Source organism: Rhinopithecus roxellana, chromosome 4 (genome assembly GCF_007565055.1).
Source record: "Rhinopithecus roxellana isolate Shanxi Qingling chromosome 4, ASM756505v1, whole genome shotgun sequence".
Taxonomy (NCBI): Eukaryota; Metazoa; Chordata; class Mammalia; order Primates; family Cercopithecidae; genus Rhinopithecus; species Rhinopithecus roxellana.
This window is the reverse complement of record NC_044552.1, coordinates 119,297,852-119,441,836: the sequence shown is the minus strand read 5'-3', so window position 1 is coordinate 119,441,836 and position 143,985 is coordinate 119,297,852. Positions and strand designations below refer to the sequence as shown.

Genomic DNA, 143,985 nt, shown 5'->3' with positions numbered 1-143,985 from the left:
TGCCTCCTGGGCTCAAGCAATCATCCCACCTCAGCCTGGTAGCTGGGACCACAGACACGTGCTACCACACCCAGTTAATTTTTGTATTTTTGGTAGAGACAGGGTTTCACCATGTTTCCCAGGCTGGTCTAGAACTCCTGGGCTCAAGCAATCCTCCTGCCTCAGCCTTCCAAAGTGCTGGGATTACTGGCATAAGACACTGCACCCAGCCTACATATCAATCATTAAAAGTCACTAATATCATTAAAAGAGAGATGACCAGATTATTGCGTGCCTCCTGATGAAAGAACACACTACCAACCATGAGGTAGTCATCCCAAAAACAGTGCACATGAATCTATCAAAGCCCTAGAACCCAAGGGCTGGCTTCAACAGTGAATTTCAGGAAATATTAAAGTCATAAAAACAGGATCAAATACTCTGGAGATGCAATGAGTAAAATCTAGACTGTGGGAAACTGTAAGACAAATGGCTCACTTTCTTGCACAAATAAATTGCAGTGGTGGAAGAGGGCAACGTTCAGATTAAAAGATTGTTAATTTGTGAAGATATAATAATGATATTGTGCTTATGTTAAAAAGGGAGGCTTCATATTTCAGAGACTACATACAGAAATACGTATAAATGAAGTAAAATGACTTCTGGGATTGGTTTAAAAATAATATAGGCCAGGCGCGCTGGCTCACGCCTGTAATCCCAGCACTTTGGGAGGCCGAGGCGGGCGGATCACGAGGTCAGGAGATTGAGACCATCCTGGTGAACACGGTGAAACCCCGTCTCTACTAAAAAATACAAAAAACTAGCCGGGCGAAGTGGCGGGCGCCTGTAGTCCCAGCTGCTCGGGAGGCTGAGGCAGGAGAATGGCGTAAGCCCGGGAGGCGGAGGTTGCAGTGAGCCAAGGTAGCGCCACTGCACTCCAGCCTGGGTGACAGAGTGAGACTCTGTCTCAAAAAATAATAATAATAATAATAATATGGTAGGACGTACAGGAATGCATGAGAATACAGATGAAAGCAGATTGACCCGAACTAGTGATTTTTTATAATGGGTACATGGAGGAGGTTCGTTATACTAGTCTTTCTACTCTTGTATGTGTCTGAAATATTTCATAATAAAAAGTTTAAATTAAATAAAATCATGGAAACAGAAAGAATGTAAGACAACATTTTCATATGAAAAATGTTTTAGCATTCTGACCACAAAAGAACATTTGTATAGTCTCATGCAAATCATCTTTTTATTTCATTTTTCATGTCTGAGATGGAGTCTCACTCTTTTGCCCAGGCTGGAGTGCAGTGGCACGATCTCAGCTCCTCAGCTCACTGCAATCTCCACGTCCCGATACAAGCAATTCTCCTGCTTCAGCCTCCTGAGTAGCTGGGATTACAGGTGTGTGCCACCACACCCGGCTAATTTTTGTATTTTAGTAGAGACAGGGTTTCACAATCTTGGTCAGGCTGATCTCAAACTCCTGACCTCAGGTGATCCACCTGCGTCGGTCTCCCAAAGTATTGGGATTACAGGTGTGAGCCACTGCACCCAGCCTAATTAATATCTATTTTAATGTGGTGAGTGTTCCTATTGAGAGCCTAAACAGTTTTTACTTTGAAAATTAAGCCATGCCTGGACATATGTAGAAGACTCAGGGAAGAGTCCACCAGGAGAATCAGTTCATGGTTAATAGAGAAGCCTTATGAAGGTCAATAACCCCAAGGGAAGAAATAGCAATGGTAAATCATTATGAGAGTGGCCTGCAGATGGAAGTACAACAGGGTAGGAGTGACTCAGTTTGCCCTACAGTACTGCTTGGACAAGAGAGGCCCCTCCCTTGGGCCCTATGTTTTAGAGGGCCCGGCCATGTCCGTTTCTCAGAGAATCAGAGGTATGAACCCACAGAAAAATCCCCCTCTTCTAATTTGCCCTCTGGAGACCCCAGACCCCAGGATTATCTGCTCAAGCATCATCAAGCCCATTTTCAGAGCCTGTTTGTGAGGGCCATAGATGGAGTTTGGCTGCTGAGGCTGAGATGTCTCCAAAAATGTCTATAAGATCTTGTAGAGCTAAAGATGGCAAGAAAGGTCACTCTCTCCATGCTACCGCACTTGGGTGTGGAACTCCAAGAAGTTCAATTGTAAATTCAAAATTCACCTTCCTAGCCTTTATGCAAGTATATTTGTCAAGGACAAATATACTTATTTAATAGTATATTAGCCTGATTAATGACTTTTAGGTAGGGCATGGTGGCTTACAACTCTAATCCTCACACATTGTGAGCCTGAGGCAAGAGGATCACTTGAAGCCAGATTCAAGACCAGCCTGGAAAGCATAGCCAGACCCCATCTCTTAAGAAAAAACAAAAAACAAAAAACAGCATGGCGGCACATGCCTGTAATCCAATCTACTCAGGAGGCTGAGGTGGGGGGATCATTTGAGCCCAGAAATTCAAGCTTCCAGTGAGCTATGATGGTGTCACTGTATTCCAGACTGGGTGATAGAGCAACACCCAGTTTCAAAGAAAAAAAAAAAATTTTTTTGTATCAAAGTCCTAGCTAGTGCAATAAGGCAAGAAAGAGTAATAAAATGAATAAATATTGGAACTAAAAGAGTAAAACTGCCTTGGAGAATGGCATGAACCCAGGAGGTGGAGCTTGTAGTGGGTCGAGATGGCGCCACTGCACTCCAGCCTGGGTGACAAAGCAAGACTCCATCTCAAAAAAAAAAAAAAAAAAAATGTAAAACTGCCTTTATTTGTAGACATGATTGTGTATGTATAACATCTTTAAAAATCACCAAAAATAAAAAATACTAGGACTAATAAGAAGTCCCCATTTAGATCTCCCAAATGTGATATAAAAGTTTAACACAATGTCAAGCAAAAGTTGTGCAGGCTTATTTTTGTAGAAATTGATATGCTACATCTAAAATATACTTTTAAAGGATCTGAATACATATATAAACATATGAAAAGCAAAGGGACTTGTGTAGCTAAACAATTTTGAAAGGAAGTCTTATACTGCTTGTTATAAAGCTCTGGTAACCTGACAACATAAAAAGAATGAATAAGAATAGAGTCCATAAATAGGCACACAGATATGTTCAAATTGTTTTCAATAAGGGTATCTTGGTAATTCAGTGGGGATAGGGCAGTCTTTTCAAAAACAGTGTTTGAATAACCAAATACCCACAAAGAAAGAAAAATGAACCTCAATCCTTACTTATGCTACACACAAAAATAACTAAAAATGGATCATGGGCCTAAATTTAAAGCAAAAGCTGCAAACCTAATAGAACAAAATAATGGAGAAAACTTTTGTGAACTTGGGCTAGGCAAAGGTGTCTTAGATATGACCTAAAATAATCAAAATAAATTATAAATATATAATTTGTATGTGAATCTTATATAAATAGGTATAAATATATAAAAATGTTATACATTGGACTTAATCAAAATTAAAATATACGCAGTTCCTAGACATTGTATAAAAATGAACAGGCTTGGTTGGCCAGGTGCAGTAGCTCACACCTGTAATCCCAGCACTTTGGGAGGCCAAGGCAGGCACATCACTTGAGGTCAGGAGTTCAGGACCAGCCTGGTCAACATGGTGAAACACTATCTTTACTAAAAGTACAAACATTTAGACAGGTTTGGTGGTGCATGCCTGTAATCCCAGCTACTTGGGAGGCTGAGAAACGAGAATTGCTTGAACCTGGGAGGGAGAGGTTTCAGTGAGCTGAGAGTGTGCCACTGCAAGGGCAAGACTTAGAAAAAAAAGGAAGGAAGGAAGGAAGGAAGGAAGGAAGGAAGGAAGGAAGGAAGGAAGGAAGGAAGGAAGGAAGGAAGGAAGGAAAGAAGGAAGGAAGGAAAGAAGGAAGGAGAAGGGAAGAAAGGAAGGAAGGAAGGAAGGAGGGAGGGAGGGAGGGAAGGGAAAGAAAGAAGGAAAGAAAGAGAGAGAACGAGGAAGGAAGGAAGGACGGAAGGGAGGAAAATAAATGGAAATATCCAATATTGTTAAGATGCCAGTTCTCCTAAATTTGAACTATATGTTTGACATAATTCCAATCAAAAATCTAATTCTAAAATTCATATTGAAATGGAAAGGACCTAGAATAGCGGAAACAACTGTGAAAAATAGAAATAAAGTTGGAGGACAAACATTACTTATTTTAAGACTGCAAAGCTGTAGTAATAAACACAGTGTGGTATTGGCATCAATACCCAGCTACTTGGGAGATAAATAGAGACATGAAACAGAGTGGAGTCCAGAAATAGATATATAGTACATGTATATGGATGGCTGACTTTGAAGAAAATTTCAAAAGCTATTCAGTAGAGAAAGGATAGTCTGTTTGTATATGGATATCTGGTTACTATAGATATCCATATGCAAAAACAATCATCAATTTATGTGCAAAAATATGAACTTTGATCCATACCTCTCACATTATACAAAATTAATTCAAAATTATCATAGTCCTAAATGTAAAACTTAAAACCAGGAAAGTTCTAGAAGAAAACATAGCAAAGGGCTGGGTGCCATAGCTCACGCCTGTAATCCCAGCACTTTGGGAGACCAAGGCAGTGGATCACCTGAGGTCAGGAGTTCGAGACCAGTCTGTTCAACAAGGTGAAACCCTGTCTCTACTAAAAATACAAAAATTAGCTGGGCGTGGTGGCGGATGCCTGTAATCCCAGCTACTTAGGAGGCTGAGACAGGAGGATCACTTGAACCCCAGAGGTAGAGGTTGTAGTGAGCCAAGATCATGCCATTGCACTCCAGCCTGGGTAACAGAGTGAGACTCTGTCAAAAAAAACAAACAAAAAAAATGGCAGAAAACCTCTGCAACTTTGAATTAGGCAAAGATTTCTTAGATAAGACACCAAAAGCATGATCCATAACAGAATGAATTGATAAACTGGATGTTATTATAATTTAAAACTTCTGCTCTTTGGAAAACCATATTAAGAGAATGAAGAAACAAACCACAAACTTGAAGAAAATATTTACAGATCACCTATCTGACAAAAGACTTGTAAGAATATAAAATTTGCAATGCTCAACAATAAGAAAACAAAAAATCCAGTAAATGATGAGCAAAAGGTTTTAACAGATATTTAACCAGTGACAAATAAGCACAGGGAAAACATGCTCAATATCTGTAGTCATTAAGGAAACACATTCTAAAAATCACAATGAAATACCACAACTGACCATAGCAATTGTTAGTGAGGATATGGAGGAACTGAAACTCTCTTACCCTGCTGGTGGGAATGTAAAATGGTAGAACTCTTTGGAAATAGTTTGACAGTTCCTTTAAAACTTGAACACATATCTCCATTGTGACTCACCATATCACTTTGGTGTATTTAGCCAAGACAAATGAAAGAATATATTCATAAAAAGATTTGCATATTAATATTTATAAAAGCTTTGTTATAGGCAAAACCTGTAAACAACCCAAATGTCCACCATTAGGTGACTGAATGGACAAATTGTGGTATACACGTACAACAAAAAGGAGTACACAGTAAGAAGAATGGACTGCAGATACACATAAAAACAAGCTGAAAACAAGGTGAAAGAAAGTTTGTTTGGTTTTTTTTTTTGAGTCAGGGTCTCAGTCTGTTAACCAGGCTGGAGTGCAGTGACCCCATCACAGCTCACTGTACCCTGGACCTCCCGGACTCAAGGAATCCTCCTGCCTCAGCCTTTCATTGTAGCTGGGACCATAGTCATGGGCCACCATGCCTGGCTAACTAACCTTTTGATTTTTTGTAGAGACAGGGTCTCACTTTTTTTCCTCGGTTGGTCTTGAGCACCTCAAGTCAAGCAATTCTCTCACCCGGGCCTCCCAAAGCCATGGGATTACAGGTGTGAACCACTGTGATAGGCCTGTAAAATTCTTTAAAAATGCTAATTAATTTATAATGAAGCAGATTAGTGGTTACCTGGGGAAGGAGAAGGGGAGCACAGGAAGGAGATATGACAAAGGGGCATGAAGAAACTTTTGAGGATAATAGATTTGTTCATTATCTTGATTGGTGCCACATAAATATATACAATTATTTTGTGTCAATTAAAAATAATAATAGGCAGGGACAGTGGCTCAGACCTGTAATCCCAGCACTTTGGGAGGCCAAGGCGGGCAGATGGCTGGAGACCAGAAGTTCAAGACCAGCCTGGGCAACATGGTGAAACTCTGTCTTTGCAAAAAATACAAAGATTAGCTGGGCATGATCGGGCCTGCCTGTAGTCCCAGCTACTGGGGAGGCTGAGGTGAGAGAATCACTGAAGCCTGGGAGGCAGAGGTTGCAGTGAGCCAAGATGGCACCACTGTACTTGACAGAGCGAGGCTCCATCTCAAAAAAACAAAAAAGAAAAAAGAAAAATTGAGGTGAAGTCTTGCTGTGTTGCCCAGGAGTGCAATGGCATGATCACAGCTCACTGCAGCCTCAGCCCCCAGGGCTCAAGGGATTCTTCCACCTCAGCCTCTGGAGTAGCTGAGACCACAGGCATGCGCCACTATACCCAGTTAATAGAGAAAAGCTCTTGCTATGTTGTCCAGGCTGGTCTTGAACTCCTGGGCTCAAATGGTCCTCCTGCCTGGATCTCACTAAATGCTGGGATTACAGGCCTCAGCCACCAAGCCTGGCCTATTGAGTGTTTTAGTGGTAATAATTGTATTGTGGATATATTTTTAAGGAGTCCTTATCTTTTACAGATATTTGATGAAATTTTTATAGATGAAATGATATGATGTCTGGGATATGCTTCAAAATAAAACAGGAAAGTAGTGGAATATATGGAAATACAGATGAAATAGGATTGGCCACAAATTGATAATTGTTTTACTTGATTATGAGTTTATGAGGGTTTATCATAGTAATCTCTCTACTTTTGCATACATTTTTCCGCTATAAAAACAAACAAAAATTATCTGGAAAGATTTGAAAGAACATTTAAATGATAGAGAGTTTTGCTATCAACATCTATGAGAAAAATGAATGCCACAATATATTATTATTATTATTTTGAGACAGAGTCTCACTATCTTGCCCAGGCTAAAGGGCAGTAGTGCAATCTCAGCTCACTGCAACGTCTGCCTCCCGAGTTCGTGATTCTTGTGCCTCAGCTTCCTGAGTAGCTGGGATTACAGGCGTGGGCCATCACACCCAGCTAATTCTTGTATTTTCTGTAGAGAGGGGGTTTCACCATGTTGACCAGGCTGGTCTTGAATTCCTGGCCTCAAGTGATCTGCCTGCCTCGGCCTCACAAAGTGCTGGGATTACAGGGGTGAGCCACCACACCTGGCTCCTAAAATATATTAATTCATAGCAACCTTAAGTTATAAATTCAATCCATTTCAAACCCAATCAACTTAAAACTCAAAATTTTTGATGAGTAGATCCTAAATGTTATATGAAACTAAATGATTGAGACTAGCCAGGATAATATTTAAAGAGTAAAGAGGGAAAGATTCAATGTAGACATAAATCAAGACATTTTACAAAGGTAAATATGGTTTTATAACATCGGAATGATACTAATCCAGAGACAGAGATATGGCCCAATGGGACAGACCCAGAAATGACCCCGTGCACATAAGTGAGCACATATGTATAGCAACATGAGTAAATATAAAAAAAAAAAAAAAAACCTCTGAGAGAGAAAAATAGTACATTGCAAAAGGACAAGTGTCCATTTTAAAAACAAACCAAATAATACTGTGTATTATTTATGGATAGATATATGTGCAGTAAAAGGCAGAAAAACATGGACAAAAAGGATTCATAATTATTCTAGGAAATGTATTTACTCCTAGAAATGAAAAGAATAAAATATAGGGAAGGAGGATCAAGTATGTTCTTTCTTCTGAAATGCCCTTGTATCAGAAAATGTCTCATTTTTTTTGAGACAGAGTATCACTCTGTTGCCCAGGCTGGAGTGCAGTGGCACGATCTTGGCTCACTGTAGCCTCCACCTCCCTAGCTCAAGCGATGCTGGTGCCTCAGCCTCCTGAGTAGCTGGGATTACAGGCCAGTGCCACCACGCCTGCCTAATTTTAATATTTTTAGTAGAGACGGGGTTTCACTATGCCAGGCTGGTCTCGAACTCCTGACCTCTAGTGATCTGCCTGCCTCAGCCTTTCAAAGCGCTGGGATTATAGGTGTGAGCCATCGCACTGGGCCAAAAATACCTTTTAACTGATGTAATTGAATATATATATATATTTTTATTATACTTTAAGTTCTAGGGTACATGTGCATAACGTGCAGGTTTGTTACATATGTATACTTGTGCCATGTTGGTGTGCTGCACCCATCAACTCGTCAGCACCCCTCAATTCATCATTTATATCATGTATAACTCCCCAATGCAATCCCTCTCCCCTCCCCCCTCCCCATGATAGGCCCCGGTGTGTGATGTTGTAATTGAATATTTACTAATTTCTATATCTATTTTCTCAACTATGTGGATAAGACCAGTATGACCATTAACAATGCCATATTCTCCTCCATTCACTTTCCTTCAGAACGCTTTTCTCTTTTGGCACGTCATTATGGACTTAGGGCCTTTCACAGATTTGATATATTTTAATCAACTACAGCCTTAGTTCTCTTTTTGATGCTCAAAGTCACAACTTGGCCAATGAAGCCCTTTATTAAGTAGCACCCATTTCCTTTTGACACCACTGCATTAATCTTTGAAAGTTTCCTTGCTTTGGGGTAAAAGAAGATATGCCAGGCTCAGTGTAGCCCTGCCACAAACATGAAATCAGCTAGCATTCTAAGGAGACTCATGCCTTTTATTGACTGACTGGTATAAGAAGCCATATTTCAAGTACTAGGGTTGCCTGTTGGGTTCATCTCATCAGGGGAACCAGAAACTCTGGGGTCCTCTCAAGTGGATAGAGTTAGAAAGGAAGAAAGGATGTGGATGTATTTTTACATCTGCACATACAATGAAAGGAACATCTACATATTCCATTTTGAGATGATAGGGAAACTCGTGCAATTTAAAGTTCTGTATAGCCTTAAATTGTCACTCTATGATTTGATGGATGTCATCTTACTGTCATCTAGTCCATTTTCAATGCCTTACTGTATAATTATAAGAGCAAGACTCATGTATATAAACTTTTATATATATATAAAGTTCTGGCTAAACAATTTGATCCTTTTACTATCTAAATTCTAGCAATATTAGGACAAAAGTGAAAGTAGACAGACATAAGGGGATATGGTTTGGCTGTGTGCCCACCCAAATCTCATCTTGAATTGTAGCTCCCATAATTCCCACGTGTTTATAAATATATAAAAGTATATTTGTATATACTTTTTACATATAATATAAAATATATGTAAAATTATATATATTTTATATATTTTATATTATACTTTTATGTATTTCATAATATTTTAATTTTACAAAATCCTGGCCAGTTATCAAAGCCTTTACGTTTGCTTTGCTCTTTTTTCTGAGTTACTAGTTTTTCTTCTTTTAAAAGACAAAACATCCCCCTATCAAATTTATATAATATTATGCTATGTATTATTATTTTTTGAAGTTTGCTTTGTATAAAACCGAACAACTCTCCCAATTAGTAATATCTTGATGCAATATCTCTTAGAGTCTTTCATTTTCCAGTAGGAAATCAAAGATGATCTTGGTATTTGGAATTCCGTGTAAATAGGAAATATTGATGCATGTAAATATCGGCTACCCTTGAGATTATTTAAAATCCTCTTTTGATGTATGGGCCAAAATGTCATATATATTTCTACTACCTTTATTTTAATTACAGGTAACTTTACTCTCTAGTATAGAAATCCAATTAAGAAGAGGCCTTTGAATAAATATAAACATTTATTGTTTTAGTGGTTTGTGAACTAAAACCTCCAAAAGCCAATAAGAAACTTTTTAAAATCAGATTTTATCTAGACTAATTAATTAAATTAATTAAATTGATAACTGTGATAGTTAATGTGTCAATATGGCTAGACTAGATGCTAGATGCGCAGTTGTTTGGGCAAACACTAGTCTAGATGTTGCTGTGAAGGTATTTTGTAGAGTGATTAATATTTATAACCAGTTGACTTTATTATTGTATTATTTTTTATTTTTTTAGAGACAGGATGTTGCTGTGCCACCCAGGCTGGAGTGCAGTGGTGTGATCATAGCTCATGGCCGCTTTAAACTCCTGGGATCAAGTGATCCTCTCACCTCAGTCAGCCTCCTGAGTAGCTAGGACTACAGGCATGTGTCATCGCACCCAGCTAATTTTAAAATTTTTTGTAGAGACATGTATTAGTCCATTTCCACTCTGCTATAAAGATACTACCAGAGTTGGCCGGGCGCAGTGGCTCATGCCTGTAATCCCAACACTTTGGAAGGCTGAGGTGGGCAGATCACCTGAGGTCAGGAGTTCGAGACCAGCCTGGCCAACATGGCAAAACCCCATCTCTACTAAAAATACAAAAATTAGCCGGGCATGGTGGCGGGCACCTGTAATCCCAGCTACTTGGGAGGCTGAGACAGGAGAATTGCTTGAACCCAGGAGGTGGAAGTTGCAGTGAGCTGAAATTAAGCCACTGCACTTCAGCCTGGGCAACAGAGCAAGACTCTGTCTCAAAAAAAAAAAAAAAAAAAAAAAGATACTACCAGAGTCTGAGTAATTTATTTTTTATTTTTTTATTTTTTATTTGAGACAGAGTTTTGCTCTTGTTGCCCAGGCTGGAGTGCATTGGTGTGATCTCAGCTCACTGCAACCTCTGCCTCCCGGGTTCGAGCGATTCTCCTGCCTCAGCCTCCCGAGTTAGTGGGATTACAGGCTTGTGCCACCACGCTCAGCTAATTTTGTATTTTTAGTAGAGACAGGTTTCTCCAGGTTGGTCAGGCTGGTCTACGAACTCCCAATCTCAGGTGATCCGTCCACCTTGACCTTCCAAAGTGCTGGGATTACAGGCATGAACCACTGCGCCCAGCTGAGTCTGAGTAAAGATTAAGGAAAGAAGTTTAATTGATTCACAGTTCCACATTGCTGGGGAGGCCTCATTAGACTTACAATCATGATGGAAGGTAAAGGGAAAGCAAGGCACGTCTTCCCACGGTAGCAGGAGAAAGACAGCACAGAGGAAATTGGCACTTATAAGACCATCCGATCTCCTGAGAACTCACTCACTCTCACGAGAAAAGCATGGGGAAACTGCCCCCATGATCCAATCACCTCCCAGCAGGTCCCTCCCTCAACACATGGGGATTACAATTTGGATTACAATTCCAGATGAGATTTGGGTGGGGGCACAGAGCCAAACCTGTATCAAGAAAGGGTTTCACTATGTTGCCCAGGCTGGTCTCAACTTCCTGGCCTTAAGTGATCCTCCCACCTCGACCTCTCAAAGTGCTGGGATTATAAGCATGAGCCACTGCACCTGGCCCATTTGACTTTAAATAAGGATTACCCTCCATAATGTAAATGGGCCTCATCTAATCAGTTGAAGGCCTTAAAGCAAAGATTGAGGTTTCCCGAATAAGACTCAAGACTGTAACATAGAAATCCTGACTGAGTTTCTAGCCTACCCTACATATTTCAGACTTGCCAACCTCCACAATCCCATGAGCCAACCTTAATATAAACCTCTTTCTCTCTGTATCCCTGACTGATATAATCATTCATATAAAAAAAAGTGTCAAATGCTAAACACTGCAATTTTACTTAGTATCAAAGTGGTCTATAGATTCAGAAAATTTTCTACTTTCCTAACTCTTGCTAAAACCAACTCACAAAATATACATGTGCCTATACACTTCCAGCACAATAAATTCCATTTGAAATCACACACATTTCTTTAAAAAATCATATTTACATAAATATGACTAATTTTAGTGCACAATTCCAAATTTATTTATGCAGTCAAATATACTTGGCCAGGTGCAGTGGCTCATGCTTGTAATCTCAACACTTTGAGAGGCCAAGGTGGGAGGATCACTTCAGCCCAGGAGTTCGAGACCAGCCTGGGCAACATGGCAAAACCTTGTCTCTACCAATAATAACAATAATAATAATACAAAATGCTAGCCAGGTGTGGTGCCACATGCTTGTAGTCCCAGAGACTCAGGAGGTTGAGGTGGGAGGATCGCTTGAGCCCAAGAGATGGAGTTTGCAGCGAGCTGAGATGGCACCACTGTACTCCAGCCTGGGCAACAGAGCGAGACTCTGTCTTAAAACAAATAAAAATGAAAATACAAACAAACAAGTCATTCGATGCCTCAATTACCAGTTTTATATTCTTTAGTAACTGTACTTATCATTATTGAGAAAATCTATAATAAAACTATATTCCTTTAAAAATAAGGTAAAATTAAATCTCCCTGATTCATTGTAGAATGTTATCCTTTTAGATATTTAAAATTTTTTAATATAAAAATACCCAAATTTAGAATTTTTTTTAAAAGAAACTAATACTCATAAATCATTCTTTTACTTAGAAAAGGGTGGGGAGTAGTTGGTTCAATCCCCATCTTGGTAAAACCAGAGACTTTGCTGTTAGACATGACTTAAAACTGCTATTTTTTCCCTTTCTTTCTTTGAAGTTTCTTGCTTATCTTCTATCTTTGAAGTCCTTTTGAAGTTTTTCTTCTTCTCTTGTAGCCTGTTATTTTTCATTTTTTCTGAGCTTACAGCTAATTTCAGAACAAAATACATTGTTTTAAAAAGTTTAATTTATACTACTTCTAGCTTTATATGAATGCATTTATAGTTACCCTTTCTGGATTAAAAATAATTTCAGGTGAACTATTCAACTTCCAGTTCCTTGTATATCGTGCATTTTACCAATCAAAGTTTCCCAATTTCAGTTTCATCATCTTTGGAATATACGAATCTCATTCTTGTGCCCTGAGTTCTCTGAATGCCATTTCCAGTTCAAGAGGCCTTCTAATATGTTTTTGTGATTCACAGTGCTCCCAGCTCCTTTTGGAAAGAACAGAAACTTTTAGCTGTAAAACAGATTACCTTATACTCTAAACCAAAGTCTTAACATTTATGAATATTTAAAATCTAGCATCTACTTCCTGCCTTCTGATTCACTGGGATTCTTTCTTTCAAACGTAGCCAATTCCTTTACCCTTGTAGTCTAGGCTTATTTTGATTTGCAATTTCTGAAATCCTATGGTTTAGACTATGAGGAGGTGGATTTTAATACATCTCAACTCTCCTGGAGAGGTGACTTTAGTCCATTTAAGCGAGATGGGACAACTTCCACTGTAGTACAGCACTTTTATAAGGTACATACTCTGGTGATCCTAAAACTATCATTTTTGGAGTATTCTCTCAGGCCAGCTTCTCATCAAAGTACAAGATAATTAGGGCCAGGCGTGGTGGCTCACACATGTAATCCTAGCACTTTGGGAGGCCAAGGCAGGTAGATCACATGAGGTCAGGAGTTCGAGACCAGCCTGGCCAACAAGGCAAAAACCCATCTCTATTAAAAATATAAAAATTAGCCGGCTGTGGTGGCATGTGCCTGTAATCCCAGCTACTCAGGAGGCTGAGTCAGGAGAATTGCTTGAACCTGGGAGGCAGAGGTTGCAGTGAGCTGCAATCGTGCCACTGTACTCCAGCCTGGGTGACAGAGAAAGACTGTGTCTCAAACAAAAGCAACAGCAACAAAGTAGAAGATAATTAGAAAAGTCCCAGGGACTAACTCTGACTAATGTGGGTTGGGTCCAGTGCAGTCCTGGGACAACATGGTATCTAGATAGGGGTGTTAGGAAAGGCTCAGTCCTAAGCACAGGCCTATGTCGTGAAGGTTAGGTGGAGCAGATGTTAGCTTCCAGAGGAATAAGGGGTGCTGGGCAGACTGACTCAATAGCCTCTGCCAAGATTTATAATCACTCCTTGTGGTCTGAAAGGAATGACCTACTGTAACCTGCTTTTGGATGAATTCCACATTATTCCCATCAGCTTTTCCTGAATCCTCAGCCTTTGTGACACTAGTAATCCTTTGTAAATACTATAAGCCAAAAAGACAACTCTAAGCCCTTGCCAACAATCATCTGAATGGACCCCTCCTCTAGGCAAGGGCATTCCAAAGTTAGCCTGGAAAATAAGCTCAGGCCATGATGGGAATGGGGAGCTGGACACACCTCATTATACACTCCTCCCTTTTGGAATTACTGATAGAACAGACTCTTTAAATCTGGTAAGAAACATTTACATACTGCTTTGGATCCTGAATAAATTTTTTATAAAAATTTTTAAACAGGGAAACATTTCCAGGCTTCATTTGCATGATAAAGCCTTGGTCTCCACAACCCCTTATTAGTAACCCAGATGTTCCTTTCTATTGATAATGACTTTTTCAACCAATCACTAATCAGAAAATCTTTAAATCTACCTATGACCTGGAAGCTACCCCCTCTCTGAGTTGTCCCACCTTTCTGGACCAAACCAATGTAAATCTTACATGTCTTAATTGATGTCTCATGTCTCCCTCAAAAGTATAAAACCAAGCTGTACCCCAACCACCTTGGGGACATGTCATCAGGACTTTCTGAGAATGTGTCACAGGCACATCCTTAACCTTGGCAAAATAAACTTTCTAAATTGATGGAGACCTGTCTGAGATACAGTACTCAAGGTTACTCAAGGTCGTAGTCACATAAGAGAGACTATGTTTTTGCCAGTAGTCCTGCTACCCAGCATGAAGAAGATTAGATAAAGAATAGTTGGTGGTAATAACTGGAAAATAAAAGCATTTCTTGTTTCTTCCCCCAATGAATTGAGGCATCTTTATCACAATATTTATGGTCATTTATCACCAAATGCAGAAATTACAGTTTGCTATGATCTTGCTGACTGCATCACTTCCACATGTATGTGTATCTCTGCTGAATAGAGTTGCTCATACTTTGAACCAAAGCACACGGTTTCAATAAAGAAGAACCCTGAAAACAATGCACTTCATGTTGTGATGATCATTTCCATTCTTCCTGGTGATTATGAATTTATGAAAGAAGAGAAACTCTGGAATGTGTTTTCCCCTATTACAAATTTTCTCTTTTGTGCCCTTTAAAGATACATCTTTGCTGTACTGCTAGAGTAGAGAAAAGGTTTTCAGAATTCTTTTTCCTTTTTAGGACGTAAGTTGGTGTTTTCTTGAAATCCTGGGCTCGAGAGAGCCTCCCACCTCGGCCTCCTGAAGTGCTGGTATTACATGCCTGAGCCACCATGCCTGGCCAGTGTTTTGTATTTACATAAACATTTATAAAGGTTTGCAAAGGAAACATTTTCATTATTTTTTTTCCAAAAGCTTATTTGATACCCTAAATCCATATTAGTGTTTACTTTGGCACTCTCTCATTCAGCAACCATTTCTCTGCTCATTTATTATTCCTCCCATGTATCTGTTAAGTTTGGATTAGTTTAATGGGAATATAATGTGAATTCTCCCAAAAATAAGGCACTTAACAACCATCATTAATAAACATTAGATTCTCATTTATTAGTGGCCCTCACTCATTCTAAGTTATACAGAAGAAAGCATGAATGAACTAACTGAAAAGAAACCTATTGCATTAAGCAATATATCTCCAATGGCATTTTACTTTTGTATTTCATAATAATATTTATCAAATTTTATTAAATGTTTATGTAGTTTTAATCAATAATGCTATTCATACTACTACTAATAACAACAAATTAATGATAACTCAGTCTAGAAAAATATAATCCTTACAGCCATATGGTTATAGAAAATTTATTTTTTATTATTATTATTTTTTGAGACAAAGTCTTGCTCTGTCGCCCAGGCTGGAGTGCAATGGCGCGATCTTGGCTCACTGCAAACTTCGCATCCCGGGTTCAAGCCATTCTCCTGTCTCAGCTTCCCAAGTAGCTGGACTACAGGAGCCCGCCACCATGCCCAGCTAATTTGTATATTTTTAGTAGAGGTGGGGTTTCACCAAATTGGCCAGGCTGGTCTCAACTTCCACCAGAGTGATCCGCCCCCCTCAGCCTCCCAAAGTGCTGGGATTACAGGCATGAGCCACCACGCCTGGCCCCAGGAAATTGTTTAAAAATTAAAATTTCAGGCTGGGCACGGTGGTTCATGCCTGTAATCCTAACATTTTGGGAGGCCAAAGCAGGAGGATCACCTGAGTCCAGGAATTAAAGACCAGCCTGGGGAACATAGTGAGACCCCCCTCTCTGTGTGAAAAATAAAAAAATTTGCCAGGCATGATGGCTGGTGCCTGTAGTTCCAACTACTCAGGAGGCGGAGGTGGGAGGATCACTTGAGCCTGGGAGGTTGAGGCTGCAGTGAGCTATGATTGCACCACTGTACTCCAGCCTGGGTTACAAAGTAAGACCCTGTCTCCAAATTAAAGTTAAACTAAAACGTCAGTTTATGTTCATAATTTTCTAATGTGATATATATGATAAAGAGATCAATAAAATGATTTCAAGCATAAATGAATATTACACTAGAGCAAATTCTGCAAGAGAATAGCAGAATGGAATTACAAGTTCAAGAAGAAAAGAAACGACACATTTTTCTGACAGTTAAAAATGACCTTGTTCGAATGTTTTTTAAAAATTGATAGTAGTGGATAGCGGGCTTTATAAGATGGCCCCCAGTGATCCTTGCCCCCGGGTATAATATTTACGCCCTTGTGTAATCTCATCCCCATGAGACTGGGCTTGACCTAAAGACTTGCTTATAATAAAGCCAATACAGCAAATGTGATGGGATGAGGCTTCTGAGATTAAGTTGCCAAAGCCCTGTGATTTCTATGTTGCACTCCTCTTTTGCTCTCTCTTTCTCTTCCGTGCTCTGAAGAAAGCCAGTTGCCATATTATGAACTACCCTATGGAGAGCCTCATGTGACACAGAACTGAGGGAGGTCACTAGCCATTAGCCAGCAAGAAACTTAGGCCCTCTGCCCTATGGTCGATAAGAAACTGAATCCTGCCAACAGTTATGTGGGGAAGCTTGGGAGTAGATCCTCCCCGAGTCAAGTCTTCAGATCACCCAGCAGTCCTGGCTGACCCCCTGATTGCAGTCTTGTGAGAGACTTTTATCTGCCCCAGAGAAACTGTGAGATAATAAATAGTTGTTTTCAGCTGTGAAGCTTAAGGACAATTTGTTACACAGTAATAGATAACTAATATAATAATGATGAGTACCAAAAGCCTATTGTTTTTAGAATCCATATGATACATTTAAGGGTGATCAAATGTTTTTACTTTTAAAGTGACATTAATTTTCAATAAGCTTGAAATTATGTCATTTGCAGCTATTTAAACTTATGAGAAAACATTTTAGAGGGCAACTTAAAACGTAGATGTGCTTCATCATGATTATCAATTCTTTTAGGAAGTATATGAGCCAAAACATTAGGAAAGTACTAACAGCATTGAGAAATCATTATTTCTTGGTGATAGTAAAAGAGGTTAAGAGAGAGAATCAAGAGTGAAATGGGGCCAGGCACAATGGCTTATAGCTGTAATCCCAGCACTTTAGGAGATCAAGGCAGAGGTCAGGAGTTTGAGACCAGCTTGGCCAACATGGTGAAGCTCCATCTCTACTAAAAATACAAAAATTAGCTGGGCATGGTGGCACATGCCTGTGATCTTAGCTACTCAGGAGGCTGAGGCAGGAGAATCACTTGAACTTGGGGGGGTGGAGGTTGCAGTGAGCCAAGATCATGCCACTGCAATCCAGCCTGGGTGACAGAGTGAGACACCATCTCAAAAAAAAAAAAAAAAAAAAAAAAAAAGAGTAAAATGGGAACTAGACGGTTTAACTTCCTGCCATGAAGAAGTAACTTTAATACTTGAGCCAAGTTAGAATGCACACAACTTAAATAATAGCCTCTGCCAATTGAGGACTTACAGTTACACAAGATACCTTCCCCACTTAATCCTCACAACAACCCTTTGAGGGATATGTTATCAGGATAGGGATTTGAAAGAGGCAATATATCACACCTCATGTTGTTTTGTTGAGTTGAGCCTGCAGAAGAGGCACCTGTTTATCCAGCCACGTGGGGAGTCAAGGAGCTGTCAGTACATGTGCACATCACCTAAAATATTAATCCTACCCAAGAGCTGAAAGTAGATAAATAGATGTCACACGCTTTCTATCACACAAGCTAAAAAGCATAAGGCCTGGGTTCAATCCCAGGTCTCTGACTCTAAACACCATGCTCTTAATTGCTGTCTTTCCAGAAAAAGAGGGAAAGACTAAATGCATTTTCTACTATGATCAGATTATACCAATCGCTCATATATTTTTTCTCTCCTTCTACATAGAAGTGCAGTAAATGTATGTCCTAAACCAATACTCTACTTAAGATTCCAATTTGATTGTAGTAAAATATACATACCATACAATTTACCATTTTGACCATTTTTAAGCAAACACTTCAGTGATGTTGAGTACACACACATTGTTATACAATCACTGCCATCTATTTCCAGAACTTCATCTTCCTAAACTGAAACTCCATGTCTATCACCCAATAATTCTCCATTCCCCACTTCCCCTTTCCCCTGGGTAACCACCATTCTATTTTCTGTCTGTATCAATTTGACTACTCTATGTACCTCATGTAAGTGGAATCATATGATATTTGTCCTTTTGTGCCTGGTTTATTTCACTTAGCATAATGTCTTCAAAGTTCATCCATGTAAGAATATCCCTCCTCTTTAGGGAAGAATAATATTCCATCGTATGCATATGCTACATTCTCTTTATGTATTCACTTATTGTCTTGGTTGGTTCAGGCTTCTATAACAAACTGTCATAAACTTGGTACCTTATAAACAACAGAAATATATTTATCACTGTTTTAGAGGCTGGAAAGTCCATAAGCCATCAGCAGCAGGTTTGATGTGTGGTGAGGTCCTACTTTCTGGTTCATAGATGTTCACTTCCTGCTATGTCCTCACGTGGTGGAAGGGGTAAGAGGTCTCTCTCTGCAGCCTCTTTTACAAAGGCAATCATCTCATTCATGACCTAATTGCTTCTCAAATGCCCCACCTCTTAAGACCATCACATTGGTGATTAAATTTCAACATATGAATTTTGGGGGGACAGAAACTTTCAGACCATAGCATCTGCCAGTGGACACTTGGGTTGCTTTCACCTTTTGGCTATTATGAGTAATACTGCTGCAAACAGGAGTGTACAAATATCTGTTTGAATTTCTGTGTTTCTTTTAGATATATACCCAAAAGTGGAATTGCAAGATTATATGGTAATTCTATGTTTAATTTTTAAGCAATTGCTATCGTATTTTCCATACCAGCCGCACCATTTTACATTACCACAAATTCTAAAATTTTTAACAAGAAAGTATAAGTAAAATAATAAGTGATGAATGATATAAAATGAGCAATGTAGACAATTAGCCCATAATTATAGACTCTCAGAGCTTTAAGGGTCTCTAAAGTGCATCAGTCCAAGTATCCATCATATATTTGAAGATAGTGCTTAAAGTTCTTGGATGATGATTACATTAACCCTCTGGCAAACGTTGATTAAAGGCTTACTAGTTACCGGGCACAATGCTGTGCAGAGCTAAAAGGAACAATGAAATTATCCATTCTTTCTTGGAATTATTTCGCATAACTACCACATGCAGCCTTAAACATAGCAACTTGCCGATTTACCTAGGATAATGATTCACCTGGGTGGAAAGACCACGTATTTCAATTATTTTACTTCCAGTCTCTCTCCATGGGAAAGATAAACTAGCTTTAAAAATGATGTGGGTTGGTAAATATTTGCAGTTAGAGTATGAGGTCACCATAGCAGTTAGAAAACAAAATAATCTAAATACAATTGTAGATCCTTATAGAAACCTGACATCTAGCCATGTCCGCCTACATTATTAGGCCTTCCACAGAGTTAAAAGGTCTTCCACAGAGTTGGCCAAGTTTAGAAATTACACAACTCTGAGGTGTAGTGAATGTTTATAAAAAAACGGTTTCTGTCTCCGTTGGGAAATACCAAGTACTCCTAAACGATGACAAAAACAGGTGGTAGACAACAAAGAGAGTTGGTTTTTCGTGTGTGTGTTTTTGTTTTTGTTTTTTTTGAGATGGAGTCTCTCTCGCTCTGTCGCCCAGGCTGAAGTGCAGTGGTGTGATCTCAGTTCACTGCAACCTCTGCCTCTAGGGTTCAAGCGATTCTCCTGCCTCAGCCTCCTCCAGAGTAGCTGGGATTACAGATGCCCACCACCACCATGCCTAGCTAATTTTTGTATTTTTAGTAGAGACAGGGTTTCACCATGTTGGCCAGGCTGGTCTCAAACTCCATACCTCAAGTGTTCTGCCCGCCTCGGCCTCCCAAAGTGTTGGGATTACAGGCATGAGCCACCATGCCTGGCCCTTCCAGGCAATTGTTAACTCCAATTCTACCCATAACCCTAGCAAACTTGGACTCCACTTGGTAAAGTACAGGTGGAGGAAGGGGTGTGGAGCAAGGGCAGGGAACAAGGAGAATCTAAGGAGCATTTCATGTTCCTTTTCCTTAATTTTCAAGTTCAGCTCAAGTTGTCAAACATTTGTCCAGTGTTTACTATATATTGGACATTCTTCGAGGTACTGGAGACACAAACAAATTACACTTGGACATTACTTCAAGATGCTCAAAATCTAGTTTGAGTATGGTTTATTTTTTACATGTTTAGTTGTTTGCATTTTAGAAAGCTTCACAGGTGGGATGAAATATTTTACAATGCTATAATCATGTATGGTTAGCTAAGGAGCAGATAATAGCTCAGTTTGTGTGTGTGTATGTCCAAGGTCACTGTAAATAGTTTACCCCAGCTGGAACCAGCCTGTGTCCCTCCACAGAGAGACCACACTACTTTTAGCTTAGATTGGATAACTCTTCACATACAATGCTTTGCCAAGGTCCCAGCTGCTTCATGTTTGCTTAGTTTGATATTTTATTAACACCTATTTAGCATTTCAATAAATGCCAGAATGTTTCCAGGTTACTTTTTATAGTATTACAAAAAACAGTGATCATTTAGGCACTGTATTAGGCTGCATTCACTCAACATTTCCCGAATGCTTAAATACCAGGTCCTTGGGATACACCAGCGAACATAACAAGCAAAAATTTCTGCCCTCATGCAGCATACATTCCAGTGACTACATACAATAAAAATCCAAAATAATTGAGGCCACGCTGGTCTGGATCCTCAAGTGATCCGCCTGCCTCGGCCTCCAAGCGTGCTTGGATTACAGTTGTGAGCCACCGCACCCAGCCTGCTAAAGTCTTTTGTAATCCAAACTCTATCCTCCATATTAGTGTTGCAGGAATTTTAAAAATAAAACCTTGGTCATTTAATTTCTCACATTAGAAAACTTCCACTCTTTTTTATTGTTTACAGTAGAAATCCAATTCTCTTAGTATGGTATATAAGACTCTTCATGATCTAGCCCCAGTACAACACTCTACAGTCTCCCCACCCAATATTCTTTTCACCGTATCCTTCCATCTGGCCAGGCTGAGTCCTGGCAGCCACGATCCCCTATGGATCATGCTGGTTGAGATCTCCTGGGTTGCTCAGGTTATTCCTGCTCCTACAAATATCTCCATCTTCTTGTCTACTTAAAGAAAACCTACTCATCTGTGTGCAATCACCATAAAGACTATCTCTCTTCTGCAGCCTTTCCTGCACTTCCCATACCTCTGGCACTGACAATCACCTTTTAAAAATACCCCACTTATATTTCTCCTAGCCTCTACAGTATTTTGGTTACACTTAACTAATTACACGACTTCTCTTTTAGTCTTCTTCTCTAATCTCTTGAGGCCATGGACCATATCCTATTATTCTGAATCCCAAATGCCTAATACTGTGCTTGGTATATGGTTAAGGTGATCATATGACTTGGTTTGTGCCTGTTGACCCGGCTTAATAATTAGACCCTCTTTACTCTCAAAAGTATCTTGGTTTGGCAAATATATTATATTTGGTCATTCTCCACATAGTACATGCCTGGCAATGAATGAATAATGAATGAGCACCAGAATCTGAGCACTTATTACCATACAATATATACATATATAGTAATACTTTTTTTAAAAAGTTGTTTATGACGATGTGCTGCTTTTTTTCTTAGCTTCATTAGAACTGGCCAGCTCCTCTTTCTCACTTGCCAAGTACGGGGAGTTGGTTTGGAGTCGGTGTCTCATCTTTTCCAGTTATAGTGTGAAAGTAGCCCACCAGCTCACGCTGTTATTCCTAAAGACCGCACTGACTCCACGGACTTAAGTTATCATCGCTTCCAGTTTCCTTCGGCAACGCAGCACGCAATTTTGGACGCGCTGCGTGGTTTCAGAGTCGGCTGTAACTTGTCTCACTTTGTAATCATCAGGAAAAGTTCATGATGCCAGTCTTCAAAACGCTCAATGAAATTAATAAAAACCAGATAGCACCGCAGAGGAGGCTGAGATGCAACGATAAAAGTTGTCGTAATTATTAATAATACCTAACCCTGGATTACTCCCCTGATAGATCTGTATCTTTGCAGCAGGCGCAATTCAGTTTGGTTTCACCCAAAACAAAAATGGTCTCCGTCGGAGTCCATTTCCTGTGCGGACCAATCAGAATATCGAATACAGGGCACGGGGCCCGCACTTCCGCCTGGTCTTCCCGGTCTCTCTAACCGCGCCAGTGCGCCTACGACTCGGAACGACTTCCGCGGCAAGGGCTGCGAGGGCCGGGGGCGGCGGGCGGGATGAGTGCGGTGTGCGGCGGAGCGGCGCGGACGCTGCGGGTGCCGGGACGCCACGGCTACGCCGCCGAGTTCTCCCCGTACCTGCCGGGCCGCCTGGCCTGCGCCACAGCGCAGCACTACGGCATCGCGGGTGAGGCGGGGCCGCGCAGCCGGGGCGGGGGCGCGCAGCCGAGGGTCGGGGGCGGAGGCGGAGGCGGGGGCCAGCCGGGCTCCAGCTCCTCGCGCTCGAGGGAAAGCCCCTCTGAGCGTAGACGGTTCCGCGGGTCCGCGCCAGGGGGCAGAAGAGGCGCTGGTCGGCGCCGCTCACTTTGCGGAGCGCGAGTAGTTGGTCTGAAGCGGGAGTCGATCCTTTTCAGTTGTAAGTGCATATAGGTGTAGCCTGGTAGCCCGTGTCCTTGTTCCTTGAGACCGGCTGCCTCCGTCACCTGTCACACGCCCAGGCACACGTCCCCGTGCGGAGAGCCGGGGTAGCCTGCGGGGTACCTCGGAGCGGTCCGCTCCACACAGCAGTACGGAAAAGACGGTCTGAGCCAGAACCGCCCCAGGGCTCGCGAGTTTGCCCACATTTCCCAGTCTGCATTCGAGCACTGAGCCGCGACCTGCGGGCTGGCCTTCCTAAGAAGGATGCTCCTGAATGGACGCCTGGAGTCCAACGGGTGACACCATGAAATATATTAAGTTCAGTTCTCACCTGTAGTTGTCTCACGAGGAATGCATACTTTAGCAAGTAGCTGTAACAGAAATACAGTTAATTGTCTCCGTCAGGGCGCATTGACTCAGCCTGTAGTTACAGCTGCTCAGGAGGCTGAGGCGGGAGGACCGCTTGAGCCCGGGATGTTGAGGCTACAGTGAGCTGAGATCACATCGCTCGGCCCCAGCTCGGTGAGCTGAGATCCCATCACTCCACTCCAGCCTGGGTGACAGACTGAGACACCGTCTTAAAAAAGGCCGGGCGCGGTGAGGTGGCTCACGTCTGTAATCCCAGCACTTTGGGAGGCCGAGGCAGGTGGATCTCCTGAGTTCGGGAGTTCTAGACCAGCTTAACCAACATGGAGAAATCCCGTCTCTACTAAAATACAATATTAGCTGGGCGTGGTGGCTCATGCCTGTAATCCCAGCTACTCGGAAGGCTGAGGCAAGAGAATAGTTTGAACCCAGGAGGTGAAGGTTGCGGTGAGCCGAGATCGCGCCATTGCACTGCAGCCTGGGCAACAAGAGCAAAACTGTCTCTCAAGAAAAAAAAAAAAGAAAAAAGAAAAAAAAGTTAATCATCCCTCTGCGTGGACTAGATGAAACGGCGTGGGTTCATTCTCGCTTTTGCCTTAATTCATGTCGTAGCTATTATACGCACTGAAGCGAGATGCAACAACTCATTTCATAATGTCAGTGGTCTGTTGTATTTTTTGTTTTGTCCTACAGCAGAAAAAAATGTTACTTCTAAAACTCAGAGAAATACTTCATTTATTTTCGTTATTAGCTCTTAGTGCTTGGCACATTCAGATTTACATGGTCCACCAGTTGGATTGAAGACTCATGAGTCTATAATGGTAGTAGTTTCCTTTTTTTCTTTTTTTCTTTTTGTTTTTAGAGACAGGGTCTCACTCTGTTGCCTAGGTTGAGTAGAGTGGTGCAGTCACGGCTCACTGTAGCCTCAACCTCCTGGGCTCAAATGATCCTCCTGTCTCAACCTCCCCAGTAGCTGGGACCACAGGCACGTACCACCACACCTGGCTAAGTTTTGATTTTTTATTTTTGTAGAGACAGGGTATTACTATGTTGCCCAGGCTTGTCCTAAACTGGGTGCAAGCGATCCTCCTGCCTTGGACTCCCAAAGTGCTAGGACTACAGGTGTGAGCCACTGTGACTGGCCTGTAAATGCTACTTAAAATCTTATGCAGAGGCCGGGCGCGGTGGCTCAAGCCTGTAATCCCAGCACTTTGGGAGGCTGAGGCGGGCGGATCACAAGGTCAGGAGATCGAGACCATCCTGGCTAACACGGTGAAACCCCGTCTCTACTAAAAAATACAAAAAACTAGCCGGGCGAGGTGGCGGGCGCCTGTAGTCTCAGCTACTCGGGAGGATGAGGCAGGAGAATGGCGTGAACCCAGGAGGCGGAGCTTGCAGTGAGCTGAGATCTGGCCAGTGCACTCCAGCTTGGGTGACAGAGCGAGACTCCATCTCAAAAAAAAAAAAAAAAAAAAAAAAAAAAAATCTTATGCAAAAACTCTTTAAAAGGAATTGGTATTTAAAAAAACATTCAGTCATGTTTAAATAGAAGAGATTTTCCCCCTTGGTCTCTCTAAAAGTACATATAACTTTTAAAATACAATGGCCCTTTGGTAAAATAATCTTTGATGGGTAACATATTAATACTGTTTTCAGCAGTGTATTACCACCAGTTATGTGGTAAATCCCACCAGGTATCTCCGCATTCATATTTTGCTTTAAAATCTGTGTTAGATGTATTTTAGATTTACTGGTGAGGAGTGCAGTCCCTGGGGTCTGTAAGCCAGAGGTTTCTCATCTGTCAGTAGGGATGATAACACCAACTTGGAAGGTTTGTGTCTCTGGTGCCTTATCTGGCTACAGAGTAGGCCCTTAAGTATTTCACCCCTCTGTTAGGTCCATGTCTGGATTCCAATCTTAGGTGCAATGGGAAGTTTAATATTTAGTGACTGAAGTACAATATGGAAAAACAGAAATAGAGAACACATTTGGTATTCATGTCCCAAAAACTTTAGGGAGAAATTGATCACCTGACCATTTGGTATTTAAGGTCTGAAAAACTCTGGGGAGAAATTTGTGGTATTAAAATCAGGTACCAATTACTTGATAACTCCTTGACTTTTGATGTTACCCTGGCAGGTTCAAAGGGATGACCTTGATTTTTTTTCTCTTTAGGCTGTGGAACCCTACTAATACTGGATCCAGATGAATCTGGGCTAAGGCTTTTTAGAAGGTAAGGGGGCTGAAATTATTAAAGGTATTTATTGTTGCTAGTAAAGCCTTAATAGAATTAGGTTTTGACTCTTTGGTTAATGTTTTAATATACAATATAAAAGAAACCTTGGCGTTTACATAGGATGAAGCTTATTTTTAGCTGGTTGTGGTGGTGCACACCCATAGTCCCAGCTATTCCTAAGTCTGAGGCAGAAGGATCACCTGAGGCCAGGAGTTCAAGACCAGCCTCGTGGGCATAGGGTCCCCCACTATGTTAGGGGCACCCCATCTCTAAAAGAAATTTTTTTTTTATGCACAGAGTCTGGCTCTGTCACCCAGGCTGGAGTACAGTGGCGCAATCTTGGCTCATTGCAATCTTTTGGTCTCCTGGGTTCAAGTGATTCTCCTGCCTCAGCCTCCCGAGTAGCTGGGATTATAGTGCCTGCCACCATGCCCGGCTAATTTTTGTATTTTTTAGTAGAGACAGGGTTTCACCATTTTGGCCAGGCTGGTCTCGAACTCCTGACCTCTGGTGATCTGCCCGCCTTGGTCTCCCAAAGAGCTGGTATTACATGTGTGAGCCACTGGGCCTGGCCTAAAAATTTTTTTTTAAAGATTAGCTGTGCCGTGGTGGTGCACACCTGTCGTCCCAGCTACTTGGGAGGCTGAGGTGGGAGGATTGCTTGAGTCCAGTTCAAGGCTGCAGTGAGCTGTGATTGGGCCACCACATTCCAACCTGGGTGACAGAACAAGACTCTTTCTCTTAAATAAAAAACAGAACAAATCTGAAGCCTGTCCCTTAGTGTCCACTCGTAAATTATAAAACTTAAACATAAAAAAATGTGGAGTAGTATACTGTGTAGCATTACATTTTTGGACTGTTACGTTCCACTGGACTGTTTTTTTAACCTTTCTGAATCTGTTGCCATATTTGTCAAGGACCTGCTCTCTTAACTCCCATAGTTGTGAAGATTACATGAGATATACGTGTTAAAATATGTGATAAATTGTAAGAAAAAAACCATAATTATAATTGTTTTTTGTTGTTGTGTAGCTGCCTACGTAAGTGTTGTGTTTTTTTGTTTCTTCCTAGTGTAGCTTTGACTGGAATGATGGTTTGTTTGATGTGACCTGGAGTGAGAACAATGAACATGTCCTCATCACCTGTAGTGGCGATGGCTCGCTGCAGCTCTGGGACACAGCCAAACCTGCGGGGCCACTGCAAGTCTATAAAGAACACACTCAGGAGGTAGGAGGGGAATCTTTCTGAGCTGATTATTTTTCTTTCTTCGACTTTGGTTGAAATCCATTTGGGGATGTACACATGGAGAAATATCTTCAGGGGACAAGTTTAAACTTTAGCATTTCTTATACATATTAGATGTCACTTATTATTTGATTATTCAAACATAAAGTACCTTTGGCCTAAGGAGCTGGGGAAGAAAAGAAAAGGTCAGTCTTCTCATTAGGCAGAAGAAACGCCTCCAGCAGTGTACTCTGGCACCATTTCCTCCTGAGAGGCCCATCACTTTCTTTGTGCTCTAAGAATGTGCTTGCCACACAGTGCCTTAAGGTAGAGGTAGGTGGACTTTTCAAACATAGATGTCATAAGATTGCCTTTGGGGCTTCAGTGAGATTCTCGAGGTGTTTCAGAGTATATTGGAGCAAGAGCATAAAATACTGAGTATGAGGCAGAACTTACTGAAGGGATTTTATATCTAAATCTGGTTCATGTGTCTAGATTTTGTGTGTGTGTGTGTATAGCATAGAAAATAGTTTGGGCTTCAGTTATACTAACATGCATGTATATTTTCAGTAAACATAATAATGAAGACATCCTCTTTTTGTGTTTTTACCTTAAATGTTTTAAGATTTTCCTTAAGGTAGCAGTACATCCTTCAAATGAAAACTTGCTAATCTACTTTCAAATTTTTGTCTACCACAGTGCCTGGCCCGAGAAGACCCTCAATAAATGCTTATTAGATGCAGGAATATCAGTCTTTTGTGGTAAAGATGAGTTATGTGACGGGTCCAGATGTTTTATAGCTATAGCTATTGACAGTCAAGATTTCTAAGATTGTTACTGAAATAATGAAAAATTTTAGTTTCTATTTTAATTGTGGTAGCTATTTGAATAAATGTAGTTGTAAATTATCATGTTTTCAGGGAATTACTGAGTACTAAGACAATTTTCGTAAAGGAGAAGTTTTAGTTTCAGGATGATCAGTGCACGAATCTCTACAGAGCAGTATGTCCAAAATTCAGATACTTTTGTGGAACCTATGTGAATTTGTGTGTGTGCGTGTGTGTGTGTGTGTGTCAGGGCCTCACTCTGTTGCCCAGGCTAGTGCAATCTTGGCTTACTGCAACCTCCACCTTCTGGACTCAAGCCATTCTCATGTCTTAGCCACCCGGGTAGCTGGGATTACAGGTGTGCGCCACCATTCTCTGCTAATTTTTGTATTTTTAGTAGAGACGGGTTTCACCATGTTGGCTAGGCTGGTCTTGAACTCCTGGGCTCACGTGATCCACCTGCCTTGGCCTCCCAAAGTGCTGGGATTATAGGTGTGAGCCACCGTGCCCAGTCAATTTGTGTGTGTGTGTGTGTGTGTGTGTGTGTGTGTGTGTATTTTTTTTTTTTTTTTTGTAGAGATGGAGTTTTGCTATGTTGCCCAGGCTAGTTTTTGTGATTTTTGACATTTTTTTCTTTTATCATTTGTATTATAATTAATTTAATGTTTTTCTTTTCCTTCTTTCTTTTTTAAAAAATATTTTTCTTTTTAGAAGTTTTTTTTCTTTTTCTTAAATCTTTGGTGCCTTTTATTACCTATATAAATTCAAGGGTGATAACTAACATCATAAAATAATATTGCTACTTAAGTTAAATTCAGTATATTGACTTAATGTTTTTCTTTCAATCAACTAAAGTTGTTGCTTCGTTTATCCTAAAACAGTAATATTCATGAAACAATGGGGTTGGTGGCTACTTTAGTATGTGCATTTATTTGTTTTTAATGTATATTAAAATAAATAAGTAATGAATAAAGTAAATGTATGTACCAGTTAAAATAATCTCTTGTGCAGCTACTTTCTGGAAAATACTGTTCTAGGATGTCCTGGATGGATGGTCACTCAGTCTTCATCTCAGTGAAAGTAAATTTCACTTTCTCTTGAGATAACTTATTTGATTTTTAGGTTGTTCTGATGATTAAGAAACTGCTTCTTGTAAGCCCAAATCTACCTTCTATAGCAACCAACTGCTGCTCTTAGTGCCTTTCTCTGACGTGGTAAGACTGAGTCCAGCCCCTTTGTCCAGGAAACCTCTTGAAAATAGCCATTGTGCTCTCTTCCAGACTGTGCACTTGTCATTTCATTGCCCTGTCCTCAGATGACATGATCTCTACATCTTTCATCCTCCTGGTAGCCTCCTTTGATAATCCTTTGAAACAGTGCCTTAGAAAGGGGCACTGTTTTTCAGTGTCCCTTTCAATATATACCTAATTTATTCCAGAAATGTGATGAAGGGCTAAGCTTTATAAGATTTTACCACCATAGTCTTGAGCCCCTAGTTCTAATAATATTATCTAAAGTGGCTATACATTGTTCTCAGCCATGTCTTAGTGTTAGGTTACTTTGAGTCTACTAGTAACACATTTACCTCTTTTGTTATCTGAACTGCTGTTGAACCAGTTTTACATCATTCTATAATTTTGCAAATGATTTATTGAACCAAAGATACACTTCTGTTTTTTAACTTTTTAAATTTGTTTTGCATGCTACTATTCTAGTTAGCCTTCGTTTTCTTTTCAAATGCAATTTTTGGTAAGCGTTTGTATCAGGATGCCTTGAATGTTAGTGTAATAGAAAACAATTAGGTGGCTTCAACAGTCAGAGTTTACTGTTTCACATATTTTGCTTGGTTATGTGAAAAATAAATGAAGATAACCTTTTTAGGTATTTGTTACAGCAGCACCCCTAATTATTGGCACCAATTTCTGCCTCAGTCTACTCAGGCTGCTGTAATAAAGTATTATAGACTGGGTGCCTTATAAAGAACAGAAATTTATTTCTTACTGTTCTGGAGGTTGAAAGTCCAAGGTCAGGGTGCCCACATGGTTGGGTTCTGATGAGGGTCCTTTTTCAGGTCAAAGACTACTACTATCTTTTCATTGTATCTGCAGGTGATGGAAAGAGGATGAGAGAGGTTTTGGAAATCCCTTTGATAAGGGCACTAATCCCATTCATGAGGGCTCTACATTCATGACCTAATTACCCCCCAGAGGCCGTACCTCCTAATACCATTACATTGTAAGGGGTTAAGATTTCAACTTGTGAGTTTTGTGGGGACATATTCAGTCTATTGCATATGCAGAATACTCAAAAATACTTAAAAGGATTTAAGCTCAAATGAGAGTTTTAAGGAGCTTGTAAATATTTGTTGAATAAATTAATAAATGAGGCTGAGTGCAGTGAGTCATGCCTGTAATCCTAATACTTTGGAAGGTCGAGGTTGGCAGATCGCTTAAGGCCAGGAGTTTGAGACCAGCCTGGCCAACATGGCGAAAACCCCGCCTCTACTAAGAATACAAAAATTAGCTGGGTGTGGTAGTGCACACCTGTAGTCCCAGCTATTTGGTGACTGAGGCACGAGAATCAGTTGAGCCTGGGAGGTGGAGGTTGCAGTGAGCTGAGATTGTGCCACTGTACTCCAGCCTGGACAACAGAGTGAGACTCTGTCTTAAAAAAAAGTTATTAAAAAAAAGTTGATAAATGAATGAACATAGCCAATTTCTGTTTGTTTGTTTTTCCACCAGTATGTTCAGGGAAGCTATGTTGTGAAATAGAGCAGCAACTAATGGGTCATTTTCTTCTATGGAAGAGATTATATAATAAACATGTATAGCATGGTTTTAGTCAATCTGGGATTCGAATCCCAGCTTTGTAAGTTACCTGTTGTGAGACCTTGCATATGTCACATGTTTTTCCTAAACTTGAGTGTTTTTATTTGCAAACTAAGTTTATTAGTAGTCTGTATCACAGACTACTCACAGTCTGCTGTGAGTGCTTGAACTAGAACCAGCGTTGAATAAATATGAGCTAGTATTATTATTTGCTCTTATTATAATAGAGAAAAATATAAAACAAGTTAGAACTTTTCCAGTTACCCATTTTACCACTTGATGGCTGTGTGTCCAACAGTCAGTGTTCAAGTTGTCAGATGAAGCAAAAAGGAGAAATCCAAGATTTAGATATATTTTAGGCTTTGAGGAATGAAGGTCTTGGTGAAATGAAAAGAAAGGAAAACGTGGACATTATCTGTGTGAATGGTTGCTAAACTTAGCATTGAAGTAGGAATCAAATTGTTCTGTGTATTGTTTAACTGGTGTCTGCAGAGGTCATTGTGTCTTTTGAGTCCCATAAAATGCCTTTAGCTTTGCTCATTCTAATGCTGCTGAATATATAACAAAAATTTTAGAAAATTCAGTGAGAATAGAAAAATAAGAGTGAATCAACAATTTTATTTCACTGCTTTCTGACTTAAAACATTGTGCTACTGAGAGTGAGTTAAAGTGACTTTAAAGATGACATAAATCAATGTAATATATTAATTTCTAATTTTCAAACTGAGTTTGCTTATCACAGTTTAAAAAAGTGAAAATTTGTTTTCATTGTCAAATAGCAAGGTTTATCAATTTGCTGAATTTTTATAACATATTTGATCCATTGAAGTTTTTGAGCATTGCTTATAAAAACTTATTTTTGACCTAAGTATGCAACTATTAGTATTCTGTTATGGAGGAAATGTATTTGCTTATACATTTTAAGAGTTAAAATCTTGTTTACTTTAACAAATGAATCAATTTTTATTTGCTTTTTGATAATGATAGAAGTTGAGAAGTCAATGATGATAGGTACTGTATTAGTCTGTTTTCACATTGTTATAAAGAAATACCTGAGAGTGGGTGATTTATAAAGGAAAGAGGTTTAATTGACTCACAGTTCCGCATGACTGGGGAGGCCTCAGGAAACTTAACATTATGGCAGAAGGTGAAGGGGAAGCAGATGACCTTCTTCACGAGGCAGCAGGAGAGAGAGAAAGAGAGAGAGAGAAAGCAGGGGAAACTGCCACTTTTAAAACCATCAGATCTTTTGAGAACTCCTCACTATCACAAGAACAGCATGGGGGAAACTGCCCCCGTGATCTGATCACTTCCTACCAGGTTCTTCCCTTGACACATGGGGATTACAATTCAAGATGAGATTTGGGTGGGGATACAGAGCCAAACTGTGTCATTCCACTCCTGGCCCCTCCCAAATCTCATGTCCTTTTCACATTTCAAAACCAATCATGACTTTCCAATAGTCCCCCAAAGTCTTAACTTATTCCAGCATTAACCCAAAAGTCCAAGTCCAAAGTCTCATCTGAGACAAGGCAAGTCCCTTTTGTCTATGAGCCTATAAAATCAAAAACAAGTTAGTTACTTCTAAGATACAATGGGGCTATAGGCATTGGCTAAATGTTTCCAATGGGAGAAGTTGGCCAAAACAAAGGGGCCACAGGCCCCATGCAAGTCTGAAACCCAGCAGGGCAGTTATTAAATCTTAAAGCTCTGAAATGATCTCCTTTGACTCCATATCTCACATCCAAGGGGTGGGCTCCCATGGCCTTGGGCAGCTCCACCCTTGTGGCTCTGAAGGGTGCAGTCCCCATGGCTGTTTTCACTGGCTGGCATTAAGTGCCTGTGGCTTTTCCAGGTGTACAATACAAGCTGTCAGTGAATCTACCTTTCTGGGGCCTGGGGGACAGTGGCTGTCTCCTCACAGCTCCAGTAGGCAGTGCCCCAGTGGGGACTCTGTGTGGCGGCTTCAACCCCACATTTTCCTTCTGTACTGCCCTAGCAGAGGTTCTCCATGAGGGCTCCACCCCTGCAGCAGACTTCTGCTTGGACATTCAGGTGTTTCCATACATCATCTGAAATCTAGGTGGAGGTTAAAACTCTTGTCTTCTAAACTCTTGTCTTCTGTGCGCCCACAGACCCAACACAACATGGAAGCTGCCAAGGTTTAGGGCTTGCACTCTCAGAAACAATGACTCGAGCTATACCTTGGCTCTTTTTAGCCATGGCTGGAGCTAAAGCAGCTGGACGCAGGACAGCATGTCTTGAGGCTGCACAGAGCAGCAGGGCCACTGAGGCCCACAAAACAATTTTTCCCTCCTATGCTACTAGGCCTGTGATGGGAGGGGTTGCTGCAAAGATCTCTGACATGCCCTGGAGACATTTTCCCCATTGTTTTGGCTATTAACATTGGGTTCCTTGTTACTTATGCAAATTTCTGCAGCAGGTTTGAATTTCCCCCCAGGAAATAGGTTTTTCTTTTCTACCTCATGGTTAGGCTGCAAATTTTCTAAACTTTCTTACTCTGCTTCCCTTTTAAATATAAATTCCAAATTCAAATAATCTCTTCATGAATCCACGTGACTGTACACTTTTAGAAACAACCGGGTCACTTCTTGAATGCTTTGGTGCTTAGAAATCTCTTTTGCCAGACACCGTAAATCATCTTTCTCAAGTTCAAACTTCCATGGATCTCTGGGGCAGGGGCAAAATGCCACCAGTCTCTTTGCTAAAGCATAGCATGAATGACCTTTACTCCAGTTCCCATTAAGTTCCTGACCTCTATTTGAAACCACCTCAGCCTGAACTTCATTTTTCATATCACCATTAGCATTTTGTTCAGAACCATTCAAGAAGTCTTTGAGAAGTTCCAAACTTTCCCACATCTTCCTGTCTTCTGAGTCCTCAAACTGTTCCAACCTCTGCCCGTTATCCAGTTCCAAAGTTGCCTTTACATTTTCAGATTATCTTTATAGCAGTACCTCACTATCCTGGTACCAATTCTCTGTGTTAGTCCTTTTTCACACTGCTATAAAGAAATACCTGAGACTGGGTAGTTTATAAAGGAAAGAGGCTTAATTGACTCATGGTTCTGCATGGCTGGGGAGGCCTTAGGAAACTTACAATCATGGTGGAAAGTGAAGAGGAAGCAGACACCTTCTTCAGAAGCTGACAGGAGAGAGAGAGCAGGGGAAACTGCCACTTTTAAAAACATCAGATCTCATGAAAACTCACGATCACTACGGGGAAACTGCACCCATGATCCAGTAACCTCCCACCAGGTCCCTCCCTCAACACATGGGAATTACAATTCAAGATGAGATTTGGGTGGGGACACAAAGCCAAACCATATCAGGTGCCAATAAGAAATATTAATGCAGAGTGACAACCAGTCCTGCATTTAAAACCAGTGTGTTTTCTTCAGAAATGCATTTATGTTTAAAACTACACAACAGATTTATCAACTGAAGGCATTTTTTTCTTTCTTTGCATCCTGTTTCTTTTTTAAAAATTGAGGAAATAGTTAGACTTGATATATTTCCTTTTGCATATTTAGTCATGCCCAGCCATTGATTTTGGAATAGGTTACTGCAGTAAGATTTTATTACAATTTATAATAGCCATTTAAAGCTTTTCCCTGTAAAGATTGTGATTGTACAGAAAAATAGTTTCTAGTTAGATGTCAGTTGAATCAATTCTCCCTTTTTGGATTTTACTGCCATTAGGATGTGATATGTCATCACCTTTCAATTCTCATGTTTTAAAAGCATTTACCTTCTTTTGACTTTGTTTTATATTTTAAAGTTTAGACTTGTATTTAAAAAGGCAGACCTGTCTCTACTTGTAGCACATATTATGTGCCAGACATGTGCCAGTCATTGAAGTTGCAGGTATAAATAAGACTCATGTGCTGTTCTCTGGTTGTAATTCTGGGACATGTAAACAAACAATTTAGGGTCCCATGTAAATTAAAAAATAAAACAAAAAAACCATTCAGTACAAGATGATAGATGTTGAAAAGAGGTATCTAGAAGGTACATAGAGAGGGACTATGTACATAGAGAAGGGACATAGCCAGGGACTTCAACAGATGAGGTGCTATTTGACCTGAGTCTTGGGAAGTTAATAGTTTTTAGTAGTTTGCTAGGCAACCCTAAGGGGAAGGGATATTTCTTTTTTTGTTTTGTTTTTATCTTAAGATGGAGTCTCACTCTGTTGCCCAGGCAGAGTGCAGTGGCACAATCTCAGCTCACTGCAACCTCTGACTCCTGAGGCAAGCAATCCTCTGGCCTCCTGAGCTCGAGCAATCCTCCTACCTCAGCCTCCTGAGTAGCTGGGGCTATAGGTGCGTGCCACCACGCCTGGCTAATTTTTGAATTTTTTGTAGAGATGGGGTTTCTCCATGTTGCCCAGGTTGGTCTCGAACTCCTGGGCTCAAGCAATTCACTTGCCTTGGCCTCCCAAAGTCCTGAGATTATAGGCATGAGCCACCACACCTAACTGAAAAGGACATTTCTGATGGAGAAGAGCCTCTACAAAAGTTAAGATTTGTAAAAGAGCATGGCATATCCACACAACCACATGTCCTTTGATGTGCCTGGAGCATAGAGTGTGTGTGCTAGGAGATGGTGTAACGGAGGTAAGGATCATATCCTGATGGGCCTTGAATACCTGGATGGTGGAGGTTGGACTTTATGCTTTGAAAATTCAGGAGAAGGATGAATTGTGTAGATTTTGGGCCACACACTGTGGGCAGAAAACAGGACATACATGGATAGGTAAGTATTATCCATTTTCTACTTAATCTACTTCTTCAAGTATTAGTTGTCAGGTAGGACTAGACTATAATTCAGGCATCTGGAATTTTAATACTTAACATAAAAAAGGTATGCAAAGGCTTGTCTTAACTCTGTAGTTTATTTTATTTATTTATTTATTTATTTATTTATTTATTTATTTATTTATTTATTTATTTTTTTGAGATGGAGTTTCACTCTTGTTGCCCAGGCTGGAGTGCAATGGCGCGATCTCGGCCCACTGCGACCTCTGCCTCCTGGGTTCAGGTGATTCTCCTGCCTCACTCTCCCAAGTATCTGGGCTAACAGGCATGCGCTACCACACCTAACTAATTTTGTGTTTTTAGTAGAGATGGGATTTCACCATGTTGGTCAGGCTGGTCTTGAATTCCTGACCTCAGGTGTTCTGCCCCCCTCAGCCTCCCAAAGTGCTGGGATTACAGGCTTGAGCCACTGTGCCCAGCCTTAAGTCTGTGGTTCTTAAACTTTGCAACAGATTAGCATTGCTTTGGGAGCTTTTCTTTAGAGATAAAGTCTTGCTCTCTTGCCCAGGCTGGAGTGCAGTGGCATGTTCTCAGCTCACTGCAACCTCCACCTCCTGGGTTCAAGCAGTTCTACTGCCTCAGCCTCTTGAGTAGCTCTGATTATAGGCATGTGCCACCATGCCTGGCTAATTTTTGTATTTTTAGTAGAGACGGGATTTCACCATGTTGGCCAGGCTGGTCTTGAACTCCTGACCTCATGATCCGCCTGCCTCATCCTCCCAGAGTGCTGGGATTACAGGCATGGGCCACTGCGTCCAGCCAGGAGCTTTAAAATATCTTCATGCCCAGGCCACAGTGTCTGGGACTGGAGCCAGACATCAGTATTATTTAAAGATTCCCAGATGATTTCAATGTGCAGCATTGTTTGGAAGCCACTGCCTTGACTTGATAAGCGTTCAATTCTAATGACCTTGATACGTGTGTTATCTAATAATTTGGAGATTGCAATATTCAAAATGTAGATTTAAAAAATCTTTAATAAAAGGAGCGATTTGGTTTACCTTGCAAGATCATTATTCCCAACCCATTATCTAACCTCAAAGTTTTCTAAAATTTTTTAAAGAAGAGAAAATGATAGTTTTAAATAGATGGAAACTATAATAGAATATGTTCAGATAGAGAAGGACTTTCAAGCATGACTACCGCTACTATATCTGTAGTCTCTCTCATACACACAGTGTAGGTGTCAACACTATGCATGTCTCTGAAGTGAGTTAGTGAGTGAACTGTAGATAGAAATTAAAATCCCCATCTCTGATTTTAGAATCTATTAAAAAACATATGTAGGAGAATTATGCAATTTATATGAAACTAGAAATTATGTTTGGTTTTGCTGCAAGCTAATATGAAATGAAATTATTGGCAGAGCTATGTAAATGTATGTAAAATTTATGTTTTACATAAAGAGAGGAATAGAAGCACATATATATTTAACTGTACCAGTTATATATTACAAATATATATATATTGTGTATATACATTTCAAAAAGAAACAACAGAAAAATAATTCAAAAACTAATAAAAGTGGTTGCCTTTAAAGGGGGTAGGGGGTAAGGTAGAAATCAGGGGAAAGGGGACCAGAATGGAAATAAGATTTCTTCACATATAACTTGTATTATAGTTTTGACCTTGGAACCATTGAAATGTTTTATGTAATTAAGAATCCCAATGTATTAATAAGTTGGAAAGAAAAAGCAATTGCTAAAAATTGAAAACAAGCACATTAAAGGTCCATCAAATTGGTGCCATAACTAGGTATTGGAAATAATTATTTCAAGTGACTTTAGAAACCCAGTATTGTGATTAGACATTCCTAATAAGATCAGTCTGATAAACAAAAATAATTAGGCCTGGGCACGGTGGTTCATGCCTGTAATCCCAACACTTTGGGAGGTCAAGGCGAGTGGGTCACTTGAGGCCAGGAGTTCGAGACCAGCGTGGCCAACATGGTGAAACCCCATCTCTACTAAAAATACAAAAATTAGCTGGGTGTGGTGGTGCACACCTGTAATCTGAGCTACTTGGGAGGCTGAGGCAGGAGAATCGCTTGAACCCGGGAGGCAGAGGTTGCAGTGAGTGAAACTGTGCCACTGCACTCCAGCCTGGGCAACAGAGTGAGACTCTTGTCACAAGAAACAAAAACAAAGAATTGGAAAGAAATTTGAAACTACATTCAAAAAATTTAACATTGCTACTTTGAAACTCACATGTACATTGTAGGATAAGGCATACCAGTAATTATGTCATTAGAAATTGAAAGTTTTAGCCAGGCACAGTGGCTCACGCCTGTAATCCCAGCACTTTGGGAGGCCGAGGTGGGCGAATCACGAGGTCAGGAGATCGAGACCATCCTGGCTAACACGGTGAAACCCTGTCTCTACTAAAAATACAAAAAAAAATTAGCCGGGTGTGGTGGTGGGCACCTGTAGTTCAGCTACTCGGGAGGCTGAGGCAGGAGAATGGTGTGAACCCAGGAGGCGGAGCTTGCAGTGAGCCGAGATGTCGCCACTGCACTCCAGCCTGGGCAACAGATTGAGACTCTGTCTCAAAAAAAAAAAAAAAAAAAAGAAACTGAAAGTTTTAAAGTGAGAGAAAAGCGTTATGAGAATAAAGAAGTAGAAACGATCTTAAAGTTGAATGGGGAATCGTCATATAAACTTGTGATTTATTTTTCTCTGTCTAAAAAAAGTACATATTTCTTAGTTTTTTGCACAATAAAGATTTAGAAGCAGTGACAACTGAGTAGCAGTGAATATTCTTAGTGCCCTGAGTATGGCCTCTAAATACTGTTTGCCACTAACAGGAATCGTGTCTTTGGAGAAGTCATTTATTCCAGGGCTGGGCAGGAATGCAAGACATCTTCTTGTGTCAGAAAACAGGAAAGCTGTGAAAGGTCGCTGGAGACATATCAAAGGTTTAGAAGGTACAAGTTGAAGGGATTCTCATTGGCCAAAGATGAGACTATTGGAACAACCAAAAGAATGAAAGCAATGAATTTAAACACCACACACACACACACACACACACACACACACACGTGTGTATCAGTCCTTACATGGAGATAGAGTTGTGATTAGGAAAAATGTAGTTACCATTGAAGATTATTAGGACAACCAGCTCATTATTCTGAAAATTGATAAACGTAAAGAATCAAGGCATTTACCTTCCCTTTCTTTTATGACTTTTATTGTGGTATTATAAAATAGTTGATAAGAAAAGTTCTTTATAATAGGGTTCTAGCTAATAAATGCAGAAGGAATAGCAGAAATTAGAAAATCACTATTTAGTAGCCCCTAATGAAATAATGATTCTAGGCAGGGATCACTGTGGATACTAAAACCATTAGTTTAAGATCGAAACATTCTCTGAACAATCTTAGGATCACTAAAAGTGGGTCAACCAGAAATTATATGCCTCCTAATATAATTAGAAGCCAAAAAATAAAATGAACTAATCTGATTAAGCCTCCAAATACTGTTTGGTCTAACTTCTAATTTAAAGGAAATTGGAAGGGTAGAGAAAAAAGTTAATTACCACCATGAGGAAACATTTGGGATAATCCAGAAGGCAAGACATTCTACGAGACCAATAACTTGGTTTCTTTCAACAAATAAATGTTATGAGATGTGGGGCAGGAAGATCAAGGTGTGGGGAGGAGGACTGTCCTAACTTAGAAGAGACTTAAGAGACATAACAGCTAAGTGTAAAATGTGGGTCTTGTTTGGATACTGATTCAAATAAGCTGACTGTAAAAGAAACATTTTTGGGGACTGTCAGGGAAATATGAATTAGGACTGAGTGTTAAATTATATTAAGTAGCCATTGTTAATCTTGTTGGCGTGAAATTGGCCTGTGCTTATGTAAAAAAAGACAAACTGGCCTTACCTACTGAAGTATTTAGGAGTAAAAGGTCTGATGTTAAAATACTCCAGTAGTCAGCCATTCAGTCAATAATGGGACAGATGAAACATGATGGGCAGCATGTTGATCATTATGGAAGGTGCGTAATGGGTGCCTGGGGGTTTATTATACTCTTCTCTCTACTTTTATGCATGTTTAAAAATGTCCATAATGAAAAAAAATTGAAAATTTAAGTTTCAGGGCTAGAGGTGGTGGCTCATGCATGTAATTCCAGCACTTTGGAAGGCCTAGGCAGGAGGATTACCTGAGCCCAGGATTTAGAGACCAGCCTGGGAAACATGGTAAAACCCTGTCTCTACAAAAAGTTTAAAAATGAGCTGGTATTGTGGTGTGCACCTGTGGTCCCAGCTACTTGGGAGGCTGAGGTGGGAGGATCAATTGAGCCCAGAAGGTGGAGGCTGCAGTGAGCTGTGCTCGTGGCACTGCACTGCAGCCTGGGTAACAGAGTGAGACCCTGTCTCAAAAGAGAAAACTTAAGTTTCACCTTAAAAGAAATATATAGCCCTTTCTAATCACTCAGGAATTAAACGTCAGTGACCCTTTCCTTTGTATTGATACAGGTAAGAATAAAAATTCTGGACATAGTTTTTGATTTGACAACTTTTAATTAAATAGACCAACTTAAAAAGGGCAGTACTTTACAGTAGATTAAAGATGAGCTCTTTGGGAATTGGTTTCAGTAATAAAATTTGTCCTCTCAAATTGTGGTTTTGATGAGGTTCAGATTTCATAAAGCAGCACAAAACATTGTGCAGTGGGTTTTTTTTCTTTTTCCATTCTCCTGGTTAATTTTCTTCACCACTGCCAAGAGTTATTTCATCAGATAGGCCTCTAGAGGACCCTGCTCTTAAAGCATAAAGTCAGGCACTGCATATCTCTCTTCCTTTTTGTATTTAATTTGACCATTTGCCATGCCCACGATTTGAGTGGGAGTGGAGGGGGAGGTTGGGAATAAGGAAGAGGTGGAAGAGGAGACTAATAGAAGATGTGCTTTCCATTCAGATTTGTTTCTCCTTTCCTTCATTCATTCCAGAAACTTTTATTAACTCTACTGTGTGCAAGATACTGTACCAGGCTAGCTGGGAAGACAAACACCTTAGGCATGCCCTTGCCCTCCTGGAGTCCTTGCCCTGTCTAGGGAAGCAGACTTCTGGTTATCTAATGTCTAATGTGGTAAGCGCTGTGAATGTATGCAGTGTTATAGGAAGGGAGGATTTGTCTGGGGAAGGGGCAGGGAGGGCATCCTTTGGTCTAAAGGGGAAGTTGGAATGAATTATTCAAGTGGATAGGCCAGGGTAGTAGTGTTAGAGTCAAATGAAAGCGCACGCTTGACCAGAAAGGATAGAGCCGATAGAGCCTGTGTGCTTGGAGCAGTCAGTGTTTTGGCCATTGTGTCAAGATCAGGGGAAAGACATTGCAGATTTTAAAAATCGATGAAATATTTTATACATTATAAAATACATGTAAGATGTAAAAATGATATATTGAACACACATATTCACCATCTAGCTTAAAGAAATGAAACATTACGTATACCATTGGAGTCCGCTGCTTACCCTTTCTAGTCCTATTCTTCCTCTCTATTTTTTTTCCTCCCTTCTTCCCAGCAGTAACCACTAGCCTGAATTTTCTATTTATATATTTTTTGCTTTTCTTGCTATTTTTACAACATATGTATGCATCCCTAAGTCATGCATAGTTTTGCATGATTTTGACCTTTGGGTAATAAGAATCAACATGGATGAATCTCACGTAATGTTGAGCGAAGATGCTAAGCTGTAGGAGCTACATATAGTGTGAAACCATTGAAAGGCTTTGTACGGGGGAGTGACATTTAATTTGTATTTTCTAAAGATTACTTTTTATGCAGTGTGGATAATGGATTGGAGGTAAACAAAAATGGATGGGGAGAACAGTTAGAAGGATGTTATAATCTAAGTGGTAACTTATGGTTGATGGTTGTAACCTCTTAAGAGAAATCATAGACACATTCTTAGCCATAGCTCTTCAGGATCTTATCCCTCCCAACTATTCAACCTTGCTGTTCCCCAAATCTGGCAAGCTTGTTCGTTGTTCAAGGTCTTTCCCTGTTCTCTGTAACCTGAGCCTTTCATCTCAGGCCTGCAGAGTTCAATGTTTAACTGCACTCAAGTCTCTGCACAGAGAGGTCTTTCCTGGCCATTTTGTTGAGAAATGACCCCCTGCTCTTGTCATTATTTTCTGTTCTCCTTACTCTGCTTTTTCTTTGTAGTTTTTTAAAAATTGCAACTTGAAATTATACATTTATTTATAGCATGTTTTCTGCTACTAAAATGTAAGATCCATAGGGGCTGGTCTTATATAAACTTGTAACCTCCCTTCCCCCCGTACCTAGTACATAGTGGGTACTTAATAAACATTTGTTGAATAGATGAGTGAATTGATTGAAGTTGGGATAATGGAATTCATTCTTCCCTTTTCAGCTGTATCTCAAACATCTCTCTGGCTGTGAACTTTTTTCAGAGCTTGAGGTTAATGCCCAAACCCTGTCTTGCTGTCACCTCAAACTCAGTATATATAAAATTACATTATTTTCCTTCCTTCAGTCTTTTACTTTTGTTAATGCTGCCATCACTGACAGTCCTCAGGCACAAAACCTTGGTGTTATCTTGCAGTGTTCACTCCCCCTGACCTCTAGGGTGCTGTATATTCAATCCATTTATGTCTTTGGGGAAGTTTTCTGGTTACTGTTTGATCTCTGCTTTTTGCCTATTGACATTTTAGCCAGCCCTCAGGGCCCCACTTCAGTCCTTCTCTTAGGTCTATAGTTTGTTTTGTTTTGTTTTTGAGACAGGGTCTTACTCTGCTACCCAGACTGTAGTGCAGTGGCATGATCACGGCTCAGTGCTGTCTTGACCTTGACCTTGTGGGCTCAAGCCATCCTCCCACCTCAGCCTCCTGGGTAGCTGGAACTACTGTTACGTGTCCCCACACCTGGCTAATTTTTAAAATTTTTTATAGAGACGGGGTCTTGCCATATTGTCCAGGCTGGTCTCGAACTTGTGACCTCAAGCAATCCTCCTGCTGTGGCCTCCCAAAGTGCTGGGATTACAGGCATGAGCCACTATGCCTGTTGTAGTTACTCTTTATTTAATTAAAAACAAAAAAACCCCACACAGTCTCCTGATCTGTTAGTTCCTCTCCCATGTCCTAATATTTTAAACATAGTATTCAGTTGCCTTTCTTTTTTTTTTTTTGAGACAGGGTCTCACTCTGTCACTCTGCCTAAAGTACAGTGCCACAATCTTGGCTCATTGCAACCTCCACCTCCCGGGAGTGATTCTCCTGCCTCAGCCTCCCGCGTAGCTGAGACTACAGGTGCGTGCCTTCACACCCGGCTAAGTTTTATATTTTTAGTAGAGATGGGGTTTCACCATGTTGGTCAGGGTGGTCTCGAACTCCTGGCCTTAAGTGACCCGCCTGCCTCAGCCTCCCAAAGTGCTGGGATTGCAGGCATGAGCCACCGCACTCAGCCTATTTCCTTCTTTATTATCCCATTTTTAACTTCACCACCATGTGTGTCCTATCTTTAGCTCTGTCCTAGAGACCTAATGCTTGCCACTGGTTGTGCAACAGAAGGCAGCTGGCAGCAACAATGCCATCAGCATGGTTTTCTTACTTCGTATCTTTAGTGTTGATTCAGGCTGGATTCTCTTGAGCCGCTGGAGCTCCTGCAGTTCTAGAAGGTGAGAAGTCATAAGTTCTCACCTGCTGCTTCACTCTGGAAGTGTGTGGAGGCAGCGGAGTCTGAGCTGATGATGGTAGTATTTACTTAGCAATTCTCTATACCTACCTAGCAGTGATTCAGGTTGTAAAGAGAAACTTGATTGGTTAAATTGTTTTAACCAATGTTTGAATGCCTATTTTACTGTGATGAACGTAGATGTACAAAATGTTTTGCTCATTAGGAGTCTCCAAAATCTAGCAGGTATGTCAGTTATGTAACATTCTTTTTAGTAAATAAAATATGGTAAATGCTGAGTTAGAAGTACGTGCAAGCTGTTGTTGAAGGCAGCATATGACTCATTGAAGGGCTTATCAGGGGAGGCTTATTTCATAAGGGATGTAATGGGGCCACATCTTGACAGATAAATGGAAATTTATAAGTGGACAGGGGCTTTAAGATCCTTGTATAGGTAATTCATGAAAACACAATGGAATCAATCTGGGCCCAAATGTAGCTCCAGTAAAGGGTGATACCAGCAGGGGTAGAGCTTTAGTTCCTTGATATCATGGCTTAAGGTAGCCAAGAAGTTCTGATTCAACAGTGCCCTCAAGTAGCATGCTGTACAGATAGCCTCGTATAGCGATTAAGAGTGGGCTCTGCAATTAGGCTGCCCAGGTTCAGAGTTCATCTCTGCGCCTTACTAGCTTTGGGACTCTGGACAAGTAACTTAACCTCTCTGGGCTTTGACATCGTATCTACTTCATATAAATGAAGATTAAATGAAATAAAATACATAAAGTGCTTATCAACAGGATCTGACGCTCAGAGTGTTCAATAAAGGTTTGCTATTTTTATTTTTGACTGTTTACATCAGCCTAGAGCAGGGGTTGGGAAACTACATCATGTGGGCCAGGACCAAATCTGGCCTGCAGTTAGATTTACAAATAAAGTTTTTTTGGAACCAAACCATGCCCATTCATTCAGTATTGACTATGGCTGCTTGGTGTGTGCTGCAAGAGCTGGGTTTAATAGTTGTGACAGTGACCAAATAGCCTGTAAAGTCTAAAGTATTTACCATGTGGCTCTTTGTAGAAGAAATGTAACTTTTTGAAGAAACTTACCATTTACTATATGGTCCTTTGTAGGAGAAATTTAGAGGATAAAATCAAACTCTTTAGCTCTCAAGATCTTCAGTGATTGCTTCCAAACCAGCCTTTTTTCTATCCATTACTAACAGATGGCCACAGCAGCTTTGGTTTTCACTGACCCTTCTATTCCTTTCATAGCTGCTGCTGGATTGTGCTTCCTTTAGTGTCCCAACTACTCTTCTGTCTTTTGCATGAATATGGGCAGAGGCAGGGCCAGGACTAGGGTAGGATGTGTGAGGCACTCACTCTAAGTACACAATTTAAGGGGGCCTCAAAAAACTTGATGATCAAGAAAATTTGTTAATGTTTTTAAAAATAAAAATTAATGCGAAAAACCCATGATGAACAAAGTGTTGATATTTTACTTTTTTATTCCTTTTTTGGAAGCTTAATATAATTTTATTAAACTTTTTTCCAGGTTTAGTATGATAGGCAAATAAAAATTTGTAGGCTGGTCACGGTGGCTGTAATCCTAGCACTTTGGGAGGCTGAGGCGGTAGGACTGCTTGAGCCTACAAGTTTGAGACCAGCCTGGGGAACATGGTAAGACACTGTCTCTACAAAAAATAAGAAAAAAATTAGCTGGGTGTGGTGACACGCAAGTGTGACTCCAGCTACTTAGGAAGCTGAGGTGGGAGGACCGCTTGAACCCAGGAGGTCATGGCTGCAGTGAGCCAAGATTGTGCCACTGCACTCCAGCCTGGGCGACTGCGCAAGACCCTGTTTTGGGAAAAAAAAAATATATGTATCTAAGTTGTACGGCTTAGTGTTTTGATCTAAATATATCTTGAGTAATGATTCCTATAGTCAAGCTAATTAACATATCCATCACTTGAATAGTTACCATTTTCTTGTTCTCACGATAAGAACATTTCAGATCTACTCTCTTAGCGAATTTCAAGTATTCAGTAATACATTATTATTTATAATAGTTACCATGGTGTACATTGAATCTCTAGAAATTATTCATCTTATAACTAAAAGTTTGTATCCTTTGACCAACATATCTCCATTTCCCCTACCCCCAGACCCTGGCAAACACTATTCTACTGTACGTTTCTCTTAAGTTTGACTTTTTTAGATTCCATATATAAGTGACGGGATCAGTATTACCGATGTTTTTTTTCCTCAGCCTGCAACATGGCTTAACATAGTAGTGGGCAGCAGAGAGAAAGTAACTCACATTTAAGTGGCTTAAGCCCAGATACTCATACTTCCTACATATATGTGGGAGAGAGTAATAAGATTCAAAGTAACCTGCTGGCTGATCACCAATGTGATATACCAATGGCATATACGCAGGTCCTTGTCAGGACTAATTTCATAAAGTATTATTATGCACATGTTTTGTTGAACTTAGTTTACAGGAGTGATCTGTGTATAATCTGTTGTATAAAATGAAAGAATGAAAACATTTCCAAAAGTTTTCAAATGGTTCATTTGAAATGGTTCACTGAGAGCAGTGAAGCATACATTAGAATAGCAGCATTGGATAACTAAAACTGTTTACCAAGAGATCTGGAAGGATCACCTGGTTCCTGCAAGCTTTTTCTAAGAAAGGCCAGATAGGGATATTAATTGAATTTTAATGCTTTCCAATAAACATTGACCCAGCAAGCTTTTTTAGATGACTAACTTTCTAATCTGCTTTGACATTTCTTCGTGGGGCTGCAAACAGTGATTTGTTGGTAGGTTTTAAAATATGTATAATTTGTTTTAGTGAAGAAGGTTTGGAAGTATACTGTAGAATTCTATGAAAGCAGAATGGAGTCTTATCTGTAAGGAATAAGTCTGGAGGAATGGGCAAGATCAACTTCTCATTTCTCAGACACCTTGTTGAGATGGATAGGAATTATTTGATGTTTTGACAGAGTAAATTAGTTGTTCTGCCTCTCACTGTTATATAACAAGAGATAAAATGCAACGTTGAACTTGATGGTCTTTTGCATTCTAAATGCTTTTCAATGTTTTTAGGTGTATAGTGTTGATTGGAGCCAAACCAGAGGTGAACAGCTTGTGGTGTCTGGCTCATGGGATCAAACTGTCAAATTGGTATGTTAGCATTATTGTATTCGAAAACAAATATTCCCCTCTCTACAGCTTCTGCTAAATTTTCTTTTCTTTTCCAAACATACTTCTGTAGCTTTATGATTGGACAGCTGAGTTTTCTTAAAAAAAAAATTAAAACATTTATTAGAACTTAAAATTTTCTAATCTTTTGGCTGTGAACTAATAGCTCAGCATTAGTTTGCCACTTAAATACCATCCTGCTTTATATCAAAATAGATTTTTAAAAATCCTTGAGATCTGTATATATATTGTATGTGTATATATAAATGTATATAGTTTATTGGTATGTATAGTATATGTAAAAGCATACATTTGAATTTATCCCTCTTGAGTAATTGATCTATTCATTTATTTTTAGTGGGATCCAACTGTTGGAAAGTCTCTGTGCACCTTTAGAGGCCATGAAAGTATTATTTATAGCACAATCTGGTCTCCCCACATCCCTGGTTGTTTTGCTTCAGCCTCAGGTAAGTAATTTTGTATTTACCAAAAGCCTTATTTGTAGTGAATGGTGGCCTTGTTTTTACCATTAGGTGGCGCTGTGTACCTTAGATTCAAAGAGAAAACAGGAGAATATTACTGTTCTTTTGTGCTCTTAAGACTTTACTTCTTTTTTTTAATTTTAATTTTTTATTTTTATTATTATACTTTAAGTTCTAGGGTACATGTGCACAACATGCAGGTTTGTTACATATGTATACATGTGCCATGTTGGTGTGCTACACCCATTAACTGGTCATTTATATTAGGTATATCTCCTAATGCTATCCCTCCCCCCTTTCCCCACCCCATGACAGGCCCCAGTGTGTGATGTTCCCCATCCTGTGTCCAAGTGTTCTCATTGTTCAGTTCCCACCTATGAGTGAGAACATGTGGTGTTTGGTTTTCTGTCCTTGCAATAGTTTGCTCAGAATGATGGTTTCCACCTTTGTCCATGTCCCTACAAAGGACATGAACTCATGTTTTTTTATGGCTGCATAGTATTCCATGGTGTATATGTGCCACATTTTCTTAATCCAGTCTATCATTGATGGACATTTGGGTTGGTTCCAAGTCTTTGCTATTGTGAATATTGCTGCAATAAACATACGTGTGTATGTGTCTTTATAGCAGCATGATTTATAATCCTTTGGGTATGTACCCAGTAATGGGATTGCTGGGTCAAATGGTATTTCTGGTTCTAGATCCTTGAGGAATCGCCACACTGTCTTCCACAATGGTTGAATTAGTTGACAATCCCACCAACAGTGTGAAAGTGTTCCTATTTCTCCACATCCTCTCTAGCACCTGTTGTTTCCTGACTTGTTAATGATCACCATTCTAACTGGTATGAGATGGTATTTCATTGTGGTTTCGATTTGCATTTCTCTGATGGCCAGTGATGGTGAGCATTTTTTCATGTGTCTGTTGGCTGCATAAATCTCTTCTTTTGAGAAGTGTCTGTTCATATCCTTCGCCCACTTTTTGATGGGGTTGTTTGATTTTTTCTTGTAAATTTGAGTTCTTTGTAGATTCTAGATATTAAGCTCTTTGTCAGATGGGTAGACTGCAAAAATTTTCTCCCATTCTGTAGGTTGCCTGTTCACTCTGATGGTAGTTTCTTTTGCTGTACGAAGCTCTTTAGTTTAATTAGATCCCATTTGTCGATTTTGGCTTTTGTTGCCATTGCTTTTGGTGTTTTAGTCATGAAGTCCTTGCCCATGCCTATGATCTGAATGGTATTGCCTAGGTTTTCTTCTAGGGTTTTGATGGTTTTAGATCTAACATTTAAGTCTTTAATCCATCTTGAATTAATTTTTTATAAGGTGTAAGGAAGGGATCCAGTTTCAGCTTTCTACTTATGGCTAGCCAATTTTCCCAGCACCATTTATTAAATAGGGAATCCTTTCCCCATTTCTTGTTTTTGTCAGGTTTGTCAAAGATCAGATGGTTGTAGGTGTATGGTATTATTTCTGAGGGCTCTGTTCTGTTTTATTGGTCTATACCTCTGTTTTGGTACCAGTACCATGCTGTTTTGGTTACGGTAGCCTTGTAGTATAGTTTGAAGTCAGGTAGCATGATGCCTCCAGCTTTGCTCTTTTGGCTTAGGATTGTCTTGGCAATGTGGGCTCTTTTTTGGTTCCATATGAACTTTAAAGTAGTTTTTTCCAATTCTGTGAAGAGAGTCATTGGTAGCTTGATGGGGGTGGCATTGAATCTATAAATTACCTTGGGCAGTATGGCCATTTTTGCAATATTGATTCTTCCTATCCATGAGCATAGAATGTTCTTCCATTTGTTTGTGTCCTCTTTTATTTCATTGAGCAGTGGTTTGTAGTTCTCCTTGAAGAGGTCCTTCACATCCCTTGTAAGTTGGATTCCTAGGTGTTTCATTCTCTTTGAAGCTATTGTGAATGGGAGTTCATTCATGATTTGGCTCTCTGTTTGTCTGTTATTGGTGTATAGGAATGCTTGTGATTTTTGCACATTGATTTTGTATCCTGAGACTTTACTGAAGTTGCTTATCAGCTTAAGGAGATTTTGGGCTGAGACGATGGGGTTTTCTAAATATACAATCATGTCGCCTGCAAACAGGGTATTCAATTTTCCTAATTGAATACCCTTTATTTCTTTCTCCTGCCTGATTGCCCTGGCCAGAACTTCCAACACTATGTTGAATAGGAGTGGTGAGAGAGGGCATCCCTGTCTTATGCCAGTTTTCAAAGGGAATGCTTCCAGTTTTTGCCTATTCAGTATGATATTGGCTGTGGGTTTGTCATAAATAGCTCTCATTATTTTGAGATACGTCCCATCAATACCGAATTTATTGAGAGTTTTTAGCATGAAGGGCTGTTGAATTTTGTCAAAGGCCTTTTCTGCATCTATTGAGATAATCGTGTGGTTTTTGTCTTTGGTTCTGTTTATATGCTGGATTATATTTATTGATTTGCATATGTTGAACCAGTCTTGCATCCCAGGGATGAAGCCCACTTGATGTTGGATAAACTTTTTGATTTGCTGCTGGATTTGCTTTGCCGGTATTTTACTGAGGATTTTTGCATCGATGTTCATCAGGGATATTGATCTAAAATTCTCTTTTTTTGTTGTGTCTCTGCCAGGCTTTGGTATCAGGATGATGCTGACCTCATAAAATGAGTTAGGGAGGATTCCCTCTTTTTCTATTGATTGGAATAGTTTCAGAAGGAATGGTACCAGCTCCACTTTGTACCTCTGGTAGAATTCAACTGTGAATTCGTCTGGTCCTGGACTTTTTTTGGTTGGTAGGCTATTATTGCCTCAATTTCAGAGCCTGGTATTGGTCTTTTCAGGGATTCAGCTTCTTCCTGGTTTAGTCTTGTGAGGGTGTATGTGTCCAGGAATTTATCCGTTTCTTCTGGATTTTCTAGTTTATTTGCATAGAGGTGTTTATAGTATTCTCTGATGGTAGTTTGTATTTCTGTGGGATTGGTGGTGATATCCCCTTTATCATTTTTATTGCGTCTATTTGATTCTTCTCTCTTTTCATCTTTATTAGTCTTGCTAGCAGTCTATCAATTTTGTTGATCTTTTCAAAAAACCAGCTCCTGGATTCATTGATTTTTTGAAGGGTTTTTTTGTGTCTCTATCTCATTCAGTTCTGCTCTTATCTTAATTATTTCTTGCCTTCTGCTAGCTTTTGAATGTGTTTGCTCTTGCTTCTCTAGTTCTTTTAATTGTGATGTTAGGGTGTCAATTTTAGATCTTTCCTGCTTTCTCTTGTGGGCATTTAGTGCTATGAATTTCCCTCTACACCCTGCTTTAAATGTGTCCCAGAGATTCTGGTATGTTGTATCTTTGTTCTCATTGGTTTCAAAGAACATCTGTATTTCTGCCTTCATTTCGTTATGTACCCTGTAGTCATTCAGGAGCAGGTTGTTCAGTTTCCATGAGGTTGAGTGGTTTTGAGTGAGTTTCTTAATCCTGAGTCTAGTTTGATTGCACTGTGGTCTGGGACACAGTTTGTTATAATTTCTGTTCTTTTACATTTGCTGAGGAGTGCTTTACTTCCAACTATGTGGTCAATTTTGGAATAAGTGTGATGTGGTGCTGAGAAGGATATATATTCTGTTGATTTGGGGTGGAGAGTTCTGTAGATGTCTATTAGGTCCGCTTGGTGCAGAGTTGAGTTCAATTCCTGGATATCCTTGTCAACTTTCTGTCTCGTGGATCTGTCTAATGTTGACAGTGGGGTGTTAAAGTCTCCCATTGTTATTGTTTGGGATTCTAAGTCTCTTTGTAAGTCTCTAAAGACTTGTTTCATGAATCTGGGTTTTCATATATTGGGTGCATATATATTTAGGATAGTTAGCTCTTCTTGGTCCTTTTACCATTATATAATTGCCTTCTTTGTCTCTTCTGATCTTTGTTGGTATAAAGTCTGTTTTATCGGAGACTAGGGTTGCAACCCCTGCTTTTTTTTGTTTTCCGTTTGCTTGGTAGATCTTCTATCCCTTTATTTTGAGCCTATGTGTGTCTCTGCACGTGAGATGGGTCTCCTGAATATAGCACACTGAAGAGTCTTGTCTCTTTATCCAATTTGCCAGTCTGTGTCTTTTAATTGGAGCATTTAGCCTATTTACATTTTAGTTTAATATTGTTATGTGTGAATTTGATCCTGTCATTATGATGTTAGCTGGTTATTTTGCTTGTTAATTGATGCAATTTCTTCCTAGCATCGATGGTCTTTACAATTTGACATGTTTTTGCAGTGGCTGGTACCGGTTGTTCCTTTCCATGTTTAGGACTTTACTTCTTTATCAGCCTCTTGACAAGAATTAGTTGTGATTCAGATTACTTTTCGATGATTCCAACTCCTAAAGAATAATTCCCAGATTTCTGGCAAGGACAAATTCATGGATGGTAATGTTATAACTGAGATATGATACATGTTTGAAAGAGGAGGTCTTGAGTTTTGTTTTAGAACACTGTTTCAGAACCTGTGAGACATGCGTCTGCTTGTCAATGAGCAGGTTGAGCTTGGAGCTGAGAACTCTGGCTTTGTGAATAAAAATTGTATCATTGGCTTAAAATTGGTAGCTGAAGCCATTGCAGTAAATCAGAGCACCTAGGAAAGACTAAGTCAAAGAAACCTTGGAATAGAGCACAAGTTGGCAAACTGCTGCCCTCAGATCAAAACTGATGGTTTTTATAAATAGTTTCATTGGGATACAACTATGCCCATTTATTAACATATTGTCTGTGGTTGCTTTCACACTGTAGTGATGGAGTTGAGTAGTTGTGAGAGAAACTGAAAGGTCCTCAAAGCCAAAAATATTTACCGCCTGTGGCCCTTTACAGAAAATGTTTGCTGACCTCTGGTATAAATCCTTAAGGAGAGAGAAAGAAGTGGAAACTCTTTTGTGCAGTTGGCTATTTAGTAGAGAACAGAAGACATTAGGTGGAAGAGGAGGTAGTGCTCCTAATAGTGTCTCCTCTTTCAGTTATGCAGCATCCAAAGACAGGCAATAGGTAGGATAATTGTTACTTTCTTTTTTTTTTTTTTTTTTTTTTTGAGGCGGAGTCTCGCTCTGTCACCCAGGCTGGAGTGCAGTGGCCAGATCTCAGCTCGCCGCAAGCTCCGCCTGCCGGGTTCACGCCATTCTCCTGCCTCAGCCTCCCGAGTAGCTGGGACTACAGGCGCCGCCACCTCGCCCAGCTAGTTTTTTTTTTGTATTTTTAGTAGAAACGGGGTTTCACCATGTTAGCCAGGATGGTCTCGATCTCCTGACCTCGTGATCCGCGCGTCTCGGCCTCCCAAAGTGCTGGGATTACAGGCTTGAGCCACCTCGCCCGGCCAATTGTTACTTTCTTGCTAATAAACTTTATCAGTGCCCTGAGTTGTTGAATTATATTGATTGGCTTTCTTAGGAGATACAATATTACACACTTTTTTCCCATTATTTCATTATTTTTAATTTTTAAAGTGAAAAATGACCAAACCATCTTAAATTGTGAAAGTACTATTAGGTTGAAAACACTCAGAAATGGAAACCTTCAGGTAAATTATATACAGACAAGTGTATCCATTTAGATTATGCAATTTTCTTTTTATAGGGAGCATGATTAAGGTGAAAGATTATGTAATTTTTTGAGATCCTAATAATGAATACTAGTAATGCCTATGTGTAGAGGCATAGTTAATAAAAGAACAAATATTTTTGTTCTCTGATAAAAATTAACAGTTTTCTAGAATGATGAACTGTACACACTGTCAACTTATAAGGTTATAAACTATTATTTTTTGAATTTTTAAGCTAAGTCATAGCTTTTTTTGTCCATAATCTGAATTAGATCTTTTCTAAGATTTAATTTAAAATTTTTTCTAAGACTTCATATGAAGTCATTTGGAATGGGACCAGTAATATATTTTTTCTTCTCATGTTGTCTTTTCCAAGCCTGAATTCCTTCTGTGGTCTTTTATCTTTCTGTAACATAGTTAACCATAAGGCTGAGTGTGTATTAAGTCAGTGGTAGCAATATTAATACATTTAATTTGAATCAGTAAATGCTTTCACTTACATATATAACTTGAGTTAATTATCTTTTATGTTTTTATTATTATTATTGAGACAGAGTCTAGCTCTGTCGCCCAGGCTGACGTACAGGGGTGCAACCTCGGCTCACTGCAACCTCCGCATCCCGGGTTCAAGCAATTCTCCTGCCTCAGCCTTCTGAGTAACTGGTACTACAGGTGTGCGCCATCACACCCATTTAATTTTTGTATTTTTAATAGAGACGGGGTTTCACCATGTTGGCCAGGCTGGTCTCGAACTCCTGACCTCAGGTGATCCACCCACCTCGGCCTCCCAAAGTGTTAGAATTACAGGTGTGAGCTACTGTGCCTGGCCTAAGGTTTTGATTTGGAATAAATGGTAATGAGTTTTGTGCTTATAGTGAATTGGATCTGTAAGTTGACCACACCTCAGTTTATTGGTTTGTAATTTTACCACTGGTGAAAGGTTCTACCGCAGAGAGTATTAGTTTAAGTCGAATTAAAGTTCTTATAAGGATGTGAATTAGATTGACATTAGCATTATTTTCTTAGGTGAGGGATGCCTTTTGGCATTATATCCTACAGTTTCAAAGGAGTCATTTCAAACTCTAGATTGAATTAGTGGTGTAGAATAGATCCACCTCAAAAATGAACTGAGGCCAGGCACAGTGGCTCACGTCTGTAATCCCAGCACTTTGGAAGGCTGAGGCGGATGGATCACTTGACAACAGGAGTTCAAGACCAGCCTGGCCAACGAACATGGTGAAACCTGTCTCTACAAAAATACAAAAATTAGCCAGGCATGGTGGCATACACCTGTAATCTCAGCTACTTGGGAGGCTGAGGCAGGAGAATCACTTGAACATGGGAAGTGGAGACTACATTGAGCCTAGATAGAGCCACCACACTCCAGCCTGGGCAACAGAGCAAGACTGTCTCAAAGAAAAAAAAACTGAAACATGCTTCTCTTCTAGTGAAACAGTGAAGACCTATCTGCCAGGGAGCTCTAATTGGCAACATACACAGTAAACTAAAATTAATAATGAGAGTATAATTTTGTATAGTTAGAAAAGTATTCATAAATACAATTCCTTGAACAATTGGTAGGTCTTAAAAAATTCCTTACCTTTCTATTTTATGTAATCTTGTTGATATTTTTTATTATTGAATGTTCTTTTCTTTTTCTTTTTCTTTTTTTTTTTTTGTTTGAGACGGAGTCTCTGTCGCCCAGGCTGGAGTGCAGTGGTGCAATATCAGCTCCCTGCAACTTCTGCCTCCCTCCTTCAAGCGATTCTCCTGCCTCAGCTTCCCGAGTAGCTGGGATTACAGACGCGCGCCACGATTCCTGGCTAATTTTTGTATTTTTAGTAGAGATGGGGGTTTGCCTTGTTGGCCAGGCCTGGTCTCGAACTCCTGAGCTCAGGTGATCCGCTCGCCTCGGCCTCCGAAGGTGCTAGGATGACAGGCATGAGCCACTGTGCCCGGCCTATTTAAGGTTCTAAAATTGCCTTGATTTGGGCATTTTGTTGTTGTTTTTTGTTTGTTTGTTTGTTTGTTTTTAGTTTGTTTTCTCTGACAGGATACGTGACTATGACAAACATCAAGTTTGCCTGAGTTTTAAAAAGGATATTTCCTTTGCCCCACTGGAATGACCAGTAATGACATACATCCAGTTGGCAGAGTAAAAAGAGGGTATTGATTTGTTTTTAATCATTGTTCTCTTTATGTGTATGACCAAATGTAAACCTGATCGTGACAAAATCGCAAACTAATGCAGCTGCATTTTTTAGACGTCAGTCAGAATTGTGTGTATTAGCCATTAGTCATTTGAGCTGAGTCACACACACCTCTTCCTTTTACATTGGTCTTTGTGTAGCATGGAATACATAGCATTGACTCTGGATAGTGCTGTAGAATCTGCGGTGTATAAAACTGAATAACAGAAGATTAATTGTTTGTAGAGCGTTAGTATAATCACAACACTTAACTTTTCAAACTATCTGAATAGTGTAAGTGGGTAGTAGAAAAGCGATCTTTTATCAGCAGAATGACTGTTTGCTTCTGTAGAAGAGAAGACACCTGTTTAATTACATTATCTTCATGTGTTATGTTAGAAGTTAATATAAATCTTGGTCACATCAGCTAGGACTTCTTTGGTTGAAAGTAGAAAAAAAAAATTCTCACCCAAAGTACTTTAAGAAAGAAGATAACTTATTTGCTCACATAAGTGAAATGTTCAAAATTAAATCTGGCTTTATAGTCATGGTTGGATGTAAGGCTCTGTCTTCTGTTGTGTTGGTTTCAGAATCAGGGTATCAGGCACCACATGATGGCAAGATGGTGGTAGCTCCAACCCCTAGTACATCCTTTCTGTTTTCTGTCCAGTAGGAAAAAGTGAAAGATTCCTTCTCAGACATCCAGGCAGTTTCATTTTCTGTCATGGGCTCTGATGGGTCCTTGTGGATGTACCTGAACTAATCACTGTGTGTGGGTGAGGGGAATATAATGTGTCGATTGGCTTAGGCCTGGTTAGTCCCTGCAGTTGGGAATGGAAAATGAGAGAGGGTGTTACCCAAGCAACATGGACTGAGGATGAAAAGAGTGAATCCAGATTAGGTGAAAGTAGGTGGATGGAGTCTAAGGGGCCAGTATTCACTAAATTGGCTGCGCATCTAAGGCTTCAGATAAATCAGAGGGGATTTGATGAAAATCAAGTACTGGACCTGTAAGCTCTAAAATATGTTCTTTAAAAACTTTCCTTGTGAAATGGATACAGTAAAGCTGTTTTCTGCCAATTTTTATGACTTGGGGAACTCATTGGAAGATTGATTTATCAAACATTTGCCATTTTCCTGAAATAATCCTTTGTGATGATTTACAAATATTAGTCTACTTAGTACTTTTTAAAAGATTCAAAGTTCTTCTTCCACTGTACAAAAATATTGGAAGGAGCTGAGGTATAGTAAAAAGTCAAGGCAAGTTCTGAAACTCTCATTGTGCCTTAGCCATTTCAGAGACAAGAACATTTACTTACTGAGCTATGTACCATGCATTTGTAAGCAAATGCAGTGCTTAGGTCTTCTTTGCTTCGCTTGTTTTCTTAGATTTCCTATGACACTTGTGTATTCTTTTACATAGCCAAATGCCTTACGTAGCCAAACATGAAAATATTTTTGATTGTTATTATATAAGATATGGTAGTAACCATCTTATTCAAATTTTTAAAACATATCTGAGTTCATTTTGATTTTTGAGAAGGACGTTGCCCATGAGTCAGTCAGATATTTATCGAATGTCCATCATTTACTGGAGATTCAGTGAGGAAGACAACAGATGGAGTTCCTGCCCTCCTAGAGCATATCGTCCAGTAGGAAAAGAGGAATGCTAAGACAAAATCTAGAAGCAGCTAATGATGAAGACTGTAAAGTTCTTTAAGGAGAGGTAATATAGCACAGTGGTCAGGAATAAGAATTCTGGAGCTGGACTGCTTCAGATCAAGTTCTACTTTCCTGCTATTAGGAGAATTTCTTTGGTCATGCCATTTAACCTCTGTCTCCTCATTCCTTATTTCTAAAATCAGGGTGATAATGGTATCCATATCATAGTTTTGAGGAGGATTAAGTGGCTAATGTGTATAAAGGGCTTAGTTAGAACAATGACTGGCAGAGTAAAAGCTCTGTGAGCATTACCTTTTTTTTTTTTTTTTTTTTTTTTTGAGATAGGGTTTGGCTCTGTTGCCGAGGCTGGAGTGCAGTGGTCTGGAGTGCAGTGGTGCCATCTCAGCTCACTGAAACTGCCTCCCGGGCTCAAACAATCCTCCCACCTCAGCCTACTAGCTGAGACCACAGGCGTGCGCCACCACCTAGCTTATTTTTGTATTTTTGGTAGAGACAGGGTTTCACCGTGTTGCCCAGGCTGGTCTAGAACTCCTGGACTCAAGCAGTCCTCCCGCCTCAGCCTCCCAAAGTGCTGGGATTACAGTTATTATTAACACGTCTGCCCGGAATCCTGTGGAAATGTATAAATGGATTCCTGAGCTTGTCAGAGTTGACTGGTCAGATTACTTCCCTCAAGAAACAGTCTAAGCTACTATTTTATTAACAAGTAAGAGGAAATGGGAAGTGGGAGGCAAAAGCTGGAATGTGGAGAGAACAGAGCATTTTTGAGGACCATCAGAATGGCCCTTGCAGTGTATGTGTGCTGTAACAATCGACAGTTAGTGCTTGTCTGAGAGCTAAAACTCGTAAAGCTCTGGAGTAACTTGTTCTAGGTAGACTCTGGAATGCATGGTTGTATAGTAACGTACTAGTCCAGTGATTCTAGAATCTGGCTAATCATCAGAACCATTGGGAGAGCATTAAAAAACAGCAGCAGAATTCTGGACTTCATCTTAAGTCTTGCTGAATAAAAAGACAGAATACCTCTGGGAGGTGTATTTTTAAATCCCAGCTGAATCTAGTAAGCAGTCCAATTTGGGAAGCACTGTACTAGTCTATGGAATAGCTCTGTTTGAGATGCCAAATTGACAGCTTAGTTCTATTTGAGGTAATGGGAATTGCATGTCTGTTTTCCCATTGTAGAATATACTCAACTCTTTTTTAAAAAGCCTACATAATGGTTTCAGTGCTGAAATCAGAGAAGTGGTTTCTTTAGTTTGAGAACTGCTTGGTTTTTTCCTCAGTTTTGCTAGTGAGTTTATCTTTATTAACTCTCTTGCCTTGTCTTCTTGCTTACAGACAAGGGCTTGTTATAAAACATAACATAATCTTTGCATAAAGTAATCCCAATTGCAGTTTGTAGTATGGAACCCATAGTTGTAAAATACTTGTTTTTCATGGTGGAAGCTTATGTGATAGGTAGTCAAGATGTATTTTTATGTCTAATCCTGTTGCACACATATAGTTAAGTGTATCTTTCAACTGATTACAACAACTTATATTTTAAGATTATATATGAGAACGTAGCATTTAGTTTACTCCAAGAATTTAATCACCTTCAAGGTTGTATAGTTTTGCAAATCTGGAATCAAATTTGTTATCATTAGCTAAGCTAAGATAGGCCAAAATGGGGGAAGTTTTTAGAGAACTACTAATAGATCTAGATTTACCTTCCATAGCAGAGTTCCCTAAAGACATTGCATTTTGCCTATTTCATGATAGTTGTGTTAGTGCAGAATTCATATTTCTAAATTATATGAGATAGAAGGGAAGAATATTTGAGCTCTTTTTATGAAGAGGATTAATATGAAGTAAGTTATCTTTGGAATCATGAAAACTAAATTATTGCTGTCACAGACTCCATCTAGTTGCGTAAGTCATAACCATGCCTGAATGTGTGGGATCAGTAGTTAAAGCAACCCTCATTCTACTGTAAGAAAAAGTCATATTACAGCCGAGAGGCACAGGGCATTTTCGTTAAGTTATATTATATTGGCCCCAAAGTACCTTATTGCTACTCAGTTCACCTCCCAGTTTTAGACTCTATGTTTACACTCATTCTCCTTATGCAACTTCCTCTTACCTTCTGCAATTTGAAATTAGACATAGTAACAGCCAGCACTTCCTCGTCCGTATTGTATATTTAAATTCACTGGTTCTGGCCAGGCACAGTGGCTCACGTCTGTAATTCCAGCACTTTGGGAGGCCACAGTGGGCGGATCACTTGAGGTCAGGAGTTTGAGATCAGCTTGACATGGTGAGACCCCATCTCTACTAAAAGCTCAAAAAATTAGCCGGGCTGGTGGCAGGTGCCTGTAATCCCAGCTACTGGGAAGCTGAGGCAGGAGAATCGCTTGAACCCTGGAGGAGGAGGTTACAGTGAGCCACTGCACTCCAGCCTGGGCAACAGAGTGAGACTCTGTCTCAGAAAAAAAAAAAAAAAAAAAATTCACTGGTTCTGTCAGTGGCAGGTCTGCAATTGATGAGAAGCTGGCAATTCAGGTGAGTCTATGGCACCATCACAGGGCCCTGATAAATGTCTGCCTGTCAATGAAAGGCCAATTGTCTAGAAAATTCAATTTAAAAAACAACATAAATACAGATGTCCTGGCAGCTGAAAGAGCTGAATGAGTCATTGTACCATTTGGTCATTAGGTCTCTTTCCTACCTGGAAAACAAAATGGCGAGGACAAAGTGCCAAATGGTTACATCAGGAGTTGCCGTCAAGGAAGTGGAATTCTCAGCTCCTGCCCAGCAGTCTTCACATTTTTGTGCCCATTAAATTAACTGCAAGAGGGGACAGCTCAAGCCATGGCTTTTTGTTTTTGTTTTTGTTTTTGTTTTTTTGATATTACGTGAGAGTGGTGGTGTGGAACAAAACCTCCCAACCTTTGTTATTATGTTTTTTAATCTTTTATTGAAGTAGAATACACATATTGGACAGTGTATAATCTTAGTATACAATTTGGTGAATTCTCACAATGAACACATCGTTGTAACTGGCACCCAGGTAAAGAAACAGAACGTTCCCAGAGAGCCTCCTCCCATCCTTGTAGTCACTTCTCACCACCCCCCACCCCAGGTGACCACTGTGTGGCCTTCCATAACATGGATTAATGTTGCCCATTTTCATACCTTTGTTACTGGTTTCTTTCATGCAACGTGATGTCTTGTAAGACTCATCCATGTTATTCGTACAGTAACAGTTCTTAATCTCCTAGTCCGCATTCCTTGTAATGTTTTGTCACTTTTAAATTTTTTTAATTTTATTTTTTGAGACAGAGTCTGGCTCTATCACCCAGGCTGGAGTCAGCGGCACAATCTCGGCTCGTTGCAGCCTCTGCCTCCTAGGCTCAAGCAGTCCTCCCACCTCAGCCTTCTGAGTAGCTGGGACTACAGGTGCATGCTACCAAGCCTGACTAATTTTTGTATTTTCTGTAGAGACAGGATTTCACGGTTGCCCAGGCTGCTCTGGAACTCTTAAACTCAAGCAACCTGCCTGCCTTGACCTTCCAAAGTGCTAGGATTACAGGTGTGAGCCACCATGCCTGGCCTGTTTTGGTACTTTAAGTCAATTCACATGCTCTTATTAAGGTGAACCCAAGCTCATTGATCTTGAGACAATGCTGTAGCTATAGTAGAATTTATAGTTTTAACCTAGTGTTAGATATAAATTCCTGAAAGTTAGTATTTATTGTTTAGGCATTTCATATGTTTTAATGGAAGCCTCGTACTTAATCCAATGGTTTTCTTTGGAGCTAGCTTCAGGAGACTGAAGCTTCAGGAGAATACCCTTTGCTCCCTTATTGTAATGAGTGATTTCCTTTGCCTACAAGTGATAGAACTGAAACTATGTTAGATCTTTGTGAAATTTGTTAAAAAGCGTACTCCAGAAAAGGAAGGGCTGCTTGAAAGGCCCAGGACACATTCTGTCTCTCATCTGGACTTTTCTCTACTTATTGACTTGACTCTGTGGACTGGCTTTCTCTACACAGTGAGACACATGGCCACCAGTGAGTGGCTCCTGAATTTATATATATATATATATATATGTAAATTCACTATATATATACGCACATATATACACTGAAGGCTGAAGAAGGTCATGAGAGATTATTTCGTCAAAGCTATATATATATTTTTTTCTGTATTTTTATATATATATTTTAAAATAAAATAAAATAAAAATTATATATATTATATATTACTTATATATATATATACTTTTTATTTTTTGAGACAGAATCTCACTCCATTGCCCAGGCTGGAGTTCAGTGGCATGATCTCAGCTCACTGCAACCTCCACCTCTGGGGTTCAAGTAATTATTGTGCCCCGGCGTCCTGAGTAGCTGGGATTACAGGCGTGTGCCACCATGCCTGGCTAATTTATTTATTTATTTATTTGTTTATTTTTGTATTTTTAGTAGAGACAAGGTTTTGCCATGTTAGCCAGGCTGGTCTCAAACGCCTGGTCTCAAGTGATCCTGCCCTAGCCTCCCTAAGTGCTGGGATGACAGGCGTGAGCTCCTGTGCCTGGCCATATTTTTATGTTTTTGAGACAGGGTCTTGTTCTATCATCCAGGGTGGAGTGCAGTGGTGCGACCATGGCTCACTGCAGCCTCGACCTCCCGGACCCAAGCAGTTCTCCTACCTCAACCTCCAGAGTAGCTGGGACTACAGGTGTGTGCCACCATGCCTGGCTAATTTTTAAATTTTTAAATTTTAAATTTAAATTTTAAATTTTTTGTAGAGATGGAATCTCACTGTGTTGCTCGGGCTGATCTCGAACTCCTGGGCTCAAGTGATCCCGCAAAGTGCTGAGATTACAGGTATAAGTCATCATGCCCGGCCTCCTGAATTTTTTAAGTTGTAAATGCTACCATAAGAGAAGGACAGACATTATTTTTTCAGTTATAGTTCAGAAAAATCCCAAGTATCTACCTTTTACCTTTCAGCTGTAGTCAGAGCAGGGACTGAGGTACTGTAGTTGGTCTTGCCTGGACCTACCTTTGGTCAGTCAGTTGTGTTGAGGTGTAAGTCTTTATAGAATCACTTGGTGAGAAAAGGACATATGATATTCCTAGAAAAAGGGTATTTCTGGGCAGGCCAAATACTAGACATCCACGTCACCCTGCGTTACACACTGAAGGCTGGAGAAAATCATGAGAGATCATTGCATCAAAGCTGTTTGGCATTCTGGAAGCAAATTCTACTGACTGGTGGCTAGACCACAGACAGTGATGGTAATGAGGGCCCTTGAAGTTATTTGAAGCTCTAACCTGTACCAATTCTGAACAGTTTCCTTTTGGTACTTTCAAACTCATCATTTGTTTTTCACAATGAGATATGTTGTCACCAGTGGGTCCTGAATTTTGTAACTTGTCAATTCTGCCATAGAAGAGGGACTGACATTATTTTTCATTTGTAGTTCAGAAAAATCCCAAGTACCCCCATTTGGCCTGTCATCTGTAGTCTGAACAAGGAATGAGGTGCTATGGATGGAGGTACCATCCTTAGATAGGTCCAAAAATGTTTGTTATTCTCGTCTATCAAAGTGGTTTCAACCTTTTTTTAATGTAGCAAGACAATATTTTTAAATCAAAAAAGGAAAAAAAAAATCCTGCATACAAAGCAGTAGTAGTACCTATTTGTGGATCCATAAAAATGTAATAGAAGTATTACCAAAACGCAGACTAAAGGGCTGTGGACCACATTCGTGACTGTTGTGGTCTCTGGGCAGGGAGATGGGAAGTGGTATTGAAAACATAACAGATTTTTCTCCAATTTAAAGAAAAAGTAACATAGGGCTGGATGCAGTGGCTCACACCTGTAATCCCAGCACTTTGTGAGGCTGAGGCAGGTGAATCGCTTGAGCTCAGGAGCTGGAGACCAGCCTGGCCAACATGGCAAAACCCCGTCTCTACCAAAAATAGAAAAATTAGTGGGGCATGGTGGTGTGCGCTTGTAGTCCCAGCTACTCGGGAGGCTGAGGTGGGAGGATTGCTTGAGTCTGGGAGGTGGAGGTTGCAGTGAGCCGAGATTGCACTGCTGCACTCCAGCCTGGAAATTAAAAGAATTAAAATAATTCCTCCAGAATTAGCCAACATTGATTGTATGGCATTTGTCCTCCAGCAACACAAGGAGGCAGCAGTGTAGCGTAGTTGTAAAGCTGTAAAGTGCACATGCTGGGGACCCAGACTCCCTGAGTTCTGGGTCCAGGTCCTGGTTCTGTTGCTTACTATCCTGGGTAAGTTATTTCATCTCTATATGCTGCATTTGTTTAGTGCTATATTCCTCATTTGTATAGTACTATACAATTACTTTTTATATCTCCAAATTCCTACTTTATGTAGTTGTGATGTTTTTAGAAAAAATATGTATAAAATGCTTAGAACAGTATGTGGCACATTGGAAGCACTCAATAAGTATTAACTATTATTCATGTTGTTATTATTGGGGGGACAGAAATAACTTGTAATCATGGGTATTTTTTCTCATTTAAAGAAACACATATTAAGAGCTTACTACACATCTGGCACCGTACTCACGCTACTACCTTGTCTCATTTCAGCCTTACAAGGCAGTTTATTTTATTGTAGGTAGCAAACTGAAGATCAGTGAAGTAACTTGATTAAGCATCAGTGACCACCAAATGAGTGATCTGGATTAGAACCAAGCTCAGGAACTCCAAATGCCCGGTTCTTAACCTCTGCATTTCATTACTGCCAACACATTTCTTATCTTTCTTAAGCAACTGCCAAAGAAGCCAGGAAAAAATTGCCTAGGATAGCTAAATTTAGCTTAACAATATATGATTTAGAATTACGAATATAGGAAAATATATGTAGATAAGTAAAAGATACTTTAAAAATTTAGCACTTTTATATACCATATTTGGCAGTGTCTACTATGTGTTAGAGACCATGCCAGGTGCTTTACAGAAACTTGGTGAAATTCTTAGACAGTGCTACATGTTGGGCATTCTGTGTCTCCTTTAGAAATGAATCAGTCTCAGAGATATTACCTATCCTATGCAGGGACCTAGAACCACAAAATGGCATTCATGACCCCACCTGGTAAAATGCCAGAAGCTGCATGCTTTTCATTACACGGAACTGAGTTTTCTCCCATCGTCAGTTGTTTGTATTTTACTTTTGAGGTAGCTGTAATATTCTGGATTTTATTCATCTTGTCATCTTTTGTTTCCTATAGTTTAGAAAAATTGGAGGCAAGCAACATGTAAAACATTTAATCAGGTGACTGTGCAGTTAGGTAATGCAAACTATTTTTGTAATAATGCAAAGTGTAATCTTTAAATGTTTTTAGCTTGTTGGCCAGGCGTGGTGGCTCACACCTGTAATCTCAGCACTTTGGGAGGCTGAGACGGGAGGATTGCCTGAGGTCAGAAATTCAAGACCAGCCTGGCCAACATGGTGAAACCCTGTCTCGCTCACGTTTTTTTGTTTGTTTGTTTGAGACAGAATTTCACTCTTGTCTGGGTTGGAGTGCAGTGGCGCAATCTCGGTTCACTGCAACCTCTGCCTCCTAGGTTCAAGTGATTCTTCTGGCTTAGCTTCCCGAGTAGCTGGGATTACAGGCGTCTGCCACCATGCCCAGCTAATTTTTTGTATTTTTAGTAGAGACAGGGTTTCATCATGTTGGCCAGGCTGGTCTCAGACTCCTGACCACAGGTGATCCGCCCACCTTGGCCTCCCGAAGTGTAGGGATTACAGGCGTGAGCCACCACGCCTGAGTGAAACTCCATCTCTACTAAAAATACAAAAATTAGCTGGGCATGGTGGCACACATCTGTAATCCCAGCTACTTGGGGGGCTGAGGCGTGAGAACTGCTTGAACCCAGGAGGTGGAGGTTGCAGTGAGCCAAGATCGTGCCACTGCACTCCAGCCTGGGCAATAGAGCCAGACTCTGTCTCAAAAAGTATTAAAATAAATAGGCCAGGCGCTATGGCCCATGCCTGTAATCCTAGCACTTTGGGAGGCTGAGGTAGGCCAATCACGAGGTCAGGAGATCGAGATCATCCTGGCCAACATGGTGAAACCCAGTTTCTACTAAAAATACAAAAATTAGCTGGGCGTGGTGGTGCGCACCTGTAGTCCTGGCTACTGGGGAGGCTGAGGCAGGAGAATCACTTGAACCCGGGAGGCGGAGGTTACAGTGAGCCGATATCGTGCCACTGCACTCCAGCCTGGTGACAGAGCGAGACCGCGTCTCAAAATAAATAAATAAATAGAAGTTTTTTAGCTTTTTTTTTTTTTTTTTTTTGAGGAGAAAAGTACACCCATAGCTGGCCCATAAACATATAGCATACTTGACAATGAAAAGTAAAAAATTCTCCATTTTGGCTTGGTAGACTTTGCCCGCCTTTGGCAGTAAAATTGTTACTCTATTGTTGGTTTCTAGTACAATACGCTGGTACAGAGTGATCACTTTATTTCCCAACACGAGAATTTTCAGGGCCTTTCCTGCCTCAAATAAAAAAGCAGCAGGTGTGTGATTAGTCAATATTGTGTTTATCTCTATGAGATTCAAATTTTCCTCCTAAAAGCATTATCACGGTGCAACGTCACTTTTGTATTCCTTCATTTGAATAGTTCCTATACATTATTATGGTTTAAAAAGTAATTCTAAAGGTGGCAATATCCTAACACTGAAAGCAGTGTATTTTTACTTGACTTATTATTATGAACACATTATGTCACTGCGCATTCATGTGGTGTGATGGGAAATGATCAAGTCTTCCTTTTTACCAGGTGATCAGACTCTGAGAATATGGGATGTGAAGGCAGCAGGAGTCAGAATCGTGATTCCCGCACATCAGGCAGAAATCTTGAGTTGTGACTGGTGTAAATACAGTGAGGTACAGTGTATGGCTCTATCCTAAGCTGCTGTCCTTCCTAATGTTAAAATGTTCTAAATTTTATTTATCTTTGTTTATGTGGACTTTGGTGGTGTTCCTGGACCATGCAGTTAAATTCTGTCCCTTTCCTTTCTAATTAATGATTGTGACTGACCTGCATTAGCATTAATTGGATATAAGTGCTCATAAAACGGGCAAAATAAGAAACAGAAATTTTCAGAGTTCAACAGTGCAGCCTTACTTGTTTGTTTTGGGAAGCTGCCTTACCAATTTATGTAATGTTTTTCTTTATTGCTCTTAACCCTGCAATTTTGTATCATCTTTTGCTTTTATTTCTTTTTCACTTTGCTAGTCAGGCTGTTGAACTATTTGTAATTTGATTTTTAGTTTGACAGTCCATCAGTTTTTAAATTTTTCTGTTTCATCTTCCTTTTTAAGCCTAACCAATTTTCATGCCTCTGTAAGATAAGTGTCCATGTGCAACTTTTTTAAAGCTTCAGTTAACCACATGAGCATATGAATCAGAGATAGAAATGGATTAAATATGTGTTAATATACTACAGTCATGCACTGCATAACAACATTGCAGCCAATGACAGATTGCATATATGACAGGGCCCTTAAGACATAATGGAGCTGAAAAATTCCTATTGCCCCCAAAGACCTTCCAGCAGGACAAGATGTGGAGGTAGAAGACAGTGATATTGATAATCTTGACTCAGTGTAGTCCTAAACTAATGTGTGTGTGTCTCAGTTTTGTAAAAAAAAAAAACAAAATTTAAATAGAAAAAAACTTATAAAATAAGGATATAAAGAAAGAAAATATTTTTGTATAACTCTACAATGTGTTTGTGTTTTAAGTTTTGTTATTATGAAGAATCAAAAAGTAAAAAAAGCCAGGCATGGTGGCGGGCGCCTGTAGTCCCAGCTACTCGGGAGGCTGAGGTAGGGGAATCGCTTGAACTGGGAGCCAGAGGTTGCAGTGAGCCAAGATCATGCCACTGCACTCCAGCCTGATGACAGAGCAAGACTCCCATCTCAAAACAACAACAACAACAAAAAATTTAAAAAAAAAATAGAAAATTTATGAAGCAAAAAATTATAGTAAGCTAAGGTTAATTTATTATTGAAGAAAGGAAATTAAATAAATTTAGTGTACAGTAATGTTCTAGGCCTTCCCATTCACTCACTACTCATTCACTCACTGACTCACCCAGAGTAATTTCCAGTTTTGTAAGCTCCATTCATGGTAAGTACCCTACTACCATATTTTATCTTCCATACTATATTTTTACTATACCTTTTCTATGTTTAGATACAGAAATCCTTACCATTGTATTACAGTAGCCTACAGTATTCAGTACAGTAACATGCTGGACAGGCTTGTAACCTAGGAGCAATGGGCTGTTTCATCTAGCCTGGGTGTGTAGTAGGCTGTACCACCTAGGTTTGTGTAAGTACACTCCGTGATGTTCACGCGAAGATGAAATTGCCTAATGCCACATTTCTCAGAGCATATCCCCATCATTAAGTGATGCATGACTGTATTTATGTCCCTGAAGTAGTCTGTTGACTGTGACAAATACATAAAATATATGCTTTGTTTTTTCCCAGTTTTAAATTAATTAAAGCTAAAAGAACATTGTACTGATAGAGTTCTTTAAATAAAAATAAGTAAATTAAGTTATCAATAAGTACATATGCAATGATATTAATCTAAACATTTCAATGCTGATGACTACAGTTTCAAAGTCATAAATGAATTTTTCATATTGGAAAATTAATTATGGCCTGTATGTTAGATGTTTGGGAATTCTAAACAAAGATGCTGATAGACATTTGAGAGTGGTTTACAAAATTTATTTTCTAAAAACTGAAACTTTTCTTCAAATTAGCTTACACTGAAACCCAACATAGTCAGACAATGTTAGGTTGGTGCGAAAGTAATTGCAGTTTTTGCCATTACTTTCAATGCAAAAACTGCAACTACTTTTGCACCAACTTAAATCCTTTGCTGTTCTGGGTTATGTGGGGTGGACTGAGTGTGGACCCAGCACTTGACCTATTCAGTTAGGACCTCTGGGTTCACTTGGGGCTCTAGATAGCAGAATTTGTAAAGCCAGAATAGATAAGAGACTCACCACTATTTGATTACATTCTTGGATATGATTAGATATTGTATTAAGAATTGTGGTCCAAGAAGGTTGGAAACAATGATTAATTTAGATTTAGAGAACATGGAAAAATTTAATTCATAGCCTTTGCTTTTTCTGATGTACCTAAATGAATGGACCTCTTGCCTTTTAATGCCTGGAAAAACCTCAGACTATGTTGAAACCCTTTTTGTTTGTTTGTTTTTTAGAGACGAGGTCTCACTGTTGCCCAGGCTGGTCTCAGACTCCTAGGATCAAGTGATCCACTGGCCTCGGCCTCCCAAAGTGCTGGGATTATAGGAGTGAACCACCGCACCCAGTCTTGAAAACCTTTTTTAAATTTTTATTTTTTTTTTTTAGAGGCAGAGTCTTGCTCTGTCATCCATGCTGACGTACAGTGGGGTGATCACAGCACATTGTAGCCTCTAACTCTTGGGCTCACACAATCCTCCTGCCTCACTCAGGCTCTCAAGTAGCTAAAATTACAGATGTGTGTTAACATGCCAGGCTAATTTTTAAAAAAATTTTTGGGTAGATAGGGTGTTGCTTTATTGCCCTTGCTGGTCTCAAGTTCCTGGCCTCAAGTAATCCTCTTACCTTTGCCTCCCAAGGTGCTGGGATTCCAGGGAAAACCATTTGAAGAGAAAGCTGGGCTCATTTGTCAGATAAAAATTTTAATCCCCTGTGTACTTACTGCCACTTCTAAAAGTGGATTAGAAAATCCACAATGCTATTTGGAACTATGCCTTTTCCAGCTGTGTGTAGTGTTCCATCGTGTACATAAAGCATATTGAGTTCTTTTTCTCACAAGTCATATTAATTTTTTGCTATTAATGTCTATGTTGATTCCTGTCTGTACTTGTTATACAACTTTTCAAAAATGGCTCCTGGGTTCATATTAAATAATTATCAGAAAGTAGATGTTGTTTCTAGTAGGAAAGCCTGCATACTGTTTTATTGCAAAGATGTCACAGTTTATGTTTCTCTGAATTGTTTTTAGAATTTGCTGGTGACAGGCGCGGTTGACTGTAGTTTGAGAGGCTGGGACTTAAGGAATGTACGGCAACCAGTGTTTGAACTTCTTGGTCATACCTATGCTATTAGGAGGGTAAAAGTAAGTTTTCATCTTTTCTTTTATGTGTAGAATAAAATTACATAAATATAATCAATGAAGCATATATTAAGAAGTGTTCTGGGTTTAGGGATTGGAGTTACTAATTCTTTTTTATATGTGTTTTTGTTACCCAGTTAATTAATATTGAAAGCTAAAATTAGTTAAGAATATTTGAATAATTATTGAATGAATTTGGGCAATGTAGACATTCAATACTTAACGTTAAATAAAAATCTTTTTCTCATTCTTTCACCCCAATCTTATTTCCTTTAATATATTTTTTTTAACTATAGTAATTCACTTTTAGTATTATGTTCTTTATAAGTTTGTAATCAGTGAGAGTCTCTTTGTTGAAACAGGTGTAAAGAGATGGTTAATTCTTCCCTTTTCCTAACATGATAACATACATGACTGTTCACAGATGTTTGGGATATAGAAAGTTTTCTACTCTGTTAATAGCAGAGGACGAGATAAATTTTTAATGATGGTCCCAGTACATTTCTCTGGGTTATAAGATGACTTAGGTTAGTTTCCTGGCTTTCATTTAGGCAGGTTCTGCTAAATGACTATGGAAAGTATCTTATTAAGTGACATCTCCCAATTTCATCCTTTTTTTTTTTTAACGTTAAGGGTAAAAAAGTACCTTATTGATTATTTTAATAAGATAATTATGTTATTCCTACTATTTTAAAAATTCTAAATTTTTTTTTTCTTTTTTTTTTGAGATGGAGTCTTGCCCTGTCACCCAGGCTGGAGTGTGGTGGCATGATCTTGGCTCACTGCAGCCTCTGCCTCCTGGGTTCAAGCAATTCTCCTACCTCAGCCTCCTGAGTAGTTGGGACTACAGGTGTGCGCCACCATGCCCCGCTAATTTTTTTGTATTTTTAGTAGAGACGGGGTTTCACAGTGTTGGCCAGGCTGGTTTCGAACTCCTGACCTCAAGTGATCCACCTGCCTTAGCCTTCCAAAGTGCTGGGATTACAGGCTGAGTCACCATGCCTGGCCAAAAATTCTAAATTTTTAGTTAAGTTAATATTTTAAGTTTCGCTGGCTGCAATGCAACATAGGAGACAGAGTGCTGTTTTATTTCTTAATAAAAATTTGTTTTATGTGGACAAGTTTTAGCAGTTGAAAAATATGCTCTATGTATATTTCAGAGTGATTCTGAGAATGAAATAAGGTAATGTAGTGAAAATACTTTGCAAACTAAGTGCTGGTCAAATGTAGTTATATATGTGTATTTAACTATTATAGTGCTGGTAAGACAAGCACTGAAGAAAGGTAATTGCAGAGGTCAATTTATTAAGTACATTTTTACTCATCTGGAAGACGTTACTTGTCTTTAAACTTGCGTTTTATCCTTGATATCATTTTCCATTAGCTGTAATATACAAATAACATAAAAATATCTTAAAGATGTTTTTATTTAACATTTAAATGTTTATTTTGATAACTTGTGATTATAGTAATCATATATTTGTAAAATTGGTAAATGATACAATTATATATTTGTACTATTATATAATTAAATCCCTTATATTTGTAAGAGTCATTTTTGTTTGTTTGTTTGTTTTTGTTTTTTTTTTTTGAGCCAGAGTCTCTCTGTCGCCCAGGCTAGAGTGCAGTGGCATGATCTTAGCTCACTGCAACCTCCACCGCCTGGGTTCAAGCAATTCACCTGCTTCAGCTTCCCGAGTAACTGAGATTACAGGCATATGCCACCATGCCCGACTAATTTTTGTATTTTTAGTAGAGACAGGGTTTCTATTAAACCGTGTTGGCCAGGCTGGTCTTGAACTCCTGACCTGAGGTTATCTGCCCTCCTCAACCTCCCAAAGTGCTGGGATTACAGGTGTGAGCCACCACACCTGGCCTATAAGAGTCATTTTTGGATAGCCAGTATGAAATTGTATTTAATTTTTCCAGAATAGCAACATTTTGGGAATATTTTATTCTAAGTAAGTTCTAAAAAGCTTGAGGGATAATTTTCTTTGGAGAATATAAAAATATTTTTCCCGAAGATGGATACTTAAAAGGCCAGAAGATTTTGGCCTCAAATTAAAGCATATATGCTTTGGAAAAGCATAATTTTAAGTGACAGCTCTGACTCAAATTTATTATAATGTTTATGGAATGATCTTAGAAAGCAGTATTATAATCACAGCTGACTTCAAAAAGGGTTTTTTTCCTTTTCTTTTTTTTTTTTTGTAGTTTTCGCCGTTTCATGCTTCTGTGCTGGCCTCTTGCTCGTATGATTTTACTGTAAGGTACAGTGGTTTTTAATACATTTCCTTGTGAAATACCAGATAACATTTTCATCTTTGCAACTTTTATAAAAGATAATATGATTACTCTTACTAACATGAAAATAATCTGAGATGGGTACATTTAAATATTTACTAGGATTAATATTATATTTTTCCTGTTTTCATGATCCAGTCACATATATGAGTAAATTTTTTCTCTTCAAGTATTAACCTGGCTATTCTGTTTAAAAGCCCTCTTTTCTAATAGATGTTCTTATGGTAACACTTTCCTGCATTATGAATCACATAGCCAATATCTTCGAAATTTAGATTTAGAAATTTGGAAATTTCATATCTTCAGGTCTAATTATATGAGTCTTAAGGCTAAGATTGCTTAGATGAAAAAAACAATGAACATGAATGTATGATTTTTTGTGAATGTAGATATATGAACATATATGTGTATATATGTGCCTGGGTATCTAGATAAGAGTGTGTGTGGGTGTGTGTCTCTATTTATACTTCCAGTTACAGTTCCACACCACACAGGATTTATTTTCTCTTTCCAAATTTGTAACTCTTGACTTCCATTTTATTCACAATATATTTTCTTATGTGTTAAACCCTGTAATGCTTAGAAAGTAGTTTCAGAATTGCAAAGCCATACCTTTGAAAAAAAAGAATCTTACTGATTAGAGCTCAGCACTTGCTTAGAGTTTTTTTGTCTTTAGTTCAAATACTATATTCAGAAGTTACTTAGGTTAATTCTCCTCTTCTCTGTTAGAGTATGGTTATATTATTCACTTGAAACATGGTTCCTTTGTTTCTGTTTGTATTCAATTTTAGGGTTTTCCTCCCATCCTTGTTGATTTTGTCTAGGCAAAACATTGACATGGTTTCAAAAGTCAAGATGTACATAAAGATATATTCAGAAAGGTGTCATTTCCCCCCTTCTATTTCCTCAGCCTTTCTGTTTTATTCTGTTCCATACTCTATAGGTAACTAGTCTCACTCATATACATAGACAGATATGTATTTTCTCATTTCCCCCTTTCTTACACAAAAAGTGGGGTACTTTGGACACATACTCCTTTAAATTTTGCATTTTTCACTTGAAATATATCCTGGAAATCATTCTATATCAAAGAGATCATTCTCATTCTGCATAATACACCATTGTGTGGATGTACTGTAGTTTATTTGGCTACCCTCCTATCTATGGAGATTTAGCTTGTTTTCAATGTTTTGTAAATAAACAGTGCCACAGTGAATGATAGTTTTGTGTTACTAGAGAATTAATGTCTGGTATTCCTAGAAGTGGGATTGCTGAGTTAAAAGGTAAACACATGTAGTTTTGTTAGATGTTACTGAATTCCCATCCATAAGGAATATGCCAATTTTGATACTCAGCAGCAATGTTTGAGAGTACCTGTTTCCCTGCCATCTAAAGATCATTGATTCATTAGGGTTTTCCAGGTGTATGATCATATCACCTGCAAGTAAACGTGGTTCTACACCTTCATTTCCAATTCTGACGCCTCTAATTGATTTTTCTTAAAATTGCCTCCACAAATACCACTAATACAGTGCTAGTTTATAGAGAATGTCTGATTCCTGCTACAAGTGCAAATGCCTTTAGTGTTTCTCTATTAAAAATAAGATTCTGACTGTGATGCAAATTATATATGTTTACTTGTTTGTGATACTAAGAAAGTATGCATGAATTCCTATTTTCTTGAGTTTTTTTTTTTTTTAATCAGAAATGGATCTTCAGTTTTGTTGAAGGCTTTTTTTTGCCCAGCATTTATGGAGATAATCATGATTTTTCTTCTTAGAGATGATGTACTATATTAATGGATTGAACCAACCTTGCATTCCTGGAGTAAGTCTCTCATGCTCTTTGTGTATCATTTTCTCACCATGATGTTGAATTGTGTTTGCTAATATTTTATTTAAAGCTTCTGCATCAGTAATCAAAGGTGATATTAGTTGCAGTTTTCTTTCTTTTTTCCTTTTGTTTATGTGTCTGCATTTTACTTGCTTCATAAAAAAGAATTAAGAAATTTTCCTTTGTTTCCAAAGCTCTGGAACAACTTGTACGGCATTGAGGCTGTGTTTGGTCTTTGAATCCTTGGTAGGATTGCTCTGCGAAACTAGTGAAGCATGGTGCTTTTTGTGGAGTACTTTCTTGATAACTTCATTTCTTTTATGGAAATGAGTCTGTTTAAACTTTGTGTCTCTAATGGGATCAAGTTTGGAAATTGTCCCTTGCTTGTAGGTTTTCAAATTTATTTGTAGACGTGTCTGTAAAGTGGGTGGACACGATGGCTCGTGCCTGTATTCCCAGCACTTTGGGAGGCCGAGGTGGGCAGATCACCTGAGGTTAAGTGTTCAAGACCCGTCTGGCCAACATGGTGAAACCCTGTTTGTACTAAAAATAGAAAGATTAGCCAGGCGTGATGGCAGGTGCCTGTAATCCCAGCTACTTGGGAGGCCGAGGCAGAATTACTTGAACCCATGAGGCGGAGATTGCAGTGAGCTGAAATCGTGCCATTGCACTCCAGCCTGGGTGACAGAGTGAGACTTTGCCTCAAAAAAAAAAAAAAATCTGTGAAGGAATGTTGTAGGATTTCTTCTCTTTTATTGGTTGTTTTACTCTTGTTATTTCTGATTTTGTATCTTTATGAGTTCTTTGGCTATCTAGTGGTATGTTTATTTTGTTATTTTTCTTCAGCAGGCAGAATTTTAATTTATTAATTAGAACTACTTTTTTCAGCCAGGTGCAGTGGCTCATGCCTGTAATCCCAGCACTTTGGGAGGCTGAGGTGGGTGGACCACCTCAGGTCAGGAGTTCAAGACCAGCCTGACCAACATGGTGAAACCCCGTCTCTACTAAAAATACAAAATTAGCTGGGCATGGTGGTGCATGCCTATAATCCCTGCTACTGGGGAGGCTGAGGCAGGAGAATTGCTTGAATCCAGGTAGCAGAGTTTGTAGTGAGCCAAGATTGTGCCATTGCACTGTAGCCTGGGCAACAAGAGCAAAACTCCATCTCAAAAAAAAGAACTGCTTTTTAAAATTAATCACTGCTTTTATTTTTATTATTTCCTTTTTGGTACTTTGTTGTTCTTTTTTTCAGCTTCTTGAGGTGGGAATTTATTTGTATTCTTTCATTTTGTTAATAAAGTGTTTAAGGCTATAAATTTTTTTCTGGTTGTTATTCAAACTATAGCCCATAGATTCTGATATATAATGTTTTCATTATCATTTAAAAATTTTTGTAAGTTCTGTTTTACTTGCCTTTTCTTCCAATAGTTGTATAATAGGAAATTACTTAGTTTCCATATGAAAATCCCTTTTAACTTAAAAAATTTGTTAATAATTTCTAGTTTTATTGCATTAAAATCAGAGAATACTATTTTAGTCATTCAGTTTTATGGAACATATTGACATTTGGGAGAAGTGGAACCTAATAAATGATCAGTTTTTGTTAATGTTTCATTTGCAGTTGAGAATAATGTATATTCTCCATTTTCAGGCTGTTAAGTTCAGTATATAATCATCAGCTTACAAATTGTTTGTGTTGTTTAGGCTTTCTGTATCCTTTCTTATTATTGGTCCACTTAGTCTGAGAATGGTATGTTACTGAGAGTGGTGTGTTAAAATCTCCTATCATTAGCAGGCTTCTACATCTCCCTGCATCTTTTGTAGTTTTGACTTTATAGAAACAGATGCTGTGTTTCCGGTATGTAGATATGGCGAATTGAGATTTTTAGCATTAAAGAATATCCTTGTCACAGTTAATGCTTTTTGTTTCAGTTATGCCTTGTCTCACATCAGAATCATTGCCCTCGCTTTCATATTGTGTTTACTTTCCAGATACTTTCCCCCATACCTTTATTTTGTTTTTGTTTTATCGTATATTCAGTTCTTTAAAATTTTTTTAAAATTATACTTTAAGTTCTGGGATACATGTGCAGAATGTGCAGATTTGTTACATAGGTATATACATACTGTGGTGGTTTGCTGCACCCATCAACCAGTCATCTACATTAGGTATTTCTCCTAATGTTATCCCTCCTCTAGTCCCCCACCCCCTGAAAGGCCCCTGATGTGTGATGTTCCCCTCCCTGTGTCCATGTGATCTCATTGTTTAACTCCCACTTATGAGTGAGAACATGGCAGTGTTTGGTTTTCTGTTCCTGTGTTAGTTTGCTGAGAATGATGGTCTACAGCTTCATCCGTGCCCCTGCAAAGGACATGAACTCTATTGATAATTTTTTATGGCTGTATAGTATTCCATGGTGTATATGTGCCACATTTTCTTTATCCAGTCTATCATTGATGGGCATTTGGGTTGGTTCCAAGTCTTTGCTATTGCGAACAGTGCTGCAATAAACATACGTGTCTTTATTGTATGTATCTTTATTGTAGAATGATTTATAATCCTTTGGATGTATACCCAGTAATGGGATTGCTGGTTCTAGATCAAATGGTATTTTTGGTTCTAGATCCTTGAGCAATCACCACACTGTCTTCCACAATGGTTGAACTAATTTACACTCCCACAAACAGTGTAAAAGCCGTCATATTTCTCCACATTCTCTCTAGCATCTGTTATTTCCTGACTTTTTAATGATCGCCATTCTAACTGTTGTGAGGTGGTATCTCATTGTGGTTTTGATTTGCATTTCTCTAATGACCAGTGATGATGAGCTTTTTTTCATGTTTGTTGACCACATTAATATCTTCTTTTGAGAAGTGTCAGTTCATATCCTTCACCCACTTTTTGATGGGGTTGTTTTTTCTTGTAAATTTGTTTGAGTTCCTTGTTGATTCTGGATATTAGCCCTTTGTGAGATGGATAGATTGCAAAAATTTTCTCATATTCTGTAGGTTGCCTGTTCACTCTGATGAGAGTTTGTTTTGCTATACAGAAGCTCTTTAGTTTAATTAGATCCCGTTTGTCAATTTTGGCTGTTGTTGCCATTGCTTTTGGTGTTTTAGTCATGAAGTCTTTGCCCAGGCCTATGTCCTGAATGGTATTGCCTAGGTTTTCTTCTAGGGTTTTTATGGTTTTGGGTTTTACATTTAAGTCTTTAATCCATCTTGAGTTAATTTTTGTATAAAGTATAAGGAAGTGGTCCAGTTTCAGTTTTCTGCATATGGCTAGCCGGTTTACCCAACACCATTTATTAAATAGGGAAACCTTCCCCCATTGCTTGTTTTTGTTGGGTTTGTCAAAGATCAGATGGTTGTAGGTGTGTGGCGTTATTTCTGAGGCCCCTGTTCTGTTTCCTTGGTCTATATATCTGTTTTGGCCCTAGTACCATGCTGTTTTGGTTACTGTAGCCTTGTAGTATAGTTTGAAGTCAGGTAGCGTGATGCCTTCAGCTTTGTAGGATTGTCTTGGCTATATGGGCTCTTTTTTTGTTCCATATGAAATTTAAAGTAGTATTTTTTTTCTAATTCTGTGAAGAAAGTCAGTGGTAGTTTGATGAGGATAGCATTGAATCTGTACATTACTTCTGGCAGTATGGCTATTTTCACGATATTGATTCTTCCTATCCATGAGCATGGAATGTTTTTCCATTCGTTTGTGTCCTCTCTGACTTCCTTGAGCAGTGGTTTGTGGTTCTCCTTGAAGAGGTTCTTCACATCCCTTGTAAGTTGTATTCCTGGCCTAGGTATTTTATTCCCTTTGTAGCATTTGTGAATGGGAGTTCACGTGTCATTTGGCTCTCTGTTTGTCTGTTACTGGTGTATAGGAATGCTTGTGATTTCTGCACATTGATTTTGTATCCTGAGACTTTGCTGAAGTTGCTTATCAGCTTAAGGAGACTTGGGACTGAGACAATGGGGTTTTTCTAAATATACAATCATGTCATGTGCAAACACAGATGATTTGACTTCCTCTCTTCCTGTATGAATAGCATTTATTCCTTTCTCTTGCCTGATTGCCCTGGCCAGAACTTCCAACACTGTGTTGAATAGGAGAGGTGAGGGAGGGCATCCTTGTCTTGTGCCGATTTTCAAAGGGAATGCTTCCAGCTCTTGCCCATTTGGTATGATATTGGCTGTGGGTTTGTCATAAATAGCTCTTATTATTTTGAGATATGTTCCTTCAATATGTAGTTTATTGAGAGTTTTTAGCATGAAGGGTGTTGAATTTTATTAAAAGCCGTTTGTGCATTTATTGAGATAATCATGGGGTTTTTGTCATTGGTTCTATTTATGTGATGGGTTACGTTTATTGATTTGCGTATGTTGAACCCCCATACCTTTATTTTTAAACAATTTTGTTGAACCATTTTGTTCTAGGTATGTCTTTGTATAGAGCATATATTAGGATCTTGCTTAGTGAACAAATAGTCTTTTTATTAGAATATGTAAGTTTAACTCTTTCATATTTCTTGATAAAAATGTTTAGCATCGAATGTGTCATATTTTATGTTATGATTAGTATTTGTATTTTATTTGCTATGTTTCTGTGTGTGATGTGTTTTTCTGTTGTGTTTTTTTTTTTTCTTTGACTTAAAATTTTTTTGACATTTAGGTAAGTTTTTATGTGTTTGTTTTAGTGGTTGCCTTTGGTGTTACAACTTTTTAAATGTCTTCATAAGTTTTCTTAAAAAAACTATTTATTGCCTGGTTGTAAGTTTTTCATTATATTTTTGTGAAATCCCTCCTATTTCTTATATAATAACCAGTGAACTTGTTCTACTTTCCCTTTTTATTTTTCCCTTTTCCATCAAATTTTGTTTTATTTATGCTTTGTTAGAACATGCAACATGTAACATATAGCACATAGCATATGATATATTTTTACTTGGTTTCTACCTTTGTTTTAGTCTTAAATGTATAATTAAATATATTAAATGCTCGTTATCAATTTTTTTTTGCCTGAGTTTCCCCCATTATCTGATGCAGTTTATCTTGAGGAAATGCCATAGATTTCTCAGGAGGGACTGATGGGCATAGAATTCTCATGAACTCTCGTATGTTTAAAACTATTTTTCTGTAGTTTTCCTACTTGGAGGATAGTTTAGCTGAATAGAAACTCCTTGATTTACATTTCTTTCTTTGAGGTTTTTGAAAATGCTACTATGTTTTTACCTTGTTTTCTATGTCGTTTTTGAGAATTCTGATGCCAGTCTAATTTTCTTGTAGTTGTAAGTTGTTTAGCACACTCCCCGCCCCACCCCCCCCCCCAACTCCTTTCTTCCTCCTCAAGACCCCTGGGGGGAAAAAGAACCCTTGTTGCATTTTTGTTTTTCTTGCTGCAGGCTCAGTGAGCTCTTTAAGTGTATAGATTGGGGTCCTCTTTTATTCCCAGAAAGTTTTTTGGATTATAATTTTAAATAATAGTTCTACTTAATTGTTTAATTTTCTATGGAACTTCCATTATATATAAAAGGACTCTCCTTTACTTGTGTTCTGTATCAGATACTTTCTCTCTGATAATTTTTCCTTCTTTCTTTCTTTATCTCATTTTCATTTTCTTGGTTGTTTTCCTGTTGTCTTCAATGCCCTTGTTATGCTTTCGTGTGAATCTGTTCTTCTTGGGCCCCAGTGTAATTCTGTGTTTATTTGTGAAATGATTTTGCCTTTTTTCTTGTATTTCATTCTTGAGTTCAGTCAGGTCTGTTTCAGTTCTTTCTGTTTTTGTCCACTTCTTTTCTTTGTTGTTGAGTTCCTAATCAAGGGTTTTGTTGGTTTTTTTTCTTCCATGTCCCCAAGTGCTTGCTTGAAGATATTTGATTCAATATAGAATATGTTACAGTTTTCTACTTCGCTATTTTTTTTTTTTTTGAGGGAAGTTTTTGTCAGATGAATTGTTGGAATTCTTGTAACCATTTATTTGTGTATGTGTGTTTTTAAAAATAAATAAAGAATTTTTTTTGTCTCTTTATATCTGTGGACAGGGTTGATGGTTTGAGGTTGGCACCTTTCCTTCCTTTTAATTTCCTTTCCCCCCTAAACTATCAGCTTTCCAAGATCACCTCCCTGTATCCAGTGTACTTTAAAATCTGTAATCTAATCTTTATTATGCCTTTTTTCGGTATTTTCACTCATAGGATGCACTTTCTCTTTCTCATGATGGTTTTATGTCAGCGTTAGACCTAATCCTAGCTCCTGCCCTCTCTGTACCATTCAGTGTTCCCCTAACTGTCCTTGACATTCACACAGGCTTGCAGCTGGAACAAGGAGGAGAGCTCATAAGGATTCTGTTTGGATTTTTCTTCTTACAGTTAATTTGAAGTTTGGATGTGTGGAAGACCTGAAGTTTGTGTAGTTTTATTTGTTCTCTTTGTTGTTCTGTATTGGTTTTTGTAAGAATACAGTAACAGTTTTGGATTTACACAGCCTCATTGCCTAGACTACCCAAATCTCCTCTCTCCTCACTTCTGAGTCCATATTAGATATGGCCCAGTCTATACAACTTTGTTTGTATAAAATGTGCTTCCAATAGAATAAATTACAAAGCCTTGAGATGCATTTCATGCCTTAACTTGGTTTTCTTGATTCATTCAATACAAGCAGGCAGACAACTGGGAAGCATAATCACATGGAGGCTCCCAGCTCTCAAAAGTGTACTATAACCAGGCTTTTGTTTGTTTGTTTTTAGTATTCTATATAAAATAATAAGTAGTGATTATAGATTTTTCAACTTGGGAACCAACTAATGGCAACACAACAGAAAGGAAGAAACTGGAACTGCGGAGCTAGATCACTGACTGGAGGTGAAGGCTGTGCATGTAGATTTGGACACCATTTACTTACTGATAGTTCATTCCATAAGAATGAATAAGCCAAAGGGAGATAAGTGTACAGAAAGAACAAAAAATTCCTTTCTTCAGGAGGGAATTCATGTTGGAAAGCAGGAAGGAGCAGCCCACCAGGAACAGGAGGAAACCTTAGAGCATGCAATAGTCACAGAAGCTGTGGGAGGAGGGGCTTTCAACAAGGTGTGAATGGCCAGTAATGTCAGATCCACCAGATAGGTTAAGCAGGATGAAGAGAGAACTTGGAATCTTCTCTTTTTTTTTTTTTTTTTTTTTTTTTTTTTTCTGAGACGGAGTCTCGCTCTGTCGCCCAGGCTGGAGTGCAGTGGCCGGATCTCAGCTCACTGCAAGCTCCGCCTCCCGGGTTCACGCCATTCTCCTGCCTCAGCCTCCCGAGTAGCTGGGACTACAGGCGCCCGCCAGGTCGCCCGGCTAGTTTTTTGTATTTTTAGTAGAGACGGGGTTTCACCATGTTAGCCAGGATGGTCTTGATCTCCTGACCTCGTGATCCGCCCGTCTCGGCCTCCCAAAGTGCTGGGATTACAGGCTTGAGCCACCGCGCCCGGCCGGAATCTTCTCTTATATATTGTCGCTCATGGGTTCAAAAAGATTTCCACATACAGGATCTTGGAATTCGAACATCTTTCTGGGAAGAAAGCATAAACTGAGATGAGACATTTAATCTTTTGGTGATCTCATATTTGGTGTTCTTAACAGTTTTAATTGGGACATCTTAAATCCATTTGGTGCTTTGTTTCTGATTAAAGAGAAAAATCTAATGACTACTGAGACTTTCTTCTCAGGATTGTCATTATGATCTTAATCGTACTGACTGACCACTCCCTGTTTTATGTATTTAAGTTCCCCTAAACACCCTGTGGGAAAATGCTTTACTTTTGTAGATGTAAGTTTGTGTCAGGAATGTTTGTTAACACTGGATGTGAACTACATTTCTGAAAATCTTGGGAGTATCAAACCATGCTCAGAATCCTTACTTTTCTCTCCACTGTTAAGTGCTGAGTCTCTGAGTATGGACGGGGGAGGGGGAATAGGTATTTAGTGCCCCTGGTGAGGGAGGTGGCTTAGGTCATGGTCCTGAGACCAGATCAAAGGTGTTGTAGCTATATTTGTAAGCACTTGGGAAAATTGAGATTTGTAGTTCAATAATAGGATATCTTTAACATAAGTTAAACATAAAGTTAAAAATATATTTGAAAGCAATAATCCTGTATAACTTAGAGTCCAGGTTTCTTTTATTAATATGTAATATGGCAACTAGTGACATCTGTGCTCACAAGCTCACAGGGTGATTACAAGAATTATATGAGAAGATATTCTTGAAAATACTGTGATAATTCTTAATTGCTTTTCCCTCTCTTCTTCTTCTTTTTTTTTTTTTTTTTTTTGAGACAGTCTCGCTGTCACCCAGGCTGCAGTGCACTTGTGCGATCTTGGCTCATTGTAACCTCCACCTCCAGGGTTCAAGTGATTCTCCCACCTTAGCCTCCTGACTATCTAGGACTACAGGCACACACCACCACCCCCAGCTAGTGTTTGTATGTTTAGTAGAGATGTGGTTTTACCACGTTGGCCAGGCTGGTCTCGAACTGACCTCAAGCGATCTGCCCACCACAGCCTCCCAAAGTGCTGGGATTATAGGCGTGAGCCGCCACACCTGGCCCTTTGCCTGTCTTCTAAAGCCATCTTCCCAACCCTATTCCCTGCACATTCAGCAAAAGATCTTACCTTTAGAATAATAATAATAATTGTGGGACTCAAGCACAAATTATCTTAATTTCTAAGCTAGGCCTGCGGATTTTCTCTAAATCTGTACCTCTTCATTCCTCCTGTTATTTAGAACCCTTAGACATGCATGCTGTTGATCCCTCATACTTGTTTTCTTCAGGACTTTACGCCGTGAAGCAACCTCTTCTCCCCCCATATCTCTGTATATCTTTAGTGTCCAAATCTCTGGTGACTTTTTCCTCAGCCTGTAACATTTTCCTTCATCCTGCATTTGACTTTAACTCCTCTCTTACATCTCTCTTTTTTTCTTAGCCAAGCTTTTAGTGTCCCCGTAAGCTTCCATTCACCAGGGCCATTTTAAGGTCTTCACTGTCCCAGGGTACTCTATGTTGGAGGTCTTACCCTGGATCACTTGAACCTATACAATGGATCCACATCACTGATTAAATAGGGTTAGTTATTTTGAAAAGATTTGTGGCTTTTGCTTTTGAAGTGATTTGCATTGAGTAACTCACTTATGATTGATTATGATTTTTTGGCAATCATTATGCTTGCTAAGGAATTCATATGAAGTAAAAAAAAAAACAACAACCCTAACCTAGAAATTGTTTCCAAGTGGAATGAAATGTTTCTGAGTGCCAGGTTTATCAATTAGTAATGTTGATTTATTAATTTTAAATTTAATTATTTTAAAAGTTTAATTTAAATGTTCAGCTCTCAGGCATTTTGTAGACCTTTGAAAGCTTATAGGCATAGGCACTTACAGTTCTTCCTAATGGCACAACTGGCTTCAGTCCCTACTTCTTTACTGAAATTGCTCTGGCAGAAACCACTGGCAACCTCTGTAAAACCAAATCTAGTCCACTTGTCAGCATTTGTCATGCTGAACCTTTTTCTGTTTTACACTGTCAATCATACCTTCCGTTCTGGAAACTCCTTATCCTAGGGATTCCATGTTCTTTTTTGTTTATTTGTTTTACTCTCCTCTGACCCTTCCTTCTTCGAGTTCATCATAGAATCTCCTTCCCTTCCCCTTAAACTTGGTCAGCTCCCTTTGGTTTAGAACTTTTTTTTACATGCCCATTCTAAGTGATGATTCCAGACCCTTCTTCAAGGTCTGGCCTTTCTTGAGAGCCTTAGGCCTGCATATTCTGCTGTATCTGAACACAGGCACCTGAGTGTCCAAACAGGAATCTCATACTGAACTCCTTCTTTGCTTGTTTATCTGTGTTATTTATCTCAGTTAATGGGAACCTTATCCCTATTCAAACAAGCCAGAAACCTGGAATTCTCCTTTTTCTTGAAAAATTGGTGAACATTTTCCCACTACGAAATGGAGCATTGCTTCACAGGCAGTATATAGAAGCAGCATCATTTTTTTAGAAATATAATTTTAATTTTAACATATATTGTAGCTACTAAATTACTGTTTCACCTCCATACTGAATGTAACTGGAGGCTAGTGATTGTGTATTCCAATATAAGATTATTGAAGACTTTTTTGTAACAAGAAAAATAAATAGAAAAGGAAGCCAAAATCATTTGAAAACCCTTCACTTTTGACTATATTACATGTATGTATATTTGTAATTTTCAACACATGTCAAGAATAAGACTTTAATCGTTCTAATGCCTGTGGGAGTCTAGTCTCATTATTTGAATGCGGTGACCACTGATTGGAAAGGTCAGAAAAGGTGCGTTTTTGGTGGATTTTTACTCCATGTGATATGAGTTAAATTTATCCTCTGAAGAATTTCAAATCTGATTGGATTGATGATATTTTTAGTGTCAGAAAACCATTTTAACAAGAAGAAAAATATTTCAGATATAAGACCAGCAATAACCTGTTTAATTTTTAGCACTGATAACTATACAAATACTACCTTTAGATTCTCTGGATGGCTAATATTTGTAACACAAGCTTTTTATTTTATTTTACTTTATTTATTTGCAGTTGCAAGATTTAATAGAGTGAAAACAGAGCTCCCATAAAATGGGAGGGGACCCAAAGCGGGTAGCCGTTGCTGGCTCGAATGCCTGGGTTTATATCCCAATCATTGTCCCTCCCCCTGTGCTCTCAAGTGATAAATGATTGGCTATTTCTTTACCTCCCGTTTTTACCTAGTTAGCATTTTAGTGAGCTCTTTTTACTACCTGATTGGTCGGGTGTGAGCTAAGTTGCAAGCCCCATGTTTAAAAGTGGATATGGTCACCTTACCAGCTAGGCTTAGGGATTCTTAGTCGGCCTAGGAAATCCAGCTAGTCCTGTCTCTCAGTCCCCCCTCTCAACAGGAAAACCCAAGTGCTGTTGGGGAGGTTGGCTGACGACTGCTCTAACTGCTTCCTGCTGAATTGGGGCGTAGTTAGGGTCGTGCAGTTGAGATTTCCTTGGGAGGGGTGCCTTCGATGTCATTAACATTGGAACATGGGCTAGCAGGCCAGTCCAAGGGTCCGCAGTAGATCTTAGTCATGGACTGCATCTGGGGCTCCGTTTGAAGAAACATTTGCAGTTTTACATCTTCGATTCTGGAAGAGACAAACCTAACAAGGAGGTTAAAGATACAGGGATTGAAATGTATGGCCTGCAGTGCAGGGCATTATTTCTTTAGCACACTTCATAGGCCCTGGCTATCTGCTTGATAGTTTTGAAAAGGCCTGGTCCAGTAAATAATGATTTGGCCATCTGATAAGTGCTATCAATACCCAAGTGAAAGGTCTGGTGAAGGGTTTTAAGTAATTTCCATTGGTTAGCTGCAGGCAAAAGTATTTTCCCTTCTTGGGTGGCTAGCCATCCTGAGGAGAGGAAACTATATCCTCTTGAGGTTCCCCTTTCTATTTCTCTTGCTGAGTACTGGGGCTTGGTTTCCCAGAGGGAATTACCCCATACTAGGGGTCCTTCTATAAGCATTTCTGCTGGAGGGTCCTGCCTTGTGGCTCTTTTGGCTTCAATAGCCACTTGGCAATTCCCTTCTATTTCCCTTTCCTTTCCTTTCTGATGACCCCGGCAGTGTAAGACTGCCACTCTTTAGGTTTCTGTACAGCTAATAATAATCTCCTAATGGCTTACTGATGTTTGATAAGTGTTCCCTCGTAAGTTAGGAATTGCCTTTCTCTCCATATTGCTGTATGGGCATGGAGGACTAGGTAAGCTTACTTAGAGTCTGTATATATATTTACCCTTTTTCCTTCTCCTAATTCTAGTGCCCGAGTGAGGGCTATTAGTTCTGCCAGCTGAACGCTAGTTCCTGGAGCGAGCAGGTTACTTTCAAGTATTCCATTATCACTGACCACTGCATACCCTGCTTTTTGAAGTCCTTTTTCTACAAAGGAACTTCCATCGTATACAAGTTGAGGTAGGGGTCAGTCAAGGGAACCTCTATAAGGTCCCTTTGAGTGGTGTAGATTTGAGCAATCACCTGTTGACAGTTATGTTCTATCTTTTCTGCATTGTCTGGAAGAAACGTGGCTGGGTTGAGTTGCTGAAGTATGCAGTCGCAGCACTGGCCTTTCAATTAATAGAGCCTGATATTTAAGCAAATGGTTGTCTGACAGCCACAAGTCTCCTTTAGCAGTGAGTATGCCGTTTACATCGTGAGATGTCCACACAGTAAGATCTCTTCCCTGTACCATTTTAACTGCTTCAGATACTAAGACTGCTACTGCGCCACTACCCGTAAACAGTGAGGCCAACCCTTTGCCACTACATCAGTTTCCTTACTCAGGTATGCCACGGGTTGCAAGCTGGTCCCTCGGACCCGTGTAAGGACTCCTAGAGCTATTCCTGTTTTTTCTGTGACGTATAAAGAAAAGTCTTGCCCAGTTGGCAAGCTTAACCCTGGGGCTTGGGTTAGGGCCTTCTTTAGGGTCTGGAAAGCTGCTTCTGCTTCAGAAGAGCTAATATACACAAATGCTGGCACATAGTAAGTACTATGTAAGTGTTTGCTACGTTTGTCATTATTAAGGCTAGAATGGGTGGTGACAGAAGGCTGTCTCATTGGGCTTGAGGCCATTTCACCTTTAGTCTTCAAGGGTGAGGTAATAATTTTTATTTTACAGCAGCAAGAGCAAGCAGCCCCATCTAGCCTTTTGTTGTCCTCTGCTCCTTGGAGGTGAAAGAGAAGTACAAATTGGGGATAGGAAGTTATCTAGAATCAGCTCTGTCCCTCCACATCCCTGTTCTTTGGAGATATTTAGGAACGTGCTATAGATTAGACATCTATTACGTAGTGGGGTGAGCATGTAGACCTTTGAGTGAGTCATACTTGAAGTGAAAAGCTGACTCCTCTATTTACTAGCTGTGAAATATGGGAAATGAACTGTGATCTACCTTGCTGGGATGTTCAGAGGATTAAATGAAGTAGTATCTGTAAATACTCTGGCACATAGTAAGAGCTCAAAAAAATAGCAGATGTTTTAAATGAGAATACTAGTAGTAATAATGTTTCCCATTTTAAAATGTAAGTACTTTAGGGAGAGTTAAGATATATAATCATTCATGCGTTACCTAGCATTACATTAATAACATAATTATATTGCTTACAATCACTAAGGAGCTTTGTGAATAGGAATTTTCATTGCACTGTGAAGGTGAAGTAGGAGAGTGAACCTAGTGAATGTGGTGCAGCGTGAACCAGGATAATGGTCACACCATACAAAGTTGAATATGTTTGGGCATTTGATTCAAATCTCTTCCCAGAGGGGCTGAGCGCAGTGACCTATGCCTGTATTCCCAGCACTTGGGGAGGCCAAGGCGGGAAAATTTCTTGAGCCTAGGAGTTCGAGACCAGCCTGGACGACATGATGAGACCCCCCTCTACAAAATTAAAACATTAGCCAGGTATGGTGGCACACACCTGTGATCTCAGCTGCTTGGGATGCTGAGGCAGGAGGATCTCTTGAGCCCAGGAGATGGTAGCTGCAGTGAGCCATGTTTGCACCATTGTACTCCTGCCTGGGCAGCAGAGTGAGACCCTATCTTGAAAAAAACAAACAAAAAAAACCTGTTACCAGTGACCACTTCTACTTCATTTCAATCTATTTAGAAATTTTCCCCTAAATTGTTACGTATTACCTACACACATTTGTTGAAAAAATTATTTCATAAGGAGGCAGCATGATGTAATAGAAAAAGAGATACAGCTTAAAATCCTGAATTTGCCATTACTAGCTATGTTATAATTTATTTATATATTACTTAATATATAATTAATGTAATTTGGTTATATTTGATCTCTTATAAAGTGACTTAACCTCCCTGAGCCTTTGTTTCCTCAGTCATAAGATGTACTGTTATGAGATTTAAATATCAATATATGCAAGGCTGTTCCCATAGTGCCTGGCCCATATCTGGCACTCAGAATTTTATTTTTTATTCCCATATATATTCTTCAGACTTTATTCTTGTTGTCATGTCACTATAAATATGTTCTTATATTTCTGATCAAAATTGCTGAAAACCAGCAAAATGACGAAGACAAGTTATGATGTCTGCAGTTTATTTTTAAATGGTTCAGCAAAAATATTCCTTCATATGCATATGTGTAGAGAGAGAAAGATAAAACAAATGTGGCAAAATTTCTAACAGTTAGTAAACTAGACAAAGGACATATGGGTGTTCATTTTATTCTTTGAGGTTTACTGTGGGTTGGTAATTTTCAAAATAAAAACACTTGAGAAAAAAGCAAGCTGTATTTACTCACACAAAATAAGAGCCTGAGATACCTTCTAGTTAATGTTATTATTTAATGATATCAGTTTAATTGTAGAATAAGATAACTAGCTTTATTATATTGTGTTAAGTGAGAAAATGATTTTTAATTGGATTGTAGTAAACTTAAAATCTTAAAGTAGAGGATGCAGAAATACCTTTTATCTTTGTCACAGATGCTCTCATGGGATTTGCCCTTATCTAGTAAGTGTCTTAACTTTGGTGTGGCTGATGGGCTTTTTTGATCCTTATGTTTATTAGCACAGAGATTTCCACAGGCAGATACTTCTCTTTCTTCCCCTTCCCCTTAAAAAAAGGTCAGCCAAAGTAAATAGATAGTATAGTTGAATATGTACTCTGCCTCACAAACCTTTCATTTCAACTTTACCTAGTCCCCCTTACCAACAAAAAAAGGTCAGTCAGAGTAAACAGATAAGAAATGTGGCTGAATATGAGCTGCCATGCAGCTTCAGATGATCATTTTACCTCATCTTTTAAAATAGTTGTTTTTAATTCCTCTACTTTTGTTCATCAAACCACAAGAAATCATGTGGCTAATGATATGATACTGATTGTTAACATTAGCAGGAACTACAGTTAAATTCTTAGGATGATCAGAGATTTTTTAAATGTGCTGTGCCTTCAGATATCTTGGCTAGAAATGTCTTTGTAACCCTATCGCCGTTTCTCACTTTGTGAGACAGGTTCACCACACCTCACCAATGACTTTAGAAAAGCATCTTAATAGTCGTCTTTGGTTTCTTTTTAAGAACGGGAATATTTGCGTTCCCCGATGTGTGTAATCCTTGCAAGGATATTTTAGTACTGAATTTATTCTGTGTTAATAAAGCACACTGCTTGACAGGGTAGGACTTCTCTGTTTTAGTGTTTTGTCCCTGACTCCTGGGATGTGGATATACTAAGTACATGTTTATACATGTAAGTGAATTCGAATTAAATGAAAAATTGTGATATCCTTTGGTCACTCTGACTGTAGAAGCTCAAACACTTGTATTTTAATATGGTTTCCACTTTAAATATTTCTGAAGCAGTCATTAATAAAACAATTTATGGTGGAAAGTCCTGTTGGAATGCGAAATCTTTTCCAAGGAGAAAACTTGCTATTCAATTGTGGTTAAGTCAGCACTGACTAACTAATAGAATGTTAGTATTTCGCACATTTGGAACCGTCGTATTTCCTGATTGTTAACTAAAGTGACAGATAAACATTTTTTTTTTTCTGCAAATCAATTGTAATATGCAATATACTGACAAATCTCTAAGCTTCATATACCTTTGGGTTAAGATACATATTTGTATGTATGAAGCAATAACTCCCAAGTTTGTTGATATGGTAGTTTTTAATATGTCCCAAAAGAGTTTTTCCATTTGACTTGTTTAAATTAGAAAATTCTTGTGTTAATTACTATCATACTGGAAAGATCTTTTCATGAAGTGAAGTATACTTTTGTAAGTTAAGTACCAGATGAAAATGAAAATAATTTCCTATAAAATGAAACAACGTACATTAATTGGAAAGAAACTTGTAAGACTTTTGGTTTTAAATAGCTTGCTTTATAACTGCAGAACATTTTCAGAATTATTTGTTACTAACATTTTTCTTTAAGAATCAAACCAGATCCATGTCTAATTCATAACCAAATGCAAGCACATGAATAAATAGATAAATCTAAAAGGAGCGAGGAATGTTAAGCCTTAGCTTAATGCAGTGTAAGTCACTGCTTTGAACTTTGAATTCTGCTGATTAGTTCCTACAGAAAATTTATGGACTTTGTCAGTTAATTTGCATCATACTTTTTAAAAAATCCTATTGTGCGGTTTCAGTAGGGCAACTGAGTAGATTTTGTTGCATGTATTTGTATTTTTAAATGTAGATACTGCTTTTTCTCATTTTTCAGAGTAGGAAGTCAAAAGATAATATCTGAAAATGACAAAATAAATGAGCTCCATGAGCATATTATTTAGAAATATAGAGTAAAATATCAGAAGAAGCAACTAAAAGAATTTAGAGTGATTGCCTCTGAGGTGAAAGATTGAAAAAGTACAGCAGGAAGCTGCTGTTTTCTGTTATAAACCTTGTAGAATTAGTTGACTCTAATCTGTGCAATTATAGTTTTTAAGAAAAGGATAATTGAGCAGAAAACCTGTCTTTCCCTCTCTCCGTTATTTGCACACATAGTAAGCCTATTTACTTAGACCAACTGGGTACTGCCAGTCAGCTGGTAGTAGTTTACACAGTTCCCAGAGAGCACAAGGGTGAATAATGCACCCTTTGAGGCCTGTCTGGAAATCCTAGAGTGTGGCAACACTAAATATTCTAAAATGGAATTCTTAGAGATTGGACTTAATGAAATGAACCATATGGAGAATAAAAAACTGTAATTATTCATCTATTTTCATCCTAAATAAAATTCAGCAGAGTCCCTTATCTTTCTTAACTGTATTATTTACAGTATGTGTGTCTGTGCACACATATGTAAAACAGAAACCATCGTTAGATAGCTTAAATATAAACGGAGGAGTATTTCTCAGACTGTGGGGTCCCTCAGAGCCCAAAGGCAGGAGCACGGTGCGCAGTGCGGCCTATGGAAGGCAGTGAAACTGCACAGCTGACTTTGTCATTCCTCCTGGTCCTGCAGGCTGATTTTTTTTTTTTTCTTTTTTTTCCTCAAGCTTTCATGTCCGTTTACAAGAAAAGGAACAGAATTATTTGGTCTGCTCTGTCTCTGTTTTTTTCTCTCTTTGTTGGTGTCTGTCTTCTCCCCCTCCACACCCCCATCACTGTGTCCACCGTCTGCTGAGGAGAGAGTTGTTAAATAAAGGAGATCACCGTAAGCAGTGCGGACATTCCATTACGTGACGGCCTGAGTGGGTTTCTTCATAAATGCTTAGCTGCAGAGATGAGGACATTAAGTATTTCATGGTAATGTTGCTAATAAATGACCAAAGCATAGGCAGCTGCTGTAAGCTTAATGATTGTCAACATTTAGATATGGGGTGAAGTTCTAAAGCAACGCTATGTGGTCACATTATCCATCGGTGAAATGCTCTTTTGCTCTAGGTGGCCACATTTTGGTGCTGCCAGTTACTCTTCAGATGTACACAGACTATTCTCATTCCTAAGATAGTGATACTATTTCATGAGTAGAGTTCTTCCAGTTTTCTTTCTTTTTTAGTCAAGTATTTATTTGAAAGTGTATTGCAAAAGTCATTTCATGATTCTTTGATTTGTACCAGTAAGCAATACACAAACCACAGAGGAGTTTTGGCTCTTTTCCTTTATCTCCTCTTACTGAGATGTGGCATTCTTTAGAAAGTCATCCTGCATCCCTGTGGATCTCTGCCATAAATACTTTCAGAGCAGGCCTTCCATCAGCCTGATGATTTTCATTAATTTGTCCAAGTACCCTAGGCTTTGTGGTATGTGGTTCCCAGGCTTAATGTTTATTGTGATGAAGTAAAGTCTGCTCCTCTAAAATATTGATCTGATTAGAGTTTTAGATGAAATATTGTGATGGACTCATTTTGAGAGGGAAGCTTAAGTCTGGAATTTTACCATATGTAACCTTCAAAGTTTGTAAATGTGGGGTTTCTGGATATTAGTGATTGAACATTCCGAGAGACATCTTTGAAAATTGTTCAGTAATTTTTCACAATTGATCATGTATTCTTCATTTAGCAGGTAGTTAGGTTTTTTTTCTGTTTTAAACTTTATTTTTGTTATTATTAGTACAAGTTCCAAAACCAAAATACAATTTTTAATCAAATCATGCAAATAAATGAATGTTATCATTAATAATTTTTTTTTTTTTTTGAGACCGAGTCTCACTCTGTTGCCAGGCTGGAGTGCAGTGGCACAATCTCAACTCACTGCAACCTCCGCCTCCCAGGTTCAAGTGATTCTCCTGCCTCAACCTCCCGAGTAGCTGGGACTACAAGAGCCCGCCACCACCCCCAGCTCATTTTTGTGTTTTTAGTAGAGACCCGGGTTTCACTGTGTTGGCCAGGATGGTCTCGATCTCTTGACCTCGTGATCCACCTGCCTTGGCCTCCCAAAGTGCTGAGGTTATAGGCGTAAGCCACCACGCCCGGCCCAGTAAATATTTTTGAGTGAATGAATAGCTTAACTCTATAAAACTGTTTTGCTAGCCAACAACTTCTTTTTTTTTTTTTGAGACAGAGTCTCACTCTGTTGCTAAGGCTACTGCAGGTCACAGTTCTCTGCAGCCTCTACCTCCTGGGTTCAAGCGATCTTCCTGCCTCAGCCTCGCAAGTAGCTGGGACTGTAGGCATCCACCACCATCCATGTCTGGCTAATTTTTGTATTTTTGGTAGACAGGGTTTTGTCATGTTGCTCAGGCTGGGCTTGAACTCCTGACCTCAAGTGATCCACCTGCCTTGCCCTCCCAAAGTATTGGGATTACAGGCATGAGCTACCATGCCCGACCACTTCTGTTGTTTAATCTCTTCCAAAAGTGATACAGATCATAAAGAAATAGGCCCATGAGTCCATATGTTCTATAGGGGGTTCACTGCAAAAGGATGGAAATCTGAGTGGTTACAGAAAGAGAGGTGAGTGATACATAAGTTAGAAAGAGACAGCACAGTAGACTAGAGGATGCAGTATGTGCATGTAAAAAATATTAGAAGAGAGAAAAGAAAATTCCTAAAGTCCTTGCCATGGTAGTTCAGATGTATTCTGGCTCATAATTTCCTTAGGGTTTTGATTGTAAGTGGCTGACTAATGGGCTCTTGGCATGGGCTTTGGCTTATGAAATTCTTTCTGTTGTTTGAAGAGTTTGGGGGATACTTGACTTGGTCCGGGCCTATTTGAACTTTCAGGGTGTTAATCAAAACTGCCTGAAGAATTCCAGATTCTGCCCACCTACATTTAAAATTTTCTGGCATGACCTAGGCCTAGAGAAAAAAAATGTATGGTGCCATCTTTTTTAGTAGAAAAAGTACTAGACATGATGTCAGGAGGGTCTGTGTTTTGGGGCTGCCATTTATTAGCTCTATAACCATGGATTGCTTAATTTCCTGGACCATATTGTCTTCACCTTTGAAATGAGAATAATTATACCCATTGTATATTTATTTGCTTATTCATTCATTCATGAGTGTCCATAAATTCTTTGGTTGACCATGTGTCAGACATTTTTATACATGCAAGAGATACAAAGAAGAATAGGACACTGTCCCTGAATTCAAGGAGCTTATTGCCTATTAAAGGAGGATAGATTTGTATTAAGAAATAAATAAATGCATGGAAGTATTATGAGTATTATGAATGAAGCAAGAAACATAAGAATCTTTTTTTATGTCTTCTGTTCCATTAATCACCAGGTTGTATTAATTCTTCTGCCTAAATAAATCTCCAGTCCATCAACTTTTCTTCATCATCACGGTCAGCACCTTAAGTCCAAGCTGCTATGATCTCTTTTTGGACCACTGATCTTCCCTTACTCACTCAAGCCCTCAAGTCCATTCTTTTCACTGTGGCCAGAGACACCTTTGAAGGCAAAGCTGACCATAGACAGATGTTAACAGTAGGGGAACCTGGCTGTTGAGGTGTGTAGGAGGACCCCTCCTTTACTATCTTCACAAGTTATCTGTAAATTTAGAACTTTTCTAAATGAAAAATGTTTATTAAAATGCTTTAAAATAAAGTAAACTGACCACACAAATTTAAGTTGCTGCTTAAAATCCTTCAGTGGTTTTTTTTTTTCTTTCTTTCTTTTCTTAAAGAGAAAATCCCAAATTCTTCAAATGACCTACAAGACCTGTTTGACCTGGCCCTGTTTATGTCCTGGAACATTCTTCCCTTTCCCTGTGCCAGCCTCATGGGCCCTCCTGGTCACACACTGTCAGGCTCCTTGCAGACAAGAGACAAGCTGCTCTTCTGTTCTCTCCCTGGCTAACTCCTCAGCCTTCAGATTTGCAGCTCAGATGTCACTTCTTCAGGACATCCTCTTAAGTCATCCTGCATTGTCTTTTTGGGGCACTTGTCAGTTGTCATTACATCTGTGTTTTGGTGATTTTTCAAAACATGTCAGTTGATCTCACTGAACTATGAGCTGCACAGGAGGGCTGAGGCCATGTCTGTCTTGCATATGGTGCTTGGCACCTACCTGGCACATGGAAGGACTCATAAATTGTTGAATGAATGAGTAACTAAATGAGGTGAAAGTGTCGTTACATTTTTGCTACTTGCTCTAGAGACTATCGTGCCCAAGCACTGCAAATGGAGAGGAGTATAATAGTGCAATTTGCTTAAAATTATAAAAACACAACAAAAATTAATGTACATGTAAGGCATTGAAAAATAGCCAGAACATTGTCCCTTTCTCATGGTAAGGAAAGACTCATAAGTAATTCGTGACTAACTCATAAGTTGAGTACAGAAAAGGAAAAGAAAGAACTTTAAAAAAATACTTTAAACCTTCTGCTGAATTCATCTGTTGGCTAAATTTCAAGTGTTAGTATAGAGATTTCAAATTACATTTGGTTAAAGTAGAAAGTAAGTAATTTCGGCTTAACCGTTGAAATGATTCTGACATTTTATTTAATACAGACTATGAGGAGCCATGCGTAGTGGTACCCACCTGTAGTCCCAGCTGTTTGGGAGGCTGGGGTGGGAAGATTGCTTGAGGCCAGGAGTTTGAGGCTGCAGGGACCTATGATTTCACTGTCTCCAAAAAAAGTAATAATAGGTCGGGAGCAGTGGCTCACGCCTGTAATCCCAGCACTTTGGGAGGCCGAGGCGGGGAGGAGTTCGAGACCAGCCTGACCAACATGGTAAAACCCGGTCTCTACTAAAAATACAAAACTTAGCTGAGCGTAGTGGCATGCGCCTGTAATCCCAGCTACTCAGGAGGCAGGAGACTCGCTTGAACCTAGGAGGCGGAGGTTGCAGTGAGCCGAGATCGCGCCACTGCACTCCAGCCTGGGCGCCAGAGCAAGACTCCATCTCAAAAAAAAAAAAGTAATAATAAAATGTTTAAAGAAGAGAGATGTAATATAGTGCTGTGTACTTGCATTGTTCAAGAATTGTGGAACCAAAAAGCAAAAAATAACCAAGACATTATATTATGACATAATGATTTAAATGAAAAATGTTCCTACAGTTCTGTAATATTTTTAATCGTTGAAGACTTATTCAGTATATTTACTTCCCATGAGGGAGATTAAATAGTCAATGATTTCATCAGCAAAGAGACAAAAAGGCACCAAGTAGTATATGTGCTGGATCAAAACAAATATTTCACTTCAGAATAATGTGCCTTATTTGACCACTTAATGATATATTACAGTATGACTTCTCCCAGCAAAAAGGAGCCCATTTTACTTACGCGATATATGCATGAAGGCCCTTGGATATATAGCACTTATGGGATGCTTGAATCCAGAAGAAGGTTGCAAGGAGAGACCATGCCCACTCCTTTAATTGCAAACTTGAGAAAACTTGGAGAAACACCCGCTTTCTTCCTGTTAGCTCCTCCTCCTTTCAACTCACTCTTTCCAGGTGAAACTTGAAGAGAGATACATAGAAAAACTCTGGAAGTATACTCATGAAACGGTTAACAGTGGTTGCTAATTAGAGAGTGAGAATGGGGAAAGAAATACATATATTTATTTTGTTATTAAAAAACCATTATCAATTAAATAATAAATTATAGTGTATTTACATGCCGTTTAGCATTTGGTTTTCTCAACTTAGTTTGTATAATTTACCGTATTTAACAATATTTTTGATATTTCACTACTGAAAATTATTAAATTTTGCATATTAATATTGATTGAAAAAATTTTCCTGACTCCTGATCCCCTTGAGGTGAAGAAATCTGAAGCTTAGGTTGTCTCTGTTTAGCAAATCCTCTCAAGGCAAAAGCTGGCTTCCTTGTTCCATTTACTGCTCAGGGTTCCAGTCTTTACTTGGTTTTTACTATTTACTTTACTTGGTTTTTACACTATTAGTATTCCTCACTAATGCTTTAATGAAGTTTTAATGGTGATGGTTTGTTTTTATGTTTCCTCCAGGGTTTTTAGTTGTTTTTAAAATGTTGGTCTAGAAACCAGGTCAGCCATTCTGTTGGAAATGAACCTCTCTTAGTTTTTGTACCATAATGTATACACTTGGTATGTTACATAATTTCTACCAGAGCTGTGAAATGGTATAATGAAGTGTCTTGATGCCATTCAGTAGACTAACCCTCCCTTTACCAAAAAGTTTCAGCATGTATTTTCTTTGATGAATTCTTTGCAAGATGCAGATAAATACTGGATCGTTTTTCCCAGGTTAAAATTATGTCTGTGATTCTGTGGTGTAGAACTCTGTGAGGTTTTGACTACCCATTAGCTGTATATTAGAGCAAATTCAGATGGACTTTTGAATAGAATCACAGTTCTCCTGAATGTGTGACTTCCCTCATCACACTTTCAGACTGAAGTTGGATAGCTGCACCCATGTGTCTTTGTGAGGCATCTTAATTTTCATAAGGCCCACCTTATCTTATCTCAGTGCAGCTTTGTCCTAAGCTGGCTCAAAACAACAGAAACTGCATTCCAGGAATTTATCAGGAGAGTATAAATAAATTCTCGTTGCTTTGTATTATCCTTACGTTCTAGAAGAAACCAATTTTTATGGTTTACATAAAGAATATTTAGTCTACCCATTCTGCTGAAATAAAATCTAAATTTCAAATGAAGTCAGAGAGTTAAATACCTGGATGACATCAAATTGACTTTGCCGTAGACCCATTCTTTTAAACTGCCCTTTAGGGTGATGCCATTCACTCATAAGCAGCAGCTGGCAAAGCATCTGTATGTTTCCTCACAGATGTTGAGGATGTTCTTATTACATAAACGTTGGGTTTCTTGTCACTGAACTCCCAAGGGAGAATTTCCTTCTGAGCTTTCCAGGAACGATTTGGTTGTGGACACCAAGCATTTGGGTCTTGATTGTCTCCCTTTTTTCTTTGGCTGCTAGAAAGCTTAGCATCTTGAGGTCCTTCCCTGTCAAGGACATAGAACTTCATGGAATGTACCAATCTCATTGCAGATGCCATCTTACTTTCCTACCCTTAATTTTCCTTTAACTCATTTTTTGCCATATTAAATGCCTATTTTTAAATCATTTTGAGTATTTTTTGGAACATGGTAGCCACATGCAAAATCATTTGATTATTGTTTCAAATAATGCAAATCAGTGAATAACCATGTTTTAGAAATGAAATTACAAAATTATATGTTACTTTTGCTTCTCTAAACATTATCGGGATCCAGAAAATTAGATTTTGATATAATTCACTGTCTCTAGAATTCGAAGAAACAAATATGCAAAGACAGTGGAGACCACTATTAGGATTTCTGAGAAAGTGTACAGCTTGTTCCAACCTCATTTGGTTGAACAGACAAATTTTCGAAAGTAAAATCACTCTCCCCAAATATTTTGTAGATTTCAGTAATCTGATAAATGAGCTATTTACTCATTGTTTCTTTGGTACCCACACAGTGGATTATCCATAGCAACAACCCTTTTCAAAACTTAATAGGGCCAACTCTGTATTTATTAGGGAAATAATACCACCAGGTTAAACAAACTATGGCTCTTGGTTCTGTGAATTTACTCTCTTTCAACGGGATCTGTTAAACTTTCAGTGTGCCATGTTGTAGATCATTAGAGAAGCTGAATTAGGATATGACTCTATGATCCTGAAAGTGCCATTTTTATAGTGTGTTTAGAGTCAAATAAAAAAGATGATGAGCAAATAAAGCATTCGAAATAAAGTACTATGTTATGTATTGAAAACAGGGCCAAATTCTTGTCTGCACAGTACAAATGAGAGCTTGATTATGGTAAATATTACCACTTTCAGTCTATGGAGGTTAAGTAGAATACATAATATTGGCTCAGGAAAATACATTTCTGTTTTTCTTGATTCTAGGAATTATATTGATGTGGAATCTGTAAGAAAGGCTATGCCTCAAAAAAGAAAAAAAGATAATTTCAGAATTACAGAGATTTTCATAAGAGAACAGATTTTTTTCAAAGAATTCTAATTGCTATTGAAATTTAAATTAAGCCTAAGATCTTTCATGTCAGTTGTTGAGAAATGAAGTCGTATTTAAAATCACAAAATGTTAGCGTTCATTTAATTCAGTATCCTTATTTTACAGCCATGAATGCTTTTAGAAATTGCTACAAAAGCATACTGACTATCATCTCGTGTCCTTGTGCAATATAAAAACATATTTTAAAGTAAAACTTGTTAAGCTTCTGTCCTACCAGGTATACTAATGGGAGTAGAATAATCTTTTATAAGGGTAGATTGATGAATAATTAGGGTTTTTTTCTATATAATAGGATGGAGTACATTTTTTTTTTCTTACAGGATTTTTTATGTGGGGCTTAATAGTGGGGTTCTGTATTTATGAATTGGTTGAGCCTGTTTGGATAAAATCTTTGCTATGTCAAATATCTATTTTTTCTTAATATAAGTTTTTTGGTAGTTTTAGCATTTAAATTATTCCCTTTTGTTTATCTTCATAGATTCTGGAACTTTTCAAAGCCTGACTTTCTTCTTGAAACAGTGGAGCATCATACAGAGTTTACTTGTGGTTTAGACTTCAGTCTTCAGAGCCCCACTCAGGTAACAGATACAATCTCATGATATTCTCTTCTGCCCAAGTTCACAGCCAACTCTGTGTGGCATGCGTTGCTTTTATGAATAACGTTGTTGCCATTTTAGCTATATAAGTTTGTGTGTTTGAGCATTAAACTACTGGGGAATAAGAGGTATCAAGAAAGTTCCCATACCTTTCTCCTCTTGAAAGATTGATTTCTCTGAGAGAAAAAGGAACCTTCCCAGGAGGTATTATCCTAACATTTTGAAGACTTTCTCTAGGCCTCTCCCAACAGAAAAGTGACAAGAGAAAGATGGAATACGGCAGGATTGTCGCCACAGGCTGGCAGGAGTCAGGAGCATGTGGTCCTGACTCAGCTGTCCCACTAGGCAGTTGAGACCATGGGCAGGCAGGTCACTACCGTCTCAGGACTGTCGCCCTTGTCTCCACACCACATGTCGAATGGGAGGCTTCAGATGGAGAACAAGTAGAGGAGAATGTCTACTATTTAAGTTAATAAACAATATATTTCTCCCTTTTTGTTCTCTTGAGGACTTGAGAGTAGACACTTTGCACTTTAAATATCCCTCAGGGTTTTTTTTTTAAAAAAGCTTTTTCATTTTAGAAATTGTAAAGTCAAGTCAGAAACACTACAGTATGTTGAGTGATAAGGCCCTTTAAATACAGACTATGTTAAAGAACCAGCATATCAGTGAAACACAATATTTGGAAATTCTAGAGCATGACCGTGGAACTGTGCTTTTATGATAACTTTCATAAATTAAACAAAAAGGAAATCCCACTTCACATTAATGTGTTCTGAAATTTAAATAAATATGTAAGGTTTTTTGGGGGGGGGGGTGTGGTGGGCAGAGTTTCACACTGTCACCCAGGCTAAAGTGCAGTGGTGCAATCTTGGCTCACTGCAACCTCAACCTCCCAGGTTCAAACAATTATCCCACCTGAGTATTTCCCTCCTGAGTATCTGAAATTAAAGGCATGCACCACCACACCCAACTAATTTTTAACTCCAGCCCAGGCTGGAGTGCAGTGGTACAATCTCTGCTCACTGCAACCTTCGCCTCCCGGGTTCATGTGATTCTCCTGCCTCAGCCACCCCAGTAGCTGGGATTACAGGCATATGCCACTGTACCCAGCTAACTTTTTATATTTTTAGTAGAGATGGTGTATCGCCATGTTGACCATGACCAGGCTGGTCTCAAACTGCTAACCTCAAGTGATCCACCTGCTTTGGCCTCCCAAAGTGCTAGGATTACAGGCATGAACCACTGTGCCTGGCCTAATCTTTGTATTTTTAGTAGAGATGGGGTTTCACCATGTGAGCCAGGCTGGTCTCAAACTCCTGACCTCAAGTGATTCACCCTCCTCAGCCTCTCAAAGTGCTGGGATTATGGGCATGAGCTCTCGGCCTGTGAGTTTTTCATTTTAGGAATTAAAGATGTAATTCTGAGTTTAAAAGATTTTCATTCGGTATTAGAATGTTCCCATTAACATTAGAAATAATCATTTAAAATGACTTAATGGCATATAAGAAGAGAAAAATCTGAAATAGTGATGAGTGAAATGGCATTATTTTCAGCATAAATATAATGTGTTTCAGATGAACTAGTCCTTTTCTGATATATTTATTATAGATGGTTTTTAATAAAATGATTGTACCTGTTTTCTATTTTAGTCTTAAAAAGTTATAATGTACATACTGAAACATGGCACCCCCAAAAAAAGGATCCTAAGGAAATATTCATTAAATCCTCATCCTTACGTATTTCTATTACCTGTCCTCTGTGAGCCCAGACTGGAACCTGTGGCAGCAGCTGCAGCACCCCCATTTCCTCAGCTGTGGCGCTTCCTCGCCAGGTCTGAAGAATACCAAATGTTTTCTAAATCCTCCACACATAGTAGACCTACCTTATTAAAAGCAACTTTGTGAGGAGAGGACTTAATCAGAGGACATACATCCCTAAGTAATAGATTTCATTCAAATTAAGATGGTGATCTCAACCAGTATTTTATTTTTTTAATATATCTAACATTAATACATTTTAAACACAAACATTTGAGTTGTGTATATTATTAATTTATATATATTTAAATGATAATTTGTATTATTTTAATTATTTTTATGTACAGAAAACTCAACAGTGTACATTTAATCCAGTTTAGTGGCAGGTTCTTTAGCCTTTGCCTTTTCCAGCTGGGCAGTGTGAGCCACAGACTTGGGACCAAGGACATTGACCCCCCGGTGACAGCAGATCTCATCATGTCTGTCATTGCAATTGGTCCTGATAGCTTCCACCATCCTAACCAAAGCCCTTTTGTCTTCCGAGTTAATCTGTGTGAAGGTGACGGTGGTGCGGGTCATCCTGTGGACCAGTCTTGCCCTTTCCTTGACAACACAGTCAGGGACCCCCATTTTAAGAGACAGGGCAGGCAGGAAGACAGTCAGCTCAATGGGATCCACGTCATGTGCAGTCACCACCAGCTAAGCCTTCTTCTTCTCCATCAAGGTGGTGACGGTGTTAACCCCAGCTTGAAGGACAGGTGGTCTCTTAGTGGGGACATCCCCTTTGCCAGCAGCTTTCTTCTCAGCTTTCGACTCAGCAGAGCCGAGTCTCTGCTTCTTCTCTTGCTTAGTCTCTGGTCTGTATTGTGGGCCAGCTTATGTCGTTGAGCAGCTGTTTGGTGGTCCCAGGGCCTGGGTGAACTGGTTCATCACAGGAGGCACTTCTAGGCTCCTGTAGAGGGTAGCTCTTTGCTGTTGCAGCCTGACATAGTGGGGCCATTTCACAAAATGGGTGAGGTCCCTTTTGGGCTGGATGTCCTGTCCAGTGTCAGAATTCTTAGGCCTTTTCTCAGACAGGGGATTCATCACTTTCTTGGCCTGTTGCTTCAAGACAGCAGGGACTGGGGCCACCGTCTTGCCCTTGGTCTTCTTTCAGCGTCTTGGGCGACTGGAGGAGAGAGATAATTTGTATTTTTGCAAGCCACATCAAACTCCTTTCTAGGGGAGATATGAATCAAGTTCTACATGTATCTCCATATTTTTCCTTTCACTTATTTTGTCTGTTGTAACGAACAACTCCCAGGACTTAGTGGCCTAAAACAACAATTTTACTTGCCCACAATTCTGTGAGTCAGCAATTTGGACCAGGCTCATCCTAGCAGTTCTTCTTTTGGTCTTTCCTGTGGCCACCCATGTGGTTCCAGCCATCTGGTGGCTTAACTAGGGCTGGGTAGTCTTAGGCCTTGTTCAGTGTGTCTGGTGGGTAGTGTTGGTTGTCTTCCAGGCCGTGTGTCTGTAGGTGTGCCCAGGTCTCTGCATTTAACAGTTGTGTGTTTCCAAGAGGGCAAGAGCAGAAGCCGTAAGTCGTCTTGAGAACTGGACTTAGAAGCCACACAGCATTCCTTCTGTTTCAAAGCAAGTTGCGAGGCCAGCCCAGATTCAAAGAGTGGGAAATAGACTCTACCGCTTGATGGGAGGACCTGTGAAGAATTCATAGTCACTTAAAATCTGCCACACTAACCTTTGTTGGTATAGTAGGTGGTTTAAGTTTTATTTGTTTGTTTGTTTGTTTGTTTTGAGACGGAGTTTTGCTCTTGTTGCCCAGGCTGGAGTGCAATGACACGATCTCGGCTCAATGCCACCTCCACCTCCTGGGTTCAAGCAGTTATCCTGCGTCAGCCTCCCGAGTAGCTGGGATTACGGGCATGTGCCACTATGCCCAGCTAATTTTGTATTTTTAGTAGAGATGGGGTTTCGCCAGGTTGACCAGGCTGGTCACAAACTCCTGACCTGAGGTGATCCACCCACCTCGGCCTCCCAAAGTGCTGGGATTACAGGCGTAAGCCACTGTGCCCAGCCAAGTTATTTTTAACATACTATATTTATCCTTTAGTCTCATAATGTGTCAGATTTACAGATTGTAAGTTGATTTTGCTCTTTGATCATATTTTATTCCCTTAGGTAAGGAGATCGAGACCATCCTGGCTAACACGGTGAAACCCCGTCTCTACTAAAAAATACAAAAAACTAGCCGGGCGAGGTGGCGCGCTCCTGTAGTCCCAGCTACTCGTGAGGCTGAGGCAGGAGAATGGCGTGAACCCGGGAGGCGGAGCTTGCCGTGAGCTGAGATCCGGCCACTACACTCCAGCCTGGGTGACACAGTGAGACTCCGTCTCAAAAAAAAAAAAAAAAAAAAAAGACAGTATCTTTCTGTCACCTCTTAGTATCTTTCCATCTGCTTTCATATACCTATTGTCTCTTGTGATCTTAGCAGCTGTAAGACCTTGCTGATGTTACTTTAAGGCTCTGTGTTTTTATATATTCTCAGTCTTAAAAGAGATTTATCTGAGGTCTTCTGTGTATAATTCTGTTTCTTTTTAGCTTCTCCTTTCTTAGAGATCTGAGAAATGAGGTCAAGGGCATTCTTACATTACACCACCTTTCTTCTTAACAGAATGTAAGATCTTGTCTTTAAAAGTTTAAAACTTGACAAGTAAGTGTCTGGGGTCATTCTTTAAGGATAATTGCTGAGAAATGCTCTACGCCCTCTTTTGTTAAGCAGGCTGAAGGCATCGTTTTCTTTGATTTTTTTTTTTTTTTTTCTAATCATGATTTGTACAGTTCTAACATTTTATCTTTTCTTTCTTATCCTTATTATTTCTAAATTGGATACTCTTTTTCTTTTTGTAAGTTTGTGATTCTAGACCTATAATATACCTATTTATATAATTGGAATTTCTATATTATCTTTAGAATTCCTGACTTTGTGCTCTGCAGTATCAATTCTGCTCTTCCAAATGCTCAGTGATGTTTAGTTTACTATTTATAAGCTGGATACATGTTTACATGTCTTTATACATTCTTTTTGGGGCATATTTATTATTTTAATCTCTTTTAAAGTAAACATTATCACTTTCAGATATCACTGCAGTATGTTTAATAAGCTTTAATGTTTTCCTCATGACAAAATTTTGGAAATTACATTTAGAAGAAAGAGAAAAGAGTACCTATAGTCTCCCCACTTGAGAAAGAATTTCTGTTATACCATATTATTATGTTTCTTTTAAAATTCTGTTTTACCATATTATTATGTTTCTTACATTTAATTAAATGTAAATTTGTATTTTAAAATGCACATATTTTTAAGTGTACAGCTCAAATAGTTTTCCAGAAGTGACTACCCCTGTATAACCACTATCCACGTTGAGATATGGAACATGGCTTGCATTCCAGAAGCCTCTTCCCAAATCTGAACCCCTCCTTCCCAGTGGTAGCTACCCTTCCAGTCACTATCTGTGTGTGTATTTTTCAAGTTTTTCAAAGTTTGGTTATACTACATATACAAGTTTACCTTCTGGGACTCCCAAAATGCTTGGTAAACAATCTTTCTTTCTCTTTTTTTTTTTTTTTTTTTTTCATAGAGACAGGATCTTGCTCTGTTGCCCAGTTTGGTCTAGAACTCCTGAACTCAAGCAGTCCTCCCTCCTCGGCCTCCAAAGGACTGGCATTATAGGCGTGAGCCACCATGCCCCACCTAACATAATCTTTAATTAGTGAATATCTGAATCTGTCCATGTTAGGAACATGTAGCTCCTATATAATGAGTTTTCTTTAAAATATTAATAGAGTAGAAGTAGTTTTGTATATTTTTGTTTTGTTTCAGTGTAAGATGATTAGATTTGGTTCTGATTTAAACTAGTTCTTTAGATGTATTTTTATTTTTAATTATTATTATTATTTGAAACAGCGTCTCACTATGTCACCCAGGCTGGAATGCAGTGGTACGTCATGGCTCACTGTAGCCTTAACTTCCTGGGTGCAAACGATCCTCCCACCTCAAGCCTCCACCCCCACCCTACCCTACTGAGTAGCTAGGACTACAGGTGTGCACCACTTTTTTATTTTTTTACTTTTTTGTACAGATGAGGTCTCACTGTGTTGCCCAGGCTGGTCTGGATCTCCTGGGCTCAAGTGATCCTCCCACCTCAGCCTCCCAGAGTACCAGGATTACAGGTATGAGCCACTGTGCCTGGTTAGGTATAATTTAAAAATTCAGCTCTTGTTTTGGTTCAAATCTCTATTTCCATAATCTTTGATATCAGGTTTAATGGTTGACAATAGATAAAAGTATTTAAGAATTCTCTAATGAGTTTGGAAAATTGGATTTTAGAAGATGGCAAGCATTATTGGTAGTTAGGATATTTGTGTCCTGTTCACCTTTTATGTCAGGTGATATTTTCTGCGTCTGTCACAGACTAGCTTTAGAGTTAAAAAGAACAAGTGCCAGAAACAGTCGGTGTCCTCAGGCATTAGTCTCTGCTGTTTCCTCATTGATGCTTTCATAATTGTGTAATTTTTTAGCTTACAGTGATACAAGTCCTCGTTGTTTTCCCCAAGCCATAAAATATTTCCCAGGTCCAGCTCTGTAGGATATCAGTGTGCTCCTTAGATGGATGGTATTAGGTTGTGTCTGCTGCCCTCTGCACTGCATAGACACCCTGATATGGTTTGGCTATGTCCCCATCCAAATCTCACCTTGAATTGTAACTCCCACAATTCCCACATGTCATGGAAGGAACCCGGTGGGAGGTGATTGAATTATGTGGGCAGGTCTTTCCTGCACTGTTCTCATGATAGTGAATGAGTCTCATGAGATCTGATGGTTCTATAAGGGGGAGTTGCCCTGCACAAGCCCCCCTTTTTTTTTTTAACTGCTGCCATCCATGTAAGACGTAACATGCTCCTCTTTGTCTTCTGTCATGATTGTGAGGCCTCCCCAGCCATGTGGAACTGTAAGTCCATAAAACCTCTTTTTCTTCCCATTCTCAGGTATGTCTTTATCAGCAGTATGAAAATGGACTAATACATACCCCTTGCAATTATAGCATCCCATTACTGTTGACATCTGCCTCTGAGCTTCCATTTCTGAATCACTCACTTTCCTATTCAATTTCCTTTCTCTTGATTATGAAGCATTGCTTCTAAAAACCCACCAAACATACTGACTAGGCACACTTCAAATAGCTTTTTAAAAAAACTTCATTTGGGCTCTTGGTCCTACTCAACTTACCTTTGAAGTCTTTCTGATTTTACCTTTGAAGTCTTTTTGATTTTTTTAGCCCATTCTCCACTGTTTCTTTCCTCAACCTTTTTCAGTGTCAGTATCTGGACATTTGACCTTATGTTCTACTTACTGTTAAAAGAAAGTTCCCAGGAATGAGCCTCTTCTTCCGTCTCTGTCACCCCAAAATGTTTGCATGTTATCTCTGTTTTTTTTTTCCATCCTTCCAGTGGGTTTCTAATTTTCTCACTGGTTCCCTCATCCACATCTTTGCTTCTTCCCTTACCCACTGTTTTTAGATCTTCAATCGGTTCTTCTGTTTTCAAAGCTCTATGGGGCTTACCCCACTGTCCTGTCTCACTATCAGTAAGTTCTATTTCTCTTCTATTATTAAATATCTAGAATTAGTAGATTGACCTCTTGCTTTTAGTTTCTCAGAATCTACACTCTCTTTTAAAGCTGTCTTCCTTTTCATCATTCAATTGAAGTTAAGCCCAAAAAGATCACCAGTAAACTCCTGAAAACCAAATTAGCCTTTTTTCAGACTTTTTTCTTATTTAGCCATAAAATTTTGATATTTGAAAAAAATCTTCCTGTCCTATTTTTTCAATGCTACCATGCTAACCTCTTCTTCCTTACCTCTTTGCTAAATATCTTCATTACCATCCTTCTAAAAGTAGATGTTCTCCAATAGTCAATCTTAGCCCTCTTAACTTTGGTGCAACTTCTCCTTGAAGCTGTCATGTAATTCTATGCTAGTGGTGCTTGCCTTATGTATCCAGCGGACTTTACTGTGAGATCTGAGTTGATGTCGTGCTTTTCCTTCAGTATTCCTAACCTGGTCAATTGATTGCATTTTGGGGCCATACTAGAGATCTGGGAAGTCATCCTAGTTTTTCTGTCTCTTCACACTTCCTAAATTCAACTTGGTATCGAGTTCATGAGTTATTTCTCACCAATATCTCTGAAATCCAGACAATGCCTTTCTACCTCCAGTGCCTTAGATGAGCACTTATTTGTACCTTTACCATGGATTACTGCAACAATCTCAAAGCTAGTCTCTGAGCTGTTTCCATTATCACATTGATTCTCCATGTTGCCTCTAGGGAGAGGTTTCCATAAGGCAAATCTGATTTTATTAGTGCTTGACCTGAAACACATTAAAGATAGGAGCAAGATGAGAACTGCCACCATCACCACTGTAAATTAACATGGTTCTAAAAATTGTGTGGCCAGTTAGAAATAGGAGAAAACAAAATAGAATATAAATTTTTTAAAGGTAGAACATTTTATTGTCGTTTGTAATTCATATGATTGTCAAATTGAGTAAGTATTAAATATATCAACTTTAAACCTATTAAAAATAATGAGAGTCCAATAAGAAAGTCAGTTAAAATAAATATATAACATTGAATACCCTACAGATATAACAATTACCAGTTAGAAAATAAAATGGGAAAAATCACTTTTACATGGCAACAACTGTGTATGTGTGTGCGTGCATGTGTGTGTGTGTATGGGTGTAGGATTCCTAAAGAATAAAAATTAAAAATATACAAGACTCTAGATTAAGAAGATTATGTAACTTTACTAGGAGACTTTTGAAAAAAGACAGACATATCATGTTCCTGCAACAGAATACATTTTTCCTTTTGCTGTCCCTTTTTTAAGGCATTTGTCATCCAATACAGATACTACTATATTTGCCTCCTAACCTGTCTTTCTCTTTTTAGAATTCATGGTTAATCACTCCTGTGATGCTTTTAAACCACTCTGACCGTTAACCTCCTGCCATACTATTAAATACTAGTTTTAATTTGCAAATTAATCCAGTTAAATTGTCATTTTTATCACTGTCATCTTTGCTCAGAAACCTTCAAGAGGAAGCCCATTCATGCCCTTCAGTGTAGAGTCTGAACTTTTAATCTTGCTTTCAGGATTCAATATAATCTGTTTTCCTTTTTAATTTTAGTTCTTGCCATCCTATGTAATCCTCTATTGCAGAACAATTACATTTTGTTATTCGTCATATCCCTGTTTTTTACCCCTGTTTCTCTTGCTCTCCTCCGCCTCTGCCTATGGAAATTATTTCTGCCTTTTTGATTCCAGAATTAAATTCTTCTCTTCCTTCTCTCCTCCTCTCCTTTTCTTCTCTGCTTCAGTAAATATTTTGTGTCAGCTAAATATCTTGAGTGCCCGGAGACACACAGAGGATTAATGTCAACTACCTGATATGTAGGTGCTAAATAGCTATTGAATGAATTAATGAAAAAGATTTTTTTAGTTTATTGATCAACTCTTTTCTTGCTTTTGCATGAACTCCATAATGATTATCGTAATAAACCATATTCTCTCCTGTAGTCACTTTCTATTGTAAGCTGGTTGAGTAAGTAAAACATGTTTCTTCCTTTAGTCCCAAGTTTGATATACTGCAATATAATGTCTTGGCTGCTTTTTCAAAATGTAGAGTTAACTGTGATTTTTTTTTTCATTCTATCTGTGTTTTTCTGCCTGTTTATATTATTCATTTTTGCTAAAGAGGCCATATGTCATAAAGATAATTACAGTAGATTGAACAAGTTTCCCAAGGGCAAAAGCAATTGTCCACGAAATTGAGAAAAAAAGGGTATAATGATAAATAGGAAATGGAAAACTTCTTAATAAAGTAAAGCTCCTAATGAGTCAGTTGGAATTCTTATTATTAACAATCACATTAAATCATTTGAGATAAGTTACCTTATCAGTTGCATGTGTAAACATTTTAATAAAGTGGAGGGAATTGATACAATTAAGGGATATAAATTCATTTTCTAAATTTTACATGTATTTAAAGTGTCATATTTCCGTTTTAATGTTTCCTTCTCTAAAATCCACATTTATGGGACCATTATTATTGAAGATGTTCTATAATACATGTGATTTGATCCACCACCGGTAAATTTTTGTTATAGTCTCCTTAGTGAATGCATGTTTCTTTACTATTTTTGGATTTATGTAGCATTTAGTCTGGTATTTTGCACATAGGAAATACTGAAATACTGGTTTAATACAGTTGTTCTCTGGCATTCCATGCATGAAGATATCTTAATGTTTATGCCATACATACCAATGAATAGACTTTATTGACATAAAATAAATTTCTGTTCAGTTTTTCAAACTTTATTATATGTTTCGTAGAAACTGACATTTTAGTTCAAAGCAAGTAATTCATATTTCTGATTAGTGTGCTTGTTCTTTTAACAGAAATACCTATTATGCTGTATTAAAGTGAAAATGAAATAATTGAAAATAGAACTTATATGGCATCTTACCCTATTGGTTTAGTTTTTTTTTTTTTTTTTTACTACCCTAGTAGATAGCATCTTTTAAAATAATAACAAAGATTGATTCTCTCTTCAAATTTTACATTAAGTAAAAAAATACAACATTTTGACAAACCATTTTTTCCCATAATGTCAGTAATTTTAATTCTGACTTTTGATGAAAAGATTAGCATGTTGATCTTAGCTTACAGTAAATTCAGAAGGGCATAGGGATGAAATGTACCACAGTGGGGGCTTGTGAGTAAAGGAATACATTTTCCACTTGCATATCCTTGGACAGAAGCAGTAGAGCCTGGAGGCCCCTGCCGTTGAGTGTCCACATGCACACTCATACTGTAAGGGAAGAGGGTCAAACAAGAGATGCCCCAGCCTTCAAAAAACCCTAGATGGGATTCAGAAAAAAACTGCCTCTCAAAAGATTGAGTTTCATCAGAGGAGTTATAATGCAATTATAACTTTTAAATGAAAACTAAAACTTTCAGTTATTTACTTACTCTGATGTATCCCACTGCCTAGAACATTTTCCTTTTTTCCATTGTGCCACTGTCCCAAAAACAGCAACAAATGCTGTCTGGCCGGCTCCTCCTTTAAGCCTCAGCTTAGATATTACTTCCACCTGAAAGCAGGCACTTCCCTCACATTTGATGATAATGGCCCCTTGCCTACTTTTATGGGACCCCGTAATTCCTCTATCATTGTACATATTACTCTACAGTATAGGTCTCTCTTTGCTTACCTGTCTCTCCATTACAGTCAAGATCTGTGGAGCCAGAGACCAGGACCCTTGTATTTATTGTCAGAACCTGTACATACTTCTGACACAGAGGAGGTTCTTAATAAGTCTTTGTTGAAAAAATGGATGAATAGATGTATACATAAATTATCTTTTAGATAGCTGTGTAATGCTGAGGAATATTTAACAAACAGTTCTTAGGACACAAAGGAAAGCTCCCTGTGAAACTTCTCTAAATATTCCTGAAATTAAAAACAAACAAACAAAATATATATCCTCCAAATCCCATAAAACTTGTTGTTTTTACCCATATCTCTGAACTCACACCTAATTGGATGCTGTTTATTATATGAGAGGCTCTCTCTACTCAACAAAATCTTGCAGAAAACTATGGCGCATACATGGATTCACTTAGTCAACAAGCATCTATCAAAGGTTTACTGTATATAGAACACAAGGAATATAGATTTACAGATTTAATCAAGATACAATCCCTGACTCTAAAAAAAAAACTATCTTGAGGTTTAGTTTTTATAAACATACATGAATGTTACTAGAAAACAGATACTGTATTACTCAGCATGCTTTTGCTTCCTTGTTCATTGCTATAAAGCATAGAGCCTAAGTTATTTTGCCAGTATTACGATGTGCTCAGCTCTGATGCCTGAAATCTTTTTGCTCCATTTGTTCCCTTTAGAACAGATTTTGTTATTTGGAATTGACTTTTTTAAAAATCTTTATTGGCTTTCTGTGGTTTAATCTATAAACCATATCAGCCCATTTAGAACTCAGCAGGATACAAATCTCAAGGAAAGTAAATAAAAATATTGTGATTAACCATAGTTTATATGATTAATAAAATTTTCTCATGCCTTTCAGTAGAAATTCTGGATACTGGCTTATGTAGAGTAGGACCAAGAAGCTACATAAACTTTTGATTTAGGGGTGCTTCAGGGAGGACTTTGGTTTTTGTTTAAAGATAGTTCAATCATGTTTCCTCTTAGTCCTCCTCCCAATTCTGTCTCCTCCTATCTCATATTAACCTATCAGATTTAAAACTTAAATTTTAAATAAAAATGTAAAAATATGGTACAAGGTATTTTCCGTTGTGTTAGTGGCATGTTCTTATTCTTTCTCCTCGGGAAAGGAAGAGAATTATTCCTTAAGAATATTTGAATCCTGCCAAGTTTTGAATTTCTTTTAATCAACAACAGAAAATTCCTACACAAGTCCCCCATCTTAGTTCACATGACAGAAACCCAGTTAAAAAATTGATACATGTTATACTGTTTCTCAGCAGTCCTCAGTCCTAGCTGAGTGTTGGAAAGGGCCGTAGACGATTACAATGCCCAGCTGAAGAATTCTCTGGATTCATGTTTGGGGTCAGGGGTTGAGACACGGAAGAAAATTATGGATTCTCTCTCCCTTCCCACCAGAATGTAAATATACACAAAATGTTGTATGTGTGGACTTTCTGAAGCCTATCTGTGGACCTTGGCTTCAAGACTCCAGCCTGTGTCAGCCCAAAGTGGAGCTAGTGATGCTGATCCCAGGACCCCACTTTGAAGCCTGAGGCTAGGGAGATGGGGACCAGTCTATGTGACCTCCAGGTGATTCTCATGCACACTAAAGCTTGAGAACCACCATCTTCTAGAAGTACCTCCAGTAAACTATAGTTTAATGTCTGCCTTTGGCCTACTGGAGGGTTGAGATGTTGTTTTTACAGCCTTGTGAAGAAAGATGTATTTTTTATAAAGCCACTCTTCTGGCACTGAATAATTTTTGTAATGGGGGCATGTTATGTATTTCTCTTATAGTCAAGTACTAGGAAAAACTTTTATATCCTCTGATGAGCTGGTAAATTGATCATATCAGTATATCTTATATTATTGTTTGCATTTAATTTCATGCCCAATTTTAGCAACTATTCTCAGCCTCTTTTAAAACTATAATTATGTATCCGTTTTCCCCATTTAATAATGTTTGTTCTGTTAATGAAGTGGTTTTACTGTTACTCACTATGTATGTCCCATGAGAAAGCAAGAGTTACGATGTTTCATTGAAATAATGATTACCCCCTTGACACAGTGAATTGAATCCTGTGTGTGGCCATGTTAAAGGATAATTTTCAAAATGGTGACATGACTCTCATAGTATGAACATGTGTCAAAGATTTTATTTGACTCATTTATGTAACTCATGTAAGATTTGACAGCTAACTTAAAGGAGTCATTGAGTGCTGAAATGAATTTACTAATAGGTGCAGAACTGGACACTATCCACAGGGCAATAAGACTTAAGGTTTGGAGTCATCTCTTGCAGGGGGTAAGCGGGGGCATCAGTTGCATCTCTACAGGACAGGATTCCCTTGCAACTTTTATGAATGGGAATCATTTGCATTGCTATCTGTTTTCTGTAATTTACAGAGTTCTAAAGTAATCTAGTCAGAAAGTGAAACGCACAGAGCTCTGGAGAAACAGTAACCCTTATGGTCCCTAAGACAATGCCAGCCTCCCACTGAAAGGACACTTAGTCATCTTTTTTTCTGGTTTCAATCATTCACAGTTTTTCTCATAGTAAGATAATGGGCAAATAAGTGGGGTTCTCATATATGGGACTGAAACTGAGAAAGATAATATTGGGTAAGTAGAAAAGGAGATTCCTATCATCATCTTTCTCATTCTGTATCCTGAGTCTGGCCTTGAAGGAGTCTTCATGGCCAGGCATGCATTTCTGGGGATGGAAGGGGAAGCTTTTGTTATGAGGAAGCAGGTTGGGAGCCAGGAAAGATGCCTCTTTGTTTGACAAGCTAAAGAACGAGTGTATCTCATCCTATAAAGCAGATTATTTATTTTCATGCCATTTTCTTTACTTGTTTTTTCTGTTTGTTAACTTTTTTTTTTTTTTTTAGCAAAGTCTTTTTTTAATATGTGTCTTTTTGTTAGCCCTTATTTTTAGTACAGTCTTTTTTAAAATGTCTCTTAGGCTGACCACAGATAGGTACCATGGGGCATTAAGAACCAACCCTGTGTTTACTTTCAGTTCTAGAATTAGAGGGGAAGTAGTGCTACCCCAAGCCATTGCAGTGGTGGTGATCATTAATGAGAGGTTCCCTGGGGACCACATGGCACAATAGTTTTTTCTTACCAGGAAGTTCCCACGTGGTAACCTTGGAGAATCTGGAGCCTCTTTGTTTGTTAGTAAAGTGCTTTTTTCTTACCTTATTATTATTTTCTTTATTGTTAGCTTGCTTAAATTTGTAGAACCAGATAGGGTTTAATTAACAAATAGAGAAATACTGTTTTCATCAATTTGAATTAATCTATTCCTAATTCTATATCATTGCAGTTTTACATCTATCTTAATCCAATTAAGTATAGATTTATGAACATTTGCTGAATCAGTGGCCTTAACATTTGGTAGTTATTGTAAGTCCTGAGTGAATAAGAAGCTGGATTGAAGAGTGCTGAATAAGGTTTCAGAAACATAATTTATAGATACCTTGCACTAGAAACCTAAGTCTTATTTATCTGATTCTCTTCTCTCCAGTAGTGGATGTTTAACTTGTGGAAAGGCCCAGCACATGAAAAAAATAAGCATAGATGAGACGGTTAATTTAACATAATGATGTTTGTGTCCTCTGGTATAAAAACTGAAAACTGCAAGATTAGGCAAATAATGGTTTTCAGTGTGCCTTTTCTACGAGGCACTGTTTTTAGTGGATACATTCAACAAGTTTAGGTTCTGGTTGTAGCTCTGCTACTCTAGTGTGAACATGAGGACAGTTAATCTCTGAAATTTTAATCGATAAGATTAATTTGTTGAGCTAATATTCATTGAGTTATGTTCTAATAAGACATGGTCCATGCCCTGAAAGAGCTGAAGACAACTCTTTGTCTTCAGTCAGTAAAATAAGTACAATCAAGTGTTATGGGTACAATGAAGTATTATGGATACACCTCATAGAGGAGGTGATGCCTAAACTGAGACATCTAAAAAAGAGACATCTCTGGCAGAGCAAGGCAAAGGAGACAGAGGAGCAGACAGAAAGGGAGGGAGAAGAGGAGTTATTACAGGGAAGGGATCAGTAAAGGAACAAGAGCATCAAGATGCATAAGCAGCATGCTTGGATTTGAGGTGTGATCCTGGTGCAATGAGAAACTAAGTAGGAACAAACAGATTTTGAAGAGTGTGGTTTTAAAATGTAAACATTTAACTAAAAAGTCTATAATGCTCTCTGTAACTTGGATTCTTATCTCAGAATATTGCTAGTGAATGATAAGGAGCTAATATTACTCTGATTAATTTGAATGGTTCTTGTATTCAAAGTTAGTGATAGCCAAGGAATTACATTAGTCAAAACGAGGGTTCTCTTGTATAATTTTCAACCTTTGTAATAACCACGAAAGGCTGGGAAATGGAGTGCAAATGCTTTTGGTCAAACACACTCTCTTCCTACTTCATCTTTCATTTTACTGCCTACCTTGTTTCTTTTCTTTTTTTTAATTGTGGAAATTTTTGAAAACATACAAAGTAACAGAATCGGATAATGAACTTCATTACTTAGCTTGAGCAACTATCAACATTCTTATTTATTCCTGTACTCTCACCCATCGTTTAGTTATTATCGCTAACATTATTTTTTATATTTTTAGGTATAATTAACATATATTTAAATTTACAAATCTTAGATATGCATTTTTGACAAATAGATATGCCTGTGAAATTCACATCATCCCAATTATTTGATCTTTCCCCCAGTTTCCTTTTTACCCCTTTCCAATCTCCGCTATCCCCACCCTTCCCTCCAGGTGAGAAAAGTAACATTGTTCTGATTTTTTGTTTGTTTGTTTATTTTGTTTGTTTGTTTATTTACCTTAAATGAGTTTTACCTGTCTTAGAATTCTACAAGGAACTTTTCTGTATGTCCTAACTTGTTTCTGGCCTCTTACCTGTGAGCTTCATCCATGGTACTGAGCCTGTTAGCAGTTCCTCCCTTTGTTTTGCTGAGCACATTCTGTTGTATGAATTTACTACAATTTGTTATCAATTCTTTTGTTAGTGGGTATTTTGGTTGTTTTCCTTTTTTTCTTTTTTTTTTAAAGACAGAGACTCACTCTGTCACCTAGGCTGGAGTGCAGTGGCACGATCTCAGCTCACTACAGCCTCTGCCAGTTTCAAGCGATTCTCCCACCTCAGCATCCCTAGTAGCTGGGATTACAGGCATGCACCACCATACCCAGCTCATTTTATGTATTTTTAGTAGAGGCAGGGTTTCACCACGCTGCCCAGGCTGGTCTCGAACTCCTGACCTCAGGTGATCCACCTGCCTCAGCCTCCCAAAATGCTGGGATTACAGGTATTAACCCCTGCACCCAGCCTTGTTTTCAATTTTTTGCTATTGTGAATGAAGTTGCTGTGAACATTCATGCATACATTGTTTTGCAAACATATGTTTTCATTTTTCTTGGACAAATATCTGGGAGTGGAATTACTGGGTCAAAAGATAGGTATGTGTTTAACTTGATAAGAAACGGCCAAATTGTTTTCTGAAATGGTGGTACCATGTACATCCCTACCAGCAATGTATGCGATCACAGCTGTTCCATATCCCTGCTGACATTTGCTGTTGTCAGTCTTTAATTTTAGCCATAATGTGAGTATATGGTGGTATCTCATTGTTACTTTTATTTGCATTTCCCTAATCCCTAATGATGTTGAGCACTTTTTTATGTGTGTACTGTTGCCCATCATTTTTAATTAGATTGTCTTTTATTATTGAGTTGTATTTGTTCTATAATTTATATATTCTGGATACAAGTTGTCAGGTGTATATTTTATTAATATTTTATTTAACTGTGTCTTGCCTGTTCATTTTCTTAACAGTGTCTTTTGATGAGCAAAAGTTTTATTTTTGATTGAGAGTAACTTACCAAATTTTTGTGATTATTACTTTTTGTATCCCTAAGAAATCTTTACTTACCTCTGTATTGAGAATATATTTTCCTTTTTTTTTTCTAAAAGTGTTTTTATATTTAGGTCTGTGGTCCATCTCAAATTCATTTTTATGTGCAAAGTTGGGGTCAGGATTCACTTTTTTCCCTATGGATATTCAGTTGTTCTACCACCATTTATTGAAAAGACTTTTCCTTTTGCCTTTAATTGTTTTGGTACCTTTGTTGAAAGCCATTTGTCCTAGTGTGGGGCCTATTCCTGAACTCTGTTCTCTTCCTTTGGTCTACTTGTCTTTATCCTAATCCTGCACAGTCTTGATTACAGTAGTTTCTTGCTGAGTCTGTAAGTCAGCTAGCGTAAGTAGTGCAGCTTTGTTGTTTCGTTTCAAGATTCTTTTGGCTAAGTCCTGGCATTTCCACATAAATTTTAAAAATTGCCTCATCCATTTCTATTAAAAAATGAGTATATAGAAATACAATTCATTTTCATCCTGGAGACATTGCTACACTAAGTTTTTAATGCATAGTTCCTGAACACCCTGGACTTTCTTCCCTTCATGTTTTCCTATGGCTTTGTAGATGTGAATGTCCTTGTCTTTTGTGTCTACCTCCTACAGAGGTCCAGTGGAAATGCCATGGCATTGTGAAGTTGTCTTACACTGTCCCAGCTGGAATCATATAGTCCCCCTAAGAGTCTCTGTTAGTACACCTTCCACAGTCAGTCCTGAATGAGCCATTTTTTGAAGGCAAGAGCTTTACTTCATCTTCCTCTCCATACCCACGATATTGAGCACAGCATCTTGTTCACAGTCTGGAACGTATCTTTTCAAAATTTCTCTCAGATGGTAGGGAATTATGTAGTTGTTGGGTGAAGGTGGGGGACATTCTTATAGGAAACCTCAATCAAATGGAATACACCAATTGGAATATACTCAATCAATTGGAATCAACTGGAATACCCTGAGGTATATCCTAAAAAGGGAATATAGACTTTTTATCAAAAACTTAGCCGTATGTTTTTCCTATTCAAAAATATGTTTACTAGTGGATGATTTACGACACTCTAAATGACTTGGGTTTTTGCTGCCAATTTTGGATTTTCGTACATCTAAATATGTTTCTTCTTACTTCATTTTTGTTTTCTAGGTGGCTGATTGTTCTTGGGATGAAACAATAAAGATCTATGACCCTGCTTGTCTTACTATTCCTGCTTGAGATACACTACTCTGATCAGAAACAGAGAATGTTGGCTGAAGAACTGCCTAACAGCAAATAAATTAACTATGGAAAACATAGACATTATGCTTTTATATGCTATTCAGATTTCAAATCTTTCCAGTTTACCCTGGAATCAGTTTTGAGGGAGCTGATAAAGGCTTTGGCTCACTCATTAAGCCTGATACATAAGCCATATTTCTCAAAATTCTAAGAGATAATTAATGTTATGGTATATCTTATAATATCTATTAAAATGTAGTCGCTGGGTCATAACATGGATTAAAATATGGGATATCAGGTTATACTTATATAAATAGTGATATATTTCATTTTTAATTTGTCATTTTTGATGTAAAATACAATCACTGCTGTGATAAATAAACTATATCTGTGGATCATTCATCATTTTATGACTTCCCCAAAAAGACTGCTCTTTCTAATACATTGTATATGTGAATACAGTATTATATTAATATAGATATATCTGTGGTTCAGTAACAGGACACTAGAATATATTTAATTTATTCTTTTATTTAGTAGCTGTTTATTGAGCATTTACTCAGTGCTTGACACATAGACTGAGTGAGATTCTCTCAAGGACTGGTGCTATGTTTTTAAGAACATGGAATGCTATGAGCTAAGAGCTTACTTTTTTTTTTAGCATTTATTCACATATTTTTAGATATTATACTTATGACTCTATAATTTTGTCTTCCCACTTCTCTAATATCAAAAATTTTTTAAACTGTCAATTGAACAGAAAGTTTTAGGTCCTACTAAGGCTTCTAGCTATTGCCCTTGAAACCAGGCCTAAGTGCTGCTATAATGCTCCTTGCCACATCCCTAAGGTTTCTTGAAAAAGCTCTAGGTGCAGATGAACTGAAAAAAAAAAAAAAAGTACGTTAAAGGGGAAAAATCAGTGAAACAAACTACTTTGCATAACACTTATATTTCCTATATAATATTAAGATAATACTATAAGTGGTAAAGATTATAATTCTTAAGTTCTTTTTAAAGAACAAAATATGCTCATAATAACCAGAGCAAAAATAAACTAAAATATATATATTGCCTTTATAAATTTGCTTGTTTACTTCTTGCAGAAAAAATTTAAGACAGCTTAAGATATAAAAACAAAACAGCATAAATTAAGAAGTGGAACCAAAGACAGAAAGTGGAGCCAGGAGTGGGGCTTGAGTATTGAGTATACATACCTCAAAGTCCTGTAAAGTTACTACTGACTGGGCCAAAGATTTACCGCTAAGGTTTCTAGCCTCATAAATGGGAAATCTGATCAGCTACACAGTTCAGTGCCTGTAGCCTAGAGGGCAGACTCTGTCCTTGTGCCAGGCTTGGCCCTAGCACCCTGCCTGGCTCAGGCAACAGAAGGGGCTCAGCAACTGTTAGTTAAATGAATGAATGGTCTCAGGGAAAATGCAGCTCTTTTTGGTTCTTTTTTTTTTTTTTTTTTTTCCTGTTCTTTGAGAATGGAGCCTCACTATGTTGCCCAAAACTGGTCTTGAACTCCTAGGCTGAAGCCATCCTTCCACTTCAGACTCCCAAGTACCTGGGACTACAGGCATGTGGCACGGTGCTTTTGGTTCTTAGATCAGCAATACAGATTGCTTTTGAGAGGTTCGATAAAGAGGACACTGCTTAACCTCCTAAGTATACTGCAATGAACATGGTGCTTAGCCACATCCTTAGAGTTGTCACACTGATAAGTTTGACAGCCTTTTTTCTTGCTGCTTGCCTCTAAATGAACTAACGGCATTACATCAAGGTGTGGTCAGTAAAAGTGGGTTTACAATGGGTGTTCTCTGTATCAGCAGAATCTGAGATAGACCCTTAAAAGTATCCAACCCAAAGTAGTCAGACATAGTGGCATGCACCTACCGTAGTCCCAGATACTCGGGAGGCTAAGGCAGGAGGATCGCTTGATCCTGGGAAGTTGAGGCTCAAAAATATCTAACCCAAATAATATTTACAATGAAATTATTTCCTTTCCTTCTAGAATGCAAGAGGTTTTATTAATAAAATGTTCTATCATGTATCTTTTGAAACAAAAACTTATAATTTAAAAACTAACCTCTCCCTTGATTTATTTTTTCCCTCTACTCCAGGAATGTTAGAGATGTTTAGAACACTGGCTTTATAATATATAACTCAGGTTCTTGGAGTCTATCATTGTGAGAGTGGATGAATGCTTATCCAGTTGGTTCCCTGGAACTAGAATTGGAAAACTCTAAGGATTCTCTCCTGAAAGACAATGTGCAAGATTTTTGAATCCTTGGTAGATGACAAGTTAAGCAGCTTTTGGACTTTAGAGGATGACCAGTCATTCTTTCTGGGTTGGGAAATCAGCATTTGTCTCCTGGCTGCTGAGCTCTTAGCTTTCATCTTGCTGGCCTCCCCACAAGCTCCTCCTGTACCTGCAGTGACAGAACAGCACTAAAGAGTGGATAAAGGAAAAGGGAACTCAGTTACTGATTTGTGGTCAGGGCACCATGTGAGATGCTTTATGTATGTTATCACTTTTAATCTCTATAACATCCCTGCAAGGTAGCCCTCCTTGTTTTCAGGACAAGGAAGCCAGTGTTCTCAGGAGTCATAATAGCCAAAAAATAATGAAATGAATTTGAAATCTGGAATGATTGAATCCAAACCCGTGGTCCTGCCACATAGTCTCCTTTTCTTAGGAATAACAGAAATTGGCACACTGAGAAATAGTTGTAAGATGTAGAACTCTCTGGTGAGTAGATCCTGATTATTCCTGAAAGAATTGACAGAATTGAGTTTCCAAGTCTCAAGAGCTAAGCTGAGCCTTAGTCTTGGTAGGGAGTGACCCTACCAAGGTCCATCACGCCCAGGGAGATCCAGGCTGAGTCAGCTATCCTTTCTGCCTTTGGCACTTCTTAACTGTGTATCTTAGCAATAATTTGGCTCTTCCAAAAATGAACTCAAATTTCTTACTTAAAAGTCTTCTCCTTGTATTTGCTTATCCACTTAAATGCTTTTTAGTTTCATGTTAATACTGAATACTCCCAAATCTGTACACCTACCTTCCCCACCTGGGTTTCCCACAAGCCTTTGCACTCATTTTGTTCCAACCAAACTCACTTGCCCACTTACCCAGCTTTTCCTCCTGCACATGCTTTTTCATTTGTTGACAAAAGTCAAGCTGTTATAAAAGATCCATTTGGGTCAAGCTAAAGACCTAAACACCATCCTTGGTCCTTCCCTTATTCCCACTTCTCCATATATATCGAATGAGATCCTTTTTAACCCCTAAACACTGCTCCCTTCTATCTCTTCCCCTCAGTCCAACCACCATTGCTCCAGTTCAAGCCATCATTAGCTTTTCTCTGGACAATTGCAGCAGCTTCCTAAATGGTGTGTCTGTTTCCAGTTCTGTGTCCTCAGAGCCCTCCTCCTCAACACAGCTGCCGGAGATGGATCTCAAATGCAATCTGATTACATCAATTTCAGTATAAAACCTTTCTCTGCTTATAGGATTACCTATAGGAAAAAATTCAAGCTTACTTACCAAGCAGCCAGGGTCCTCCAGGGATAGCCCTTGCCTCTGTCTACAGCACCGCTTCTCTTCACACACAACCAGTGTGCTCACAAATTCCTCATGTAAGTGATGCAGGTTTTTGGCTGGTCCATGTGCCTGGACTACCCTGCTCTTGGCTCGGTAAATTCTTACCCATCATGTAAAAGTCACATTAGGCTGGGCACGGTGGCTCATGCCTGTAATCCTAGCAGTTTGGGAGGCCAAGGTAGGCGGATCACCTGAGGCCAGGAGTTTGAGACCAGCCTGGCCAACATGGCGAAACCCCGTCTCTACTAAAACTACAAAATATTAGCCAGGCATGGTGGTGAGTGCCTGTGATCCCAGCTACTTGGGAGGCTGAGGCAGGAGAATTGCTTTAACCCAGGAGGCAGAGGCTGCAGTGAGCCAAGATTGCACCATTGCATTCCATCCTGGGTAACAAGAGCGAAACTCCATCTAAAAATAAAATAATAAATAAAAATCCCATTAAATAAAGAATACGATTGACAACATACAAAAATCAAAATTGCAAAACATACCACTAGCAAAGCTAAAAGAGGACCTAATGAAAGGATATACTCGCAACATACATAGAATGGATGGTTAATAGCCAAACTTTACAAAGAGCTCTTAAAAATCACTAAGAAGTCTGGGCATGGTGGCTCACACCTGTGATCCCAGCACTTTGGGAGGCTGAGGCAGGTGGATCACCTGAAGTTAGGAGTCCGAGACCAGCCTGGCCAACATGGTGAAATGCCATCTCTATTAAAAATATTAAAAACTAGCTGAGTGTGGCAGCGCATGCCTGTAGTCCCAGCTACTCAGGAGGCCTAGACAGGAGAATCACTTGAACCCTGGAGGCGGAGGTTGCAGTGAGCCGAGATCAAAACATTGCACTCCAGCCTGGAAAACAAGAGCAAAACGCCGTCTCAAAAACAAACAAACAAAAAAAGTCACTAAGAAGATACCAAACAAAAGTTGGACAAGGATATCAATCAATAATTCACAGATGCAACCTCCACCTCCCAGTTTCAGTGATTCTGCTGCCTCAGCCTCCAGAGCAGTTGAGATTACAGGCATGTGCCACCATACCCGGCTAATTTTTGTGTTTTTAGTAGAGACAGCGTTTCACCATGTTGACCAGGCTGGTCTTGAACTCCTGACCTCAAGTGATCCGCCTGCCTCGGCCTCCTAAAGTGCTGGGATTACAGGTGTGAGCCACCATACCCAGCCAAAATTTTAAATTACCCTTTGACCCAGCAATTTCACCTCTAGGATTCCCTCTCTCCCCCTTTCCCAAAATACCTGTAGAAGTATGGCTATGTCCAAGGGTATTCATTACATAGTTTGCTAAAACCCAAATGCCTGTCTACAGAAAGGTTATACTGTAGAACAGTTATTGAAAAGAATAAGTCATTTGAAAAAATATGCTATTTCTATGTAAAAAATCACTCCAAAACTTGGTAGTTTTAAACAACACACATTTATCATCTCACAGTTTCTATAGATCGGGAATCCAGAAACAACTGAGTTGTTTGAGCTCAGGTTTTCTCATGACACCACAGTTATTTCCATGGTTATCAGACCTCAATTACTCAACCACATTGGGACTCTCCATAGGCAGAATGTCCCTAAATGTGGCATTCGGCTTCCCCAGACTTAATGATACGAGAAAAAGGACATACAAGATGGAAGCGTCAGTGTTTTATAAACTAAAGTCAGGAGTGACCTCCATCACCTCTGCCAGGTTCTGTTAGCTACACAGACTAACCCTGGTACAGCGTGGGAGGAGTTAACATAAGGGTGTGAATATGGGGAAGCAGGTATCACTGGGGACTATCTAGAAGGCTAATTCCCATAATACACTTTTTAAAGTAGGAAATTATAGACAAATATGTATGATATCCTGGTTTTGTTATTTTTTTAAAGGGGGAGTTTGTGTGTGTATAAACATACGTACAAAAAGACTGAAAGGTTCCACACTGAACACAGCGAGCTCTATGTTGTAGGGTTGGGGATGGTGAACACTGAAGAGAGCGTGTTTACTTATTTATAAATTTGTTTTTCTCTTATGTACTACAATAAGCATGTATTACTTTTACAATTAAAAATAATGAAATAAGCTTTCAGGCCGGACGCGGTGGCTCAAGCCTGTAATCCCAGCACTTTGGGAGGCCGAGGCGGGTGGATCACGAGGTCAGGAGATCGAGACCATCCTGGCTAACACGGTGAAACCCTGTCTCTACTAAAAATACAAATTCAGCCGGGCGAGGTGGCGGCGCCTGTAGTCCCAGCTACTCGGAGGCTGAGGCGGGAGAATGGCATGAACCCGGGAGGCGGAGCTTGCAGTGAGCCTAGATCGCGCCACTGCACTCCAGCCTGGGCGACAGAGCGAGACTCCGTCTCAAAAAAAAAAAGAAATAAGCTTTCAAAGAGAAGGTATTTCCTTCTCCAGGAAGCCTTCTCTGCTACTGCTATCAAGCTGATGTACTTGCCCTCCTGGCGCTCCCGTTTTCTGCCACACAATCCCACTGTTGCTAAGGACGAAGGCGGTGTGTTCATCTTTGAGTCCTCTGTGGCTAACAGAGTACCTAGGCACAAAATACTTGTAGTATATGTTTGTTGAATGAATGGATAAACTAAAGGATTTATTTAATGCCATTAATGTTTATTGAGTAGCTCCAAAGATGATGTGCTTGAGTCTAGACCCTTGGTACCCTGATACCAATAGCTATTTGACCTTTAGATCTACATTTTTGTTCATCTAGATCATTTAACCTTGCTAAACATGGTATTCTTAGTTTTTCACAATTTTTAAAAGGAGCTCATCTAGTATCTGGTTTTGTGGGAGATGGGGGTTAAGGTTTTTTTCTTTCCAAAAGAATTATATGCAACAAAGTGGAGAAAATGTGCGGTTTTATGCCACTGTAGGTTTCAAATATTGAGCTAAATTGTCTTGCCTAAATGAGAAGAGTAAGATAGCTGAATCAGCCCCAAATCTTTTACCTAATGTTAGTATCACAAATGGATGTAATTATAATTGCGGGCAGAAATGAATCATTTCAAAAGTAGGTCTGTGCAGCCACTTCTTTATATTAATATAAAGCACTTGGGATAGCTTAAAGCAGCCATACTTTCACTGGAATAGTCTCTAGAAGCAGAAATCTGTTATTTGCCGATGTCTGTAAGTTAATTTTCAGAGCTTTTAATCAATATATTTTGAATATACAGTTATACCACACACATACACATAATGTGAACTGGTGCTTCAGACTTCATTATTTCCTAAATAACATTAACTCTAGAAAAAAAAGTCACTTAAACAGCCAATAGTGTGTAACCACAAGTTTTAGCAACAAAAACCAAGAGCTCCCCAGAGAACCGGAAGCACGTGTTTCAGTATAATGCTTTCCAGCTATTCCTGGAAAGTTGGCACCCTGGGCCATTCACAAACATTTTTTTTGAGTGCCCACCTGGGGGGGGGACAGGAAGGTAGCCCTCCTAGGCGCCGGGCACATGAGCTGATGGACTGGTTGACACCGAGCTCTCTAGAGCTCACCAAAGTGAGCATCCAAAGCCCAAAATGCTGGCCAAATGAAGGGCGGCCGTGATGCTGCTGATCCCTGCTGTAATTTTTTTTTCTTCCCCTGTTGCAGTAAATCACGACTTCAACACCTTGGCTAAAGTGTCGCGTTCAGCACAGAGATGGAGGTAAGAGGCAGAAAACAGAAGAACCGCGAGAGAAATGGATCCTGTCTATTAAGGCAACATGATGCAGCCTTAAAAGGTTAGGAGGTTGCGATCCCCGGGGCTAAGAGAAAGAAACTGCTGGCGGTGAACGAAAGGGGTGCTGGAGCGCAGCGATCTCCAACCTTTCCCTTACAGCCAAACCCTGGCCAATGCCACAAATTTCAAATCGCCTTAAAACTAAACTGTCTGGCGCTTAACGGTTCCTTCGGCTGAGCGAAACCCTTGGCTGCTGCTGATTTAACTACAGGTCCGCGCGAGTTACTTTCCAGGGAACTGAATTCAGAAGAAAGAATCACCGAAGCCTTACTCCTATTCCAAAATTAGAATTCCCTTTTTCTTAAGTCATATAGGAAACACACAGTTCACAAGTCCTGCGGTGCAAAGGTGTGAACCCTGGCCCAGGGAGGTGGTGACTCCCCCGCCCTCTGCCTCCCGGTTGTCCTGCTTCCGAAAGCAACCCACGACGGTCCCGCAGGGTGAGGGTTCCCTGGGATCAGTTCCCTTGAATCCGGAGAATGCTACGCGGAGTCTCCCTACAGGGTGAGGGGCCCCGGGTTCCCGCCCCCTCCCCTTCTACTCCCCCATTCTGCGAGCGCAGCCAGCCTCCTCTCCCACGCTTCGGGAAGCGTCGCCCCCGAGCTTCTCGGTTCCTGGTGGTGGCTACTTGCGGTTGTGACTTCGTTTGTGCGCGTTTGCTTATTCACATCTTTGCCTCAATTCTAATGTGTGTCCCCGCCACCAGGCTCCGCTGCTGTACGAGACCACTGAACCCCCTGAAAGCTTCCCTGGAGCCGAGCGCATAATCCCGGGACCCTCTCTGGAAGGCGCGCCGAGAGCGGTGCGCGTGGCCTGGCACCGGAAGGAGCCAGCTTCCGTGCTCCGAGGGACCCCCGGACAGCGCCCCGGGCCGCGCGTTCCTCCTCTGATACCCGGGCGTCGGCGCCGGGATCGGGAGCTTCGGGAGCCCTCCGGCACTAACGGTTTTCGCTTCCCTGGCGGGCAGCTGGACGAGGTCCCGCCGCTGCACCGGGAGGGACCGTGGGTAGAAAAAGCCGCTGCAGCGCCGGGGCGATGGGGCTGAGGGCACCGTCACTTGTTGCGACCAATAAACGGCGCTCGATCCTGATGCGCTGTTTCTAAAATCTTTAGCTGTGTCCCGATCCCTCCAACCCAAGCCCCTCGGCTGGGAGGAAGGGGCAAGCGAGAGCCGCTGGCGCTGTGGGAGGGAGGGGCGCCGCGCTCCAAGAGCCCCGGTCCCGCTCTGCTGCAGCCGCCCCGGGGCGCCCAGCCGCCCGCTTCCCTCAGCAGAGCGTCTTCCCTGACGGTGAAACCGCGCGGGACACAACCCACCGCGGCTCATCACCCACTTACAAATAGCTGTCGCTACGATTCCCGCCACTCCTCTCAGACCGGCCCCCCCGCCACCTCTGCCACTTTTCGGAGTCCCCCGCCCTCGTCACTGCCTCCCTGGAGCTGCGGGGCAGTCGGACGCAGAGCTGCCGAACCGCGAGAACGCCTGGCCAGAGAGCTGCCCTCTGCAGCCGAGCCGGCGCCCCCTGCCCTTCACCGCCGCGCTGGGCGGGCGCCCCCGCCGCCCTCACTCCGCTCCTCCCGGCTCCTCGCGCGCAGGTCGCGGAGCTCCGCCACCGCTGGGTGCAGCGAGGCCGGCGCGATGCGGCAGCTGTGCCGGGGACGAGTGCTGGGCATCTCGGTGGCCATCGCGCACGGGGTCTTCTCGGGTTCCCTCAACATCTTGCTCAAGTTCCTCATCAGCCGCTACCAGTTCTCCTTCCTGACCCTGGTGCAGTGCCTGACCAGCTCCACGGCGGCGCTGAGCCTGGAGCTGCTGCGGCGCCTCGGGCTCATCGCCGTGCCCCCTTTCGGTCTGAGCCTGGCACGCTCCTTCGCGGGGGTCGCGGTGCTCTCCACGTTGCAGTCCAGCCTCACGCTCTGGTCCCTGCGCGGCCTCAGCCTGCCTATGTACGTGGTCTTCAAGCGCTGCCTGCCCCTGGTCACCATGCTCATCGGCGTCCTGGTGCTCAAGAACGGCGCGCCCTCGCCAGGGGTGCTGGCGGCCGTGCTCATCACCACCTGCGGCGCCGCCCTGGCAGGTGAGCGGGCCCCGCGCCGATCCCCAGCCGATCCCACCCACCCCTCTCCGTCGGGCAGAGACCGCGGGGATCACTGAGTGCAACGACCTCACTTCCAGATGGGGAGACTGAGGCAGAGAGGGGCGGAGAGCTTTGAAAGTGGTCGCTCAGCTCGCAAAAGGGACTTCCGAGACCCAGCGAGCTCCCCAGCTCTCCGGCTTCCTCCCACAAGTCCCCCTGCCCCCTAATGTCCTGGATTCCGACCCTCGACCCTGCTTCACCTGGCATCGCCCTTCCTGCCGCCCCCTCCCTTGGTCTTCCCCTGTCACCCCACTCTCCTGGAGAGGTGGGAGGGCCGCCTGAGCCTGGGAGCTGGAGTTCTCCAAGCCAGGACCAAGCCGGAAGGAGGGGGCCGTGAACTTCCTTGGGTCACCAGGGGCTGGAATGGAGGTGGGGGATGGGAGAGAAGCTTAGGCTCCCGGGGCTACTGCGGGGTGTGTCGTGCCGCGCGAGGGGCTGCGGGCCTGAGGCAGACGACCCAGGTGCTGAGCGAGACGAGAGCCGGGGCAGGGGGAAGCTTCACTGGAGGCCAGGACAGGCGTTCTCCCCTGCTCCTGGCCGCTCCGGGTTACAGGCCACTGGCTGGGGCTCCCTCTCCCTTTGGTGACCCACGGGGCAGGGGCTGCGGAGTGCAGGTACCACGAGCCCGAGTGACCTCGGTGCCAGCTCGGGGAAGCCACAGCACCTGCCCCGAGGGCATCTGCGCTCTCTGGGGCCTTTGTCGTGGACAGGGGAATATGGGGTGACCCGGGGATATGGCGGGAAGGCGCTCTGAGCACTGACTGAGTTTGGCTGTCGCATTTGACACGGGTGGCTGAGGGATGGCGGGCGTCTGTCACTCAGGAATCGGTGGGCAGAGCTGGGGCGCGAACCCAGTCTCCTTTCCTATCCGACGCGTTTTCCCGGTGGGTCCACGCCCACGCCAACCTGCTGTCTTCTCTCTTTTACCTTCCTGCCCGGGCTTGGCCGTCCTCCTCGTGCGCCGCAGGAGCCGGCGACCTGACGGGCGACCCCATCGGGTACGTCACGGGAGTGCTGGCGGTGCTGGTGCACGCCGCCTACCTGGTGCTCATCCAGAAGGCCAGCGCTGACACAGAGCACGGGCCCCTCACCGCGCAGTACGTCATCGCCGTCTCCGCCACTCCTCTGCTGGTCATCTGCTCCTTCGCCAGCACCGACTCCATCCACGCCTGGACCTTCCCTGGCTGGAAGGACCCAGCTATGGTCTGCATCTTCGTGGCCTGCATCCTGATCGGCTGCGCCATGAACTTCACCACGCTGCACTGCACCTACATCAACTCGGCCGTGACCACCAGCTTCGTGGGCGTGGTAAAGAGCATCGCCACTATCACGGTGGGCATGGTGGCCTTCAGCGACGTGGAACCCACCTCTCTGTTCATTGCCGGCGTGGTGGTGAACACCCTGGGCTCCATCATTTACTGTGTGGCCAAGTTCATGGAGACCAGAAAGCAAAGCAAGTACGAGGACCTGGAGGCCCAACCCAGGGGAGAGGAGGCGCAGCTAAGTGGAGACCAGCTACCATTCGTGATGGAGGAGCTGCCTGGGGAGGGAGGAAATGGCCGGTCAGAAGGTGGGGATGGCCCCGCTCAGCAGAGCAGGCAAGAGGTCAGGGGCAGCCCCCGAGGAGTCCCGCTGGTGGCTGGGAGCTCTGAAGAAGGGAGCAGGAGGTCCTTAAAAGATGCTTACCTCGAGGTGTGGAGGTTGGTTAGAGGAACCAGGTATATGAAGAAGGATTACTTGATAGAAAACGAGGAGTTACCCAGTCCTTGAGAAGGAGATGCATGTATGTACCTATGTGCATACACTTATTTTTTATGTTAGAAATGACATATTTTAATGAGAGGCCTCCCCATTTTATTCTTTGAGGAGTGGGAAAGGGAAGAAAAGAAAGAAGCTGAAAGGTACTGACACAGAGTAACAAAATTAGTAACAAAAAACTAAATTCACCTGTGTGAATTTAGTGTGACTTCACCTGAGGCATCACAGAGACAAAAGAATGTGAAGGTACTTAACAAAGTAAGGCAATGGTTTCTGCTTTAGACTCCTGGCACATTTAATTTTTGTCATTATAACCATAACTAAATATCTGCATGTACCAAGAGTCCCCAAGCCACCCGCTCCAAAGATGGAGTGTAGAAATGATGAGAGCACTTAATAAGTTCAAAGATGACATTCAGGGATGCATTTTTGATGATAGAACTACAGTTTTTATCGCCAGCTGGGCAAAGAGTATATTGCTGAAATGATATATAAATATACTGAATTGATGTTTACTGATTATAGTCATCTGAAATACCATATTTACTCTGATTCTACTCACTTGTTTTTTAAAAATAGGCGTCCTACTACTGTATTATATATTGATAGAAACTGTAAAAGCTATTTTGCAAATATGAGTTCTTAGCTTTAATCATGAAGTCTAGTTTGCTTTTAGTAATTATTTTAAAAGTTGTTCCATTCATTGCTTTATAATATTTATTATTGAATGCCAAACCTGTTCTTTTTTTTTTTTTTTTTTTTTTTTTTTTTTTTACTGTGTCCAATATTCTTTCAAGCAAATGCAATGGCTGGAGCATAATTCAGAATTAACTGAAACCCAGCCAGAAGAGGGACCACCTGTAAAGCAAGTCCTTTCAAGTTGTGCTGCACATCCCAAACCATGTTACAAAAAGAGCAACTGCTATATTCACATTATGATATTTTTCTATCTTAAATTTATCAAAATAAAGTATGAGTCTAACTATTAAAAGATACATTGTTAGAAATTTATTTTAGACACCTGTTCTATTGTTGCTGTATAGTTGTTTGTGTTTGCCTCCAATGTGTGGTCATAGTATCTGGTGTGTAGGGGCCGCACCACTGGAAACTTCCTAAATTAACAAAGCTGTTTGGTTTGAAATAACAACAAAAACAGAAACACATCTTCCAGTGAAGGAAGCTGTTAATGGCCTGGTGCGGCAGCTCATGCCTCCAATCCCAGCACTTCGGGAGGCCAAGGCAAGCAAATGGCTTGAGCTCAGGAGTTCAAGCCAAGCCTGGGCAACATGGCAAAACCCCATCTCTGCAAAAAATATCAAAAATTAGCCAAGCGTTGTGGTGTGCACCTGTAGTCCCAGCTACTCAGGAGGCTGTGATAGGAGGATCACCTGAGCCGGGGAAGTCGAGGCTGCAGTGAGTTCTGATTATGTCACTACACTACAGCCTGGGCAACAGAGTGCGGCCCTGTCTCAAAAACAAACAAACAGGGCATGGTGGTGTGTGCCTGTAGTCCCAGCTACTCAGGAGGCTGTGATAGGAGGATCACCTGAGCCGGGGAAGTCGAGGCTGCAGTGAGTTCTGATTATGTCACTACACTACAGCCTGGGCAACAGAGTGAGGCCCTGTCTCAAAAACAAACAAACAGGGCGTGGTGGTGTGTGCCTGTAGTCCCAGCTACTCAGGAGGCTGAGGCAGGAGAATTGCTTGAAGCTGGGAGGTGGAGGTTACAGTGAGCTGAGATCGTGCCATTGCTCTACAGCCTGGTAACAGGGCGAGACTCAGCCTCAAAAACAGACAAACAAACAGAAAATGATAAAACACTCCATTGCACTGAGGTACAAAAGCCATCCACACCAGACTTCAGTTAACATGGAGTCTGAGAAGTAATAAATGGTCATGTCCACCAACGAGGAAGCCTTCTGTGAGCTCCAGGCAGGAGAGATACTTTGAGAGTGAGGGGGTATTCAGATCTGCCAGCATGTTGCTGAGATTCTCAGGTAGTAGCATCTTATATTTTTCTTTCTTTTCTAAAAATCAGAGCAAAGCAAAAAGCAGAAGCAAAAATGAGGTTTCAGCTCCATCAGTTTGGCTCCACAAGCGACTGAGCAAGTGCAATTGTGGTTTGTGATTGGCCCTGGTTTGCTGGTTTCCACAGGCAATTGACTGTTTCCAGAGGTGGCTCCACAAGCCATTTAAGATGTAGGAGACCTCACATACTACAGTTAGAAATGGTTTGCCAGGGATATGATGACTTCTTCAAAAATAAGCATTAATTTTAATGCTAACATGCCAAAGGGCAACATCACATTGCAACTCTATAAAGCTGAGAATTAATGAAAAGCAGCAAAGCTGGATGAAGCATATATTTCTTGTGGCTATCACTGCCAGATAAGTGGATAGAATGATTGTTTTTCACTGAAAAAAAGAAAATCTCCTTTGGTTAAAAATGTGAGTTTGCATTTATAGCAAAAGGATTAACTCTTTCCTGCCAATGAACTTATAGAGACACTGTATTTGACTTCTTGTTTCTAGAGAAACAGAACCCATAAGAGAGTGAGATTTTAAGTAAGTGGTAATTGTGGGGCAGTCTGAACTCTGTAGGCCATGCTGGCAGGTGAGAGACTCAGGCAGGGTTTCTATGTTGCAGTCTTGAGGCAGAATTGATGTTGCTACTTCTGGAAACCTCGCTCTTTGGTCTGTAGGCCTTCAACTAACTGGAAGACACATCTTACAAATGTCTTTGCAGCAACATCTAGACTGCCATTTGACCAAACAGCTGGGTACCACAGCCTAGCCAAGTTGACATATAAAAGTAATCCTTCCTCCACTGGAGGCAATCCGAGACTCTGGTCTACCCTGACCTTCGGGCTCTAGTAAGACCTTGCATCAAGCAGGCAGGGGGCTTCTGAGGAGCTCCAGGATATCCGTATGGGTGAGACTCCACTGGAAGTCACTCATCATTGTTGTTAGACTGACCCAGTCTTTTTCGGTCTACCCCATTCTGACAACTTGGATTTTCCCTTGTTTCTGAGATTACACTCCCACCTAGTACCCAACTGAGCCCTCGCTTGGACAATCCGTTCCTATATCAATTCTTCATGGCTGAGGCCCAGCCTCACGCTCACCTATCACTTCCCAACTAGAATCTGTCTCTAAAACACAACGTGATGTCAGACAGACCTTCTCAATGCTGGACCTGTTGCTGACCCCCTCCCCCTACATGCTGTCTAGCCTTATTTTATTTTATTGAGACAAGGTCTTGCTTTGTCACCCAGGTTGGAGTGCAGTGGTGCAATCATGGTTCACTGCAGCCTCAAACTCCTGGGCTCAAGTGATCCTCCCACCTCAGCCTCCCGAGTAGCTGGGGCTATAGCTGCATGCCATCATGCCTGGCCAATTAAAAAAATTTTTTTTTGTAGAGATGAAGGTCTCACTGTGTTGCCCAAGCTGATCTCGAACTCCTGGTCTCAAGCAATCCTCTCACCTTAGCCTCCTAAAGCATTAGAATTACAGGCATGAACCACTCTGCCTGGGCCTAGCTTTCTATTATTGAGGAATACATCAATCAGAAACCCTGGGGAAAGGCTGGGCACAGTGGCTGACACTTGTAATCCCAGCACTTTGGGAGGCTGAGGTGGGCAAATCACTAAAGCCCAGGAGTTCAAGACCAGCCTGAGCAATATGGCGAAACCCTGCCTCTACAAAAAAATTAGCCAGGCGTGGTGGTGTGTGCTTATCGTCCCATCTACCTGGGAGGCTGAGGTGCGGGGATCACCTGAGCCCAGGAAGGTTGAGGCTGCAGTGAGCCGTGATCGTGCCACTGTATAGCCTGGGTGACAGAGAAAGACCTTATCTCAAAAATAAATAAATAGGCCAGGCGTGGTGGCTCACGCCTGTAATCCCAGCACTTTGGGAGGATGAGATGGGCGGATCACGAGGTCAGGAGATCGAGACCATCCTGGCTAACACCGTGAAACCCCGTCTCTACTAAAAATACAAAAAATTAGCCAGGCATTGTGGTGGGTGCCTGTAGTCCCAGCTACTCAGGAGGCTGAGGCATGAGAATGGCGTGAACACAGGAGGCAGAGCTTGCAGTGAGCCGAGATTGCGCCACTGCACTCCAGCCTGGGCAACAGAGTGAGACTCCGTCTCAAAAAATAAATAAATAAATAAATAATAAAGAAACAATGGGGCAATGACTGCCGAACTGTGTAGGTGAGAGGGTGCATGCATGTTACCGGGGTTGCTGAGCAGAGCTGAGCACTGACCTGACCTCTTGTAAGACCAGCAGTCCTACAAAAGCAATCACTCATTGTCAGAGGACACAGTGATCTAAGCGACTAATAGCAATACTTCACGAAGACAAAAGTGAGTGAAACTCTTAAGTCCTTAATTGACTGAAGACACTTTTGCATTTCAGTTTGGGAACTTTCTATTGACCTATGTTCAAGCTCACTGATTCTCTCTTTGGCTGTGTTCAGTCTTTGGATGAGCCCGTCAAAGGCATTCTTCATTTTTGTCACAGTGTCACTGTTAACTTCTAGCATTTCCTTTTGATTCAGAGTTTTTCTCCTCTCTATTTACATTACCCATCTGCTCTTGGATATGTCTGCTTTTCCCATGAGAGCCCTTACCATATTAATCACAGTTATTTTAAATTCCCCATCTGATAATTCCAGAACCTGTGTTATATCTGACACTTGCTTTGTCTCTTCAGATGTGCTTTTTCCTCACCTATTTAGCATGCCTTATAATTTTTTTATTGGAACTTACATGCTGTATTAGAAAATATAAACTGAGGCAAACAGGCCTCTAGTGTGAAATTTCATGCTAATCTGGCTAGAAGTCAGGTTCTGTTGAATGTTTGCTGTGACTGTAGGTGCAAGAGGCTGCAAACTTCCTCTAGTGTCCTTGTTTTTGTCTCCCTGTTGTCTTGGGCTTCCCTGAGAAGTCTTCCTTCCTTAGAGCCAGGCACATTGCCACTCTTTCAGCTGGAATCCACTGCGGGTGTGGTGGTAAGGTGTGGGGGAGGGGAAGTGGTCTGCAATCTTATTAAACTTCAGCCTTTTAGTGGGCCTGTGTCCCTAGTCTCTGACCTTCACAAGTGTTTGCTGGCGTGTTTCCCCCTCTCCTTACATAAGACAGGAAGTCTAGAGGAGCCAAAAATGGGAGAGATGCCCTTTCCCCAGGTGGGATAAGGCTCTGGTGAGCCTTTGACCCTGGGAGTCACTAGCCTGAGTCTTAGTAATCTTTTTTTTTTTCTTTTGAGACTGAGTCTCACTTTGTTGCCCAGGCTGGAGTGCAGTTGCGTGATCTCGGCTCACTGCAACCTCTATCTCCCGGGTTCAAGCCATTCTCCTGCCACAGGCTCCCGACTAGCTGGGACTACAGGCACCTGCCACCACGCCCCACTAATATTTGTATTTTTAGTAGAGACAAGGTTACACCATTTTGGCCAGGCTGGTCTTGAACTCCTGACCTTAGGTGATCCACCTGCCTCAGCCTCCCAAAGTGCTGGGATTACAGGCATGAGCCACTGCACCCAGCAGAGTCTTAGTAAAATTGACCCCGTATTGTCATGGAGAGTGCTCTGGTAATCACAGTGATCACTCTCCCCTCCCCTATCCAGAGGGTAAAGGGCGCCTTCTCAGCTCTCCACCACCTGTGGGGCTCCTGGAGGTCAGGCCCATGAAAATGTGATCCTGAGGAATTTCTCCCTCTCTTGATAGACCATATTCAGCCTCCAGAAATTTATCAAAATTCCATGTAAGTGTTTTGACCAATGGCCCCAGTGGCCTCTGCTCCAGGTAAGGAGATCTCAGCTAGAAACTTTCTGGATTTACCTCTCTCCAGGTTTAGGGGTGGCAATTTGCCCTGTGACCTCAGTTCTCTGGTCCAAGAAATGTCATTGATTTTCAGTTTTTGTTCATCTTTTTTCTTATGATAAGGATGGAAGTAACCACTTCTAAGTTCTTTCCACATTGGAGCTGTAACCAGAAGTCCTGGGTGAAGACTTTTGAAAAGTCTGCTCAATTTCTCTAAAAGCAGAAGGTGTGAAGGGAACCTAGACATTCCTAAGGAAGCTCCCAAGAGAAAACAAAAGTGCTCAAAGCTACTGGCCCTTCTTGTAACTCCCGCCCTCCCATACCGCATGTTGAGTGTTGGTCACTTCTGCATTCAGCCATGGTGACATATGCATGTGGGTAACATTCAAATCCAAGTGCATTGTGAGCAAGAGTCCATGCATATTAAGATTGGCATGCCACGACAGCCGTAATTAGTATCAATTGCTCCTTCACCTTCTTGGAATGCTTCACTTCTGCATAACACAAGCCTCTTCCACTTCTGGATTTTCTTTTACCATGTTTCAACCACCTTCTCTGACACTTGTACTTTTCATGTTAATTTCCCAGTGATGACTGCTAGCCTGACTCATCTGTTGGCTTAGTCTCTAGAAACCGTGTTAGATCTGTTAGATCTTCCAGGATGGACTTCATCACAGCATCTACTGAAATGGTACCCTCTCCCTGGCTATGTCCCCTCCCACTTACATACATCACAAGTACTTCTAATTCTGAAATATTTATCTCCCTGTCAGCTTTGTCCTGCTGCTAAGATAAAACAGTAGGGTTTGGAAGAGAGCCTGTGAGCAGAGCAGAGTATAACAGAATAGCAGGACACACAACCCATAAAATAGAATCCTAAATCCCTCCTGGGAAACCATCCCCTTTCCACTCTGAGCTCAGGTGGTTCACATGGTGTTGACTCCATCCCTGCACCCTTAGAATGAGATTCCAGCCAATCCAAAGTATGTCTTCCACTTGGCTACCAAGGTTAGGTCAGTGACAGTCATGGGACCTGGTCAGAGCCAGTGAGGTGCAAGGATGCTTTTGGCAAGACTTAATTAGGTTGCATATTTTTTTCTCACTGGATTTGTACCCAGGAGAATGGAGTAGGGTGAAGCAGAGGTGCTGTTGCCATCTTGCCATGAGGAAAAGATGTAATAGGAAGGAAACAACACAGAAAGGTGAGCGGGGTGCAGTGCAGGTTTCTGGAGAGACTGAGTCTTAGTGATCTTAACTGGCCCTGCTATTAAGCTGACTTTCGCCTTGAGTTTGCACTTTTCTTCAGATTGCCAGTTACATAAAACAAAGTCTTTGTTGTTGTTGTTAATTGCTTAAGCCATTTTGATTTGGGACTCCTGATACTTGCAACCCAAAGAGTCCCAAGTGACACAAACATAAATTAATGGCTTTCATCAAGCAGGGTGGGTAGAGGACCAAAAGAGAGTTATTGTTTGTTTGTTTTTGGTTCTGATTTCCTCCAGGGATATGAGCGAAGAAACACAAGCTGGCTCCCTGTTGTCCCTTGCACCCAACTAGGGACTAGATAGGCCTCTTTGGTCTCTTGTAAATCACTGTCTAGCATGTACCACCCATAGTCCTAAATAATCCGTGAGTTTTTCTACTCTCTTTCTCTTCAATTTGCAAGTCAATTGATTCCTACATTTATGCTTAACAAATTCACTGGAGATTGCAGGATATTATAAATTGCATACTACTATAAATAATATAATAGCAATACCAGTAACACCCAGTGCTAATTATTAGTATGCCTGCTATTTGCTAGGTTCAGTTCTAAATGTTTTATATTTACAAATTCATTTTATTCTCACAACATTCCTGTATGTTGCTATGAATATTAGCCCAATCATTCAAGGGGTAAACTGAAGTATAGAGGGGCTAACTAATTTGCCCTAGGTGTTATAGCTAGTAACTTGTAGGTCTGGGATTTGACGTGAACCCTGGTAGTCTGGCTTCAGGGCCCGTGTTTCCCTGCTGTGCCATTCTGCCTCTTGGTGAGAAGCATTCAGTCTGATATCGTAAAGCTGGAGGTGGTGGAAGTGGCAGTAGGGAGTTCTAGTGGTACATGCTAGACAGTGATTTGCAAGAGCCCAAAGAGGCCTATCTAGTCCCTAGTTGGTGCAAGGGACAATGGGGAGCCAGCTTGTGTTTCTTCACTGACATCCCTGGAGAAAATCAGAACCAAAAACAAACAAACAATAACTCTCTTTTGGTCCTCTACCCACCCTGCTTGATGAAAGCCATTGATTTATGTTTGTGTCACTTGGGACTCTTTGGGTTGCAAGTATCAGGAGTCCCAAATCAAAATGGCTTAAGCAATTAACAACAACAACAAAGTTGTTGTGCAGCTCCATGAGGACCCTGGATCTAGCATTCACTCCTTTCTGCTGTCCTCAGAAGGGAAGAGGATACAACACTATTAGAAGCAACGTGTGTGTGTGTGTGTGTGTGTGTGTGTGTGGTTTTCTGTTTGTGAGAGCTTAGGAACCAAGAAAGCAGTTGAAGAACCATGAAAAGCAGAGTAGAGAAAGGTCTCAATTGTTACTATAACGAAGTAGCCCCAAGCTATCCAAACTTTTGGGTCAATATCTTCTTTAATATTCAAATAATATAACGTATTCCTTCACCTTATATAACCTTGGAAAGCACAGACCTGCACTAGTATTTCGAAGGAGTCATTGAGCACCGCTGCCCTATCTTAGCAGCGTAGCTCAGTGCTGCTGGTTACTTCCTGCTCCAGGCTGCTGTGCTGATGATCACTTTTTTAAAAAAACAGCTTCACTAAGGCTGGGCATGGTGGCTCACACCTGTAATCCTAGCACTTTGGGAGGTTGAGGTGGGAGGATCACTTGAGCCCAGGAGTTTGAGACCAGCCTGGGCAACATAATGAGACCTTGTCTCTATTTTTAAAAAATTAAAAAAAAAAAACCAAACCCTCATTGAAATAAAATTTAGATACCATAAAATTTACCTGATTTAAGTGTAAAACTAGTGATCTTTAGTATATTTACAGAGTTGTGCAACCATCACTACCGTCTAATTTTAGAACATTTCCTTCATCTCAAAAAATAAAAAACCCTATACCCATTGGAAGTCACTACCCATTTCTTCCCAATCCTTCAGCCCCCAGCGATTACTATCTACTTTCTGTCTCCATGGATCTGCCTATATGGATTGATCATTTCTTGGTATCCCAAATTGTTTTTCCAGCCTGCTTTTCTTAACCTACTCTTGCACTCCTGTTTTTACCCAAAGCACTGCAGAACAAAGCTGGCACTGGGATGCAGTTGACAAGATTTACTGAACTCTTGATGCCACCTACTATAAGGGTATCTCAATGTAGAAAAGGAAAACGTGAAAGCTAATGTCAGAAGTCCCTACTTGGAGTTTCTTGGTCCCCCTTCCATGGACCCTGCCTGCTGCTATGTGGCTGGGTCCTCTGTAAATCAGAACAGATTCTTTTTTCATAATTACTCGTACTCTAGACTCAAGGACCCCAGTTCTTCATTTTCTCAAGAATAAACCAGAAAGGCTAGAACAGTGTTCTCTAAAACTAAAGAACAGACGTTCTCCAATATAATTCTTCACCACTTCCCAGAATGTGGAAAAGTCATTGTTACTAAAACATCACCCCTTTTCCGTCCGACTATGCAAAATTCATATGCTGAGTGGAGACTTATCCTGGAAAATGTTACAACCAATACAAAGTTGGTTGTCTGCCCATTTGTCCTCCTACCCTCCTACCCTCCACCCACCAATTCTTCCTTGCACTCAGAACTCCAGATTCATTCAGGTACAAGCAGCAATGGGAAGTGGAAGGGAAGGAACATGGACAACATCCGTATCCCTTGTTTAAAACTGCTTGTTGATGAAAAGTTTTGGAAATAGATAGTAGTGATGGTTGTACAGCATTGTATATGTAATTACTGCCACTGAATTGTACACTTAAAAATGGTTCAAATAACAAAATTTGTGTTATGTATATTTTACCAGAGTTAAAAATATTAATAATGTAATACTAAAATCTGTTGACTTGTACATTTTAAATGGATGAATTGTGTGGTATGGGAATTATATCTTAATACAGCCACTTGAGAAAAAAAAAAGATACCTGCTTGTCCTTTCCTTCCTTCCTTTCCAGTCCCACAGCCCAACGGTGGCTGTGGCACTGGCCCAGCCATAACAATGCTCCAGCGGACATCAGAGCATAGACAGAGAGAAACTGGGGCCCTGAATCATCCTTTGAGCAAGGCTTTCTACCATTCTACCCCCATCCCTGCTTTCAGACTATTAGGAGTGAAAGTACACTTTTGTCTGTTGAGCTTTTATATGTAGGGTTCTTTTTAGTTCAACTGTGTGGCCCGTGTTCTAACTAATCCACTGTCACCTCACCTCTCATGAGAAAGACAAAGAAACAGTAATTGAGGGCCTCTACCTGCCCTATTTCTTCTTCTTCCTCCCTCATCCTGACCAGCCCTCAGCTTGTAACCAGTCATGCCCCAGATTCCACACTCCCGGTACCCTCTACGTTAGTTTGCTTTTAATTTACTGAACTGTGGAAGGCACAGTACTGTATATAAGGGTAAGCTGCTATCATTTAATGTTTTCATTGATTTTATTAATAGTTGATAGTTTTGATGAGTACAGTATCCTACATTATAACTCAAATAAGAATTAGTTCATGGAGTGGCCTGAATGCAGTGGTGTTTACAGCTAATTGATGACAGCCAGTTACAGATTTCTTTGCTCCTTCTCCATTCCCACTGCTTTTCACTTGACTGGCCTAAAAAAAGAAAAAAAAAAGGGATGAGTTCATGGTTTATGCCAACAGAGAGTCAATTGAATATAATAGATATGTTCAAAAAAGGCATCGAAAGCATGTGTATTTGTCATCTATTCCTTTTATCTCATCATAGAAAAGATTTGAGACCATGAAAGCAAAAGGATAGAAACCATCATTTTTTTCAAACTCCTCCTTTAATGTAAACTAATTTGGTAGACCTTCAAAGCTTCCAAGAATGTAACAATGGATTAACCTCTGTGATACGTTCTGAAAAAATCCATAAAATAAACTTGATGCCACAGAAAGAACAATTACTTATTAGAAAAAGCATGCCATTGGTTTTATCCCTCCATGAGATATTATTCCCAATGTGTTGGATCCATTCCTGCCTCTGAATCAACCCTCTCTTTTGGTGTGATGGAAAAAAGTTTAATTTCAATCATTTGATGCCAAAAAGCCTAGTTGGAAAAAATGTAAAAAACCATTCAACTTAATGTTTTGGGGACTTGATGCAGAGCATCAAATTTCAAGATATCTGGGCAGTAGACCAAATTTGTTGATTTTTGTTTGGCTACTCGGCTTCATGTAGACTGTGTCTGTGTGTGTCTCTCTCCCACTGTGTGTGTGTGTTTCCTTGTATCAAAGACTTCTTAATGAATGTGGGGTGCTGTCGGTCTTGGGACTGGCTTTTCATACAATTACGGTGTGACTAGAATGCTAATCTATTGTATAATTTAATAGAACACGACCAGTTGTGAATCTCTGCTGTATAGCATCCCTGCCTTGGATTAGTGAGAGTTAACACAGGTCATGACTGGAATTCAAAAGCCCTGCCTGTATGTAGAGTGCATCCACTCTGATTGCCGGCTCTCTGGAGGGCCTCCATGCTTTTTTGTCAATAACTGCTACACTCCTAAGGCAGTCCATAATAAGCAACCCAGTTCAAATGGCTAGTTTCTGTTTTTCCTGAAGGAGTAGCATTCAATTTTCAGATGAATTGGGTAGGCAAATAGAGAAAAGTTTTACATTTTGCAATTCACCTAGTGGCTGTCTTCCAAAATCTGCAATATATTTTATAAACTGTTATTACTGACTTGGTAAGCGGCCATTTCTGTAGGCACTTACTGTCATTCCAATGGTATAAAGGGAAATTCACTTTGCTTAATATTGCCTAAGCCTTCCAGAGCACTGCTGTAATCATAGGATAGCACTGCCTTTTTCATTTGATGAATGACTTTGAGTAAATACTGTCCTCTTTAATTCCACACCCATGTGGAGAGATGATTGTAGAAAGGGAGGCAGAGGCCTGACAGTACACCTCACAAAGGCAGGCATTCTGGCTATTTTATCTGCTCCAGTACTCCCTGGTGCCCAACACTGTGCCTGGAATTTGGTCCAGCGCTCAATAAATATTGGTTGACTGCCTGCTGAAAGAAATCAAAGTCATGAAATCAAAGCCTAACTTTAGTTTTCTCATTCAATTGGCAACTACAGCTCCTTTGAAGATGGCTTGATACATAAGTCTGATTTGCCTATAGTACCATTCTTAGAAAAGCAAATGCTATAAATTAGTTCTACTGGGTAAGAAATGGGCTGGGTAGAGTCTGCATAGAAGGTGGAGGAGGGCCGGGTGCAGCGGCTCACGTCTGTAATCCCAGCACTTTGGGAGGCCGAGGCAAATGGATCACCTGAGATCAGGAGTTCAAGACCAGTCTGGCCAACATGGTGAACCCTCGTCTCTTCTAAAAATACAAAAAACTTGCTGGGCGTGTGGCAGACACCTGTAATTTCAGCTACTTGGGAGGCTGAGGAAGGAGAATCGCTTGAACCCCGGAGACAGAGGTTGCAGTGAGCCAAGATTGTGCCATTGCACTCCAGCCTGGGCTACAAGAGGGAAACTCTGTCTCAAAACAAACAAACACAATGCAGAGGAGCAGGAAGGCTTGGCGCATGTGTTTGGACGTTCACTCAGTCCGAAGTGCTCTCACCAGCACCCCAGCGCCCAGGAGCTCCCTATAGGCAAGTTTTTTTTTGTTGTGTTTTTGTTTTGTTTTGTTTTGTTTTGTTTGAGACGGAGTCTCGCTCTGTTGCCCAGGCTGGAGTGCAGTGGCGCGATCTCGGCTCACTGCAAGCTCCGCCTCCCGGGTTCACGCCATTCTCCTGCCTCAGCCTCCCGAGTAGCTGGGACTACAGGCGCCCGCCACTGCGCCCGGCTAATTTTTTGTATTTTTAGTAGAGACAGGGTTTCACTGTGGTCTCGATCTCCTGACCTTGTGATCCGCCCGCCTCGGCCTCCCAAAGTGCTGGGATTACAGGCGTGAGCCACCGCGCCCGGCCCTATAGGCAAGTTTTAAGAGGCTTGCCCTGGCTCAATCCAATAAAAATGTTCATAAAGAAACCTTTTTTTTTTTTTTTTTTTTTTGGCTAGGATGCCTGTCTTGAAAAATAATACAGAACATTGTTAACAATTCAGACAGGGAAGGTAGAAATAGGTCAGACAAAAAATGAAGGGTGAAGCTGTCCTGGCCTTTCTTTAATCTTTTGAACAGTGTTTGAAATAGCTTTTGGCAGATGAAATTTGTTCTGTATTTTGGAGTTAATATCTGTGCCAGGATTTCTGTCACTCCTCTGGGGGTGGTAATCAATATAACTAACAAATAGGAAATGATTAGACTGAACCCACTGGAGGCCAGCAGTCTCCCTAACAGGGCCTCACAGCAGAAGACACCCTGGGAAACTGGTCAACCACATCCGAGTCTAGAGGAATGTGGGTCTTCACAGAGCTCTCCGTGGGCACTAAGTTAGTGCTGCACTATCTTAACAGAATTAGCAATACCTAAAGAGAAAAAATAAAAAGATAAGAAAAATCAGATGGCAAGAAAGTGAATCAAATGAGTGTGGGAAGAAGCCCTAGAAAAGGGTGAATGAGGAGAAAGCAAGGGGGTATGAAGGATAGCACAAGAGTTTGCTGGGAGTCAGTAACTCCAATGATGTCTAAGATGCTTTCAGGGGCACCAGTTAGTTATAAAGTGTGCATTCCAGTGCCAACACAATCTAAGTCATGCCCAAGATAACCTCAGATTATAAAACAATGAGAAAGAAAAAAATATGTGGTTGTTGACTCAAATGCAAAGGAGCCCAGGCTGCTCTGCTGCCAGTTTGCTCTGTCGCCCGGGCTGGAGTGCAAAGGCGTGATCTTGGCTCACTGCAACCTCTGCTTCCCAGGTTCAAGCAATTCTCCTGCCTCAGCCTCCCGAGTAGCTGAGATTACAGGTGTGCACCACCACAGTCCAGCTAATTTTTGTATTTTTAGTAGAGATGAGGGTTCACCATATTGGCCAGACTGGTCTTGAACTCCCAACTTCAAGTGATCCACCTGCCTCAGCCTCTCAAAGTGCTGGGATTATAGGTGTGAGCCACTGCACCCGGACCAGAAGGATTTTTAAGTTTAATGGTTCCATAAGAAAAGTTAAGGAAGTCTTCTTTAGAAGGCAACTGCCTAATTGCTGATATAGGAAGCAAATCTAATTACTAAGTCCTCAATCATGTCAGCAGGAAGTTGTATGAAGACTGGAAGCCAGGAGCTTTTATTTTTTTAGAATGATGTGTACGCCTCAGTTTGTTTGTTTTTTTTAAGCTTAAAATGTGAACTTCTAACAAAAGAGATAGTTCGTATTACAGAAGTTTTTTTTTAATTTTTTATTTTATTTTATTTTTTTGACAGAGTCTTGCTCTGTTGCCCAGGCTGGAGTGCAGTGGTGTGATCTCACTGCAACCTCTGCCTTCCAGGTTCAAGTGATTCTCCTGCCTCAGCCTCCCCAGTAGCTGAGATTACAGGCGTACACCACCACACTCGGCTAATTTTTGTATTTTTAGTAGAGATGGGGTTTCACCATGTTGGCCAGGCTGGTCTCACACTCCTGACCTCAAGTGATCCTCCCACCTAGGCCTCCCAAACTGCTAGGACTGTAGGCATGAGCCACTGCACCCAGCCTGTTTTACGGAAGTATTCTCAACAGTTTTTCTGAAGAGCCTAGTCAATTTCCTTGAGCTTATCTAGAAGGGTCTATTCAACACCTGGTATAGTACTTGCATCCTGTGTTGTATTTTTATTTATGTTTCTGTGCTTGTGGTCCCATTAGACTCAGCTGCCAAGGAGCAGGGCTTGGGTTTGTTCATCTCTGCATTCCTTGTGAGTAGGCATTTAGTGAGTGCATGAATTACTCAATGCATGAATTCCTTCTGGTGCACTGAAAACATGTTTTGATTTCTTGAAATAATTTTTCTTTCTTTCTTCTTTTTATTTTTATTTTCTTTTAAGAGACAGTGTCTTGCTCTGTCATCCAGTCTAGAGTGTAGAGGCACCATCATAGCTCACTGTAGCCTCCAATTCCTGGGCTTAAGCAATCCTTCTGCCTCAGCCTCTTCAGTAGCTGAGACTACAGGTGTGTGCCACTATGCCCACCTATTTTTTAAAATTCTGTAGAGATAAGGTCTTGTTATCTTGCCCAGGCTGGTCTCAAGCTCCTGGCTTCAAGTGATCCTCCTGCCTCGTCCTCCCAAAGTGCTGGGATTACAGGCATGAGCCACTGTGCCCAGCCCGAAACTATTTCCTCAAACTAAATTTACCAAAAAACATTCATCATAAAAATGAATGAAACACTTGCTACAAGGGGATTCACAGACCCTTCAATGGCAGACCTTGAAAACAGGTAACCCTTTGAAAATCCTTTCTGAATTTCCTACTGTTGGATTGTTGTCAAAATATTAAAACCAAGTTATAGCACAGACATCCAGTTTCTTCTTTTCTTTTTATTAAGTTGGCTCTTAATCTCTTACTGGAAAATTAGGCTGTCCTCAAACCTGGACAAGACATTATTATATAAGCTGAACAACTAGGGCCAAAAAACTTTTTTTGACTTTGTTTTCAGATTCAGTAATGGAAAAAGATCCTTGGGGAGACGGGCAAAGCTGGAGAAGTAGGAGGAGTCCAGCTCTGGGAGATTAGCAAAGGTGGCATTCTAAAGTGGCCTAGTGAATGGAGCCACTTCTATTTGTCTGAGGATGTGTTCAAATGCCTGCCAGAGCTTGTTGTTAGTTCCAGATGAACAATAAGAACTATAAGTTTTACTGACTTAACTTTAAGGATTCTCCCAAAGCTGGAGGTACTCTATTTAAATCTTCAAATCTTTTAATTAACAAACTTTCCTAAGCAGGCTAGGGTTTCTCCTGATTGAACACTCTTAATATACCAAATAGAAGTGCAATATACTCTACTAGATAATTATTTAAATGAGATGCCAAGTACTTGGTTGAACAGACATCTTAATTAGCAAAACAGATATATTCATATTTTGCATTTGAAATACTTAATAATACCACTCTTCAGGATTTATAAAGACTGTCTTCTCTGAGAAGGTCAAGGAAGCCCCTACATTGCTCATTTACATGCATTCAGAAGTACCTTTCTTATTTCCTTCTATTCATGTCACTTGCGTGGATTGCTTAAGAGGGGTGTTACACTTGCTGAGAGAATAATTTTCATCGTCAGGTATGTAAAATGATGCTTTCTTGAGATTGTACAAATTGATCGAGGTGAGTGAGAGCAAGAATATAATCTAAAATGTTTTGTAGTGAGGCACTCAGCTTGTTTGTGATATCTTTGTTAGCTGCTTGTGGGCAAAAAGCCTTAGCTCTTCCAGGGTGGATCAGAATTGGTTATGGTCCTCATCTGAAGCTGTTATTAGAATTATAAAAGGAAAGGTGCTGTTATCTCTGATACTCTTTCGGATGTTGATTCATTGATTGTCTGTAACAGTGGTTTAAGCTTGAAAAACCTCAAAATCAGGTAGCATATTCCTAAATGTAAAAAATATTGATATGGTCTATTAGGCTTTTTTTCCCCTTTACCAACCATCCAATTAGCAAGTAGTTTCTAGCACTATATTGTGTAAGGCCCTTTGGGCATAGAAAGAAAGACTTAGTTTCTACATTCAAGGAACTATCATTCTCTTTGAGAAGATAAGACATATACATAACAAGTGACCTAAGAATCCAAGACAGTACATTAGCCAGTTCCAAAGGCAAAGCAAAGCAAAACAAAAATAACAATAGACCCTGAATTTGCTAACTATAGATGCTTGCTCCAAGACAGAGAATAAAGTTAGTAACTTCCAAAGCTGGGCTAAATTTCACTCCCCTGGTAAATCCCTAAGCTTGAAAGATTGGAGGCACATAATTTGGGAATGGGAGCTATCTATCTACAGTGAAGACAAA

At 40.0% G+C, this 143,985-nt stretch overlaps 2 protein-coding genes and 1 non-coding gene across 5 annotated transcripts; 2 read left to right on the top strand and 1 right to left on the bottom strand.

The window, feature by feature from the left end:
• The first annotated feature begins 22,325 nt into the window (after positions 1–22,325).
• PEX7 (peroxisomal biogenesis factor 7) lies at positions 22,326–116,237 on the top strand. Its single transcript, XM_010379482.2, has 10 exons — positions 22,326–22,894; positions 25,666–25,723; positions 26,803–26,953; positions 46,192–46,269; positions 46,646–46,754; positions 65,008–65,114; positions 68,268–68,381; positions 70,593–70,648; positions 97,441–97,540; positions 115,756–116,237. Exons 1-10 carry the CDS (start codon positions 22,765–22,767, stop codon positions 115,822–115,824), a joined length of 972 nt encoding a protein of 323 aa, XP_010377784.1. The 5' UTR covers positions 22,326–22,764; the 3' UTR covers positions 115,825–116,237.
• LOC115897185 lies at positions 54,360–54,493 on the bottom strand. Its single transcript, XR_004057114.1, has one exon. It is a non-coding gene; the product is annotated as a small nucleolar RNA SNORA27 (small nucleolar RNA).
• Positions 116,238–122,714: 6,477 nt separating the features above from the next.
• Positions 122,715–128,053, top strand: SLC35D3 (solute carrier family 35 member D3). 3 transcript variants are annotated; one of them, XM_030928046.1, is made up of 3 exons: positions 122,715–123,170; positions 123,476–125,244; positions 126,272–128,053. In XM_030928046.1, the coding sequence occupies exons 2-3, from the start codon at positions 124,806–124,808 to the stop codon at positions 127,072–127,074; spliced, it is 1,242 nt and encodes a 413-aa protein (XP_030783906.1). In that variant the 5' UTR covers positions 122,715–123,170; positions 123,476–124,805; the 3' UTR covers positions 127,075–128,053. The 3 variants fall into 3 exon arrangements, with proteins under 3 accessions (XP_030783906.1, XP_030783907.1, XP_010377785.1); XM_030928047.1 differs by having other exon boundaries at positions 122,715–123,609; positions 123,876–125,244; XM_010379483.2 differs by having other exon boundaries at positions 122,715–123,673; positions 123,876–125,244.
• The last annotated feature ends 15,932 nt before the right edge of the window (positions 128,054–143,985 follow it).

Excerpts from the sequence above, each read along its gene's own strand:
- PEX7 (XM_010379482.2), top strand. The coding sequence starts at position 22,765 with ATGAGTGCGGTGTGCGGCGGAGCGGCGCGGACGCTGCGGGTGCCGGGA. Across the intron at positions 25,724-26,802 it reads GGGCTAAGGCTTTTTAGAAG|CTTTGACTGGAATGATGGTT; the intron begins GTAAGGGGGCTG and ends TTCCTAGTGTAG. Across the intron at positions 68,382-70,592 it reads ATGCTATTAGGAGGGTAAAA|TTTTCGCCGTTTCATGCTTC; the intron begins GTAAGTTTTCAT and ends TTTTTTTTGTAG.
- SLC35D3 (XM_030928046.1), top strand. The coding sequence starts at position 124,806 with ATGCGGCAGCTGTGCCGGGGACGAGTGCTGGGCATCTCGGTGGCCATC. Across the intron at positions 125,245-126,271 it reads CTGCGGCGCCGCCCTGGCAG|GAGCCGGCGACCTGACGGGC; the intron begins GTGAGCGGGCCC and ends CGTGCGCCGCAG.